The sequence below is a fragment of the Selaginella moellendorffii genome, unplaced genomic scaffold, assembly GCF_000143415.4.
Source record: "Selaginella moellendorffii unplaced genomic scaffold, v1.0 SELMOscaffold_55, whole genome shotgun sequence".
Lineage (NCBI taxonomy): Eukaryota > Viridiplantae > Streptophyta > Lycopodiopsida > Selaginellales > Selaginellaceae > Selaginella > Selaginella moellendorffii.
In genome coordinates this window covers 1,227,073-1,332,770 of record NW_003314316.1, presented here as the reverse complement: position 1 = coordinate 1,332,770, position 105,698 = coordinate 1,227,073, and the positions used below count along the sequence as shown (strand labels likewise).

Genomic DNA, 105,698 nt, shown 5'->3' with positions numbered 1-105,698 from the left:
AATTGCTGGTCAGATCAGATTAATTGATTTAAGATATGTTAGCTCTTAGTACAAATTTTGGTTCTTAGTGTGGATTGATTGAATTGCTTTGTAGTGGGAAATTGGGAGCGCGTCAATTTGTTGCCAGAAGTTGGGAACAACTATACGAGCAAGAATTCTATGTAAAAAAGTGATTTATCAATTTTTCCACTTAAAGTGTGAATTTTTGCTTTGTTATGGAAGAACACATCCTCCATTCCTTGGAAGTTCTAGCACTATCAGTTCTTGTGCTTGCCAAGGATCTTTTATGAGGAGCAACATACATAAAAAGAACTTTAGAGGTAAACAAGCATTTTTAGAACTTTCAAAGTAATAGAAAAGCTTTCAATGGAAGAAATTTTCTTGTTGCTACTGAGGTTGCTTTTACTGCTGACGGGTCTGGGCCATCTCTTCATGTTGCTACTGCTAAGGCCGTCACTAACAAAAGCAAGAACTTTACTACCAAGAGATCACATGCCAAATTGGTCTCTTGTAGAAATTATGCTCCTCATCAATGTGAAGCTCCATGAGACTAAAGATGAGTTAATGAACATAGATCAACGAGAAAAGATGGTGTCGATAGCCAAGAAGTGGGAGTGCATCTTAGTGAAGCTTCTCAACAGTAGAGTAGAAAAATATAACAAGAGTAACTGATGTGCAACCTTGATGAGGCTGGGAAGCAAGCTTTGATCCCAGAGAAACTACAAATGAGGATCATGCAAGAAATGTTTGACGAGCTAGAGCAAGTTCTTTATTCAGGCTAGATATCAAGCCCATGAAAGACAACATTTAATAGTATTGTGCATCTCCTACACCATCACATTCGAAAGCAAGATACCAGCTATCGTAGAGCAGTTTTTGTGCAAATCTGGGTTGCTTGTACTTTGTACAAGCTATGAAACGGAGCAGAAGTATATCACACTCTTAGAGCTCTACAGAATCAGCGAAAGTACTGTGACTAGGAATGAGACTTGTAAGGCAATCGTTGATACTCTTGAAGACTTATCAAGTTCTTGGAAGATTTCGCTGTGGTTATCCAGGGTTTCCTCACATGCAAGCTTCCAAATGTTGTACTTGAGATCATGGAGCAAGATGAAGATCCTGGGGTGTATGTCAAGCACCATTGATTTAGCTTTGTTATGTAAGTAATCATCACCAGTAGAAAGTGGCTTATTGACATATGTTGCAGGTGGCCAGATTCTATACATACTGTCAGTATGGCTTAATTCAGCATTTCATGTCTTCAACAAAAAGAGATCATGTAAGCTCCAACAGTGGAAATTCCTAATCAAGCTGGGCTAGATCCTCTTCTATTGTACCTCATTAATCCACAGGCTACTTGTGTTGTCCATGTTGAAAACTAAGGAAGAAAAGAAAAAAACTCTATTGCTCCGAGATCAGTATGCAAAGGCTAAAAAAAAAAAAAACTACCACTGGGAACCCTATCTCACTCCCCACTCAGCCAGAAAAGCCGAGCTCATGAAATCAGCATCTTGTGGTGTTGAACAGCAGCAGCAGCATGGTATCCAAGCTTGCACACACCCCAGCTTGTATCAGGACCCATCAGGAACCAGCTCCATCTGCCCCACTCGAATGTGATCTCTCCATCAGCCTCAAGGCCCTTTCGCACAGCAATTCCACGCCTAGTGCCCAACAAGAAGAGAGGCCTCTTGGCAGCATCAGCAAATCTCCAGCCCAAGGAAGCCTTCCCTTGTAGCAACAGGGACATCAGATCGTCTCCAGCGGCAGCAAGCAGTGCCGCAACCCTTTCAATTCAAATCCAGGCTGGAATCGATCATTAACTGAGCGAAATTAGGGTTTAGGCGAGCGAGCAAGCGATTTCAGTTGGGGAGCAAGATCTTCAGCTTGCCAAAGGTCACGGCTGTTGAGCTCATTCTTTTCCTCGTAAGTTTTGCTGGCCAGGGTAAGGTGAAGCATGTTTTATGCCAGGACATCAACATCCAGAAACTACCGGTGTTCCGCTGGAAAATATCCGCCAACGATGCTCATGTATCGAACTTTGTTTTCCACTGCAACCCGGACACGCTGCAACAAAACGATGTGAATCAAGGAGATGGAAACGAAAGAAACGAAGAGCTTCATATGTACGAACCTGCAGCCACATGTTGGTGCCTTCCAGCATGTTCGTCAAGGTCATGCGCAGCTCACTCTTTGGTGGTGTTATGGCCATCATACCGTGGAGGTTCTGTGAAAGCTGCTCCAGGATCCTCATCTTCCGAGGTGATGCCCATCCATTGCGGTCTTTTAACAGCAAGTCGCCAATCTCGTCGATCCAGACCAGCCTGCGAGCAGTGTCTTCCGTGAAGTTGGTGTTGATTTTCTCGGCCAGTGCCATGAGCATCGATTCACTGAAGACAAGCAGCACGGTATGCTCTACCTGAGTTGACAAAGGACGGGCGTGATCAGCGGCCAGAGAGCGTAAACAGATTACCTTGGTGCAAAGCCACCAGACTGTGGAAGGATCGTTCAGGGACAGAGCTTTCTCGAAGGCGTTTATGATGAGGCCGTTCTTTACCAGTTCGAAGAGCTCGGTCCTTTTATCTGGTTTTGGTAATGGTGCGACTTGGTGAGGACGGTGTGGTACCGGCTGAAACCAAAGGTGGTGAGGGTCCGGAAGTTACTAAAAGCAAAAGAGTTTACCTGGACACGAGAAGGCGGGCGATTTTGGGTCCAAAGCTTCTCAGTCGCTTGGACAAGAGAATCCAGGTTCACTCGAGTCCTGCTGTGCGACGAGGACGAGGAAGACGACGAGTACGAAGAAGAGGAAGATGACCTGGCTGCTTCAACCAACTTGGCTCGTAACTCGTCGATGGAGTCGGTGCCAGTGATGATCCTGGACTTGAGCTGCTTCAGCCGCTTGCAGATATCGGAGAAGGAAGGCCTCTCTTTTGCATCGTGGTTCCAGCATTCCCGCATGAGCTGCGACAGGAACTCTGGACAGGTGGCTGGTATCTCAGGACGCTCGCCTCGAAGGACTTGCTCCATGTCCATCCCGACCTTGAACGGAATGTTTCCAGTGACAAGCTGGTAGCTCAGCATCCCGTAGCTGTAAACGTCGGCCTTCTTCGTGTAGCGCTCGCTGGTCCACACTTCTGGTGCCATGAAGTTTCTGGTGCCTTGCTTGGGGGTGGCTTCGCTGATGAGGGAGGAGATGAAATCGGGCCTCGAGACTCCAAAGTCGGCAATCCTGATACTCACGAGATCGTTGTCTTCTTCGCCAACCAAGATGTTCTGCGGCTTGAGGTCCCGGTGGATTACGTTCTTCGAGTGAAGCCAAGCCATGCCAGTAGCCATCACTGCCACGATCGACAGCAACGAGAGGGAGTTCTTCTTGAGGAGGTAGTTTGCCAGGTCCATGTCCATCTTCTCCATCACCAGCGAGTACCGCTGCTTCTCTCCATCGAAAGAATGGCCAGCAATGTGCAACACGTTGGGATGCTTGTGAGCTCCGAGAACCGCGAGCTCTTTGGCGAAGCTGGTGTCACCTTGAGCGAAGACTTTCACCGCGAACTTGTGACCGAGCCAGATTGCTTCGTACACGGTTCCGTAAGCTCCTTGTCCCAGGTGTGTTCTCAGCTTCAATTCCTTGTGGTTGATCACTGACTTGTTTCCCAGGAGCATGGAGCAGAGTATCTCTTTGGCTCGTTCTGTCTCGGTCGTCAGGCTTCCCGGCTCTTGGTTCATTGCGAGAGCCATGAGCTCCTTCCGATCGTTCCTTCCGGCTTCTTCCAGCATGCTGCTCGAGTTCTGCCTCATGAGGCACGAGTTGTAAGCCTCGGCAATCCTGGATCTGTGCGAGGTGGACGGTGCCAGCTGAAAGAGATAGACGCTGACGAGCTCGACGCAGTTGTAGATCTCGTGGTAAATGCTCTGGAACTCATCGCAGCTTTCCTCGAACAGCAGGCTCCGGGCGATCCAATCGCCATCTTGGCATGACTTGAGGAGATGGAGGCCTCTGTGAAGGACAGCCACGGTTTCGTCCCACACGAAGGCTGGCCCGTTGCTCGTGAAGTTGAGATCTTGGATTTGCTTGAGGTAGTCTCGGACATAGCCGACCGCCGCGATGAGGATCCTACATGGGTTTCTACAGACCTTGCTCGAGTTTGTGTTCGTGGATCTTGTGCCAACCTTGTCCGCGATTCGAATCGCCTCGAGCAAAGTCGCTGCTGCCATGCTCGTTGGTGATCACCACTAGCGCCGCTCCATTTCTTTGCAGAGTGTCTACCGTGGACTTTTCTTTTTGAATATTCTAAGTTCTAAGTCTTGTCTGGGATACTTTAATCAGGCATAAGAAAATCCGTGTATGGCTTTTCTTGTTTCAGTACTCCAAACAGGTTGTTTAGGATTGGACGGCCAGGATACCCTAGTTTCCGCCCTGCTAGTTCACTCTCGCATCCCGGTAGCATAGCGTTTGACGACACTATCCTGCATGCCCACCAGTGGTTTGCACGTAACGTCTTGAGCGCCTGTCCAGAAAGTTTGGCGGATTCTTCTTGGCGCAGCGAGCACAGGTTGCGCGCTCGACCTCGTCAATCGTGGACTTACGAGAGACTAGAAATGGATCATGCTGTTCTTGTTCTAGTTCGATTCTGTTCTGCAATCGATATTTCGATAGGGTTCTTTAAGTGGAGCTCGCTCGTTGCGCCTCTACATCCACGAGGTCTACGCCAAGAAGAGCCCCAAGGATCTGCCGACGCAGAATGTTCGCACCTATGGCCCGATTGGATCGCGCAATCTCACGCGAAGGAAGGGATCAAGAGCAGGCGCTTACTCGTGTGGCTCCGGAGCAAATTCCTCGTCCACACGCAGTGCTTGCACGGCGAGGGCGCCGGCTCCAAGAATCCGGCCAAGCGCAACAAAGCGGGAGGCGGTGACGCGAACGATCGGATTTTCAGGTGGGTTGCTGTGCCTCCTCCGGATCGCCTGCCGCTCGCCGATCCCAAGATCCCCGAGCCGCAAGTGTACCGGAGGAGAGTGATCCAGAAGCGCTTGAAGAGACTGGGCGATGCGTACGTTCGTCCAGCCAAGCTCAAGAAGCAACGGCTAGCTGCCGGGATCGTCTACAAGCCATACAAGTATGGGGATCCCGAGAAGTTGAAAGCGGCAAAATCGTTCTTTGAGCGGAGAGCGATGATCCTACGAGAACTACTGGTGTCTGCGCTGCGGCGGAAGCTGCCAAGGCTCTGCTGCCAGATCGAAAAGGTTGGGATCTTCACCGTCTACTCGAGTTTAAGAACTAAAGAATGGTGAGACCTTTGTGCTTTGATATTTATCTCGTAAGTTTCCTTCACGTTTATCCCGGCAGGATGAGACGAAGTTACGAATGGGAATTGGTAAGTTCTTTATGGTTCTTTCGTGAAGCATGGTTGATACTTTTGGCAGGCAGAAAATTAGATCTCAATACTCAGAAACTACCGGTGTTCCGCTGGAAATATATAGCTGTTTTATTTCACATCATAGGTCCCTGTTTTCTTTTCCCTTTCTTCTCAGCTTTGCTGTTCTCAACTCGGATATCCTGCGACGACAAACGATTTGAATCAAACGAATAACACGAAGAGTTTCATACGTACATGAAGACCCAAGTTGGTATCTTCCAGCACTCTCGCCAGCTTCATCCCCAGCTCGTTCTTTGAAGGTGTTATAGCCATCATGCCGTGGAGGTTCTGTGAAAGCTTCTCCAATATCCTCCGCATCCGAGGTGATGTGTCGACCAACATCAAGATGGCCAGGATCTCGTCCATCCAGAGCAACCTGCGAGCAGTGTCTTCCTTGAAGTTGGTGTTGATTTGCTCGGCCACTTCCATGAGCATTGATTCACTGAAGGTGAGCAGGACGCTTTCCTCCACCTGAGCTGACAAAGCTTTGATGAGCAGCTGGAGGACGTGAATGGATTACCTTGGTGCAAAGCCACCAGAACGTGGAAGGATCGTTCAGGGACAGAGCTTTCTCAAAGGCGTTTTTGACGAGGCCGTTCTTCACCAGTTCGAAGAGCTCGGCCCTGTTATCCGGCTTTGCTGCTGGTGCGACGTGCTGAGGACGGTGTGGTGCCGGCTGAAACTAAAGGTGGAGTTACTAAAAGCAAAAGAGTTTACCTGGACAACGGGAGATGGAGGATTTTGGGTCCAAAGCCCCTCAGGTGCTTGGACAGGAGAATCCAGGTTCATGCTGTGCGACGAGGACGAGGAAGACGACGAGTACGAAGAAGAGGAAGATGACCTGGCTGCTTCAACCAACTTGGCTCGTAACTCGTCGATGGAGTCGGTGCCAGTGATGATCCTGGTCTTGAGCTGCTTCAGCCGCTCACAGATATCCGAGAAGGAAGGCCTCTCTTTTGCATCGTGGCTCCAGCATTCCCGCATGAGCTGCGACAGGAACTCTGGACAGGTTGCTGGTACCTCAGGACGCTCGCCTCGAAGGACTTGCTCCATGTCCATCCCGTCCTCGAACGGAACGTTTCCAGTGACAAGCTGGTAAATCATCATCCCGTAGCTGTAAACGTCGGCCTTTTTCGTGTAGCGCTCGCCGCTCCACACTTCCGGTGCCATGAAGTTTCTGGTGCCTTGCTTGGCGGTGGCTTCGCTGATGAGGGAGGAGATGAAATCGGGCCTCGAGACTCCAAAGTCGGCAATCCTGATACTCACGAGATCGTTGTCTTCTTCGCCAACCAAGATGTTCTGCGGCTTGAGGTCCCGGTGGATTATATTCTTCGAGTGAAGCCACGCCATGCCAGTAGCAACTTGGAGCATCACTGCCACGATCGACAGCAACGGGAGAGACTTCTTCTTCTTGAGGAGGTAGTTTGCCAGGTCCATGTCCATCTTCTCCATCACCAGCGAGTACCGCTGCTTCTCTGCATCGAAAGAATGGCTGGCGATGTGCAACACGTTGGGATGCTTGTCCGCTTCAAGAACCGCGAGCTCTTTGGCGAAGCTGGTGTCACCTTGAGGGAAGACTTTCACTGCAAACTTGTGACCGAGCCAGATTGCTTCGTACACGGTTCCGTAAGCTCCTTGTCCCAGGTGTGTTGTCAGCTTGAGTTCCTTGTGGTTAATCACTGACTTGTTTCCCAGGAGCACGGAGCAGAGTATCTCTTTGGCTCGTTCTGTCTCGGTCGTCAGGCTTCCCGGCTCTTGGCTCATTGCGAGAGCCATGAGCTCCTTCCGATCGTTCCTTCCGGCTTCTTCCAGCATGCTGCTCGAGTTCTGCCACATGAGGCACGAGTTGTAAGCCTCGGCAATCCTGGATCTGTGCGAGGTGGACGGTGCCAGCTGAAAGAGATAGACGCTGACGAGCTCGACGCAGTTGTGGATCTCGGGATAAATGCTCTGGAACTCATCGCAGCTTTCCTTGAACAGCAGGCTCCGCGTGATCCAATTGCCTTCTTGGCACGACTTGAGGAGATGGAGGCCTCTGTTAAGGACAGCCACGGTTTCGTCCCACACGAAGGCTGGCCCGTTGCTCGCGAAGTTGAGATCCTGGATTTGCTTGAGGTAGTCTCGGACATAGCCAACTGCCGCGATGAGGATCCTATGTTGGTTTCTACAGACCTTGCTGGAAGTGGATATTGTGCCAACCTTGTCCGCGATTCGAATCGCCTCGAGCAAAGTCGCTGCTGCCATGTCCGTTACCAGCGCCGCACCATTCTTGTAAAGGTATAGCGTGGGAAAAGTCTACCGTGGACTTTTCTTTTTGAATAATTCTAATGTCCTAAGGCATTTTATTTTTTTTCTGGGAATCATACTTTAATCAGACAAGAAAATTGGTGTATGTTTTAGGCCCTTGATGACAGTAGCGGGAGAAGATGGTCACAAATTTGATTCCGACTTGGAGCATCACTGCCACGATCGACAGCAACGAGAGGGAGTTCTTCTTGAGGAGGTAGTTTGCTAGGTCCATGTCCATCTTCTCCATCACCAGCGAGTACTGCTGCTTCTCTCCATCGAAAGAATGGCCGGCAATGTGCAACACGTTGGGATGCTTGTGAGCTCCGAGAACCGCGAGCTCTTTGGCAAAGCTGGTGTCACCTTGAGGGAAGACTTTCACCGCGAACTTGTGACCGAGCCACATTGCTTCGTACACGGTTCCGTAAGCTCCTTGTCCCAGGTGTGTTGTCAGCTTGAGTTCCTTGTGGTTAATCACTGACTTGTTTCCCAGGAGCATGGAGCAGAGTATCTCTTTGGCTCGTTCTGTCTCAGTCGTCAGGCTTCCCGGCTCTTGGCTCATTGCGAGAGTCATGAGCTCCTTCCAATCGTTCCTTCCGACTTCTTCCTACAGTGGACTTTTCTTTTTGATTAATTCCAAGTCCTAAGGCAGTTTTCTTTTTGTCTGGACTTTTCTTTTTGAATAATTCTAAGTCCTAAGGCATTTTTTTTTGTCTGGACTTTTCTTTTTGAATAATTCTAAGTCCTAAGGCATTTTTTTTTGTCTGGACTTTTCTTTTTGAATAATTCTAAGTCTAAGGCATTTTTTTTTGTCTGGACTTTTCTTTTTGAATAATTCTAGGTCCTAAGGCATTTTGTTTTTCTAGGAATCATACTTTAATTAGACAAGAAAATTCATATATGTTTCAAGACAATAGTGGGAGAAGATGGTCACAAATTTGATTACTACTTAGAATATAACATACTCTTGAGCAAGGTATATTTTTACCTTTAAATTTGAGATTGTAGATATTAGGCATCCATATTTATGTTCTTCCTTTTATAAAGAATTTATGGACAAAAGATCGATCCACATGCAATACAGGTGGATAATTAGTTGTTTCATATAAAATAACTAATTTACATAATGGAAGGATTGGTAAATTCTGGCTCAATAAAGGTTAGTTAGTAACTATAAGTGATTAAATTATTGGATTTATAGAGTGCTTCTCTAACAAGCTCTATCACCATGGCTGTTAGTTATGTCTCTTCCTTTTTTTATTTTGTCAATAAAAACCTAATAGTGCCTGGGGCATTCCAGAATCTTGGCATTGGTTTCAAAATTGAGAGACTAGAAATGGATCATGCTGTTCTTGTTCTAGTTCGATTCTGTTCTGCAATCGATATTTCGATAGGGTTGTTGAAGTGGAGATCGCTCGTTGCGCCTCTACATCCACGAGGTCTACGCCAAGAAGATCTAAAGAAAGGTGAAACTGAGTGATGGTGCTCAAGATCCGTCATAGCATATATGGAATGAAAAATGTACATATGTGTGACATGGTGAACCAGTGAAGACTCGTGTCTCTCCACGTGGACTAGCCACGTGGCACAGGGCCACTCTCAACACTCCCACTGGCACTGTGGCCATCACGAGTGATGCTCATCAGTAGCCCTTCATGATGGACTTGAAATCTGCTTTTGTGAAGATATCTGCAACCTGAGTGGTCGTGTCGCAGTGCTCAATTGTGCCATCTTCCACTTTCTCAAGAACAAAATGATGATGAATCCCAAAGTGTTTGGTGCGTGAATGAAAGTGAGGATTGGCCACTAACGCAATGCAGCTTTGATTGTCACAGAAGAGGCGAGTGGGAGTCTTCACACTCACACCAAGGTTAGAAAGTAGTGAGCATAACCACACACCTTCTTTGGTAGCTTGTGAGGCTGCCAAATATTCTGCTTCAGTACTAGAGGTTGCCACTGTACTTTGCTTCCTGCTGCACCACAAGACTGTCACATTGCCCAGGGAAAACGAATAGCCAGAGGTGGACTTGCGTGTGTCACAGTCTCCCCCAAAATCAGCATCACAGTAGCCCGTGAGGGTAAGCTCTTTTCCCTGGTAGCACAATCCAAGGTAAGTAGTACCTCGAAGGTACCTGAAGATGCGTTTCACTGCTGCCCAATGTTGAGATCTAGGATTAGCCAGGAATTGGCTAACTTTGCTCACGGCAAAAGAAATATCTGGGTGCGTGGATACATGAGACTGCCAACAGCTTGTTGTAGGGAACCAACTCCCCAAGGTGTCGTAGGTTATAGGATCCCCGAAAGCACGACTGAAATGATAAAGAGTTTATCGGATGGGATTAAGTCTGAGATCGAGTCCAAGACTGACTCTGAGACTGAGTTCGAGATAGAGTCCGGGATCGAGTCCGAGGCCGACTCCGAGACCGAGTTCGAGACCGAGTTCGAGACCGAGTTCGAGACAGAGTCAGCAATCCGAGATTGGGTTTGAGACTGAGTTCGAGGTCGAGTCCGAGATCGGGTTTGAGGTCGAGTCTGAGATCGAGTCTGAGACCGAGTCCAAAGTCGGGTCTGAGATTGAGTCCGATATCGAGTCCAAGACCGAGTCTGAGTATTAATACAGGTCGAGGGGTGAAAGCCCAAAGCATGTGTCTCCCAGGGGGGAGGGGGGATACAGGGGGTTCCAAAAGTATAGTAGGGATAGTGAGGTCCAGGAACCAGTCTTGAAGGAACTTTCCAGTGGTACTTCCAAACTGACTTGAGGTTGAGATTGGGACCGAGGGGCCTTGGGTGGGAGTGAGCATGGACTCAGGTGGTGCCGGAGGGGCCACTCAAGGAAGTGCTCAAGAGCAACTCCCACTCCCGGAAGGGAAACTGACTGCGGTGCTCCCGGCTCATGTGGAGTGGTGCCCCACTTGAGTACTTTGTGGTTCATTGGTCCTCGCCCTTCCTAGGGGCTTGGGCCTTCCCTTCGGGATGGAAGTGTGTGTGTGGGGGGGGGGTTGAGGTACCCATACTAGGCCGTTAGGCCATGGTGTTTCGCCTTGGCATCCTGAAGCAAGTGTTGCACATAAGTCTTGGGATTTAGAGGGTCCCATGATCAAGTCTTGTTGCACCAAGGGATGTTAGGAACCTGGATGCTTGGTGTGCTTGGCTGCTTGTGCCTGCGGGGAGTGTAGCCAAACCTTAAATCCAGTCTAACCCAAGGAGGGGGATTGGGAGAGATTTGGGATTTGTGGATGGATGGCTAACACTCTGTTGCTCGTGCAGTGAGTAGCTGAAACCAAGTAGGACCAAGTAGGAGCTGGTACAATAAGCGGGAATCTTGGCAAGGGAACTTAGGTAAAAGCCAAGGCAGTGTTGGTCAGATAGACAAAGTAAGCTGGCAAATTGGAAAGAAAAAATTTGTGGCTTACAATTTGGTATTGGAGCCTTTTCCTCAGTTCTAGCGAAGGATAGAGGTGGATTGCTGAGAGATAGCAAAGTTAGGGCAGAAACGAACTAAGGCGAAGATGGAACCTCCTCAAGAGCTAGAGCTTTTGGTTGAACAAGAGGATATGGATGAGGAATCCTTGCATGAGGAGGACTCTAGTGAGGAAACTTCCAAATAGGAGTGTGGTGGTGAGGTTCAGTCATCCAAGGCTCGATTGGATGTTCTAGAAGGACAATTGGCACATACCAATGCCCTGCTAGAGACTCTCATACGCAAGCTAAAGCGTGACGAGAAGCGGAAGAAAAGGCGAAAGATTGCAGATGCTGGCAGTGCAGAAGTTGCAGACCCTTCGGCAGGGACTGAGGCAAAACCAAACAAGGTCAAACAGACCGAAGTGGAATCAGTCCCTCAAGCAGTTCCCAAGTACAAACCAAAGCCCCTACCGGTCTTCAAGGGAGTGAATGACTATAAGGTGGTGGAGGATTGGTTTTACGATATGGAAGACTACTTCTGAGCGTTGCAGTTACCGAGCTCAGAGAAGGTCCCATATGCAAAACCATACTTGGCAGATAATGCTAAGTCTTGGTGGAGAACGATAGAGGCTAATGAAGGATCAGTGGCCACTTGGGAAATGATGAAGGCAAGGATTCATGCGACTTATGTTCCCCTGAATGCTACTCCACACCTAAGGGGTGAGCTGAGTAAGCTGAAGCAGACTAAAACCATTCAAGAGTATATGAATGGGTTTATGGCAAAGAGGATACTTGTTACAGATATGGGTGATATGGATGCATTCCATGCCTTCATATCAAGCTTGCAAACTTGGGCTTGCGGCGAGGTGATGCATTGGAACTCGACCAACTACAAGGAAGCGTTGGATACGGCTATCAAGGTGCATTTCAATGATAACCTGTGAAAAGGGAACACGATGGGGTCGAGGTTCACGTTTAGCAAAGGGGTTAAACCAAGGGGAACATATAGCAAAGGGAAATTCAAGAAGAGTTTCTCTAAGAATGAGTCCTCGGGGTTCCGGAAAGGTAAATCTAGTGGCCAGCGAGCAAGTACGTGGGAGAGTCAAGCAAAAAGAGATAAACCCATGGATAAGAAGGTCAAGTTTGTTAGCAGCATGGGAAATAACATATGCTACAATTGTAGTGAAGTGGGACACTTTTTGAGGGAATGTCCTTACCCGAAGAAGGCCAGAGCCAATATGGCCATTAAGTCGGGTGAAATTTAAATTGAGGTATATGATCCAGTCCCTAGCTCAAAGTTCTTCATTACATGAGCAACTTTGGTAGAGAGTTGTTCGCGACATCTACTAACCCTCCGAGGGAAGCTCGAAGGTAACTTTATTAAGATCCTTATTGTCACGGGTGCTTCGGATAATTTTGTGGCTGCAGACATAGTCCGGCAAGCCAGACTAATAGTGCAACGGCTGGGTGAACCAAGGATGATAGAGTTTATTCAAGGTAGCTAAAGCACCGATGAGATACTTAGACAAGCGAGAGTCGAAGTAAGGATATGAAAAGTAGACATGGATTTAATCGTGTTAGACATGGCAAGATTTGACATAATTTTCGGGATGGATTGGTTTAATCGGTTTGTAGTAGCCCTACATGGACAAGGGTGGAACTTTGTGGTACTGGCGAATGCTCGGGGAGAACGATCCAAGGTGGAGGCCTAGGATCTAAAAGTAGGGCAATGTAAAGCCAAAGACTCCTGCTTAAACATGGTGTCCATGAGAGGACAACTCACTAAAGGAACCAAGGCAGGATTTTTATGCTTACTCTCGGTGAAGAGTGACAAAAAGACGGGAATGGAAGAAATACCTTTAGTGATCCAGTGGGTGTTGGACTAATTCTAGGATACTATGCCAGAGGAGCTTCTAGTGGGGTTGCCCCCCGCACGACCGATAGAACACAAGATTGAGTTGGTTGAGGTGCTAAGGTGGTGGTTCGTCCCCCCTATCATTTGAACAAAAAGGAACTCAAGGGGCTCAAACGCCAACTAAAAGAGTTGGTGGACAAAGGGTATGTTAAGTTGAGCAAGTCGTTGTATGGGGCACCAGTGTTATTTGTGAAAAAGAAAAATGGATCTATGCATATGTGCACAAACTACCGGTTGCTCAACATGTATACAAAGAAAAACAAGTACTCTTTGCCAAGGATTGAGGACTTGTTCGATAGATTGGGAAAGGCAAAATACTTTTTGAGGATTGACCTAAAGTTAGGATACTATTAGATCAAGGTAGTAGAGGAAGATGTCGAAAAGACAACCTGTCAAACAAGGTATGGGAGCTTCGAGTTTCTAGTGATGCCCTTTGGGTTGTGCAATGCGCTGGCAACATTTTTGGCGCTGATGAACCACATTTTGTACCCTATCTGGATCACTTCGTGGTCGTTTATATTGACGACATCCTGATATATAGCGAGACGCTAGAGGAGCATGCCGAACACTTGACGAAGGTGTTTGAGAAACTAAGGGAACACAAGCTATATGCTAAAGAGAGCAAATGTGACTTTGCTCAACAAAAGGTAAAGTTTCTCGGGCACACGGTGGGCAAGGACGGGCTCAAGGTGGACCCTGAGAAGGTCTAAGTGATCCAGGAATGGGAGTGACCATTGAATGTACATAAGCTGAGGGCATTCTTGGGGCTATGCAACTACTATCGAAAGTTTATCAAACATTATTCGAGAGTAGCCCTGCCCTTAACGGACCAAACAGGTAAAAGGAAGATGGTATAGACAATGGAATGCGAGGCGGCATTTGTCCACCTCAAAGGGAAGTTAAGGAAGACCTTCGTGTTGGCGTTACCTGACTTTGGTAAGGACTTTGAGGTAGAAACAGATGCTTCGGACTTTGTGTTAGGCGCAATTTTGAAGCAAGACAACTATCCAATGGCGTTTTTCTCGAAGAAGTTGGACAAGGCTCAGTGAAAGTGGCTTGCCCATAAGAAGGAATTATTTGCGGTGGTCAACGCACTCAAGGAGTGGCGACACTACCTTGGGAGGCACTTCAAAGTTTACATGGATAATGTGGCAACGAAACATTTCTTGTCACAACCTGACCTAAAAGGGAAACAAGGTCAGTGGGCTAACGCTTTGGCTGAGTTTGATTGCGAGATTTTGTATAAACCTGGGAAGAGCAACATTGTGGTAGATGCTCTAAGTTGAAAAGCAAGCTTGAAGTTAATAATATCTAGCACAACAAAAACCTTTTGGGATAATGTGCGGACAACGTATAAGAGCGATGGTCTAACACAAGAAGTGTTGCTGAGGCGTGAGAAGCTCACTAGAGAGGTGAGTTGCCAATGGAAGAAATAACAAGTTATGCGGAATGCAATGGACTTATATATTATAAAGAAACAAGGGTGTATGTTCCAGAAGGGGAATTAAGGAAGATAGCTTTAAAAGAGTGTCATGACAGACCTCTTGCGGGACATGGCGGAGTGCCCAAGACGATGGGCTTACTCAAGAGGAAGTATCACTGGCCAGATATGGCTAAGGACATCCAAGACTATGTAAAGACATGTCCAACATGTCAGTAGGTCAAAGCCGTGACTAAGGCTAGTGGGGGCTTATTACAAAGTATCCCAATTCCAGATTGCCAGTGGAAATGTCTTACGATGGACTTCATCATGGGACTCCCCCCAAGTGAGGGGTTCGATGCGATATTTGTGGTGGTGGACTGATTTTCGAAGATGGCATATTTCATACCCACCACAACGGAAGTGGATGCGGAAGGTATGGTGAAGCTATTCTTCGAACAAGTGGTTTGAGTGCAGGGAAGGCCAGAAGAGATCATCTTAGATTGAGATAAGATATTCACCAGTAGGTTCTAGAGAACTCTCCTGGAATAGTATCACACCAAGTTGAAATTCAACACAACCTATCACCCACAGATAGGTATTGAGTATTAAGTCAAGTTTGGTAGCACTAACACTTCTTGACAGATGGACAAATGAAAAGGGTGAATAGGCAGCTAGAGGATTATTTGCGATGTTATGTCTCGGGAGACTAGACCGATTAGGTAAGTCATTTAAGACTTGCGGAAATGTGTTATAACAACTCACCACACTCGAGTATCGGGGTGAGTCATGGGAAGTCATCAATGGGCGAGCTATTGAAGGTCTTGTGGAACGCAGCGTGGCCAAATATCATGGAGAGTTACCTGCAATGGAGGCATTCATGGTGGAAAGGCTCAACATTTGGAATCTAGTGAAGGATTCCTTGGAGCGGGCTCAACAAAGGCAAACCAAATATGCGAATCAGAAGCGCCGGGACATAGAGTTCCAACCTGGGGAGAAGGTGTGGCTGAACACCAAGAACCTAAGGCTACCAAGTGGGATCAGCTGGAAGTTGACCCAAAGGTAAAAATGCATCTATTCCTGGAAATGAACTGATCTTGAGTTTATTAAACAAGTTCGCAGGGCCTTACGAGATTGAGGCACAAATCGGTAAAGTGGCTTACTGCCTCCGACTTCCTCGAGAGATGGGGAAGATGCACCCGTGTTCCATGTGAACCTACTCAAACCGTACTTTGAGGATCCACTTCGCAAGGACCAAGTGAAACCTTTACCTGAGGTTATCCAAGGGGAAGAGGAATATGAAGTCGAGGCCATCCTCAATGCATGCAAGAGCAAGCGACAAGCACACGAGGTGAAAGAGTTCCATGTGAAGTGGAAAGGTTTTCCACACTGCAAAGTAACATGGGAACCGGAGGAGAACCTAGCGAACGCGCGAGATCTAGTGGAGGAATTTCTGCATGGCAGAACTCTCTATAGTTATGCAAAGTTCAATTAAAAGTATCAACTTGTGAAGTTGAGCAATGGCATATGTTGGGACTTGAAGGCGCGCCGAAGGTAGCTAATTAGCATGGGTTAGCTAGGTCAACCAGGCGTAGGGAATTACGCCCAACTCCCCACGGGGATGTCGAATCCGTAGACGTATTCTACGGAGGTTGGGTTTGAGTCCCAAACCTCTAGTAAAGTAAGGCTATGTTCAAGTCCCGACCCCATACTAGGGCGTGGTGAAGTAAGGGGTATAGGGACACCTATATTCCGTTGTCATGGGCTCTTGACCGGGGAGGCTAACTTAAACACACCGCTAAGTGGGGGGATGCCCCCGAAGACGTGGTCAACAAGTCATAGGATTAAAAAGATATGTTCAATGTTGGCATCGAACTTCTTCTATAGGTGGTGGAGTTGTAAGGAACCAACTCCCCAAGGTGTCGTAGGCTAAAGGATCATTGAAAGCATGACTGAAATGATAGAGAGTTGATTGGATGGGACCAAGTCTGAGATCGAGTCTAAAACCGACTCTAAGACCGAGTTCGAGATAGAGTCCGGGATCGAGTCCAAGGCCGACTCTGAGACCAAGTTTGAGACCGAGTTCGAGACAAAGTTCGATATCCGAGATCAGGTCTGAGACCGAGGTCGAGTCCGAGGTCGAGTCTGAAATCGGGTTCGAGGTCAAGTCCGAGATCTAGTCCGAGATCGAGTCCTAAGTCGGGTCCGAGATCGAGTCCGAGACCAAGTCCGAGTATTAATACAAGTCGAGGGGTGAAAGCCCAAAGCGTGTGTCTCCCAGGGGGGGGGGGGGGGGGGGGCTGTGCAAGGGGTTCCAAAAGTATAGTAGGGATAGTGAGGTCTAGGAACCAGTCTTGAAGGAACTTTCCAGTGGTACCTCCAAACTAACTTGAGTTGAGACTGGGACCGAGGGGCCTTGGGTGGGAGTGAGCATGGACTCAGTGGTGCCGGAGGGCCACCCAAGGAAGTGCTCAAGAGTACTCCCACTCCCGGAAGGGAAACTGACTGCAGTGCTCTTGGCTCATGTGGAGTGGTGCCGTGCCCCACTTGAGTACCTTGTGGTTCATTGGTCCTAGCCCTTTCTAAGGGCTTGGGCCTTCCTTTCGAGATGGAAGTGAGGGGGGGGGGACTAGAGGTACCCATAACGGGCCGTTAGGCCACGGTGTTTTGCCCTGGCGTCCCGAAGCAAATGTTGCACCCAAGGCTTGGGATTTAGAGGGTCCTATGACCAAGTCTTGTTGCACCAAGGGATGTTAAGAACCTAGAGACTTGGTGTGCTTGGCTGCTTGTGCCTACGGGGAGTGTAGCCAAACCTTAAATCCAATCTAACCTGGGGAGGGGGATTGGGAAAGATTTGGGAATCATTGGATGGATGGCTAACGCTTCATTGCTCATGCAGTGAGTAGCTGAAACCAAGTAGGACCAAGTAGTAGCTGGTACAATAGGCGGGAACCTTGGTGAGGGAACTTAGGTAAAAGCCAAGGCAATGTTGGTCAAATAGACGAGGTAAGTTGGCAAATTGGAAAGGAAAAATTTGTGATTTACACTTGTCTGTAAGGGATGGAGTCCATGGCTCTCTTGTTGTCCTCTGTCTTAGGAGACATGGCTCGTGAAAGCTAGCAGCCTGGTTCCATTGGTGTCGCCACTGGATTAGAGCTCGTCATAGAAAACCTGGCTAGCATCTCTTCTATATACTTGGCTTGGTGAAGATAGATAGTGTGTTGAGAGTGATCACACACAAGTTCCATGCCAAGAAAGTAGGAAGTTGAGCCAAGAGTTTTCATCTCGAATTGGCTGCAAAGATCTCACTTAACCTGGAGAAAAATTAAGCGGTGATTATGGATGACAAGAGTATCATCAACATAAAGAGCGATGATCACAAATGATTCACCGTCCACCTGAATATAAAGATTTGGGTCTGCCATGCTACGGGAAAAGTCCACACTTAGTATAAAATCGTCAAAGCATTTGTACCAAGATCTGGGTGCTTGTTTCAAGCTGTAGACAGCTTTCTTGAGAAGCCAGAGATGATCCTCTTTTCCAGCGGCTAGAAATCCTTCTGGCTGTGCCATATAGATTTCTTCTTCAAGCGCACCATAAAGAAACGCCGTGGTCACATCCATCACGGGAGCGAAGGTGTCATTGTAGTCAAGTCCAGGAACTTGCAAGCATCCTTTCGCCACCAATTGCACCTTGTAGCGAACTGAGCCATCAGGATTAATCTTCAGAGCATACACCCACATGCTCTTGATAACCTGGCGATTGGAAGGCACAGTTGGAACAAGAACATGTGTCTTGTTCTTTTGCTATGAAGCAATCTCGGCTTCCATTGCTACACGCCAGTAATACGCTTCCTGTGAGGCCATGGCTTCTCCATAGGTCCTCGGAGTCCCAGCTGCACAAGATGAGACCATGTCTCGAGCTGAACAGCGGAATGACCCAGCCCTCCATGGTGCATGCATAGAGAGCCTTTCCGCTGTGTGGCATCAAACTTATGGCTCATATATACAAGAGGATGCCCAACTTGAAGCAATACGGCTCCAATAGCAATGTCACTTGCATCTGTCTCGACCACAAAAGGCTTTTCAAGATCAAAAATCTTCAATATTGGAGCAGAGATACAACACTGCTTCAAATGTTAAAATGGTCGAGAATCCCCTGAACCGTCAAAGGAACACTTGGAGCCCATTCACCGTAAACATGAGTGCTATATCCATCTGCCATAACCATCTCGTAGATGATTGAACTCTTTTCCACAGGCAAACCAAGTTTCTTCACCACCTTGGAGTTCAAAAAGTTGTGTGTAGCACCTGGATCAAAAAGAATACTAACAGCATTACCCTGAATGTCCCCTTTGGCCTTCACAAGTTGATTGTGCATAGAACCATTAATCTCAACAGAGTTGATATGAACTCGAGATTTAGATTCTTGAATTTTTGTGGAAGAGCCACCACAACAAATGCCTGAGCTGTATTCACAATGGATTCCACCACATTCACTTTAGCATTTTTTGATCCCTTCACAAGAGGACAATCCTTGCCATGATGTCCAGCCTTGTGACAACAAAAACAATTGCCCTCCACCTTGTTCTTCTCTTGTTGGTCTAACCAATGTCTTTTTGCCTCATTACCATCTCCACTCTTCGAGCTACAATGAAACAATGGCTATTTCTTCCCTGAAGATGAAGTATTGATGGGTTGGTCATCACGTTGACCACCCCGGAGACCATCCTTTTAACCAGAGTTGACTTAGTTGACCGACGGTTTGGGCAAAAAGATTTGAGCCTTAGTGATAGCATCAGTCAATGTTGCTGGAAAATCTTTTTTGACCTTCTACTGCATATCCACTGAGCTCAATCCTTTGATGAAACATTACACTTTTAGCAGCTCATTATAGGTGCCCGTAAGACCAAGGCAAAGATCACGAAACTTGCGGGCATACGCATCTAAAGACAAAGTCCCCTGCCGGATCTCTAACAGCTAGCTCACAAGATCAACCTCTTCAAACTTTTTGACAAATGAAGTGTGGAAAACCTTCGTCAAATTAGTCTAAGAAGTCAGCTTTGGATTAGCTTTGATGTAGTTCTTCCACCACGAAGAAGCATGGCCCGTAAGCTTCGTCACAAAGAAATTTATCTTCACCTTATCCTCATAAGAATTGTGAGACTAACAACTTTCCCATAATTTCAACCAAGAATCAACCTCTTGACTATCACAAACATTTGGTGATGATTTTCATTCCATGATACCATAATCCTTGAGATGCTTGACATACTAATGGTAATCACGGACATGAGATTGACTCAACCCTTGAGGGTCCATGAGAAGCAAAAAATCCTTAATAAGATTGACGAAATCCTTAACTTCCTTTATGTCGTTTTGAACCTTAGAAATTTGGCGTCCTTGCCACATAACGACATCATCAAAAGTTTCTTTCACATCGTCATAGCTATCATCATTAACGCCATACTCCTCATTAGGATCAATATTTTGCTCACTTGCCATCCCCAAAAGAACATACTACTCTAATACCAATGAAACGAACAAGAGAACAAACCCTAGGCCAACCTCCCAACCCTTAAGGCATTACGGCCACATGCCATAGAATATTCTTAGAATATTCCCATGGTTCGTGTCGGGCAGCATGGTAAGGTGGTAGAGGTCATGCCGTTCAGGCCAGGACACTGTGAGGATAGCTCCTGTGGTCGAGATCAGCTGGAATTGGCAAGGTGTAATGGCAAACTGATACCCATCCTTAGCAAATTGGCCCATAGAGAACAAATTAGCACATAAACCAGGAATATAAAGAACCTCATGAATCTTCACGACTATTCCTTGTGGTAAAGTGAATGATGGTTCCAATTCCTTTCACAGCAAGCTGCTGGGCATTGCCAATTATGACATACTCCTCAGTGGCTGTAGGAACATAGGCTTCAAAGTACTTATCACTGTTGAACATATGGTCTGTAGCAGCAGAATCCAGGTAGATGCACTCTGTAGACAGTGCTGCCACAGCCATAGCTCGTGACAAGATGAAGGCATGTACGACCTTTTTCTTTGCATTGTTCCTTGCAGGCTTGAGAGATGGATTTTTCACCCAGCATTGAGCTTCGTCATGGCCTTTCTTGTTGCAATGAGAACACTTGGGCTTCTTGGATGAAGAGGCTCCTTGTTTCCCTTTGTTCACTGGTTCTTTCCTGAGAGAAGAGTAGAATGCAACGGCCTCTGATCCTGTTGTTGCTCTTCGTCTCAGATCATCGTCCTGGAGGCTACTGATCACGCCATTCAGGGTTAGAGTAGTTCCAGTGGTAGTGAGGCTACGTATGAGAGGATCAAAGGATGGAGGAAGTGTGACGAGCACCAGCTCTGCTTCTTCTTCATCCTCTATGTTTGCTCCCACATCCTTAAGATCATCTAGGATTGTTCGCACAGCAGCAAGATGATCCTTGAGGTCGTCCCCTTCAGCCATCACCAGTGCATGAAGCTGCTTCCGTAGAAAAATGCGATGGGATGTTGAAGGGAACTGGTAAGTCTGCTTCATGGCCTCCCACGCTTCCTTTGCACTCTTGCACCGTCCAATGCAATGGAATTCTCGCCCCTCCAGCGCTGCGTGGAATTTGCCCAAAGCTCTCCGGTCCTTCTTGCGATACTTGGCAGTTTCATCCATTGTGGCTGTATCTGGAAGTGTCTCAGTTCCTGTGGTGATGTCCCAGAGGCCTCGTTCATCCATATAGGATTCGAATTTTGTCTTCCAGAAGCGCCAGTTCCTCCCATCAAATTTTGGTGGATTTGCGTCCACTGAAATGATATCCGCTGTAGACACAGTCGGATTTGAGATGGTGGATTTGGAGGCGGATTTGTAGGAACAGTGGCTGCCATGGGTGCCGATACCCAATCCCACCACTCGTTCAAGTCTAGGTCCAGGTTCTTAGTTGTCCAGTGCCTCTTGCAAGGCCTGGAGCGCTAGGATTAGGCCACGCCCCTGTCTACGTAGACGGAGGCTCCGATTCACCCTAGCAAGTGTCGCCCTGATCCTACGGTTTCGAATTCTTCTCGCTCTCCCAGGCATTGCTCCGATACCATCTAACGAAAGGTGAAACGCTCAAGATCCGTCATGGCATAATGAACTCGTGTCTCTCCACGTGGACTAGCCACGTGGCACAGGCCAAGGATCTGCCGATGGCCCGATTGGATCGCGCAATCTCACGCGAAGGAAGGGATCAAGAGCAGGCGCTTGCTCAAATTCCGGAGCAAATTCCTCGTCCACACGCAGTGCTTGCACGGCGAGGGCGCCGGCTCCAAGAATCCGGCCAAGCGCAACAAAGCGGGAGGCGGTGACGCGAACGATCGGATTTTCAGGTGGGTTGCTGTGCCACCTCCGGATCGCCTGCCGCTCGCCGATCCCAAGATCCCCGAGCCGCAAGTGTACCGGAGGAGAGTGATCCAGAAGCGCTTGAAGAGACTGGGCGATGCGTACGTTCGTCCAGCCAAGCTCAAGAAGCAACGGCTAGCTGCCGGGATCGTCTACAAGCCATACAAGTATGGGGATCCCGAGAAGTTGAAAGCGGCAAAATCGTTCTTTGAGCGGAGAGCGATGATCCTACGAGAACTACTGGTGTCTGCGCTGCGGCGGAAGCTGCCAAGGCTCTGCTGCCAGATCGAAAAGGTTGGGATCTTCACCGTCTACTCGAGTTTAAGAACTAAAGAATGGTGAGACCTTTGTGCTTTGATATTTATCTCGTAAGTTTCCTTCACGTTTATCCCGGCAGGATGAGACGAAGTTACGAATGGGAATTGGTAAGTTCTTTATGGTTCTTTCGTGAAGCATGGTTGATACTTTTGGCAGGCAGAAAATTAGAACATCTCAATACTCAGAAACTACCGGTGTTCCGCAGCTTTTTTATTTCACAGTTTTCTTTTCCCTTTCTTCTGAAGTTTGTTCCCATATCGGATACGCTGCGACGACAAACGATTTGAATCAAACGAATAACACGAAGAGCTTCATACGAACCCGAAGACCCACGTTGGTTCTTTTCAGCACGTTCGCCAGCTCCATCCCCAGCTCGCTCTTTGACGGTGTTATAGCCATCATGCCGTGGAGGTTCTGTGAAAGCTCCTCCAAGATCCTCTGCATCCGAGGTGATGTCTGTCCATTGACGTTGACGTACAGCAAGATGAACAGGATCTCGGCGAACCAGAGCAACCTGCGAGCAGTGTCTTCCTTGAAGTTGGTGTTGATTTGCTCGGCCACTTCCATGAGCATTGAGTCACTGAAGAGGAGCACGACGCTTTGCTCCACCTGAGCTGACAAAGCTTTGATGAGCAGCTGGAGGACGTGAATGGATTACCTTGGTGCAAAGCCACCAGACCGTGGAAGGATCGTTCAGGGACAGAGCTTTCTCGAAGGCGTTTATGAAGAGGCTGTACTTTACCAGTTCGAAGGGCTCGGTCCTTTGATCTGGTGGTGCGACTTGGTGAGGACGGTGTGGTACCGGCTGAAACCAAAGGTGGTGAGCTCCAGAAGTTACATAAAGCAAAAGAGTTTACCTGGACAACGGGAGATGGAGGATTTTGGGTCCAAAGCCCTTCAGGTGCTTGGACAGGAGAATCCAGGTTCATGATGTGCGACGAGGATGAGGAAGACGACGAGTACGAAGAAGAGGAAGATGACCTGGCTGCTGCAACCAACTTGGCTCGTAACTCATCGATGGAGTCAGTGCCAGTGATGATCCTGGTCTTGAGCTGCTTCAGCCGCTCGCAGATATCCGAGAAGGAAGGCCTCTCTTTTGCATCGTGGCTCCAGCATTCCCGCATGAGCTGCGACAGGAACTCTGGACAGGTGGCTGGTATCTCAGGACGCTCGCCTCGAAGGACTTGCTCCATGTCCATCCCGACCTTGAACGGAATGTTTCCAGTGACAAGCTGGTAGCTCAGCATCCCGTAGCTGTAAACGTCGGCCTTCTTCGTGTAGCGCTCGCTGGTCCACACTTCTGGTGCCATGAAGTTTCTGGTGCCTTGCTTGGCGGTGGCTTTGCTGATGAGGGAGGAGATGAAATCGGGCCTCGAGACTCCAAAGTCGGCAATCCTGATACTCACGAGATCGTTGTCTTCTTCGCCAACCAAGATGTTCTGCGGCTTGAGGTCCCGGTGGATTATATTCTTCGAGTGAAGCCACGTCATGCCAGTAGCAACTTGGAGCATCACTGCCACGATCGACAGCAACGGGAGAGATTTCTTCTTCTTGAGGACGTAGTTTGCCAGGTCCATGTCCATCTTCTCCATCACCAGCGAGTACCGCTGCTTCTCTTCATCTAAAGACTGGCCGGCGATGTGCAACACGTTGGGATGCTTGTCCGCTTCGAGAACCGCGAGCTCTTTGGCGAAGCTCTTGTCACCTTGAGGGAAGACTTTCACTGCAAACTTGTGACCGAGCCAGATTGCTTCATACACGGTTCCGAAACCTCCTTGTCCCAGGTGTGTTGTCAGCTTGAGTTCCTTGTGGTTAATCACTGACTTGTTTCCCAGGAGCATGGAGCAAAGTATCTCTTTGGCTGTTTCGCTCTCGGTCGTCAGGCTTCCCGGGCTCGTGGCTCATTGCGAGAGTCATGAGCTCCTTCCGATCGTTCCTTTCGGCTTCTTCCAGCATGCTGCTCGAGTTCTGCCTCATGAGGCACGAGTTGTAAGCCTCGGTAATCCTGGATCTGTGCGAGGTGGACGGTGCCAGCTGAAGGAGATAGACGCTGACGAGCTCGACACAGTTGTAGATCTCGGGATAAATGCTCTGGAACTCATCGCAGCTTTCCTTGAACAGCAGGCTCCGCGCGATCCAATTGCCTTCTTGGCACGACTTGAGGAGATGGAGGCCTCTGTTAAGGACAGCCACGGTTTCGTCCCACACGAAGGCTGGCCCGTTGCTCGCGAAGTTGAGATCCTGGATTTGCTTGAGGTAGTCTCGGACATAGCCGACCGCCGCAATGAGGATCCTACGTTGGTTTCTACAGACCTTGCTGGAAGTGGATATTGTGCCAACCTTGTCCGCAATTCGAATCGCCTTGAGCAAAGTCGCTGCTGCCATGCCCGTTACCAGCGCCGCACCATTCTTGTAAAAGGTATAGCGTGGGAAAAGTCTACCGTGGACTTTTCTTTTTGAATAATTCTAAGTCCTAAGGGCAGGGTTCCATGCTCCACCCACCTGGAAATTTCTCCCCCCCTCCAAAAAAAACTCCCCTCCCCATTTTTTTAATGGTTACATGTAACCCTCTTCTTTATATGCCACGTAAGTTTACACATCAGCGTTTTTTTTGCCACGTCATAAAGGATTAGGGTGCCAATTTTGTTTACCCTAAATTGAGCACACACCATGCCACGGCTCACTGATTTTTCCTTGGCGATCATTTCCCATGCTGTAGGGATTGTGATGAGGTACTTAAATTTGGTAGAGTTGTTCTTTCTGGAGGAGGAAGATATGATTTTAGTTCTGGTTTTAAGAAAACTCTTGTTCATTCGAATGGTGGAGGAAGCGATTGCTATAGTTCTTTCTATGCCATGTCCTGCTACATCTTCATTTGTTGAGAGAGTGATCACTAAAAAGGAGCTCCTAGGGCTATCAATCAGTGTGTACTACATCAAGCCGAGAAGTCTACACTGGTGGTATCAAACAGAACTTGAGGTTCTTCATATAGATCCACAAAGATTCAGAGAAGTTTTTCGGGTTTCGGTATCTATATTCACTTTTCTTTGTGATGAGCTTGCTCCAAAATTGGTTAGGAGGCCTCCTCCAGGTTTGGCAGAAATACCAAGGCGGCACTTGCCTATTTCAAAGCAAGTAGCTATTGCTTTGAAACGTTTGGCATCCGGGGATATGTGGCGAACAATTGGTGATGCATTTGGAGTGGCTTCATGCATTGCCCAAGCTTGTCTATGCCGTTTCAGGTATGCATTGCTTGAGCATGAAGGACTAATGATCCATTGGCCGGATGAGGAGGGAATGAAAGAAGTTATAACTGGATTTCAGAGATTGCGTGGATTTCCAAATTGTTGTGGTGCAATGGATTGCACTCACATTGCAATCGAGCTCCCAGGATCAGAGGATGCAACGGATTGGTATGCTGGGGCAAAAAAGTACTACTCGATGGTAGTTCAAGCCGTGGTAGACAGTAAGACTTCATTCCTTGACATAACAATAGGGATAGCAGGTAGTGTTCCAGATAGACGAGTTTGGAATTCTAGTGGTTTGAAGAAGGCTTGGATTGAGAAGAAGCGTTTATGTGGTCCAGTATACCACACAGAGTTTGGGGACATTCCACAATATATCATTGCAGATGGAGGATATTACTGTGCTTTACCGGTGTTGGTCTCATATCCAAACAGGTTTCATAGCAAAGAGCAGTACAACTTCCTTCATTCTTCTACGAGGATTGTTGTCAAGTGATCTTTTGGAATTTTAAAGAGGCAATGGAAATTGCTAGCTCGAAAAGGATTCGGAGGTCATCCAGGCATCCTTGCAAATAACATCATGGCTTATTGTGTGCTACATAACTTAATGATCACACGGAATGATAGGTTCATGGAAGATTTTGACCCCGACAAATTTAACCATGATGCAGGCTAGGGTTCTTATACCGGTCATCCACAAGCTCATCCCATTGTGACTCACATTGCATTTGTGTGTGATGAAATCCCTGTGAACGTAAGATGCCGGAAATGTGTTGCCACTTCTCTGGTCCTTTCATCGATTTTCTACGGCCACCGCCTTCTCGATCCTTCTCTTTTTCCATCCTCTTTGCATATTGAAGAGCCATATTTTCATCAGTAGACCATTTTCCTTTTTGTTCATCATTCAAAGTTGGTTCATTCTGGGAAAACAAGTTGTGAAATCAAAAAATAAACATAAATAATATTTATTGTACCTCTGGAATACTTGTTGCTCCATCAAAAGAGCTAGTTCCTGGAGGAGGTAGTGATAATAAAGTTGTGAAAGAGGAATTTCCAATTCCCCCACCATGAAATCCTTGCTATTGCAAAAATGCATTCAACACAAAGTAGGAAAACAATTGGAAAAAAATACCTGGCTCGATGAATTGAAGTTAGCTTGCATTGTAGGGATACTTGGAACAAATCCAATTATCGGGTTGAATGTAGGAATGCCAGGCTAAAAACCATTATTAAACAAAAGAAAAAAACCAAAGAGAAAATGAAAAGTACCTGGATCATAGCTGCATTTGGCATAGATCCCATGCTAGCACTAAAAGAAGAGCCCTCTCCTCCCTGGACATTAAGAAAAATAAGCAAAATTCTAGAATTACAAAATTTCATACTTACATGAGTTTGAGCTATTGATGAACTAGAATAAGAGCCAAATTGCAACCATGGATGAGGTGAGGGTGAGCAATTCTCCATTTTTTACAAACTTCCTTCTCAAATCACTGCAAAAATCCCCCCCAAAACCCTCCAAGAACTCGCATGCTCACAAAATTAGGGCAGGCCAAATTTTTAGATGATGTGGCAATTTAGCCACATGGCATTATTTTATTTGTGTATTTTACCGGGTTCCAGGCTCTGGGAGAAATTTACGGAGGGGACACCGGGTTCCCCCCTTCCCCCCCATTTTTGGTGCCATGTCACCAGGGGGGGCATGGAACCCAGGGTTTTATTTCCCCCCCCTGGAAATTTTCCCCCCAGGGTGGAGCATGGAACCCCGCCCTAAGGCATGGGAATCATACTTTAATCAGACAAGAAAATTCGTGTATGTTTCAGGCCCTTGATGACAGTAGTGGGAGGCTCACATGAGAGACTGGAAATGGATCAGCACTCACCTCCAGTTATCCCGTTCTTGTCATCCTGGAGAAACAGGACGCAAGTGCAGTCGGACTGAATCTGGTAGGCCTTTGGAAATATAAAGGATCTTCGTTTTTGTATCTGAAGACACCTTGAGGATTGTACCATTTCCCAACTAATAATTGTCGTCCAAGCAACAAGCTGTCAATGTTATATGAGTTGATGCCAAATCTATAGGAAATTTATAAAAATAAAGAGTTGCCAAATTTTCTGGGCCACTGGATCCAGCCTATGGCAGCCATCCTGCCGTCCAATGGGGGGTAATTGTCAAAGGGTTATTTTGTTAACCACGTCTTACACTCTCAGCCAATGGGAGGTAGGGTGAGAAAAGGTGTTATGACACATATCACATGTAAAGTGTTGACTGGTATTGATATTGAACTTTTTGCTGTGGATACTCACTACTATGTCACTTGGATCTGATAATTCCCTTAACGAATTTGATAATTTCCTTTGAGGAAGCACATCTTTATAATTATTTCCTCAATTCTTCTTTCAAAGTGGAATTCAATTTTTTTTTGTTTTGATATTATTCCAAAATAAGTTTGCATCAAGAGTGGAGATGGCTTGTGATGGTGTTGGGTAATAACTCGTATATATATATATATATATATATATATATATATCTGTGTGTGTGTGTGTGTCTAGATTTAATTGAGTGTCACAAAGATTTAAAATAGTAAATATATATTGTACTACATATGATTATAGGATGATATTTGAATATATGGTCATTATAAATTCTTGGAACCTTAGAGAATAAATGGGGACAAAATAACCATTAAAGACTCTCTCATCAAGTAATTGTTTCTTTTTCAGTTAGTTTAAGGGGAGAGAGATTGTGGTATCGAAGCAAATGACACAAATTTGATTCCCATTCATTAGTTGCTACTTAAAATATAACATACCCTTGAGCAATATATATTCCTACCCTTAAATTTGAAATTGTAAGTATTGGATATCTATATTCTTCCTTTTATAAAGCATCTATGGATGAAAGATTGATCCACATGCAACACAGGTGGATAATTAATTGTTTCATATAGAATAATTGGTTTACATAATGGAAGGATTGGTAAATTCTAGCTCAGTAGAGGTTGTTAGAGGTTGATGTTAGTAAAGGTTTGATTAGTTGAGCGATCAAATTATTGGATTTATAGATTACTTCTCCAACAGGCTTTATCACCATGGCTGTTAGTTATGTCTCTTCCTTTTTTTATTTTGTCAATAAAAACCTAGTAGTGCTTAAGGCATTCCAGAATCTTGGCATTGGTTTCAAAATTGAAACATTTAATTTTTATCCTTTCCAAAGATAGATCAGATTAAGCTTTTTTGGAGAATGAATGAATGATGCCAAACTTGTCCTTATTGACTATTGACTACAACCCCTACTGAGCCAAGGGGAACCAGCACCTCCATTTCCGCACTGAATTTACCAATCCTTCCATTGTGTAAACCAATTATTCCATGTGAAGTAATTAATCATCCACCCTGTTATGATCCGGCGCAAAAAGACAAAGATCTAGTTGCCCTATGCCACCTCTTGAGATTCCTCACTACCCAACCACCCCCGAGCTACCTCAAAAGCTCCACTGCACCGCCGCTCCACTGTGAGCCCTAGGGTAGGTTAAATCCCTTACCCTAACATGCCTTAATATACCCTTGAGCCTCCTTTTGACCGAAGTTGACCACGTAGTCAAAGCTGGCGCCTAACAATTCTTCCCCCCCAACAACGTCCTTGTCCCAAGGACAAGTTGTACCGCTGATCACCCTTTCTGGGGAATCCTGCTCAAGCTCCTGGTCCATCTTCCACAGCTGTATACATCAAGGAGGCATTATGCCCGTCACTATGAGATAGTACACTTTTCAACTGGCTGACATAAAATACCGGATGAATTTTCACCCTAGTTGGCAGCCACACCTGATAAGCCGCTTTACCAATGCGCTCCAGCACTTCATATGGACCAGCATATCGATGGGAGAGTTTATCACTTTTCCCTGTCCGTAAAGGCACCAAGGTGTTCTGTCGCTCACTTGACGAAAAGATCACTCGCACAAAAACGAGATCACCCACCTTATATTCCTGGAATTGGCAATGCTCATTGGCAAACTTCTCCGCTCTGTCCTGAGCTACTTGTAAATTCCGTTTGCACACCACCAGAATCTCATCAAGTTCTGTGGCCAGATCAGTTGCCTCGGAATCAAGCTTAAGTTGAACGTCCTTACTCAAATGCAATCCCAACTCCACCGTTGTTCGAAGATGCCTTCCAAACATGGCAAAGTAAGGATTTAGCTTGGTTCCACTGTGTTGGCTATTGTTGTAAGAAAATTGCACTAATGGAAGATATAGATCCCACTGTCCTTGCCTTTGACCAATGCTACAATGTAGCATATCCTCCACCACCTGATTCACACGCTCAGTTTGCCCATCCGTCTGAGGATGATCTCCACTCGAGAGTTTCAAAGTCACTTGCATAGCCTTTGCAAAGCTTTTCCAAAATTCACTGGTGAACTTTGAATCTCGATCACTAATGATGTCTTCCGGCAAACCAAAATCAGGAAAAACCTTCTCCAAGTAAACCGCAGCCAAGTCTGAGGCAGTGACAGTCTTCTGAAGAGCCAACAACCGCACATACTTCGTCAACCGATCCACTATTACCCATACTTGCTCCTTTTGCCTCTGTGTTCGTGGCAAACAAGTGATGAAGTCCATAGAGATACTACACCAATGGCTCTGAGGAATAGGTAAAGGTTGCAAAAGTCCCCCCGGCTTCTCCTGTGGCACCTTAACCCACTGACAAAGCTCGCATGATTTACAATACTTGAGGATATTAGCCTTTATATTCCTCCAATAAAAGTTGCGTTTAATCAACTCATACGTCTTCTTCCCCCCAAAATGACCGGCCTCTGGACGATCATGATAGTGGAATAAAACTTGAGTAATTAATGCATCCACCTGTGGCAAATATGCACGGCCATTGTAGTAGAGAATCCCATCCACCAATGAGAAAGGGGCTTCCATCTAGGCTCGCAAAGAGGCCACCGCAGCATCCTGAGCCTGAGCATGCTCAACCAATTGCCCAAACTCGCTGACCACCTTACTCAAATGATGATAAAATCGTGTTCATAATGTTGTCACATGACGAACACGAGATAAAGCATCCGCCACCACATTTGATTTTCCCGGACGATGCTCAATAGGAAACTCCCCAAACTCCATGAGTTTGACCATCCAACGAGCTTGCCTAGTGTTCAACTCCTTCTGTGTGAAAAGATACACAACTGGTTTGTGATCTGTCAACACCACGAACACTGCCCCATAAAGATAGTGCAGCCACGTCCGCAAAACATGAACAATAGAGAGTAACTCTTGCTCATATGTGGAATAGCGTTGCTCCGCGAAATTCAAAGTTCGACTCTCATATGCAATAGGCTGTCCCTCTTGCATGAGAACTCCTCCCAGTGCATAACCACTCGCATCGCATGTCACCTCGTAAGGTTTCGATGGATCAGCAATGCGAAGCACTGGAGTCTCGCTCAACAATCGTTTCAGCGCCACAAAACTCTCGTCTTGTGGCTTCTTCCACTCGAATGGCACATTCTTGCGTAACAACCGCGTCAAAGGAATAGCCACCTCTGCAAACTTATGCTGGAAACGTCGGTAGTAACTAGCCATACCAAGAAAACTGCGCAACTCAGCCACTGTAGTCAGTGTAGGCCAGTTTTCCACCACAGCCATCTTCCTTGGATCCGTCTTGACACTCTTAGATGTCACAATATGGCCTAGATATTCCACCTTCGACTTTGCAAATTCACATTTGCTCTTCTTCGCATAAAGTTTGCTGTCGCGAAGTAACAAAAGAACCTTGCGCAAATGCACCCTATGCTCCTCCATATTTTTGCTAAAAACAAGAATATTGTCCAAGAAAATCTCCACAAACTCATGAAGATAACACCCAAATACCTCCGTCATCAACAGAGTAAATGTGGCTGGTGCATTCGTCAAGCCAAACGGCATAACTGTAAACTCAAAATGTCCGAAACTTGTGTTGAATGCTGTCTTGGAGATAGATGCATCATCCATTGCAATCTGATGATATCCACTCCTCAGATCAATCTTGGTAAACACTTGTGCTTCACCAAGCTTGTCCAGGATATCATCCACACGTGGCATCGGCATTTTATCCTTGTGTCCACGGCGATCATTACGATGATTCTCGACAGAAGGACTCCGCGAACGCTTGTGAGACTTGTGCTTGTCATTGTCAAGTCGACGAGCCGCATCAAAGAGCTCCTCCAAACTCTTTGTAGGCTGAAAATGATGCAAGTGTTACCGCATGTTCTCACTATATAGGCCATCAATGAAGTAGGACTTTTTCTGATCTGGATCCTTCGTTGGAACACAATTAATCAAGCAAGTAAGCTTCTCAATATAGTCCCCGAGTGTCATTTTCCCTTGCTGGAAATGTCAAAGTTCTATACGAGCATTCTCCATGTTGTAATGAGGGGGAAAACGTAAATGAAAAGCAACCTCAAACTCATCCATGGTAGACACTGGTGGTTTCTTATTTGCAACACGGGACTCCTCAAGCCAATTCCACCATCGAAGACCCGCATCACGCAAAACCATTGGAATAGCCACTAAAGCCTTTGCATTTAGAGTTCCTCTAGCAGCCAAGAACTTCTTCACATTGGCTAGCCAAGCGAAACACTTGTCCACACCACCATCACCGAAAAAGGTTGGAATCTTGAGTCGATCTACCAAAGAAGGCTTACTTGGAGTGCTACCCCGTCCAGCCTCGAGTGCCTCAACACGCCCACGCATGGTATCCATCATGCCATGCATCTCGTCTTGCATCTCTTGCTGATTTCGATTAAGGGCTCGCAGCTCATGAACCACATCTTGAATGCTCCAAATCTCTGCAGTTTCGTCGGCACCATCGTCGGCACCACCATCGACAATAGGATTCCAGCGTTCAGCTTGGTCGGCCATCACAACCAATCCTCTGATACCAATGTTATGATCCGGCGCAAAAAGACAAAGATCTAGTTGCCCTAGACTATGCTACGCCACCTCTTGAGGTTCCTCACCACCAACCACCCCCGAGCTACCTCAAAAGCTCCACTACGCCGCCACTCCACTGTGAGCCCTAGGGTAGGTTAAGTCCCTTACCCTAACATGCCTTAATATACCCTTGAGCCTCCCTTTGACCGACGTTGACCACGTAGTCAAAGGTGGCGCCTAACACACCCGTACCGCAGTCCCATAGTGGATACTTTCGTCCGTAGATACTCCACACAAAAGGAAGGATGTACGCATGGATGCCTAATACGTACGATTTCAAATTTACGGGTAGGAATATACCTTACTTAAGGGTATATTATATTTTTAAGTAGCCACTAATCAATGGGAATCAAACCCATGCCATTTGCTCCGATACCAACTATAGTGCACTTTATCTCTCTCCCCTTAAGCCAACTGAAAAAGGGGCAATTGCTTGATAAGAGAGCCCTTAGTGGCTATTTTATCCCTATTTATCCCCTAAGGTTCCAAGGATTCACGGTGACAGTATATCCAAATCTCATCCCATGATCACATGCGCTACATTAATACTTAAATATAGTAAGTACAATATCTCAAGAAGATGTTCACTGCTTCTTTTGTTGCTGGTCTACATAGTGCTCACCTTGGATATACAAAATGGGTCTTAGGAAATCTGGAGTGTTTGCCCAAATTGCAAGAGGTTTCGACTTCTCTAAGGTCTCGGACACTAATCTGTCATGCAAGATCATAAAAAATCTAGCATCTTTTGATTCACAAGCCATTACAAAGATTGCAACAATTATCTCATTGTTATACTTTCCCCAAGCTCAATAGGGCATCTTTCAAAGCCATGGATGAGCAGCTTATCTCCAAGATCCCTCCCACACAGAGCTCTTGAGATAGTGCTAGAGTCAACTTGTCTTGAGGGAAGTTGGAACAATCCCTTAATATTCCCACTTAAGCTAAGCTGTCTGCACCCCAAGAGCTTGTGTGTGTTGTGCAAACATTGCTTCATGAATATGTCCACCATTTTTGCTAGATATACTTTGTCTTGCTATGAACCCATGAACTTGTAGGCAACACAATGGTTCCTTGATTGTCACAATTAAGAATATTTGCCTCTCCCTGCTTGCAGTTCAAGTAGTGGAGCAAAGTTTTGAGTCAAAGGATCTCGTTGGTTACTTGTGTCATCCCTAGGCTACCCCATATGACTATTGCATTGCCCAAACTGAAGACATATCTAGAAGTTGCTTATCAATTTCTCCTACTCAATCCACATTTGAGTTATCCTAGTAGCTTGAGTTGAAATTGCTTTTATCTTGTGTAACACAAAACATAATTTGTTATTCCCTTCAAGCACCTTGATATGGAAAGTCAAGATTTGCTAGGAATACTCCCTATGAAATAAAATAGGCCACCCACCATCTACCTGTATGGAATCCTATTTATGTTATGATCCGGTACAAAAAGACAGAGATCATGTCACCCTAGACTATGCTATGCCACCTCTTGAGGTTCCTCACCCTAACATGCCTTAATATATCCTTGAGCCTCCCTTTAACCGGTGTTGACCACGTGGTCAAAGTTGGCATGCCACCTCTTGAGGTTCTTCACCCTAACATGCCTTAATTTATCCTTGAGCCTCCTTTTGACCGACGTTGACCATGTGGTCAAAGTTGGCACCTAACAATTCCCCCCCAACAAAGTCCTTGTCCCAAGGACTGGTGATCACCCTTTCTAGGGAACCCTACTCAAGCTCTTGGGCCATCTTCCACAGCCGTATACATCAAGGAGGCATTAGGCCTGTCACTCCGAGATAGTACACCTTTCAACTGGCTGACATAAAATACCAGATGAATTTTCACCCTAGCTAGCAGCCACACCCGATAAGCCGCTTTACCAATGTGCTCCAACACTTTATATGGACCAGCATATCAATAAGAAAGTTTATCACTCTTCCCTGTCCGTAAAGGCACCAAGGTGTTCTGCCGCTCACTTGACGGAAAGATCACTCGCACAAAGACGAGATCATCGACCTTATATTCCCAGAATTGGCGATGCTTATTGGCAAACTTCTCTACTCTATCCTGAGCTGCTTGCAAATTCTGTTTGCACACCACCAGAATCTCATCAAGTTCTGTGGCCAAATCAATCGCTTCGGAATCAAGCTTAAGTTGAACGTCCTTACTCAAATGCAATCCCAACTCCACTGTTGTTCAAGGATGCCTTCCAAACATGGCAAAGTAAGGATTTAGCTTGGTTCCATTGTGTTGGCTATTGTTGTAAGCAAATTGCACCAACGGAAGATATGGATCCCACTGTCCTTGCCTTTGACCAATGCTACAACGTAGCATATCCACCACCTGATTCATACACTTGGTTTGCCCATCCGTCTGAGGATGATCTCCACTCGAGAGTTTCAAAGTCACTCGCATAGCCTTTGCAAAGCTTTTCCAAAATCCACTAGTGAACTTTGAATCTCAATCACTAATGATGTCCTCTGGCAAACCAAAATCAAGAAAAACCTTCTCCAAGTAAACCGCAGCCAAGTTTGAGCCAGTGAGTCTTCCTAAGAGCCAACAACTACACATACTTCGTCAACCGATCCACTATGACCCATACTTGCTCCTTTTGCCTTTGTGTTCGTGGCAAACAACCCATAGAGATAACTACACCAATGGCTCTGAGGAATAGGTAAAAGTTGCAAAAGTCCCCTGGCTTCTCCTATGGCACCTTAACCCGCTGACAAAGCTCGCATGATTTACAATACTTGAGGATATCAGCCTTCATATTCCTCCAATAAAAGTTGCGCTTAATCAACTCATATGTCTTCTTCCCCCCAAAATGACCGGCCTCTAGACGATCATGATAGTGAAATAAAACTTGAGTAAGTAATGCATCCACCCGTGGCAAATATACACAGCTATTGTAGTAGAGAATCCCATCCACCAAGGAGAAAAGGGCTTCCATCTGGTCTCACAAAGAGGCCATCTTAGCATCCTGAGCCTGAGCATGCTCAACCAACTGCCCAAACTCGCTGACCACTTTACTCAAATGATGACAAAATCATGTTTGTAACGTTGTCACATGACGAACAAGAGATAAAGCATCAGCCACCACATTTGATTTTCCCGGACGATGCTCAATAGGAAACTTCCCAAACTCTATGAGTTTGACCATCCAACGAGCTTGCCTAGTGTTCAACTCCTTCTGTGTGAAAAGATACACAACTGGTTTGTGATTTGTCAATACCACGAACACTGCACCATAAAGATAGTGCCGCCACGTCCGCAAAGCATGAACAATAGAGAGTAACTCTTGCTTATATGTGGAATAACATTGCTCCGCGAAATTCAAAGTTCGACTCTCATATGCAATAGGCTGTCCTTCTTGCATGAGAACTCCTCCCAGTGCATAACCACTCACATCGCATGTCACCTCGTAAGGTTTCGATGGATCAGCAATCCAAAGCACTGGAGTCTCGCTCAACAATCGTTTCAGCGACACAAAACTCTCGTCTTGTGGCTGCTTCCACTCGAATGGCACATTCTTGCGTAACAACCGCGTTAAAGGAATAGCCACCTTGGCAAACTTATGCTGGAAACGTCGGTAGTAACTAGCCATACCAAGAAAACTGCATAACTCGGCCACTGTAGTCGGTGTAGGCCAGTTTTCCACCACAGCCACCTTCCTTGGATCCGTCTTGACACCCTTAGATGTCACAATATGGCCTAGATATTCCACCTTCAACTTTGCAAATTCATATTTGCTCTTCTTCGTATAAAGTTTGCTGTCTCGGAGTAACAAAAGAACCTTGCTCAAATGCACCTTATGCTCCTCCATATTCTTGCTAAAACAAGAGTATTGTCCAAGAAAATCTCCACAAACTCATGAAGATAACGCCCAAATACCTCCGTCATCAATCGAGTAAATGTGGCCAGTGCATTCATTAAACCAAACAGCATAACTGTAAACTCAAAATGTCCGAAGTTTGTGTTGAATGCCGTCTTGGAGATAGATGCATCATCCATTGCAATCTGATAATATCCACTCCTCAGATTAATCTTGGTAAACACTCGTGCTTCACCAAGCTTGTCTAGGATATCATCCACACGTGGCATTGGCATCTTATCCTTTATTGTCTTCTTGTTCAAAGCGTGGTAGTTAATACACATTAGCATTGAATTGTCCTTCTTCTTCACAAACAAGACCGGAGCACCAAACGGGGACTTACTTGGCTGAATAAATCCAAACCCAAGTAATTCCTTGAGTTGTTGTTGAACTTCTTGCTCCTCTGCATAACTTAACCGAAATGAACGCCGGTAAATTGGCCACGTCCCCGGCTCCAATGTAATCCCATGCTCCACACCTTGTAACGGAGGCAACCCATGGGGAAGTTCAAATGGAAAAACATCAAAAAACTCATCAAGTACGTCCCATATTGCTGCTTCTTCCCCACATGTGCCTTAGGCCCCCAAGTCACGAACAAACAATAAGTAACTCGAAAGTGCTTTTCATTATGACAAACCTGCTTCAAAGATGTAGTAGAGAGTATAACAACTGATGGTTGAACGCCCTCGCCAAACCACACATCTTTAACGCCACCATACTTCAGCAAGATACACTTAATGCTCCACTTTATCTCTGGATCCACCTTCACCAACCATGGCATCCCAAGAATGAGATCCACACGATGGATATCCGCGAAATAAAAAGTCTCCACAAGTGTGATTTTGCCAACCAACACTTCCAACCCCTCGACACAAACATCAAAATGTTGAGCAGAGGTAGCTGCACCTTCCACTGCGTATGGAAGAACTCCACATGTGACCAGGCCATGCTCCGCAACAAACTTTGCCGAAACAAAGTTGTCATCGCTCCCACTATCCAGTAAAATTCACACTGGATCGCCATGGAACACGCCCTCCAGCATTAAAGCTGATTCACGCATATCCTCGAGCTCCATCTTGTTCCACACACAGTTGAGCTGATGAGCAACAATCGAAAGTCTCTTCCTCTAACCGGAATGGTCATTCTCGTCATCCTCACGCTGCAAAGTTTGTAACTTTTTAGTATCTAACTTATGGTGAGAAGAAGATTGGGCATTCTTCTTGTCCTATTGCTTGTTCTTCAACTGTGGACAATCAGCCTTGTAGTGTCCAAGTTCGCCGCAATGATGACAACCCTGTCTATAATTCTTCACAAAGAACTTCTGCTTCTTGGACCCCTTTGCATCCGAAGTAGTCACCACTGACTTCAACTTGTGATACTTGTTCCTATCCTCGTGTCCATGGCGATCATCACGATGATTCTCGATAGAAGGACTCCACGAACGCTTGCAAGACTTGTGCTTGTAATTGTCAAGTCGACGAGCCCCATCAAAGAGCTCCTCCAAACTCTTTGTAGGCTGAAAATGATGCAAGTGTTGCCACATGTTCTCACTATATAGGCCATCAATGAAGTAAGACTTGTTTTGATCTGGATCCTTCGTTGGAATATGACTAATCAAGCAAGTAAGCTTCTCAATATAGTCCCCAAGTGTCATTTTCCCTTGCTGGAAATGTTAAAGTTCTGTACGAGCATTCTCCATGTTGTAATGAGAGGCAAAACGTAAATGGAAAGCAACCTCAAACTCATCCATAGTAGACACTGGTGGTTTCTTATCTGCAACACGAGACTCCTCAAGCCAATTCCACCATCGAAGACCCACATCACGCAAAACCATTGGAATAGCCACTAAAGCCTCTACATCTGGAGTTCCCCTAGCAGCCAAGAACTTATTCACATTGGCTAGCCAAGCCAGACACTCGTCCACACCACCATCACCAGAAAAGGTTGGAATCTTGAGTCGATCTACCAAAGAAGGCTTACTTGGAGTGCTACCCCGTCCAACCTCGAGTGCCTCAACACGCCCACGCATGGTATCCATCATGCCATGCATCTCATCTTGCATCTCTTGCTGATTTCAATTAAGGGCTCACAGCTCGTGAACCACATCTTGAATGGTCCAAATCTCTGCAGCTTCGTCGGCACCACCATCGACAATAGGATTCTAGCATTCAGCTTGGTCGACCATTGCAACCAACTTCTCTGATACCAATGTTATGATCCAGCACAAAAAGACAAAAATCTAATCACCCTAGACTATGTTACGCCACCTCTTGAGGTTCCTCACCCTAACATGCTTTAATATATCCTTAAGCCTCCCTTTGACCAACGTTGACCACGTGGTCAAAGTTGGCGCCTAACAATTTAGCACTACCTTTTCTGCCTCTAGATCATATCCTTGATGCTTTCCAAGGGGAACTTCATTCTTATGACTTTCCTCCTTGTTAGTAGCTCAAGGTCCCAACCAATAGATTTGCCATATTGGCACTCCAACTGGATCCACTATTGTTGCTGTCTCCAACACCATCCCCACTTGATGCATCATCCTTGTTATCCTACTAAATTCCCTTCATTGTCACCATCCTCACCTCCAGCTACACTATTATATGTGCCCTAATTGTCCCTTATGACTTCAGTCAAGGAAAACTGTTTCAATGGTTAAAGATCTTGTGTTGTATATGTCCTAGACTCATTAAAGATGACAACTAATGATCATCTTTGAACCTTGTGGTTCCTGAACACCACTTGCAAAGACTCACATCCAGTTTAATGCCATACCAAACTTTATATGGTGTTCTCCTTGACATGAGGTAAGTTGGCTAAATTGCTATTGGCTTTGTATAAAAAATTCCAAGGCAAACTTAAGTCTTGTTAGTGAGCTTTTGTTGCCTCCTAGAGTGTGATGGCTTACACTTGCTAATATTGGGAACTTTTATAATGTCAAGCTTGGTCCCTCCATATTTGCTAAGTGATAGTTTACTGTGTTTATCAAGATACTCTTGATATCATTCTTTATGTGTTGGTCTCATTTGGTCCTATTGGATATTTATGAACAGAGATTAGATTTGTTAAGTGGGCATATTTACAGATTTAAAAATTAACTTAAACATAATAGTGTTGTTCCCATATCCAAATTCACATTCTAACATCATTTTATATTTAATAGATTTTTGTGATTGTCCTAGAGAGAAACTCCTAAGACTGGGTGAAAGCCCAAAATGTGTTTTCATATAAGGTAAGAGGAGGAGATTAATTCTAGGAAATAAAAAGATTTTCTTAAAGGACAAATGTTTGCACAAAGTGGAAGGAGTTAACATGATTAACATGAACTTAATCTATGTAAAAAGTTATTTGAGGTGTATCATTATTGCAAATGTTATTGTAGGTATCAAAATCTATCTATCAATCTTTCTAGATATTTTTCTTTTATTACCATGATAGTAGGAAGTTAATATTGCTAGAGTTTCCACCCAAACTAGTTAAGAGACTAGTCAGTATACAATAATTTAGAAGGGCACAAAAGAATGATATCTTAAATTATCATTTAATAAAGCATATTTAATATGAAATTTATATAATTAAATTACATTTACTAGTATTAGGAACCCCTTTGATATTAAGCTTAGCCTTTCAGTATTCATTATGTGATAATTTATTATATTTGCCAAGATACATTTGGTCAATTTTAGGCTTATTAGCTATTTAAGGAAAGTGTTTAGATTTGTTAATAGAAATTATTTTAAACATATGATCACATCTAAATTTATAATCTAGCACCATTTTATAGTTAATTAATTTTCAAACTTATCCTAGAAAATAAGTGACAGCAAATTTAGTACTACCATATATATGGTCAAACGAAATCTACTTTACCTTTTTACATTAGGTTCATAATTCTTACACCTGGGCGAGATTAGGGTTTAGGCAGCAATGCTGGATGAATGGACGTCGTCTTCGCCCGCTCAATCGGGGCTCAACGAGGTGAGATTGAGCTGAATCGTCGATCGCTGATCCAATTCCTCGCAGGATTTCCAGGCGATTTCACTGTCGAGGCCAGAGAGCAAGATCTTCAGCTTGGATGTGCTGGAGCAAAACGCCGCCAAAGGTCACGGGCTTGTCACCTCAGTAGCCGCTGGAAACAATGTCCTGCTCGTCAGTACTAGCAGCAGCTGGATTGTTCATCACGAATTTGGAGGCGGGGATAACTCAGGTGAGTCTCCAAAAGAATAAAGAAAAATTCACGCTCGCTTTCTTTGTTTCTTCTGAAAACTGTGAGCTTTTCTCCCGTGATCCGATAGAGTTGGCGTTGAGCCGCGGAGCCGATCAATACGTTTGTAAGGTTTTCCTGGATCCCAGTGGAAGGCACTGTCTAGCAAATCTCCGGAGCAGCAGTGGTGACCTTGCTCGAGTTTGTGTTCGTGGATCTTGTGCCAACCTTGTCCGCGATTCGAATCGCCTCGAGCAAAGTCGCTGCTGCCATGCTCGTCGGTGATCACCAGTAGCGCCGCTCCATTGCTTTGCAGCGTGGGAAAAGTCTACCGTGGACTTTTCTTTTGTGGGAATTATACTTTAATCAGCCATAAGAAATGGCTTTTAATCAGCCATAAGAAATGGCCTCGATTCTAGTTCGATTCTAGTTCCTTTTGTGTTCTTGCCTCTACATCCACGATCTCCAATCCCTTCCTCTACGCCAAGAAGAGACCCAAGGATCTGCCGATGTACTCAGCATTGTTCGCACCTATGGCCCGATTGGATCGCGTGATCTCTGGTCCGAGCACGCCGAGAAGGAAGGGACCAAAGAGCAAGACAAGGCGCTTGCTGGTGTGGCTCCAGCAAATTCCTCGTCCTTGCACGGCGAGAGCACCGGCTCCAAGAATCCGGGCAAGCGCAACAAAGCGGGAGGCGGTGGTGGTGGTCATGCGGACGATCGGATTTTCAGGTGGGTTGCTGTACCCAAAAGCGCTTGAAGAGATTGAAGGCCAAGCTGGGCGATGCTTACGTTCGTCCAGCCAAGGTCATGAAGCAGCGGCTAGCTGCCGGGATCGTCTACAAGCCTATGGGGATCCGAGAAGCTGAAAGTGGCAAAGTCGTTCTTTGAGCGGAGAGCAATGATCCTCGATGCTGTGGCGACGAGAATTACTGGTGTCTACGCTGCTGCGGAAGCTGCCAAGGCTGCTTGCTACTGCTGCTGCTAGATCGAAAAGGTTGGGATCTTCACCGTCTACTCAAGAATGGTGAGAGCTTTGTTCTTGGATATTTGTCGCAGGATGAAACGATGATAGGCGTTCACTCAAAGTTCAGAACGGGAATTGGCAAGTTCTTTATGGTTCTTTCGTGAAGCATGGTTGATGCTTTTGGCAGGCAGGAAATTAGAACATCGAAATACTCCGAAACTACCGGTGTTCCGCTGGAAAGTATCCTCCGAGGAGTCCCATGTGTTGAACTTTGTTGTCAACTGCAACGCGGATACGCTGCGACGACAAACGATTTGAATCAAACGAATAACACGAAGAGCTTCATACGAACCTGGAGACCCACGTTGGTGCCGCCCAGCATGTTCGCCAGCTTCATCCCCAGCTCGCTCTTTGGCGGTGTTATAGCCATCATGCCGTGGAGGTTCTGTGAAAGCTGCTCCAGGATCCTCAGCATCCGAGGTGATGACCATGCCTGTCCATTGACGTCCTTGAACAGCAAGATGCCAATCTCGTCGATCCAGAGCAACCTGCGAGCAGTGTCTTCCTTGAAGTTGGTGTTGATTTGCTCGGCCAGTTCCATGAGCATTGATTCACTGAAGACGAGCAGGACGGTATGCTCCACCTGAGCTGACAAAGCTTTGATGAGCAGCTGGAGGACGTGAATGGATTACCTTGGTGCAAAGCCACCAGACCGTGGAAGGATCGTTCAGGGACAGAGCTTTCTCGAAGGCGTTTTTGACGAGGCCGTTCTTCACCACTTCGAAGAGCTCGGTCCTGTTATCCGGTTTTGCTACTGGTGCGACGTGCTGAGGACGGTGTGGTACCGGCTGAAACTAAACGCAATGAGCACCGGAAGTTACTAAAAACAAAAGAGTTTACCTGTACAAGGGGAGATGGAGGATTTTTGGTCCAAAGCCCTTCAGTCGCTTGGACAAAAGAATCCAGGTTCACTCGAGTCCTGCTGTGCGACAAGGATGAGGAAGACGACGAGTACGAAGAAGAAGAAGACGACCCGGCTACTTCAACCAACTTGGCCCGTAACTCGTCGATGGACTCGATGCCAGTGATGATCCTGGTCTTGAGCTGCCTCAGCCGCTCGCAGATATCCGAGAAGGAAGGCCTCTCTTTCGCATCGTGGCTCCAGCATTCCCGCATGAGCTGCGACAGGAACTCCGGACAGGTGGCTGGTATCTCAGGACGCTCGCCTTGAAGGACTTGCTCCATGTCCATCCCGTCCTCGAACGGAACGTTTCCAGTGACAAGCTGGTAAATCAACATCCCGTAGCTGTAAACGTCGGCCTTTTTCGTGTAGCGCTCGCCGCTACACACTTCCGGTGCCATGAAGTTCCTGGTGCCTTGGATGCTAACGGCTTCGATCTGGGAGGAGATGAAGTTTGGCCTCGAGACTCCAAAGTCGGCAATCCTGATACTCACGAGATCGTTGTCTTCTTCGCCAACCAAGATGTTCTGCGGCTTGAGGTCCCGGTGGATTATATTCTTCGAGTGAAGCCACGCCATGCCAGTAGCAACTTGGAGCATCACTGCCATGATCGACAGCAACGGGAGAGACTTCTTCTTCTTGAGGACGTAGTTTTCCAGGTCCATGTCCATCTTCTCCATCACCAGCGAGTACCGCTGCTTCTCTTCATCGAAAGACTGGCTGGCGATGTGCAACACGTTGGGATGCTTGTCCGCTTGAAGAACCGCGAGCTCTTTGGCGAAGCTCTTGTCACCTTGAGGGAAGACTTTCACTGCAAACTTGTGACCGAGCCAGATTGCTTCGTACACGGTTCCGAAACCTCCTTGTCCCAGGTGTGTTGTCAGCTTGAGTTCTTTGTGGTTAATCACTGACTTGTTTCCCAGGAGCATGGAGCAGAGTATCTCTTTGGCTCGTTCGCTCTCGGTCGTCAGGCTTCCCGGCTCTTGGCTCATTGCGAGAGTCATGAGCTCCTTCTGATCGTTCCTTCCGGCTTCTTCCAGTATGCTGCTCGAGTTCTGCCTCATGAGGCACGAGTTGTAAGCCTGGGAAATCCTGGATCTGTGCGAGGTGGACGCTGCCAGCTGAAAGAGATAGACGCTGACGAGCTCGACGCAGTTGAAGATCTCGGGATAAATGCTCTGGAACTCATCGCAGCTTTCCTTGAACAGCAGGCTCCGGGCAATCCAATTGCCTTCTTGGCACGACTTGAGGAGATGGATGCCTCTCTTAAGGACAACCACGGTTTCGTCCCACACGAAGGCTGGCTCGTTGCTCGCGAAGTTGAGATCCTGGATTTGCCTGAGGTAGTCTCGGACATAGCCGACTGCCGCGATGAGGATCCTACATTGGTTTCTACAGACCTTGCTCGAAGTGGATATTGTGCCAACCTTGTCCGCGATTCGAATCGCCTCGAGCAAAGTCGCTGCTGCCATGCCCGTTGGTGATCACTACCAGCACCGCACCATTGCTTTGCTCGTGATCTTGGAAAGGTATAGCGTGGGAAAAGTCTACCGTGGACTTTTCTTTTTGAATAATTCTAAGTCCTAAGGCATAATGTTTTTTGTCTGGGAATTATACTTTAATCAGACAAGAAAACTCGTGTATGTTTCAGGCCCTTGATGACAGTACTCACCTCCAGTTATCCCGTTCTTGTCATCCTGGAGAAACAGGACGCGAGTGCAGTCGGACCAAGCAATGAATTGAATCCGGTAGACCTTTGGAAAATATAAAGGCTCTTCGTTTTTGTATCTGAAGACACATACATACCTTGAAATAAGGATTGTACGGTTTCCCAACTAATAATTGTCGTCCAAGCAACAATCAGTCAATGTTTATCTGAGTTAAGGGTCTAGAGGAAATATATATATATATATTTCCCCCCCTCCCTCACACGCACGCAGGCTGAGGTATATGTATGTCTCTAGATTTGGCAGAGTGTCACAAAGATTTAAAACAGCAGATACATACACAGTATTTACCTCCTGGTTTGATCAGCTGAGCAATCAGATTATTGGATCTGTGGATTGCTTCTCCAACAGGCTCTATCACCATGGCTGTTAGTTGTGTCTCTTCTTTTTTTGGTTTGCTTAAGCTGTATAGGGTGGTAGTGAATATACATAAATATGTTTGGATATTCTAGGATATTTTGCCAATGATTATTATTCATTTAGATTAATTTTGTATTTATAATTTATAAACATTTTTATAATAAATAAATTTTCATAAACACTTTCTAATATATTATTTTTTATTCTAATGGTTAATCTTGTGTTTAAAAATTATAAACATATTTATAATTATAAAGTTTTATTTGATCAATTGGATTAATAAGTAGAAATAACACTACTATTAAGCAAACCAGATATTGCTACATGCAACGCATAACAAATTATTTTATTTTGTCAATAAAAACCTAATAGTACCTAGCAGAGCCAACAAGCATTCCAGAATCTTGGCTTTGGTTTCAAAAATGAAACATGTAATTTTTATCCTTTCCAAAGATATATTGGATTAAGCTTTTTTCTTGGCTGTCTAAGAGGTGAGTGCTGATTCATTCTCTAGTCTTTCATGATGCCAAACTTTTTGCATGTGCGAGTGTAGTGTTTTGCTCCTGATTAGCAAAAGAAAAGTAGATTTCTTATTTATTCTCAATTAATAATGCTTAAATCTAGCAAATAAAATATCTCAAGAAGATGTTCACTGCTTCTTCTGTTGCTGGTCTACATAGCCCTCACCTTGGATATACAACATGGGTCTTATGAAATCTGGAGTGTTTGCCCAAATTGTAAGACTCTAAGGTCTTGGACACTAACCTGTCATGCAAGATCATCAAAAGTCTAGCATCTTTTGATTCACAAGCCATCACAAGGGCTGCAGTGACTATCTCACTGTTAGAGTTTCCCCAAGCTCAACAGGGCATCTTTCAAAGCCATGGACGAGCAGCTTATCCCCAAGATCCCTCCCGCACAGAGCTCTTGAGACAGTGCCAGAGTCAACTTGGTCTTGAGGGAAGTTGGAACATTCCCTTAATATTCCCACTTAAGCTAAGCTGTCTGCACCCCAAGAGCTTGTGTGTGTTGTGCAAATATTGCTTCATGAATATGTCCACCATTTTTGCTGGATTACTTTGTCTTGCTATGAATCCATGAACTCTTAGGCAACACAATGGTTCCTCGATTGCCATAATTAGGGAGAGTTGCCTCTCCCTGCTTGTAGCTCAAGCTATGGAGCAAAGTTTTGAGTCAGAGGATCTCCTTGATTGCTTGTGTCATCCCTAGGCTACCCCATATAACTATTGCATTGAAGACGTAGCTAGAAGTTGCTTATCAACTTCTCCTACTCAATCCACATTTGAGTATCCTAGCAGCTTGAGCTGAAATTGCTTGTCTTGTGTAACACAAAACAGAATTTGCTATTCCCTTCAAGGACATAACACCAGTTTGATATGGAAAGTCAGGATTTGCCAAGAATACTCCCTATGAAGTAGACTAGTCCACCCACCATCTATGTGTATGGAATCCTATCTATCACTACCTTTTCTGCCTCTATGCTTGGGATCATACCCTTGATGCTTTCTGGGAACTTCATTCTTATGACTTTCCTCCTTGCAACCAATGGATTTGCCATCTTGGGACCAACTGGATCCACTATTTCTGTTGTCTCCAACACCATCCCCACTTGATGCATCACCCTTGTTGTCCTGCTAAATTCCCTTGATTGTCACCATCCTCCAGCTCTATTGTGCAATATTACATGTGGCCTAATTGTCCTTTGTTGACTTCAGTTAGAGAAACTTTTTAAACTTATCCTTGTGTTTCCTGAACACTACTTGCAAAGACTCACATCCAGTTTAATGCCATACCAAACCTCATATGGTGTTCTCCTTGGCATGAATGAGGTGCTATGGTATTGGCTTTGCATAAAAAATTCTAAGGCGAACTTAAGTCTTGGTTATCATTTTCTATGTTTGGTCCTGTTTGGTCCTATTGGTTATTTATAAAAGGTGTTTAAATTTGTTAATTGGGCATATTTACAGATTTAAAAATTGTCTTGAACACAATAGTATTATTCTTACATCTAAATTCATAATCTAACATCATTCTATATTTAATGAGACAAACTCTTACAACTGGGGTGAAAGCCTAGAACATGCTTTCATATAAGGTAGGGGGAGGAGATTTGTTCTAGGAAATAAAAAGATTTTCCTAAAGGACAATTGTTTGCACAAGGTGGAGAGAGTTAACACAATTAACATCAAATTGAGCCATATAAAAAGTTATTTGAGATATGTTATTGTCACAAAACAAATGGGTATTGTGGGTATCAAAATTTATCTATTAATCTTTTTAGATAAATTTTTTTTACTAACATGATAGTAGGAAATTGGTATTGCTAGAGTTTCCATTCAAACTAGTTGAGAGACTAGTCAGTGGTACATAATCTAGAAGGGCACTAAAGAATGAAGTTGTAAATTGTCATCTAACAAAATATATTTGATATGGTATATTGTTAAATTAGTGTTAAAAACCATTTTCATATTGAGCTTAACCTTTCATTATTTATTATGTAATAGTTTATTATATTTATCAAGACACTTTTGTTGTAGTTTCCCATTTGGTCAAATTTTAAACTTATTAGCTATTTATGAAAAGTGTCTAAATTTGCCAATTATACAGAATATAAGAATTATCTTAAACATAATGATCACATCTAAATTTATAATCTAGCACCAATTTATATTTAATTAGTTTTCAAACTTATCCTAAAAACAAACTCTTAAATTTGAAGCGAGAGCAGATTTAGTAAAACCCAATTTGTACATCTAAGTTGTAAAAGATGCTTATGGTCAAACGAAATCTACTTTACCTTTTTACATTAGGTTCATAATTCTTACACCTGGGCGAGATTAGGGTTTAGGCAGCAATGCTGGATGAATGGACGTCGTCTTCGCCCGCTCAATCGGGGCTCAACGAGGTGAGATTGAGCTGAATCGTCGATCGCTGATCCAATTCCTCGCAGGATTTCCAGGCGATTTCACTGTCGAGGCCAGAGATCAAGATCTTCAGCTTGGATGTGCTGGAGCAAAACGCCGCCAAAGGTCACGGGCTTGTCACCTCAGTAGCCGCTGGAAACAATGTCCTGCTCGTCGGTACTAGCAGCGGCTGGATTGTTCGTCACGATTTTGGAGGCGGGGATAACTTAGGTGAGTCTCCCAAAAAATCAAGGAAAATTCACGCTCGCTTTCTTTGTTTCTTCTGAAAACTGTGAGCTTTTTTCCCGTGATCGGATAGAGTTGGAGTTGAGCCGCGGAGCCGACCAATACGTTTGTAAGGTTTTCCTGGATCCCAGTGGAAGGCACTGTCTAGCAAATCTCCGGAGCAGCAGTGGTGCCGAGACCTTTTACATCCATGCGAAATGGAAGAAAGTTCGCGCTGTTTCTCGGCTCAAAGGCGTGCTCGTCAATGCTGTTTGCTGGAACAAGTCCCAGCTAAGCGACTGTAAGTAGTGAAGATTTTCCGCTGCCTGCTTGTGCTGCTAAGGAAGTCGATTTCATGACAATGCAGATTCATCGGGAGAGATTGTGCTTGCAACCGCAAGTGGACAGATCTATGAAATGCTCGTAGAGGAGAAGGACAAGAAGGAGAAATACGTGAAAGTTTTGTTTGAACTTACGGAGCTCAAGGAGGCGTTTACGGGCTTGCAGGTATGTTTTGCGGCATTGTTTCTTCTTTGGCTGACGAAACTTGACTCTAGATCGAGAATATAAGCAGCAGCACTACTACGCGGTACTTCATCATGGCTGTGACTCCGACAAAGCTTTACGTCTTCGTTGGTACGGGCTCGCTAGAGGTATGTTCATTTTGTGTTGTTTGTGAGAACTTTATAACATTTTCATGCTGTGCTCGCAGAGCCTGTTTTCTTCGTATGCAGGCCGTGTTGTCAAGTTCACAGAACTTCCCGGCGAGTTTCAAAAGAGGTGGGTTTTATATACTCCTGTATCTGTTCCTAACTTTCATGCACAGTGAGATACACTTTTATGGAAAACGCTACGCGGAGTCGTTCGCTTGGCTGGCTGGACCAGGTATATATCACGGTGAGCTTCATATCACCACCCAAGTAAGGTGCTAAATTTTTATGCTCTGACTGTTCATAAGAGACTGATCTATGACCATCTCGAGCAGCGAGGACAGTATCGTGGGAAGCAAATGGCTTCTGGAGTACTCAAAGATCAATGAGGATGGCAGTAGCACACGACCTGAGGCGCTTTCATTGACACAGCACCATTTTCTCCTTCTTTATGGAGGGAAACTGAAGGTAACTTCCTATTGAATCGTATCATATGGAGATCTTGAGATGTTTTGACGGTCCCAGGTAGTGAATCGGACCAGTCAGAAGCTTGTAGAAGAGGATTCTGTGTTCGATATGACCGCGCCAAACATGCTCGGACTCTGTGCAGACTATGCTGCTGGGGCGTATTACGCTTACAGTAACACATCTATTTTCGAGGTAAGAAAGTTTGAGGTTTGGTTTCTTAGTTCTCTTTGGTTCTAGATAACTGTACACGACGAGGACCGTGATATGTGGCGAGTCTACCTTGGTATGAAGGAGTATGCTGCCGCACTTGAGCATTGCCGGAACATCTTTCAGAAAGATGAAGTTTACAGAGCACAGGTATTATCTGCGTTTTTCTCCTTTGTAAATAAATTCACAGCTCTATGTGTAGGCAGATGCTGCTTTTGAGGCGAAGAAGTACATGATTGCAGCTTCCTTCTACGCAAAGGTGACCTTTCTTCATGAGCTCTTCCTATCTAATAGAGAACTTTCAGATTACTGGTGTCATAACGTTCGAAGAAATTGCGTTGAAGTTTTTGAAAATAAACGAACAGGTAAAGAACCCGCAAAACATTTATTTGAGCTGAACACTGACGTGTATGTTACTATAGGATGCTTTGCGCACTTATCTCCTCCGGAAATTAGACAGCCTCGGAAGAGATGAACGATCACAAATTACAATGGTGGCGACGTGGGTTGTGGAATTGTATCTGGATAAGGTACTTCAAGCATGAATGCAGATATATAGTCTGTAATTTTTTTGTCTTCCCGATAACAGATGAATCAGCTATTGCTACACAACGACGAAACGCAGTCGCAGTATGCTGGAGTTGTGGAGGAGTTCAAGGCTTTTTTGAGTGATTCTAAGGATACCCTGGACGAGGCTACCACATTGAAGCTTCTTACAAGGTTTGTGTAGGTTGTAACTTTAAAGCTTTTAACTTGTTGTCCCTGTTTCAGCTATGGAAGACATGAAGAACTTGTATTCTTCGCAAGTCTCAAAAATCGTTACGAGACTGTTGTGAACCATCACATTCAGGTTAATTTGTTTATTAAGTGTTATTAACTGAATTCTCGTGCTGTTTACCAGCAACGAAACGCCAAGAAGGCACTGGCCGTGCTGAGAAGAGAGAACGTACCTCTCGAACTTCAGGTACTATACTTTCTTTTTAGTTTTTCCTTGTGCTAATTCTGTGTCTGTTCCCGACAGTATAAATTTGCACCAGCGTTGATAATGCTCGACGCTAATGAGACCGTTGAGTTTTGGATGTCGTGCGAAGGGCTCAATCCTCAAAACTTGATTCCTGCTTTGATGCGATATTCTAGTATTTCCCGGCCAAGGTATGTGCTATCCTTGTATGCCTTTTCTGATTCTCTTACTCGTGCAGGGAAGAGGCTCACCAGGCAATCAAGTACTTGGAGTTTTGTGTGCAGCGACTGAAAAACGAAGACACAACCATACACAATCTTCTAGTATCACTTCTTGTGAAACAGGTACCTAGTTTCTCTGCCTTTTCCTCAATTTTCTTTTTTATCATCACTTTAGGGAGACGAAAAAGAGCTTCTCAAATTCTTGCAAGTGAAATATGGTAGAGAACAGCCTGGGAAACCAGATGTTTTTTACGACCCGAACTACGCGTTGCGAGTGTGTCTGGACGAAAAGCAAACGGAGGCCTGTGTCTTTCTTTACAGTATGATGGGGTTGCACGAAGAGGCAGTTTCTCTTTCTTTGAAGGTTCGTTTACATTGTTGTTTTACTGGATGCCATCCTTTTGATATAGGTTGATGTGGACCTGGCAAAGATGGAGGCCGATAAAGTTGAAGGGGACGAAGAGCTTCGAAAGAAACTATGGCTCTGCATTGCAAAGCACGTGATAAAGGAGGAGAAAGGAACCAAGAGAGAAAACATCAAGAAGGCCGTGGCATTCGTGAATGAAACGCAAGGCCTGCTCAAAATCGAAGACATCCTTCCATTCTTTCCAGAATTCACCCTCATCAACGATTTTCAGGTCTGGCAATCTCTTTTTGTTTCTCAGTAACGACTTAATGACCTTTTGCATCACTTCAGGAAGCAATATACGCGTCTCTGCAAGAGTACAACGCTCGCATCGAAGAACTGAAACTAGAAATGAACGACGACACTCTCAATGCCGAGAAACTGAGAAAAGACATCAATGATCTTTCCCAACGATCCGCAGTTACAACGCCAGACGAAGAATGCGCTGTAAGTTTGTCTTCCTTGTTGATAAACTCTGTTAGTCGAGCTGTGTTGGCGTCACCAGGATTGCCGGAGAAAGATACTCGCTTATGACCCCCTCCATGGTCCGGCAAGTCTCTTCTACGTGTTCCCTTGCGAGCATTGTTTCCACACGGAATGCTTGATCAACTACATGTTGAAAACTGGCGAGAAGGCTGAGGTATGCTCCTGTTTTTTTCGTTGTTGAAAATGCTTCAACTTTGGAATGGCAGAGAGATCGGATACTGGAGCTGAAGAAACGAATGTCAGTGCTTGCAGTGGAAAAGCCTCCACACTCGAAAAAAGACTATCTTGCGGAGGAGGAGGAATCGGGAATCCATCCCTTGGACCAGGTGAGAGTCAAGACACTTCTCCTTGAGTTCTTCTAAGAAATGCGTTGTTTTCGTGAAAGGCTAATGCAGAGATTGCCGAGATCGTGGCTAACGAATGCCCCCACTGTGGCGAGAGAAGTGTTCGTGATTTGTGGAAGCCTTTCGTGCCCCCTCGTGAAGCCGAATATGCCGCGTCATGGGAGATCGTAAAAGTCTAAAACATTCATTGATGGCAAGTGATCTACAAAGTTGACGCCACCATAAACATCACAGTGAGATAATCTTCTTGGTGGCGGAGGTGACGGCGATCGGGCTGCGGACAGTGTGCGAGCTCGCGATCCAGGTGATTGATCCAAAAGACCACATCGATACGGGCAGCGAGTTCTTCGCGGTCGCAGTGATCGTGTAGGAGAGCTTCTGGCCGGTGGAGCTAAACTCGAGACTGGAGGGCTCGACCACGATGCTGGTCGAGGAGGGCGCCGTGATCTCCGCAGTGTAGACACTCTTTGGAGCTCCAACGTTGGTGACGATTCGCTCAGTCGATTGAGGAGAGGTGGTGGTCAGTCCCATGAATCCGATGGAAGGATAGTTGAGGAAAGGTGTGGTGGCGTTGCTCTTTGGCGGCTTGCAACTTGTGTTTGGATCGCTTGATATGAGCCTCACTTGTGTTGTGTTGTATCCACTCTCGCAGAGATATGAGATGTAGTCTTGTGGAGTTATGTCGTAAACGAGGCCTGGATCCAGCGCTTTCGCTGGATTGATTTCTCCGGCGCCAGTATCGAAGGGCCCCGAGGTTGATTTGTTGAAGTCGGAGATGGGGGAATTGGTATTGTCAAGAATCGTTGCTGCAAGCAGTAGTGAAGTTTCGAGTTTTTCTCTTGTGATTTTGATAAAAGAGTTACTCACCTGTGGTCATGAGCGCGGATCTTATAGCAGCGGGACTCCAGTCGGGGTGGACGGATTTCAGTAGAGCTGCAGCACCCGAGACGTGAGGGCACGACATGGAAGTTCCGGATTCGATGTTGTAGCTCGAGAAGTAGGAAATGTTGTTTAGAACGAAGATCGGAGAGTTGTCAGGCCATGCAGCCAAGATGTTTAGTCCTGGAGCAGTAACATCAGGCTGCCAGTACATATACGTATCAGCAAAAAGAGGTTTTTGAGCTTCAAATGATCACCTTGACTATGTCTGGTGACACCGCGTTTGGTCCTCGGGAGGAGAAGCTTGCAACAACAGGTGCCGGGGTCACATTCGACAAGGTTGTGCTTTTCAGGATCGTTGCTGTGGGATTTCTGCAATTCCCCAAGTTTTAGCTGCTTGTTTCAATGAGAAAGAAACAAGTCTGGCTTACTTTGTGGAGCTTATGTAGGACTCTATTTGTTTTCCCACGCTTTCGTGCACGAGCGTTGTTGGAATAGTGAAAGCGAAGAGAATCTCTGCGTAGAAATCCCCACTTAATATCACACCGGTCGCGTTTGGGACTGCTGCTAAACTGAATCCAACGTCGGGATCAAAAATGCAGTAGACGATGTTGCCTTTGACCTTCGCGGCGTCGACGTAGCCCGCCACGCAGCGGCTGCAGGATGATAACTTCGAAAAACGTTTTTCTCCTGAAAAACTTCCACCACGAACCTGGCATAGAACTTGGAAGATCCGTTCGTAGCTATGTTTCCAGCGGAGACCAAACTGTAAGAGCTCTTGGGATCGAAGATATTGAGTCCAGTACCCTGTTTTGAGAATGTTACCACGTCAAGAAAGTAGATCACAAGATATATCTTACCGGGAGGGTGACATTGTTGCCAAGAAGAATAGCGGATTCAATCTTTCTGTCGATGGAGCTTGCACCAACGGTGAGTATCCAGGGAGCAGCATTCGCGACAGATTTTGGATCGGGACCAGAGTTTCCTGCCGAGCACGACACGACAACGCCCTTGGCCACGGCATGAAAAGCTGCAATCGCGATTCCATCCAAGTCATACTGCTTAGGACGTCCTCCCAGTGACACGGACAGAACGTCGACTCCGTCATGCACAGCGTCGTCGAAAGCAGCCATGATGGAATTCTCGGAGCAAAAGCCACCATTCCAGCATGCCTTGTACATTGCGACTCTGGCTTTCGAGTATCCACCTCTGGCCGTTCCTTCGGCAAGTCCGAACAGGCTTGCTCCCGAAACGCTCACTCCCGTGGCTGTGGACGAGGTGTGGGTTCCATGACCAGTTCCGTCTCTGGAGTTGTTAAATTCCTGGACTATTGGACTGCCTGTCGAGATTCCCAGCAGGGAGCGCGAGTTTGATGCGCTTGATGAAGATGAAAGCGGATAAGCACGGCCACCGACGATTTTCCTGGGTGACGAGAGCATGATTAGAAAGCTTAGAGGAAAAAAAAAACAATTTCTGTGAAAAACTTTCGTACTTGGTGCAAGTGAAGAGCTCGGAGGTGTTTGTGATGCCGGTGTTGTTGCACAGGCCCTTCCAGCGAGAAGGCACTGGTCCGAGTCCAGTGTCGTCGAAGCTCTTGGATTCTGGCCATAGTCCTGTTTTGGAGAATCAAGTAAACTCACATAAAGTCGAGTATGGAAACTTGTACCTGTGTCTACGACACCGACGATCACGTCGTATGATCCGGCAAGCTCGCTAAATCCCATCTCATTCTGTTGCGGAGCAACCCCGAGAAAATCCCATGATCGCGTGGTGTGAAGCTGGATCGTTTTGCTGGGAAAGACACTGACTACGTTCGGCATCCCTGGCCGCCAGGAAATCTATTAGAGAAAAAAATAAAAAAGAAAGAAGAAAGAAGTAAAGGATCATGACGTACTTGAGATGATCTCCGCATGTTCCTTTGTCAATCTGGCGGAGAAGCCATTGAAGCTGTGCTTGTAGCTGTAAATGATAGAATCTGATGCCTTCTCCTCGCTGCTCGAAAGTTATCATATTGTCTAAGAGCATTAGCCACTAGAGAAAAAAGCCCCGGTTACCTTCCGAGAACGCTGGTAAGGATGTCATTGTGAGAAGCAGTCAGTACGCGCGACTCGGTTTCTCCTTTTCCTCCCATGTAAACAATGTAGTCCTGTGAAAGTTATAGGTTGCCAGGGTGTGAGAAAGGAAAAAAATACCACAAGAGAACTTACTTTCTCTTCGCCATCTAAACTTTCCACAGTTTTGAGGAGCAACAGCACAAACACTGCAGTGAGCTTCAACATGATCCGGAACTGGAATCCCTCGCAAGAGGCGATCGGAGCTTTTAAACCGAGCGAGCTTGGCGGTTTGCTTACAAGGTAGACGAGCCATGCAGAACTTTGAGCCTACTCGCTGGCCTCTACTCACAAAACCGAGCAACAGTGCCACTGTGCGAGGCGGCAGCGGACTCGTCGACCTGAAACCATCTTCTGTTTCTACGTTCCTGTCATCCTTGTCCTTTTTCTTGGCCACGGTTTCATAGATCCCACTTTTTGTCTGCGCTTCGTCGAGATAATTGTTTGCCTGGCCGTGTGAGCCATCACCTTGTTACCTTTTCCACTATCCCTGCTTGCCAGTACCTACTTCGCCAAGAGCAGTAACCAGGTGATGCCCTGATCAGCTCTGGGAAATGTGGAAGCATCGAAGATGCGCGCAGTGTTTTCAATAATATGAAACATCGCGACGCTGCATTGTGGAATTCGATAATTCTGGGATATGCCGAGAGCTCAGCAGGCAATGGTTATGCTTTCCATGGTAAAAACAGAAAAAACTCATATAACTTACAGAAAGAATTTTAGCAGCCTAAGACGGTATCCAGTTGTTGTCGATATACAACTTGCTGGTCGTATAATGATCTAAAGATTTTGTATTTTGCATCGTGGTATTTCTGGACTGTATTATGTCGAGATGGCTCGACTACCTGTTATAAAACATTTTAGATCCAATATCCGCAAAACGAATTCCATATTACCAATCCAGGTGCGTTCAAGGCTTCCATTGCCTCCTTGACATTGTGAAATTTCTTCGCAGCAACAGCTCCAAGGATAGCTGCCCCCAGAAGAACAGATTCCTTTTCCCTTGGCAAAATCACGGAACATCCTGCACATCGAAACTCGTTACAACCGTGCTAAAGTGATGTAAAGAAAACTAGCCTGTGATGTCTGCATGTTGTTGCAAGTAGACCTTGTTCTTAGAAAGACCTCCACATGCTAATAGTGTCTTGATCTGTCGCAATATAGAATGATAAGTAGGAATCCACAGGAATACGCAAAATTCAACCTGAAGGCCGTGAGAATTACAGTGCTCCACGATATGGCGCGTTCCATATGCTATGCCCTGTATAGCTGCAAGATAAAGCAGAGCCAGACTTCGTGGATCATCATCTAGGCTCAAGCCACTGATGACACCTCTTGCGTCAGGATTTGCCAACGGTGACCTGTAATAGTCGTTCATGAGACCACCAAAAGTAAATGCCGCCCAAACCTGTTCCCGTGAAAATCTGCAAGCAAGTGTAGATTTCTCGTCAAAGCACCTTGAAAAAGAACGTCAGGATGGGAGGCCAATGTATCAAGAATCTCATTCAATAACTCGTAGATAGAAGTCTCTGATAGAACGTATAGCTTATAAACATGATGAAAATGAAGAACGAAAATCAAATTACACTTACTTTGCAGTTTTGCACGTTCAAGGAGCACGGAAGATGCAGGATGACTGGATATAAGATGGTCGATTAGAGCACCAGTTGCGCTCTGGCCACCTTCTGTTAACCAGAATCCAGGAACCATAGCTGCAGTGCGTCATTTAAGTAGCAGAACATCACGTAAAAGACATGAGACATACCTGACCAATACGGACCCCAGACCCCAGGAATAAAAACTTTTTCGGGGGACACAGCCATATGACATGTTGACGTTCCACACACTAGGACCATCCTTTCTGTAATGCTCTCATCTTTTGAAGGAACACCCTCCATAACACCAACGCCGCCAGCATGAGCGTCGATTAGAGCAGTCCCCACCGGAGTGCCTTCCAGGAGTCCAAGTTCCTACAAGAAAAATAATAGCTAAGCCAAAGGCAGTCTTGCTGAAGAGTTGCTTGCCTTGGCCGCTAAAGCACTAAGACCGTTCCCGAGCGGATGGCCTGGGAATGCAACATATCTCCCTGGCAAAAAAAAAAAAAAAAAAAAAACGATGAGGAAAACTGAAGTGCATTGAATTACGTGCTTACCGATTTTTGTATATTGTCCTTCCACCAGGTCGGAAAGACCAATTTCTTGCCAGAAAACGTCGTCCCATCCACAAGCTTCCATTGCAACAGTGTCACTATTCGATTGATGTTGAAGATGAGCATGCCCGAGGTATCCCCATTTGCAGACTGTAGTGCACAAGCTTCGAGTATCATCACCAGTAGCCCTGAAGGAAGCCGAAGTGGACGGCCAAAGTTCGTAAAAAGGAAGGAAAATCGAGAAAAAGTACCTGTATGTAAGCCAGTCACTGAGGTCCATCCACCTGAAAGCAACCGCCCACGACTCGGGAAGATTTTCCTTGACCCATAAAAGCTGCAAAACACATATCGATCAAGTTCTAGACAGCAAAATCGTTTTACTTTAGGAGGTTCCATTTCCGGCGAGAGACCACCACCAGCAAATTGTAGAACGGGTGACCCGGTTGCATTGATCCGCTTGGCTTGATCCACTGCTCGGTGATCCATCCAGACAATGACATTGCGTCTCGCATCACCCGATATCGAAACGGACACTGGATTGTCGTCCGCCCCTATAGCAACTACGAAACAAGCAAAGTAAAAACAACTAAAGTTCTTCATTCGTAGTAAGCTACTTACCAAGAGAACACGTTGCAGCAAATCCAATGCCGCAAACTTCCGAGCTCGAGACAGCAGCGTTCTCGCAAGCCGCCTTGACGGCGGCACAAACAGCATGCCAGATATCTGTGGACGATTGCTATACTCAAATTTTTTTCCCACACAGAAAGGAAAAGGAACAAAGGAAAACGATCCGGTTGAGAGAAAATCCCGAGGAATCCAAGGAAATACCTCCACGAAATCTCCATCCTTCCACATTTGCAATGGACTGCTCGCGGTCGCCAAGAGCCGGCCGGAGTGATTGAAAACACCTGGAAGGATTGATCGATTCGATCGATCAGTATGTTTCAAAGGATGGAGGATCGCGATTCGATCGAAAGACTCACCGGCGCGGGCGCTGCCTGTGCCGACATCGATGCCAAGGTAGACGCTCCTCGCGATCGACAATCCCCTTCCATATCCGCTGCTATTACTAGGGTCCATCGCGCTTCTTCTATCATAACATCTATTCTATCGAATTATAATCCAAGACGAGAGAGATCGCGACCGTTGAGAGCAAACGGCTGAGATCTCTCCACGTGGAATAAGTATTTTAGGGCTTATGGATTCTCGGCTATGGCAAGCGCCACAGCTGCGCCTCCATCTGGAGCGCCTGGAGCACAGCCTGGAGCTTCTCAAAGCCGTGTAAGTGATCCCATTTTCTTTCCTTGAGAGCCCGGCGCCGATCGATCACAGGTCTCTGGAGCTGGAAGTAATCGCTGCAAGGCGAGCCGAGGATGAGCGCGTTCCCGGGCAAGGAGAGGCTCGTGCCCTCCTCTTTAGTGACGATCCGAGGAAGCAGTGCATCGATGGGATTCTTTGTGACGCGGTCCGAAAGAACGGCAATGAGATCGACGAGGCCGAGAATTTGGCGGCGAACGCAGCTCGGCATTTGCGGCGGGAGATCGAGGGGCTTCTTCTTCCGCTGCAAGGCGTGGTGGATGGAACTGCGGCGTGGGAGCAACTCACTGCCGTGGCGAAATTTCGGGAAAGGAGGATGAAATTGAAGAGTAACAGGAAGCGTCGCAAGATCAAGAGGCAGCACGAGGCCGAGAAGAGGAGAATGGTAAGTTCTTAGATTTCATTCTTTCTTTCTGGTTCCCTTTTTTCTCTTTTGTTCTATAGGTAGTTTTATGCTTCGTTGCTTACAATTCTTCGTTGTGTAGGCGGACAAACTTTTCGAGGAAGCCGATCGTCAAGCGGAGGAATGGAGAACTCGTGAGATTGCGAGAGACATTGCTAAGAAGAAGGTATGATAGTTTCTAGTTCTTTCTTTCCTCGTTTCTTGTTTGACAGCAGGTTTGCTCAGATGGAAGAGATGAACAATGTTGCTCAAAAGAAAGCGAAGGAGGCGCGGTTGCGATTGGAGAAAGAGGTCCAGCCTATGTCTGTTTTGCGTACTCGCTTACACTGTTTCCCGTTTTTGTTTGCAGATGGAAATGGTGCTACTTGTTGAAAAACTCCAGGAGTTGCGTTCACTTCGCGTCCAGAAACTTAAGAAGCAAGGTTGGCTCCTTTTCACTCGTCTCTGGTTTGACATGCCCGCTTTTGTGTGTCCCAGGGCATCTGTTCCCAGAAGATGATGATGCATTCATGGAGAGCGTCCGTGCCGCAGTTGAAGCAGAAGAGCGACAGGCTGCCGGAGCTACTGCTGAAGCCTTGCCTGCAAATGCCGAAGCAAGGAATCCCTCCACGGACGATGAAAATACCATCAAGGAAGCACCTCCGCAGCCCAGTAACACGAAAACAAGCGAGGAACCGGATCAACGATTGCCGGCCGACCTCTACCGCTACTACTATGGTAGCAGAATCGACATGGGGACGCTGATAGAGGTTTGAGCGCGCTTGCTATTTCGTACTTATAGCAAGTTTGCAGGTCCGAAGGGGCTGGGACACATATATTGTACCTGTTGGGAGGTACTTTGCAATCTTCTTTTTGGAGTTTTTGACGCAAGTGTGGTGTCATTCCTTGCAGTCGAATTCCTGGTCACTGGGTTCAGCCTGTAGCTCCTTCAAGCGAGGCTTGGGCATCTTGCTTGATAAACAGAGACAACTTGCTCTAAAGCTGGATTCTCCACCATCCCAGATTTTTATGTCAACGCCAAAAAATCGTGACTGTACAAGGATGAACTCCGGGTAAGCATCCTTTGATCTTACATGGATCTCGACATCCAGCCAGGAACCGCCAGTGACGACTTGATTCCCAGGCCCTGAAGAATAATCGCGTACAAAACATGGAGGAGGAACACAAACGATGCGCAGTTCACGATAAGCTGGACAATACGAAGAAAGGTCAGCGTTCGATCTAAAACTGGGGGAGACTTTACCAAGGACGTGAACACAGCATAGATGGTCGGCATTGTAAGCGAGATGTTGATCCCCATTGCCGCCACCATGTACGAGAGGGAAGCATGGGTGTTTATGGTGATCTGCAAGAACATTTGGTCAAGGTAAGGCATACAAATGAATTTCTTTGTACCAAGTTGAGGATGTTTTCCTTGATCAGCCAGGAAGACAGAAACACAAAACCAATCGCTCCAACAGCACGGACCTGAAACTCTAGAACAATGAAAACATGGAGCCAAACGCAGAGAGTTCCGTGCATACCAGTGTACAAGCAAGGATGGAGACGCCCCAGTTGATTCTCCATCTGAGCAACAGCAGCATATCAGAATGGAAATCTAGCGAGCGAGCGATTGTAGTACCTCCACAACGCACCCATCGCAACGCCGAGAAATCCGTGCATGAGCTAGACGAAGTTGTGAGATATCCAAATCTGTGAGGAAGTACTTACGACGTAAGAAAGAGCCTTGAGAGGTCCAGCAATGACAAGAAGAAGCAACGCTGTGGTCACCTATGGAACAAAAGGAAAGAATGGCTTTCGAGCTATATAGCAAAGATGAAAAACGTTGGTACCATTGTTTTGCGACCAGCGGCAGCGCCCCATCTCATCGCGGAGATGACAATAGGAAGTGGAAAGAAGCATCCAAAGTAAGACTGTGGAGTGGAAGAGACGAAGGGTTGAGAAGAGAGAACGAAGAGAGAAGCTTACCTCGAATCGAAATAAGTTGCTAAGGAAATACGCCAAACCCGCGGTCGATGCAAGCATCGCGCACTCGACCAGTCGGAGCGTCTTTTGCATCTCGATCTCGCTGACAGCACCGGCGGCACCATCGCTCCCTGCCTCGAAAGAGATGAAATCCACAGACTGCTGCACCGAAAAGGCTCCAATCCCCTCTTTCCCTGCCCACAATCTTGGAAGCCGAGTCTTGCTCCCTGTGAAAGAAGTAATCACAGTGCTTGTCAGCTCGGGCACGAATCGTCGGCGCTGGAAATGCGTCGATTGAGGAGGAACTGCATTGGCGATGCTCGCGGGAATGGCGATCCACAACGCTCGCATCGAAGAGGAAAATTATACCCTAAAAGAGAGCAAAAATTATAGAACATCTCGCGCCAGACAGGGGTCGAACCTGTGACTTTCTGCTTAGGAAACAGACGCTCTATCCACTGAGCTACAGGCGCATATCAACACATGTCCGCTTTTCTAGCTCTTTCAAATGATTTGCTTTAGGTTTTAAATTTATTCAAAGCATTTGTTTTTGTGGATTTAGCAGAATTCGCCTGGTGACCAGACTTCAACAGCTGGAGCACCATACCTATACACACCAACCTTGCATTTGGGTCCAAGAGCAACAAATGATAAAGCAGTGCATATAGAAGAAGGTATGCAAAAAGTAAAACTTGACCAAAATGATGATCCAAGTGATCCATAAACTACCAGATTTCCATCTTCTTGCATGAGTGCCCAGCAATCAAACCCAAACCCATGAGTTTTAGAGCTCCAAAGTGACTTGCTAGTAGTATATATATAGATGATCAAATTGCAAGTGTAATCCATGAACAATGCAATTACTCCAATTCGTGGATCCCTTCCTAAATGAATTTGATCTCCGGGACCAAGCCTTGAAAATGGGTTGCTCCTTGTACCACTAATAAGTATTGTTGAGAAAGGGTTGCAGAAATTAGGTGATACATTTCCTTCTATACTTAAATTGACTGATTGAAGATCAATCCTACTTGGAGTTTCATTAGTGTTAGTGACAGTTCTTCTATAATTGTGAATTACATAAGAGACTCCAAACACCCCAATATCAGTGACAATTATCACAAGGCCAAAGGCAAGATGAAATAGAAGAATCTCACTAGTAATTCGGTCCATAGTATCTGCAAGTGTTGTGTGGATTATCAAGTTAGAAACTTCTCTAGCTGTAGTTCCCAAAACAATCCTACATTGTGGAGTGAAAGCACTGAAAAAGTAGAAAGCAAGATCAAATAATACTCCTTCAACAGGGGCTTCTGCAGAAAAAGTAGACCCTTCCCGTGTATTGGTATGTTCTCGAAGAGGAATTCCAAGCATCATAATCAATGATAGGTGCTGACCAATTTGTTGTGCTTGATTTGCATTAATTGTTAACAGATCACTACGAAAGTGAAAATAGTGATAAATGATGGATTGAGATGGAAAATAAAAATATATACTTAAGAAAAAGAAACTCATAATACTCTGTAGCTTCATTATTTATAAGAAATTCACTTACCCAACCCACAAATTAAAATAAATTTTTATCAGCAAAAAGTTTGAAAAAATATCTCTACACGTATATCCTTCTAGTTGTGTTGATTGCTATTAGAAATAGTATAGTTCCCTAGATAAAATCCTTTCTTATTTAATATTAAATTTTGTTGTAATGCAGACTACTTCAGCTATTATTTAATATATTATATCAATTTTCATAGGCAAGACTATAGAGTGAGATGGAATTTAAAAAATATACTCAAAAAAAAGAAATTTATAATGCTCTGATGCTTCATTAATCTTTAGGGAAATCTCATAATTGTAATAAATTCCATCAACTAAAGAACTCAAAAGTGACTAGATAAATGTATTTTATTAGTTATTTAACTTGCCATTCACCTTTTTCTTTTTCAACATAAATCATCTATCTCTACAAGTGTACTTCCCTACTTCTATGGCTTAGAAACAGTAATTGTTTTACTATAGCATTATTTGACATATTCAATTTTGGTAAAAAATATTTAATAATTAAAAATGATGATTGATAACCTAAAAAAAAATCAAAATTAAAAACAGTAGGAAGTTTTTATATGATAATAGGTTTCAAGTCATTAGGGATCGGCAATGAGTGGGCTGTAAACTCCTGAGTTTAAACTTCCCGGAAGGTCATCCAGCCGAGTATTATTCAAACCCAAGAAAATTTAACCCCAACTATTCCAAGACCCTTAATCGATTGGAAAAAGGGGTGAACTCTTGTTTATGGGTCTTTTCCCTTTATATTTGAACTTCATGGATTGTTTCTCAAGTCGGTTGCTTACAATTCACCATGCTTCCCTGTAAGTTTATGCTCTCATAAACGGAAGTTGAGAGCCACAACTCTCCTGGGAGCCCCGCTCTCTTGACACCCGAGGCTCTCTTGACACCCTACCTCTCGGGTCGAGCATAGTGGGAGCAAATTAGACTAACTACATGTCAATTAACATGTGGTGTGATTCCTTTAGCTAACCAATAGAGTTGGATTTGAGACCACTCTGATACCAAATGTAAACTCATGAGTTTGGACTTTCCGAGAGGTCACTCAGCTTAATATTATTTAAACCCAAGGACATTTAACCTCATCCCAAAATCCTTAATCAATTAAAAAAAGGTGTGCACTTTTGTTCATAAGCCCTTTCCCTCTATATTAAACCCTCTTTTGTAACTTTATCCTCTTCATTCTAATAAGTGTTTTGGCTATGATCTTCTTGGCCTAAACTCACCTCATTAGCTGTGTCTACAATCAATGGTTTTGTGGCATCTATAAGTGCATTGTGTATTGGAGTTTATAGCTTAAGTTGTGAAATTTTTTTCACAACTTTAATGTCAGAGTTGTTTGTTTGTGTGCCCATCACTTTCTCAATGCTCAAAGAGATTTGCATCGGCATTGCAAGTGTCCAACTTGCTTGAGAGTGGATCTAGAGAGACTTTTCCAGATTCTTAAGCTTCCAATGGATGATCTCATTGCCCTCTTCCTGCAAAACTTTGCACAACCTTCAAGAGCTCATGCAATGCAAGCACCCTGAATGAAGGGAGGTCCACTGTAAATTTCTGAGTCCAAGGGAGGGATAACGCAACACCTGTTGCATTTCTCTCCTTTTTCACACCAGCCAAATCGTTAGTTAAGCCGTGCCAGACCCACCAGTGGAGTTTTAGTATTATAGATATTTCATAGTTGTTTGTGATTGATAACCTAGAAAAATAACATCCGATTTAAAAACAGTGGGCGCTTCTTACGAGACAGTAGTTTTCAAGTCACTAGACATCGGCGAAGGTATGCAGTGAGTGGCCAGAATAGCTGGTGTCGCAGCCTTTGCTCTTTGAGTTTCCAGAACAAGAACCTATCAGCCACGCCAATGTAAGGATCACAGGAACAAATCTATACTTTTGAGCTATGGATCCACCTGTTGATGGTCGAGATCAAATTTGAGAAACTCGTCTTTGCAGCTCTCCACCATATTTGCTAGATGCTTCAAGTTCGTGACACTCGTGCCGTTGAATGCCAGTACCTGGTGAGCCCGTGTAAGTTTCCAGCCAGAGAGCAAACTTTTACCTGTGTGTTGACAATGTCCTCGTATCCAATGTTCACGTCTGCCACTAGCACCTGCAAAAGCAAGTAAAAGATTACATAAAAGCAACAGGAAGGAAAGGCTCGCTCGACCTGAGACACCACCACTAGCTGCTCGTCTTCAGTTTTGGCCATCGAATGCAAAAGCTTGTTCAGCAGCTTCACCGGGGCGTCATAGTCATAGTCCTTGCCATACTGCACATAGAAGTTTGCTCACCATTGAAAAACAGAAAAAAGAGAAAAGAGAATAGCTTCTACCTCGGAACGAAGATATGGCACAGTGATCGCCGCAAACACGACACCCGCCACAATGTAATACGAAGGGGGTATACCTTTTATATGTGCCGGGACCAAGCGCTTGTGATACCTCAGCTCCAAATTGTACTCGTTAACACTTCCATCGCGCAAAATTTTCACTTTTGCCGATTCTCCAGTGTACTTCTGAGACACGAGGTAGCTGAAACTTATGCGTTCCCCGAGACGAAATGGTACTGAGACAATCAAGACACTGATTAAAAACCACCTCTGAAAACCAAGAACCACTTACCGGTACCATCGTTCGCAATAGCCACATCATCGAAGCTCAAGAGGATGTCTGAGTGCCGAAGATATTGAGCAGCTGGAGCGGTCGGCTCGACCCTTCTTATGCGAACACCTTTCTGATTCGGTGCCATCCCGACTGCCTTCCGCAAATCCGGATTTTCCATCTTCTGCCATTCCACGCCAAGAATGGGAAACCCTGCAAAAAAAAACATGGAAAGAATAGAACGCAGCTAGAATCTAAACTACAGGACAGTATTACCAGTGTAGTCACCCGAGCGCTTGTAATCGTTGATGAAATGCTCGATGACCGGTGTCGGAATCACATAGCCAATGTTCTCCACATCTTCGTGCCTCAATGACTGGAACGCTATTCCAACACACTCCCCTCGATGATTGAAGGCAGGTCCACCCGAGTTCCCGGAATTAATGGCTGCGTCGATCTGGATGCTGTTTCAGTAAAACGAGGGACGAAAGACTCAAAGAGTACCTGAACTCCTATAAGCTCCGTTGCTCCATGCACGTAAGACGTAACTTCGATCCTAGAAACCACACCACTGGTAACAGATATAGTGTCACCTCCTATCGGATAGCCAACGACGGTCACAGCATCCTGGAGCCTCGGTAAGCTTCCAAATGTCACGGGTGTGATACCCTCCCAAAACTCATCGTCATTTACAGACAGCATCGCTGATAGAACAAAGAACCAAACAAAAAGAAGTCATGAACACCATAAAAGCTTGGAAACTCACCAATGTCACACTCGGTTCCAATGGCAAGAACGTTGGCCAGATACTTGGTGTCCGAGCCTCGCTTCTTGATCTTCACCTGTGTGTGATGCTCCACCGAGTGAGCATTCGTGAGCAGCCTTTTCCCTTCGATCACAAAACCGCTGCTGCTGGTGCTAAACTGCCGCTTGCGCTGCCAAGGCAGCGAGAAGTTGGGCTCGGTGTGGACGCAGAAAACTTTCACCACATTGTCCATGAAAGGCGCGTCCTTGGCATCCTCGACGATGTGTTCTTCGCGCCTCAAGGGCTCACCGGGGGTGGGCAAAGCCTCCAGCATCTCGGACGGGGACAAGTGCCTCGCAGCTTTCCTCTCGGGGAATCCACCGCAGTCACTCCCACTTTCCAGTGGAATGGCGACCGGGGTCGCATTCTTCTTGGGCCTGCCCCGGCGGCGAGCTGGCGGCGGAGACTCTGCCGGAGCCTGGATCTCAACCATGTCGACATCTTCCTCGGCCAAACCAGAATCTAAAACCTGGACTGGAACATCGCCATTGAGGCTCTTCTCACCGATAAAGAGGGATCCTGCCCTGGAGTTGAGCTGCGCGGCAGTGAGCTGAGTCGGGGGATTCTTGCGCGGCCTTCCTCGCTTCCGTGGAAGAGCGGCAGCGTCGGCATCCGCCATAGCTCCTCCTCGGGCAGGCGTTGTGCAAAACTACCTCATGCTGCGCGCTCTTCCCTCCTCAAAACCCTAAACCTAGGGGTTATGAGAGCTTTTGGCGGGGGTTTAAAAGGTCGTTAATAACGAGTATGATAAGCCCACAAGGAAAAATTACGTGATGTGGCCGCGTAGCGCAGTGGATTAGCGCGTCAGACTTCGGATCTGAAGGTCGTGGGTTCGAATCCCACCGTGGTCGAGCTCTAAATTCTTCATCCTTTAATTTAAGCTAGACTTAAATTAATTAAATAAGTCTTTTAGAAGTTAAACTAATTAAACAAGTTATTAAATGTTAAAGCATCAGTAGTCCAACGGCTAGGATAATTGCCTTCCAAGAAATAGACCCGGGTTCGACTCCCGGCTGATGCAAGATTAGAATTCAAAAACATTTTTTTTCAATATTTTTACTTTATAGTTAATCTAGATGTTAAATAAGTTAAAGCATGTATATTATTAAAAAACAGCTTTACCTTCAAATTCAATTTCAAAATTTATTAGCTCGCTTCCTTCGTTTGACTCCATCCACAAGCTCCGCATCCTCCCCAGCCGAGGAGAACATGTTATACACCAAAACATACGTGCTCGACGCGATCTCTAGAGTGGACGAGATCCCCTCGTCCAGCATCATCACAAATCTCGCAAGCCGCTTCCCTCGCTTGGCATCACCGTGGAGTTTACACGCCGCCACCAGCGATCTCCAAGTCAGGAGCTGCGGCTCGTAAGGCATGCACTGGATGAGCTCCTCGGCCCTCTCCAGGTGACCCACGCGACCGAGAAGATCAACCATGCAAGCGTAGTGATCCATGGAAGGAATCCCTCCAAACTCGTCCTGGATCGAGGAGAAGATCTCCCATCCAGTTCTAAACAAGCCCCCGTGACTGCATCCCGAGAGAGTGGTGGTGAAAGCAATCTCGTCCGGCTGAACACCCGCGAGGATCATCAGCTGGAACATCTCCACTGCACTGGAGCACTCGCCATTTTTCGCATACGAGGTGATCATCGCGTTCCACGAGACCAAGTTCTTCTCGAGCATGGAATCAAACACATCTCTCGCGTTTTCCAGGCTGCCGCATTTGCCATACATGTTGATGAGCGAGTTGTTCACCTGGAGGTTTAGCAAGAAGCCACTGTCTCGCGCGATCGTATGAACCGCTCGGCCCTCGGCTAGGTTGGCGATGGAGATTGCCGCGTCCAGGGCATTGAAAAATCCCACCTTGTCGATGCCAACGCCCTCTAGATCCATGAGCCGGAAGAGCTGGAGAGCTGCTCGTCCCTCCCCGTTCTGGATGTATCCCGTGATCATCGCATTCCAGGAGCCACTGTCGAATGTTCCCAAGCTGTCGAGCAAGCTCTGCGCTTCTTGGAGCCGACCATTGTGAGAAAAGGCAGTGATCATCGCAGTCCACGACACTAGGTCCTTGAGAGGCATCCTCTCAAACATCTCCCGAGCTCGATCCAAATCTCTCTCCTGCGCGAGGCCGGTGATGAGAGCTGTCCACGAGACCGCGTCCCTCTCAGGCATGTTTTGGAAGAGCTCCTTGGCCTCGGCCATCTCCCCGAGCTCGACATAGCCGGAGACGATCGTGTTCCACGACACGACGTTGTGGCAAGGCATTCGATCGAAGCAGAGCCTGGCGTCCCTAATCTGGAAGGACCGAACGTAAGCCACCGCGATCGAGTTCCAAGACACCACATTCCTCGTCGGCATTGCCTCGAACGTCGCCTTGGATTCGTCCAGATGCCCGTGCTGCGCATACACAGTGATCATGGTGTTCCAGGACACTGGATCTCTGTCGGGGATTCTCGCGAACAAATCCACCGTCTCAAAGAACTCCCCCGCCTGTGCGTATGCGCCATGGATGGCATTCCATGTCACGACGCTTGGAAGTGGCATCTTCTCGAAGACCATCCTCGCCTCCCGCAGATGCCCATTCTGGGCATATGCTACGAGCATGATATTCCACGAATAGAGATTCCTCTCGCGGATGCCATCAAACACCGCCTTGGCCTCGACGACCGACCGGCAATTGCCAAACATCTGGATTAGAAGATTCCCCAGGTACCGGTGCTGATCCATGCCGGCGATTCGAAGCTCCCAGTAGAGGCGCCGGCCCTGCGGGAGCAAGTGAATGAACGCGCAGCGCCGGATGTGCTCGGCGTACGAGAGGATGTCGATCAAATTCCGCTGGTCCTGCTGCTGTTGTTGCGATGAAATCTCGGGGCTCTTCCGCTCGATCAGCCGTCGCCGCGCTAGATCGCCCCAGATCGCCCATTCCCCCTCCTGGAGCTCGCCCACCATGCGCTTGAGGCAGGAGCTCCCGCCGGGAGTTCTGTGAAGGTGCCTCGCCGCGAGGGCGCTCCACGGCCGCCATCGCAAATGCCGCTTCATCCATTTCGTGGAATATTCTACAAAACCCTAACCTTGATAACCTAAAGGTAATATAGTTTACTTTGGGTTAAATTTATTAGATTAAGTCTGTAAATACATATATAACCCTGTTTAATGCCTAGGTAATACATTAATTATAGTAATATAACATATGAATTAACTATTTGGACTGAAGTTTGTCCATTTTTATATATAAACAAGTGACTTAAACCTCAATTAATATTTTATTCTCATATCCTAATGGAGTTGGAGAGGCATTATAAATTATCTCTAGAGAGTAAAGTTAGAGTATTTTTCTTAATATTCAAAATTATTATCATTCTTCTTTTCTTTGTTATAGTTTTTTGTCAGATCTAAGATTATAACTATCTAATATATTTTTCTTTTAATCATCATCGCATTATCTTCTGTTGCCATGTCATACTATCAAGAAGTGTGGCATTCTAGATTGCAGATAATGCAGTGTTCTTATCATCTAGGAATGTTGTTCTTATAGCTATATCCTCTTCAAATTACTTTTTAGTTGTGGGGTGTGATCTTTTTGGTGTTGCACCAATCCTTGGTATATTGTCATCAATTTATATAAGACGTGATTACATTACTTCTCCTATTCTTGGTGTACTACATTTCAATAATCCTTGGGACTGCTATGGTGTGATTTCTTTGTTTTGATTCATCAAATTACTGTAACTTTGCATTCATTTCCTATCATTGTCACGAATTCTTTTCTTTACCTTCTTCTTCCTTCTGATGATTCAATGAAACATTTTCAGGACCATCTTCACGAAGCTCTTGGCTCCGAGTGGCTGGCAACTGGGAACTGCCCAATTGCATGCTCTTGTCGAGCAGTAAATGGAGTGCTACCTCTCGTCGCAAAGTGGTTCAAACCACCCTCAGGGATGAAGTACCAGTGTCCCCTGGCTATCGTCGCCACTCAAGCCGCCCTGTTTGCAAAGAACTTGAGGCCTCAACCATTGCCATCCAAACTCCTGGCAATCAGCCTCCTGGGGATGGCAACCAACGTGCCGCTGGGTATCCCTTGTTAATGTGGAGTATGATTGATTGGAGACCTTTGGATGATGTAGTTTGGTTCATTGAGGATGCTTGAGTATATTTTTGGGAAAATGACGTTTACAAATTTGTATAGAATCTTGCTAACAAGGAATTTGATTATTTTAAGGATAATTTTGAATATGAGTTGAATATTTCACAAGGTAAGTGTCAATCCTTCAATTTGCTATTTGATTTTTTTTACCCTTTTATGTTTTCCCAACTTTTTCTTATTTCATAAATTTTACCACCTCTTTATATGTTTTTCTTCATCTATAGTACTTCCTTCTTCTGGCATATTGATCAATTCTTACTTTTATGATTCTTGTTGTTTATATAGTGTTGAGTTGAGTGTTCTTTATTCCCCTCAAATTGATTTAGATATCGAGAGTGTGTATATAAGTGAGAATTTGTTTTTGTTTCATAAACAAAGTCCTTGATTATTTTAGTGTTGAGTATTCTTTTGTTCCAAGGGTTAAATCATTTTTGCCAAATTTTCATGTTGAGTGTTCCTTAAAATTTATAACTACTATTGAGAGTTTTTTTTTTTGTTGAGGATTTCTTTCTTTCCCTTAAGGTTAGTTTTTCTTTGATTTTTTTGTTTCAAAATGTTGAGTTTAATATTGAGGAGGTTGAAGGTGTATAGTCTGAAGCTTATCATTAAGAGAAGGGAAGATAATAAAATTACTAATAATATATTAAAGCAATGGAGAAGCAAAAATATAATTGTATTAAACATTTTAAGTACTTTGAGTGCATGGAATATAAAAAAGGAATACAGAAATGTGCATATCAAGTAACCCAAAAACTCTAGTTTATATATAGGAGCGAGTAGTTTAATTGAAACAAATCCAATGACTATCAAAATTCCATTATACTAATCTTAGTGTATTGCCTTTAATATTAATATATAATATTGTAACTGTACACTTGAACTTCATATCATCCTCTCCTTTGAGAATAAAAGGTAATCAAGGTTGAAATATGCCCATTTTATATGGTCTTTTATTTCTTAAACTTTTTTTGACCTCCTTAAATGCATATTCACTTCCACTTTAATTGTTATCCATCTAGACAATATAAAATTGTATTTTTTTGAGCTAAATATTTTAAATTTTGCTTTGTGCACTGTATTGTTGCAATAGGGATTAAAATTGCAAATTTCACCCAACTGTTTTTCACTATTGAAAGTACATAATTATAAAGATTAATTATAACATTTTCAATAAATAACTATTTATAGTTATAGACCTTTTGGTCATTTCCTTGAATGTTCTCCACAAATGACCACTATATTCAAGTGATAACAAAAACTTCCAATATTAATCCTCAGCACGTATCCTCAATTGGCATCACCTCTTGATGCAACAATTACTTTTTTTTTTTTTAATTTATGATTGTATCACCAAAGGAAAGCAATTGAAAAAGATGATACTTATAATTGATGTAATTATCATATACTTTCATCTAAAAACCCTACATTCAACCTTAACAATCAAACTCTCTTTAATTCCTTTTACTTGTACATCAATTCTTTTATATAGTTTTTTCCTCCTCTTAATCACTCATTCAAGTAATAGATTGAAGCAATTTAAACCACTAATCTATTTGTTCATAAAGTTTAGCAATTGATTTCTTTTAGTTCTTCTCTGATATAATATAGTGTTTACTAGTTTCTTTACTTTTGGGACAAACTATTTAATTATATATACCTAATGGTGAAATACAATTATGCGTTGCTCAAACATGCTATAACACCTATCAGTAGGGTACTTTAGAGTTTAAAATTGTTTTAACAATATTTTTAATGGTTATATATTTATAAGTTTATTAAAACTTTATTCATACTTATGATATATGTTAGTGGACCAAGATGCTTTGACATCCTTCATTTGGTTTTTTTTAATTCCTTCCTTTTTATCTTTTGCTTTGGAAATCTGTCTTTATGGATTTTTTTATTGATCTTTCATTTTCTGGGGGATTTGATAGTGTTTTTGTTAACTTATTTTTCCAAAATAACACATTTTTTTGTCATATCGAAAGGTGATTGATGGATAGTAACTAGCTAAATTTATTTATAAGGAGTTGTTTTTGTCTTTATAGAGCCAAACAATATTATCAATAAAATTATGGGCCTCAATTTATTTCTACCTTTTGGCATTAATTTCTTTTCTTTTTCTATAAGTTGTTAACTTCTCACAATAAAACTGATAATGTACTATCCAAGCTTTTAAATAATATTTTTGATACTTTATTTTCCAGTAATAGAATGATTGAGTTGATCTACTTCCTTTCATTGAGTTTGATCATAATAATTCTTAACATTCTTCAACAAATCACTCTTTATTTTTTATTAACTATGACTTTCATCCTAACTCTTCATTTTTCAATTGGCTTAGGTATTCTTCTAATAATCATAGTTGAGAGCTTGCTTCTCATCTTCCTTATGATTCTAGGTTAGTTGTGAGTTTTTATCAGTAAAATCCATTTAATTATAGTTTTACCCCACTTTAATTGCCATTCAATGCTGAATATTAGAGGAAGATTATAAGTAATTAAATTTTAGTCACTTAACCACATTAACCACTTAGAAAAATATTAGTCACAACTTTCATGTATCTTGGGTATAGTAGTATAGTAGGGATAGAGGTCAAACATGGCTAACCAACTTAAGATGTAATTTAGCTCCCATTTGCATGCCTGTTCTTATTCTGCATTTAACTTAGGTCTAAGCCTAAATTCTATACCATTCTAGTTGATAGAGTACTTATGTTCTTGCATTAGGCCACTAATATAATAAAATAGTGCTAAACTTTATTTAACACCTTTTTGCATGTTAGTTCTATGTTAGAAGCTTTAAGACTATTCCAAGTCACTTTGTCCTTCTGCTTTTTGGGTTGTACACTTCGGAGTCATTTCATATTCCACTTCTTTTGTTCCTTGGCTTCATGCTTAATGGTTTGGTTTTACCCCTTTATTCAGTGGGCCAAAGCCTTGGAATTTAGGTTTTGCTCCCTCACCCTTGGACATATGGTATGTGGCATATCATATGTGGAGGGTTAAGGTTTCACTCTATTATTGTCCTATAGTAAACCACTATAGAGTAAAAGGTGAAAACCATATGTGCTACATTTGGTATCAGAGAATGAGTCTTAGCAAGCATTATTCAATGAGATTGGGCAATTAGTTTTGTTGCATATGTAGAGATAAAAATGATAGTCTAAGTGGGTATATGTTTGGGTGCTATTTCATATTCATTATTTGGATATGGATTTTGATTACATTTTTGTACCATATTGTGTGAGCTTGCTTTTGGGCTCATAAGATGGACATGAGATATTCCTTTTACACGAGTTTGCACTTGGGTTCATAAGTGAGGCACATTAGCAACTCAAGATTACACTTTGAGTTGGCAGAATTAATATTAACTTATTGGTGGTTACTATAAGTGGTTCCATGTTATCGTGGGTAAAAGTAAACCTCCCCTAAATTTGCTATGAGTGGCAAATAAGCTGGTCTATAGCTATTTAGCATAGCATTAGTGGATCTTCCTTAGGCATGATTATGTATGGATCAATCAAAACTATAAGGATTAGTCTATTGGTTTAAGTAATTATTACCATGCTCTTTCATAAATTTTTCTTGGATTGGACTGAAAGCAGTATGCACACAAACTTGAGATTTAATCAAGTTGAGACAAAAAAAAGAGTTATCAAGAACAAAGAATCAATTATGAAAATCATCTTTTTTTCTTTGAGGAATGATTTGGCAATGAAGTGTGACTCATTGCTTATGTTTACGTCATGAAATTGGAGTCCCTACTTTGATGCATGTTGGCTATAATCACCTTATAAGTGGTGAGTCATATGATGAATAGTGGTGAAATGTTAAACCATTTTGCTTAGGCTTGCTATTGGAAAATTTAGGTTGCAATACTCAATTCTTTTCCCAGAAACCTTGTTATTATTCATTGAGTAGCTTGGTAGTTTTGAGTTTGTCGAATTGAGTTGGCATTTGATACTTACATAAATTTTTATAGTAGTGATATACATGTTGCTTATAGTGTTGCTTGATTAATAATCAAGTCATTATGATTTTTATATCATATCTTAGTGATTGTAAGTAATGTGTTTACAAAGTTATTTGGATAAATAATGATCAACCCCAAAGTGGTTAATAATGATGCTAGTTTACTTGCACATAGTAGCATTATAGTAGCTTTGACTAGATTCTTTTAAAATAATCCATTATGCTAAGCTAGTGATGGTACCTTAGTTCTTTGAAAGTTTACCCATTAAGGTTATTGAAAACTTGTAACATTCATTTGCTATAATTTAGTGAATTTGTTAGCACTTGGAATAGATTGTTGGATGGAGAAGGTATATAGTTGAGGCATTAATTTTGTTAGCGCTTGTGTTAATAGAGATGATATTGTTATATTGAATGATGAGGAACTTTTCTTAGAGCTTGACTTTCCATGTAGTGTTTTAGATTTATAATAGACCTTGAAAATGATTGAAGAAGAGTGTTAGTGCAATATAGATATCTAAAGATATGATTGAGTCTTGGATGCTTATTTTGCATTTTGCGAATGTCAATACTAGATGTAAAAAATATAGTCATATTGTTTGATGTTTAAGCATATTTTTGAGTCATAAGAATTTATGTTGAGGTGAATCTATATGAACATGTGGGTAGAAGGAAGTTGGTTAAGTTTTAAGAATTTACATTCTTATACTAAGCTCTAGGATAGAAAATTTTTCACAAATTTTCTTAGGTATTTTCAATGGTTGATCTATTAATCACTTTGCCTGAAAACCATTTTATTTTCATAAGTTAGTGCAAATTAGTGAAGTGGTTGGAGTTGACTTTGGTTAGTTTAAACTTTAGTAAATAATTTGTAAGATGTAGTTGAAAAAGAAACTTCCTTTTTAGGGTTAAAGCAATTAAGTTAAATAAAGTTTGGAGATGGTATAGAAAAATGGCTGATACACTTTTATAGAAAAGTGACTTTTCTATTGTTGTTATGTAGTATTATACTTGGTGGCAAGTTGCACTTTGCATTTTGTTGGACTTTATGAGAGTAGTGAGCTCTCATTGATCTTAATTTAGTCTTAGTAGCTTTATGCCTTAATTGATGATAGTGATGTTTAACCTGGTTGTTTGCAATTAAAGTGTTATTACCTGTATTATAGTCTTGTTTATTAGAAGTTTTTATACCTATATGAGTCCATCTTATGGTCTTCGCTTTAGTTTTGGCTAAATGTTAATTATGCAGAACTAGCTGCTTCAAAACATGATCTTAGCTAGACGTGTTAGTGAACTTATTGCGATTCATTTAGATTCGAGTGGTTATTTAATTTGTGCTTGTCTATAAAGCTTAATATTGTATCTGGAGTGTTACCTTCTTTTTGGACAAGTATAAAACAATGACATAAGTTTAGTATTTGGGTCTTGTGAATGCAAATTGAAAAGATATTATTGGTTGCTTTACAATTAGTGATTGCTTGTAAACTTCGTTGAGGACTTTTGACACTTGCTTTGCTTGTAGCAATGATAAACTTACTTTACTAGATGGTGTTTCGGAAGATTGTGTTCTAAATCTTATATGGTTTTTCCATGTTGGCATATCAATTTTTCCTCTAGCATATCATTTAGTTGTATTTATTCCTTGGTATTAAATTTCATTATGTTTTGGATGTGGTAATTCACTCTTTAATTATATGTTATTTGTAATTAAGTATCATTGAAAGTTTGGCTTTGGATACTAAATAAAGTATCTTCGACTTTGGTTAGCTTGGTTGTTAGAGAGTTTTGAATGGTGATTCACTCTTGTTTTCTTCTAACTTTATTATGGTGTTAATGGCATTGAAGTAATGCTCTATCGTTAACATTATTAAAGTTGAGATTGTTGAGATTATTAATGTTATTTTATTTGTCTAATCTCAATAAAGGTGGTGTTGATAGTTGGTTGTACCTTTATGTCATTCGCATTCGTGCATTTTACTAGTTAGCAACTATGTTAGTGTTTAAACGAGTTGAATGGCAAGTTTGAGTTAGTTTTATTTTAGATGAGACTACTTAGTAAGGGTTGAGTTTTTGTGTTTTCTTGAAAAGTGATTTAATTATGGACTATATTAGTTTTACAAAAGAAAAAGCTAATGATCGATATTAGAGTGATTGAATCTTTATTGGATTTATGTTGAGATAGGTCATTAATGATTTTTATTGCATTTATTATGAAGTGAGTTACGTTGTAGTATAGAAGATGAATTCATGGAAGATTATTTGGTGATCACTTATTGAGCATAACTTTTTTGTACTTAACTTTTGGATTGATGTAGAAAAGCTCTTCATTAACTTTAGTATTATGAAGTTTAGTTTTTGGATGTGTTAAGGAGGATATTGTGGGTTGTACTATAAGTTTTTCTTTAATATTAGCATTAGTTCATTTAAGATTTGTGATTAATGTTAGATAAGATTTGGCTATAGGCTTCTTGAAGCTTTTGGTTCCTTGAGTTTTAATACCCATTGTTCCATTTGTTTGAAGTTGTTGAGGAAGGCATTTTGGTTTATTAGTTTTGAATAATTGGCGATGATTGACTATCATCTAGAATAGTTAATTATCCTTATTAAGTGTTTTTCTTGATTATTGTTAATGTAAAATGATTTGCCGCTCTTTGGTATGGTGGATTCTTTCTTCGAAAATAATTATACATCTTTTTATTGATGGGATGATTGATGATATTTCATGATAGTTAATTATTCTCTTTGATAACTTTTAATTTTTTGCACTACTATATATTATTTGTGGTTTGCTTTAGATTCATCTCTTGGGTTTGAGATATCAGTAGAATATTATTAACATTTACTTAGGCAGTTTGAGTTCCTTAGTGTTGTTAACCTAAATCTATTCAGATTTGCTAATATAATAGTTGGTATGAATGAGTATTTATTGGTGTTGTAGTATTCATTTTGTTTTGTTGATTATTTCTTAAGTTGGTTATACTAAATTTGGATGTTATTTCCTTTAAATGATAAGCATTTTGTTTACCAATTGATGATATTTTATGTTCTTTGAGTTATCTTTTGTAAATTATTTAACATATTATCTATAATCTTTGGTAGATAAAATTTATCATTGAGTTTTTGTGATAATATATTTGCTATTGAATGGTAAATCCTATGATTTTAATGATCTTGGTTGTTCCTATACTCTAATTTTGGTTTATTGGATGAAAACTTCATTAAAATACTTTTGTGTTCTAATCTAAAATTTATTTACTAATACTTTAGTCTCTAAGATATCATTGTATCTGATTTTGATATTGTTTATCTCTTGATCTTTGAGTTTGGGTCAGTATAGGTAGATTGGCTTTAGCACTGTATACAATGGTGAAATCTCTAATTATAGGGAAACTACTACTGACGCCTCTCTCTTAATGTTTTTTATTCCATTAAAAGGGCATGATCGTATAAACAACTTTAACTACCTATTTACAGTAGTCTATCTAAACTTTACTGACAAGTTTTGTTTCTTTGCTCATGAGGGTTGAGGCCTCTAACTTCTCTCTTTATACCACCTACTAGTAAAAGCATATCATCTTTTGTAAACTAGGTGATACCTAAGTAACAAAGATGGTTGATTTCATTAGTCATTTTTTTGTTGATGATGGCTAGAAAGTGTTTGAGTGTAGTGCATTTGCTTTAGATAAAGAGGTTATCCCCTAACTCATTTAAGTCAGTGTATTTCTCACAAAATATAAACATTGTAAACTTTTTCTAGAGCTATTTCCTTAGTGGTGGTCTAAACTAAAGTATGTATTGATGAGGACGTCAATCTCTCCTAATGGGGGTAGAGTGTTCCAAATATGACTGTGGATATAAAAAATTACCTATTAGTGAGTCCTTTCAGATATTCTTTCCTTACTGCTATAACGGCAGGAGGTCAGTATTGTCAGACCCTTTTTCAATTTCCACCCAAGCTAGTTGAGAAACTAGTCTTTGCTTGTGCACTTAGCCAAAAGAGCATAAGGACAGAATTTCTTAAGTGTTATTAGTTAAACATACTTGATCTGGTTAAAGAAACTTATTTGCTAGCTTACATTTGCTAGTGTTTGGAACCCTATTGAGTTTGGTCCCTTAATATTCACTAAGTGGTAGCTTACCATGTTTATGAGGACACTCTCACTATTATTTCCCTATGTGGTTCTATTTAGTCCCATTAGCTATTTATGGAAAGTGTCTAAATATGCTAATTTAGCATATCTATGGAATATAAATATTTTCTTGAATACAATAGAATAGTGTTGTTCTTGTGTTCAAATTCACAATCTATCACCATTCCATATTTAGTAAGTTTTTGTGATTGTTATAAAAACTAATTCCTGAAACTGGGGTGAAAGCCAAAGTATATGTTCCTTATGGATGGGGGGGGGGGGGGGGGGGGGCAGATGCTATGGGGGGTTCCAAATATATACTATGTGTACTAGTAAGGATAGTGGGTAGGTGAAGTATGGCCAACCAACCTAAAAGATAATCAAGTTCATTTGTATGTTTGTCCTTGTTTTACATATGGCTTGGATGTAAGCCCATGTTCTATACCATGCTAGCTAGTGGAGTACTTATGTCCCTGCGTTAGGCCACCAATATATTGAAATAGTGCCAAACTCTATTTGGCATTATTTTATGTGCTGGTTCTAGCATTAGGATGTTGGAAGCTCTAAGATTATCCTAAGTCACTCTATGCTCCTGTCCCTTTGCTTCTTGGGTTGTACACTTGAAAATCATTCTATGCTCCACTTCCTTCACTCCTTGGCTTCATACTTAGGAGTTTGGCTCCACCTCATCATTTAGTGGCCTAAGGCCTTGAAACTTAGGTTCTATTCCGCTACTCTTGGACATATGGCATGTGGCATGTGGTATGTGGAGGGTTAAAGTTCCGCTCCATAGTTGTCCTATGGTAAACCACTTTAGGGTAAAGGGTGAAAGCCATATATGCTACAATACTCTATGTGTCCAAGTTTTATTTTAAATACTTAAAGGTATCATTAATATATCAACCTCTTGCTTATGCCATGTTTATTTTTATTGTCTTATAAGTAGTCCAAAACCACTCATACTATAGATTTAGTTTCTAAAATTAAACCATCCATTACATGAGTGGATTAAACATCCATTAAACAAGAGTGCACCCCCTTTTTTAATCGGTTAAGGGTCTTGAGATATTTGAGGTTAAGCGTCCTTGGGTTTGAATAGTACTGGGTTGGGTGACCTCCCAGGACGTCCAAATTCAAGAGCTTGACTAATATATAGTAAGTGTCATGATGGTGGGTGATAATATAAGCATTAAAGAGTCCAAAAGCTAGAGTGAAAGATTTAGTGAGGATCAAAGAAGGCATATTGGAGAATAATGTTACCCCATATCAAAACAAATCTATAGTATGAGTGGTTTTAGACTACTTATAGGACAACAAGAATAAACATGGCATAAGTGAGAGGTTGATATATCAATGATACTTTTAAATATTATAAATGGCACACTTTTAGTCCAAACATGTTATAGTTGTTATTTTTTAGTTACTACTATATAGTACACTTTTGACTCTATTTTAGAACTTAGGGATTTGTGTATTATAGGTTAAGGACTTCTAGGCAAAATAAAACCCTAAACCTCAGCTAATGGATGGATTGCATTAATTTTTATAGCCCTTATAAAGTAGGGTGAGTATAATGCTATATAATGATATTAATGGCTATATACTAATATTAGTGTTATAGCCGTTGGATTAATTTCAATCTGGACCACTCACTCCGATATGCACATTTTTATATTCCTTTCTATATTCCATGCATTCACAATAGTGGAAGAGAGGGCACTTTTGATTGTCCATAAGGATTGCTTGGATTTAGGATTTTGGTTTAATTTTAGCTTTTGCATTGTCTAAATCTCACTTTCCTTGTAGCTCTTTTATTTTTTTCTCTTTTGCTTTTTCTCCTTTTTGTTCATCTTTATGGCAAAGTAGCAATCTCCACCTCTTTTGACTCTAAAGCAGCAGTTAGTGTAGTTGCTCAATGCTATGTGGTTGCAATTGAACAATCATACTCAAATGATAGTGGCATTCAAGGCACATGGTAGAACTCCTCTTACTCTTGCTATTAATCTTTATGTTTAACTAAAGTTCTTTCGTGGGAATCTTAGGGATGATATATACTATTAGTTCAATCATTTTATAGTGATTGCTACCTATTATTCTTGGGATGATGCTTGGCATTTGTATGAGTTTCCCACATGCTCTAAAGAATGGCATTGTAGTGGTACAATGGTTTAAGTCTAGCCACTTATATGGATTGGAGCATTTTCCCAAACATCTTTAAATGCATATTTAAACATGTTGATAACTGTCATGACCTTCTAACAATTGCATTATCTTTAAGGGCCATCTGAGTTAGTGATGCAATTTAGCATTCAATTTCAGAGCCTCTTGCTTTGTGTGGAGCCAAATATGTCAAAGCAGATCAAGTTAAAAATGTTGTGGCTAGCACTTTGTCAAAATCTTATAAGATTTGTGTATGCACTTGCTCCAACCACCCTTAACGATGCTCTTTGACTAACATAATGTTATAATATATCACTTCTTCCACTTCTCATTGTACATCATTCAACTCCACTTCTTGTGGGAGATGGTTTTGTTTTGATGGAGGTTGATGTTACTGCTATTTATGTTCAAGGACAAGGGCAAGGACATGGTTGTGGCTATGATGTCTACTGCTGGGCATGTGATGAGATTGGCTACATGTATTGGTGTTGTTAGTGTTTTCTAAAATAGCGTCATCTATTTCCTATGTAGTGGCCTTGGCATTAGCAACAACCTATTAGTGTTGCTACAATAGAAGGTCTGAACACCAAGATTCTTCCAAGAAACAAGGAGTCACGTGAGTAGTGGAGGGTCCTTGTGTGAATAAGTCAATGACCCTTTTATTCTTCTATTGGGAGTATCATCAAGGGGTTTACCAGCACTAGTTTATCAAGTGTTTACTTTCTAAGCTCGATTTCATAATAATAGGTCTTTTATTATTTGGTTGATATAGGCTCAAGTTTATCTTCTACTGCTCGACTTATTGCTATCTATATTTGTGTCATAAGGCAACATTAGTTTTTATTATTTATACAACAGCCATACATATGTATATGCATAGGATGAGGTACACCTAGTTCTATATATGGGCAATCTCGACCTTGAGCTTCAATTGTTAAAGGTGGTGTTAAGTCAAGTTTTTGACCTCATCTTTGGTATGGATTGATTGTGGCTTAATCATGCCAAATATGACTTTGAGACTTCTCCCCTTTGTCTTATACTTCCTTATATTTCTTCCATTCCTCTCGCTTTTGTTTCTCTTTGTCCTTTTATTTTTACTTTTACTTCCATCACTTTTGTCTTCCCATTTCTTTCTCCTATATTTCTGTCTTGCTCTTCTATTCCCTCTTCAAATCCATCCAACAGTCTTTGTGTTACAACAGTTAACTGGCTCATGAAAGAGTATGCTAATTTTTTTAAATTTGACTTATCATCTAGAGCTAAGATTGCAATATGTCATCCTATTCCAACTAAGGATGCATGTCCATTGATCACCAAAGGAGATCAAAATTTTATGCACGAATGTCAAGGAGATGTTGGAGAAGGTTGCCTTAGGGATGCATGTAAAGTCATAGCAACCAAATGTGTATCCATTTGGATCATCATTTTCATCTCTGTATATGCAACAAGATTAGTTTCTCAATTGCCCAATCTCATTAGATAGTACTTGCTAAGACTCATTCTCTAAAACCTAATGTAGTATATGTGTTTTTCACCCTTTACCCTATGGTGATTTACCATAGAATAATTATGGAGTAGAACCAAACCCTTGGATATATAAGGCAAGGGCAGTAGAGTGAAACCCAAATGTAAGGGCCTTGGGCTACTAAATGAAAGTACAAAGCTAAACTTCTAAGCATACAACCAAGGAATGAAGGAACTAAAGCATGGTATAACTCTTGAGCCTTTAGCTTTGAAGAAGCAAGAGCACAAAGTAACTCCCAACCATACAACTTAAAAAGGTAAGGAACGGAAGTATAAAGTGATGTTAGAACAATTTTAGTGTTGTGAATGTAGTTTCAGATATCAAAAGTTGCTTGTCGGCTAGTCTTTTCAGATACTCTTTCCTTACTACAACAATTAGTATTGCTAAATGCTTTATCAGTCCCTCTTGTTCAAGTGTTAGTAAACTAAGCTTAGCACCTATACTTAGCCAAATGAACATAAGGTAGGAACTCCTATGTATTTCTTGTTGAGCATACTCAGCCTTGCTTTTAGTTCTCTTTTGCTTTATCTTGCACTGGCTTAATAATAACCCTCACGTATTGGAATTAGTCCCTCAATATTGTTGGATGATAGTTTACTGTGTTTGCCAAACACCTTTACTATCATGCCCTTTGTGTTAGTCTCATTTCAGTCCTAAATGCTATTTATGGAAGGTATTTAGATTTGCTAATTTGGCATATTTATGGAATGTAGAGATTATCCTGACACAATGGTGTTCGTCCCGTGTCTAAATTCACAATCTAGGGACATTCCATATTTAGTAAGTTTCTAGTTGTGCTAAAGACTAACTCCTAGTACTAAGGGTGGCTACGGGTGAAAGCCTAAAGCATGTGTTCCTCGAGAGGGGGCAGGGGGTTATGGGGGATTTCAAATGTATAATAGGGATGGTGGGTAGGTTAGGTATGGCTGACTAACCTGAGGCATAATTTAGCTCCCACTTGCATACCTATCCTTGTTCTGTGTCTGGCTTGGGTCTAATCCCAAGTTCCACACCATGCTAGCTGGTGGAGTACTTATCCTCACGTTAAGCCACTAGTATACGAAAATAGCGCCAAACTTTATTTGGCTCCATTTTGTGTGTTGGTTATAGCATTGGGATGTTAGATGCTCTAGGATTATTCCAAGTTGTTCCATGCTCTTGTCCCTTTGCTCCTTGGGTTGTACGCTCAGGAGTTGCTCCATTCTTTAATACCTTTGTTCCTTGGCTCCATGCTTAGGAGTTTAGCTACATTCCTTCGTTCATTTGTTCGGTAGCCCAAAGCCCTAAAACTTGGGTTCCACTCTGCTATCCTTGGGACATGTGGCATGTGACACATAGCATATGAAGGGTTTAGGTTCTTCTTTGTCGTTATCCTATCCATAGGATAAAGGGTGAAAACCACATGCATTACATTTGGTATCAGAGAGTGAGTCTCAGTGAGTAGAGATTGGGCAACTAGTCTCATTGCATATGTAGAGATGAAAATGATGATCCGAGTAAATACACATTTGGGTGCTAAGGCTTTGTATTTATTCTTTAGGTATGGATTTAGTTACCTTTTTATCCCATATTATGTGAGCTTGCTCTTGGGCTTATAAGATGGAATGAGATGTTCTAATTGCACGAATTTGTGCTTGGGCTCATGAGTGAGGGATATTAGCAACTCAAGGTTATATTTTGAGTTGACAAGATGGATTTGAGGTGTACCATTTTGCACGAATTTGCCCTTGGGCTCATAAGTGAGGCACATTAGCAACTCAAAGTTATACTTTAAGTTGGCAGGATTAATGTTAACCTATTAGTCATTACCATAAGTTGAACCATATACCATGGGTAAAAATAAACTTCCCTTGAGTTTACTATGAGTGGCAAATAAGCTAGTCCATAACTGTTTAGCACGGCACTAGTAGATCCTTCTTAGACATGATTAAAAGTGGATCAATTAAGACTGTAAAGATTAGTCTATTGGTTCAAGTAGTCATTGCCGCGTTCTCTCATAAACTTTTCTGGGATTGGACTGAAGGCAATACGAATGTAAGTTTAAGATTTGGTGAAAGATGAGATCGAAAAGAGAGTCATCAAGGATGAAGGATTAGACACGTAAATCATTTTCTCTTCTTGGAGAGACAATTTATAGCAAGGTTTGACTCATTATTTGTATTCACATCATGCAATCAAAAGTCCCTACCTTGATGCATATTGGAAATGATGGTTTTACAAATGGTGAATTATGGGATGGATAGCCGTAAAGTGCTAAACCATTTTGTCTAGGCTTGCTATTGAAGATTTGGGTTACAATGCTCAATTATTTATAGAGAACCTTGCTATTGCTCTTTGAGTAGCTTGGTATTGGATTAGTTTTGAGTTTAGTAAAAAAGAGTGGCATGTACTTGTCTATATTATGAACAAAATTGGTGGTATTCAGTGTTGTAAATCTCTATTAGTGGGGTGTGGCATTTATATTATATTTTGTCAAATAGAGTTAGCATATGATACTCACGTAAATTTTTGTAATAGTGACATGGGCGTTGCTCGTGGTGTTGCTCAATTGATGATTAAGTCATTGTGATACTTATATCATATCCATATGATAGTGAATAGTGTGTTTACAAAATTGCTTGGTTAAACGATGATCAATCCCAAAGTGGTTGATAGTGAAGCTAATCTACTTGCACATAATAACATTGTAATAGCTTTGATTGGATTCTCAATAGTGATCTATTATGTTAAGTTTAAGTTGGTACCTTATTTCCTTGAGGGTTTACCCATAAGGTGATGGAAAAAGTTGTAGTATTCATTTGTTATGGCTTGTTGGTTTATTTGTTAACATTTGGAGTAAACTATTGGATGGAGAAAGTGTATAATTAAGGCATTGATATTGCTAACATTTGTGTTAGTGGAAGTGGTATTATAGTTTCGAGTGATAAGGAATTTTCCTTAGATCTTGATTTTTCATGTTATTTTTTTTGTTATTGTTTTGGCTTCACATTAGATCTTAAAGGTGATTGAAGAAGAGTGTATAAATATCTGAAAATATGGTCTTTGTAATCAAATATTAGATATTCAATTTGCATTTTACGGATGTTAGTGTTAGATGTAAAAAATATGGGTAAGATATTTGATACTTAAGCATATTATTACATCATGAGAATTGGTGTTGAGATGAATCTATGTGAAGTTGTTAGTAGGAGGAAGTTGATTAAGTTTTGAAAGTTTGTATTCTTAGACTAAGAGTCATTCTTTTTCTAGGATAGAAAAATTTTCACAAAATTTTCTTAAACTTTTTCAATGGCTAATTTGTTGATTATTTTGTTTGAAAACCACTCTATTTTCAAAGGCCATTACAAATTTGTGAAAGGGTTAAAGTTAACTTTGGTTGGCTTAAATTTTAGTAGGTAGTTTGTATTATGTGGCCCAAAAGGGATGTTGACTTTTGGGCCTAAACCAATTGAGTTAGATAGAATTTGAAGTTAGTGTAGGAAAGTGGCCATTGTGCTTTTCTAAGAAAGGCGACCCTTATACCTTTCTTCTTTAGCATTGTGTTTGGTGGTAGGTTGCACTTTGTATTTTGTTAAATTCTATGAAAGTAGTGAGCTCTCAATAATTCTAGCTTAGTCTTGGTAGTCTTGCACCTTGGTTGAGTATAGTGATGTCCAACTTAGTTGTTTGAGGTTGAAATATTAATATCTGTACTATAGCTTTGTTTATGAGGAGGTTGTGTACCAAAATGAGTCTATCTCATAGTCTTCACTTTAGTTTCAACTAAGTGTGATCATGCATAACTAACCTTTTCAAGGCATGTTCAAAACTATTAGCTATACGTGTTGGTGAGCTTATTGCAATTCGATTAAATTTAAGTGGTCATTTAGTTTGTGTTTGTCTATGAACCTTTATCTTGTACTTGGGGTATTATGATCATGTTGGACAAATATATGACTTGATGATATAAGATTAGTGTTTAGGTCTTATAAAGGCAAGTTGAAAGAGTGATTATTAATTGGTTTGCAATTAATGATTACTTATAGACTTTATTGAGGACTGTTAACACTTGCTTTATTCGATGATGATTTAGCAGTGATAGGTTTACTTTATCAAATGGTGTTGTAAAGGATCATATTGCAACTAGTGATTGCTTGTACACTTTGTCGAGGACTTTTAATACTTACTTCACTCGATGATGATTTAGTAGTGATAAGCTTGCTTTACCAGATCGTGTTGCAGAGGATCGTATCATAGGCTTACATAGTTTTTCCCATGATGGCATATTAATTCTACCTCTGTCGATATAATTTAGTTGTGTTTAGTCTATGGTGTTGGATTTTATTGAGTCTTAGATGTGGTGAATCACTCCTTGATAATGTGTTACTTGTAACTAAGATTTGTTGAAGAGTTAGTTTCAAATACTAAGTAAAGTTTGATTGGTTGCTAAAAAGCTTTCAGTGGTGATTCACTCTTGCTTTCTAGTAACTTTGTTATGGTGTTGATAGCATTAAAGTGATTCTTTGTCATTGATATTATTGATATTGGGATTTGAGTAGAACAAAATGTCTCTCCATAGTATTGCTATTGAGTTACATTAGTCTCAATGCAAATAGTGTTGATACTTGGGCTATAGCTTTGTGTTATTAGCATTTGTACGTTAGCTAGTTAGCAACTGTATTGACGTTCAAATGAATTGAGTGGCAAGTTAGCTTTACAAGAGGAAAAGTTAATGATTGACATTGGCATGTTTAAATCCTTGTTGGCTTTGAGTTGGGATATATCGATCATTGGTGATTTTTTTTATGCTTGTTATGAAGTGAGTTACATCTTACTATAAAAGATGAATTCATGGAGGATTAGTTTGATGGTTACTTGTTGAGCATAGCTTTGTTGTGCTTGGCTTTTAGATTGATGCAGAAATGCTTTTCATTAGCTTTTGCATTATAAAGTTTGGCTTTTGGATATGCTAAGAATATTGTGGGTTGTACCATGATTTTTTCTTTAATATTAAAGTTAGTTCATGTGAGACTCGTGATCATTGTTAAACAAGACTTGGCTATAGGCTTCTTCAAACTTTTGGTTCTTTGAATTTTATACTCATTATTCTATTTGTTAGAAGTTGTTAAGGAAAGCATTTTTGGCTCATTAGCTTCGATATTGAAGTTAGTATTTGCATATAGCAATCATTGACAATGAATGATTATTATATTGGGATAGTTGATTATTCTCATTAAGATTTTTATTTGATTGCTGGTGGTGGTGAAGGATTTGCCATTCTTTGGGATGGCTCTCTATGTCCCTACAGACATGGGTATAACACACTTTTGTAAGTTGGGTGACATCTAAAGTAGTGTAAGGAACCAACTCGCCGAGGTGTCGTAGGCTAAAGGATCCCCGAAGGCATGACCAAAATAACAAAGAGTTCATCGGATGGGACCAAGTCGAAGATCGAGTCCAAGACCGACTCTGAGACCGAGTTTGAGATAGAGTCCGGGATCGAGTCCGAGGCCGAATCGGAGACCGAGTTCGAGACCGAGTTCAAGACCGAGTTCAAGACAGAGTCCGAGATCCAAATCGGGTCCGAGACCGAGTCTGAGGTCGAGTCCGAAGTCGAGTCCGAGATCGGGTCCGAGATCGGGTCCGAGATCGAGTCCGAGATCGAGTCCGAGACCGAGTCCAAAGTCGGGTCCAAGATCGAGTTTGAAATCGAGTCCGAGACTGAGTCCGAGTACTTATACGGGTCAAGGGGTGAAAGCCCAAAGCGTGTGTCTCCCAAAGGGGGGGGGGGGGGGGGGGGGCTGCAGGGGGTTCCAAAAGTATAGTAGGGATAGTGAGGTCCAGGATCCAGTTTTGAAGGAACTCTCCAGTGGGGCTTCCAAACTAACTTGAGGTTGAGACTGGGACCGAGGGGCCTTGGGTGGGAGTGAGCATGGACTTGGTTGGTGCCGGAGGGGCCATCCAAGAAAGTGCTCAAGAGCAGCTCCCACTCCCGAAAGGGAAACCGACTGTAGTGCTCCCGAAAACAGGAATCTGGTGGCGAGGTTCGGTTGTTTAAGGCTCGATTGGACGTTCTAGAAGGACAGTTGGCATAGACCAATGCCTTGCTGGAGACTCTCTTACGCAAACTAAAGCATGACGAGAAGCGGAAGAAAAAGCGAAAGACTACGGATGTTGGCAGTGCAGAAGGTGCGGACCCTTCAGTAGGGACTGAGGCAGAACCAAACAAGGTCGAATAGACCGAAGTGGAATCAGTCCCTCAAGCTGTTCCCAAGTATAAACCAAAGCCCCCACTGGTCTTCAAGGGAGTGAATGACTATAAGGTGGTGGAAGATTGGTTTTACGATATGAAAGATTACTTCCGAACGTTGCGGTTACCGAGCTTGGAGAAGGTCCCATGTGCAAAACCATACTTGGTAGATAATGCCAAGTCTTGGTGGAGAATAATGGAGGCCAACGAAGGACCAGTGGCCACTTGGGACATGATGAAAGCGAGGATCCACGCGACTTACGTTCCTCCAAATGCTACTCTGCATCTAAGAGATGAGCTGAGTAGGCTGAAGCAGACCGGAACCATTCAGGAGTATATGAATGGGTTTATGGCAAAGAGGATACTTGTCATGGACATGGGGGATATGGATGCGTTCCATGCCTTCATAGCGGGCTTGCAAACCTGGGCTCGCGGCAAGGTGATGCGTTGGAACCCGACCAATTACAAAGAAGCATTGGATGCGGCTATCAAGGTGCATTTCAACGATAACTTGCAAAAGGGAAACACGACGGGGTCGGGGTCCACGTTTAGCAAAGGGGCCAAACCAAGGGGAACTTATAGCAAAGGGAAATTCAAGAAGAGTTTCTCTAAAAATGAATCCTCGGGGTTCCGGAAAGGCAAATCTGGTGGCCAGCGAGCAAGTACATGGGGGAGTCAAGCAAAAAGAGACAAACCCACGGATAAAAAGGTCAAGTTGTTTAGCAGCGTGGGAAATAACGTATGCTATAACTGCGGTGAAGCAGGACACTTTTCGAGGGAATGTCCCTACCTAAAGAAGGCCAGAGCTAATATGGCTATTAAATCAGGTGAAGTCCAAACTGAGGTATGTGATCCAATCCCTAGCTCAAAGTTACTCATTATACGAGCAACTTTGGTAGAGAGTCGTTCGCGACATCTACTAGCCCTCCGAGGGAAGCTCGGAGGTAGCTTTATTAAGATCCTTATTGACACGGGTGCTTCGGATAATTTTGTGGTTGTAGACATAGTCCGGCAAGCCAAACTAACGGTGTAGTGGCTAAGTGAACCAAGGACTATAGATTTTGTTCAAGGTAGCCAAAGCACTGATGAGGTACTTCGACAAGCGAGAGTCAAAGTAGGGACTTGGAAAGTGGACATGGATTTCACTGTGTTGGACATGGCAGAATTTGACGTGATCTTCGGGATGGATTGGTTCAATCGGTTCATGGTAACCCTGCATGGACAAGGTAAGAACCTTGTGGTACTAGCGAATGCCCAAGGAAGAAGATCCAGGGTGGAAGCCCAGGATCTAAAGGTAGGGCAATGCAAGGCCAAAGATTCGTGCTTAAACCGGGTGTCCACGAGAGGACAACTCACTAAAGGGACCAAGGTTGCATTTTTGTGCTTACTCTCAGTGAGGAGTGACAAAAAGACAGGAACGGAAGAAGTACCTTTAGTGATCCAGCAGGTGTTGGACCAATTCCGGGATACCATGCCGGAGGAGCTACCGGCGGGGTTGCCCCCCGCACGACCGATAGAACATAAGATTGAGTTGGTCAAGGGTGCTGAGGCGGTGGTTCGTCCCCCCTATCGTTTGAACGAAAAAGAACTCGCGGAGCTCAAGTGCCAACTAGAGGAGTTGGTGGAAAAAGGGTATGTTAGGTTGAGCAAGTCGCCGTATGGGGCACTAGTGCTATTTGAGAAAAAGAAAGATGGATCTATGCGCATGTGCATAGACTACTGATTGCTCAACAAGTATACAAAGAAGAACAAGTACCCTTTGCCAAGGATTGAGGACCTATTCGATAGGTTGGGAAAGGCAAAATACTTTTCAAGGATTGACCTAAGGTCAGGATACTACCAGATCAGGGTATCAGAGGAAGATGTCGAGAAGACAACCTATCGAACAAGGTATGGGAGCTTCGAGTTTCTGGTGATGCCCTTCGGGCTATGCAATGCGCCGGCAACGTTTTCGGCATTGATGAACCATATCTTTGTACTCTATTTGGATCATTTTGTGGTCGTCTATATTGACGACATCCTGATCTATAGCGAAACGCTAGAGGAGCATGCCAAACACTTAAAGAAGGTGTTTGAGAAACTAAGGGAACACCAGTTGTATGCTAAAGAGAGCAAATGTGACTTTGCTCAACAAGAGGTAAAGTTTCTCGGGCATGTGGTGGGCAAGGACGGGCTCAAAGTGGACCCTGAGAAAGTCCAAGTGATCCAGGATTGGGAGCGACCATCGAATGTACACGAGTTAAGGGCATTCTTGGGGCTATGCAACTACTATCGAAAGTTTATCAGACACTATTCGAGAGTAGCCCTACCTTAACAGACCAAACGGGAAAAGGGAAGATGGTATGGATAGTGAAGTGTGAGGCGGCATTTGTCCACCTCAAAGGGATATTGAGGAAAGCTCCAGTGTTGGCGTTACCAGATTTTGGTAAGGACTTTGAGGTAGAAACGGATGCTTCGGACTTTGCGTTAGGCGCAGTGTTGAAGCAGAACAACCATCCAGTAGCGTTCTTCTTGAAAAAGTTCGACAAGGCTCAGCGGAAGTGGCCTGCCCATGAGAAGGAATTGTTTGCGGTGGTCAAGGCACTCAAGGAGTGGAGACACTACCTTGGGAGACACTTCAAAGTTTATATGGACAATGTGGCAACGAAACACTTCTTGTCATAACCCGGCCTGAGGGGGAAACAAGGTCGGTGGACCAATGCTTTGGCCGAGTTTGATTGCGAGATTCTGTATAAGCCTAGGGAGAGCAACATCGTGGCAGATGCGCTAAGTCAAAAAGCGAGCCCGAAGTTGGCAATATCCAGTGCAACAGCAACATTTTGGGATGATGTGTGGACAGTATATGAGAACGATGGTCTAGCACAAGAAGTGTTGCTGTGGAATCTGGAGGCACGGGAAGCTCACCAGAGAGGTGAGCTGCCAATGGAAGAGAAAATGGGCTATGCGGAACGCAATGAACTCATCTATTACAAGCAAATGAGGGTGTATGTCCTAGAAGGGGAACTAAGGAATGTAGCCTTAGAGGAGTGTCATAATGGACCTCTTGCGAGACACGGCGGAGTGCCCAAAACGATAGGCTTACTCAAGAGGAAGTATCATTGGCCAGATATGGCTAAGGACATCCAAGATTATGTAAAGATATGTCCAACATGTCAGCAGGTCAAAGCTGTGATTAAGGCTAGTGGGGGCTTGTTGCAAAGCATCCCAATTCCAGATCGTCCGTGGAAATGTCTTACGATGGACTTCATCACGGGACTACCCCCAAGCGAGGGGTTTGATGCGATATTCGTGGTGGTGGACCGATTTTCGAAGATGGCACAATTCATACCCACCACAACAGAAGTGGATGCGGAAGGTGTGGCAAAGCTGTTCTTCGAACAAGTAGTTCGAGTGCGGGGGAGGCCAGAAGAGATTATCTCAGATCAAGATAAGATCTTCACCAGTAGGTTCTAGAGAACTCTTTTGGAACAGTAGCGCACCAAGTTGAAATTCAACACAGCCTATCACCCACAGACAAGTATGGGGTATTAAGTCAAGTTTGATGGCACTAACACTTCTTGACAGACGGACAAACGAAAAGGGTGAATAGACAGCTGGAGGATTATTTGCGATGCTATGTCTCGGGAGACCAGACCGATTGGGTAAATCATTTAGGACTTGCGGAAATGTGTTATAACAACTCACCACATTCGAGTATCGGGGTGAGTCCATGGGAAGTCATCAATGGGCGAGCTATTGAAGGTCCTGTGGAGCTCGGCATGGCCGAGTATCATGGAGAGTTACCTGCAGTGGAGGCATTCACAGTGGAAAGACTCAACATTTGGAATCTAGTGAGGGATTCCTTGGAACGAGCTCAACAAAGGCAAACCAAATATGCGAACCAGAAGCGTCGGGATGTAGAGTTCCAAGCTGGGGAGAAGGTGTGGCTGAACACCAAGAACCTCAGATTACCAAGTGGGATCAGTTGGAAGTTGACCCAAAGGTAAAAATGCATGTATTCCATAAATGAATTGATCTTGAGTTCCTTAAGCAAGTTCACGGGGCCTTATGAGATTGAGGCACGAATCGGTAAAGTGGCTTACTATCTCCGACTTCCTCGAGAGATGGGGAAAATGCACCCCGTGTTCCACGTGAACTTACTCAAGCTGTACTTTGAGGATCCGCTTTGCAAGGACCAAGTAAGGCCTTTACTTGAGGTTATCCAAGGGGAAGAGGAATACGAAGTCGAGGCCATCCTCAATGCGTGCAGGAGCAAGTGACAAGGACACGAAGTGAGACAGTTCCATGTGAAGTGGAAAGGATTTCCACACTACGAAGCAATGTGGGAACCGGAGGAGAACCTAGCGAACGCGTGAGACCTAGTGGAGGAATTTCTGCAAGGTAGAACTCTATGTACTTATGCAAAGTTCAATTAAAAGTATCAATTGGTGAAGTTGAGCAATGGCATATGTTGGGACCCGAAGGCGCGCTAAAGGTAAGCTAATTAGCATGGGTTAATTAGGTCGACCAGGCGTAGGGAACTACGCCCAACTCCCTGCGGGGATGTCAAATCCGTAAACGTATTCTACGGAGGTTGGGTTCGAGTCCCAACCCCCTAGTAAAGCAAGGTTGGGTTCAAGTCCCGACCCCATACTAGGGCGTGGTGAGGTGAGGAGTATAGGGACACCTATATTCCGTTGTCATGGGCTCTTGGCCAAGGAGGCTAACTTAGGCACACCGCTAAGTGGGGGGATGCCCCCGGAGACATAGTCAACAAGTCGTAGGATCAAAAAGAGAGACGTTCGATGTGGGCATCGAACTTCTTCTATGGGTGGTGGAATTGTAAGGAACCAACTCGCCGAGATGTCATATGCTAAAGGATCCCCAAAGGCATGACCAAAATGACAAAGAGTTCATCGGATGGGACCAAGTCAAAGATCGAGTCCAAGACCGACTTTGAGACCGAGTTCGAGATAGAGTCTAGGATCGAGTCCGAGGCCGAATCGAAGACCGAGTTCGAGACCGAGTTCGAGACAGAGTCCGAGATCCAAATCAGGTCCGAAACCGAGTCCGAGGTCGAGTCCGAAGTCGTGTTCGAGATCGGGTCCGAGATCGAGTCCGAGATCGAGTCCGAGACCGAGTCCAAAGTCGGGTCCGAGATTGAGTCCGAGATCAAGTCCAAGACCGAGTCCGAGTACTAATACGGGTCAAGGGGTGAAAGCCCAAAGCATGTGTCTCCCAAAGGGGGGGAGGGGCTGCAGCGGGTTCCAAAAGTATAGTAGAGATAGTGAGGTCTAGGATCCAGTTTTGAAGGAACTCTCCAATGGGGCTTCCAAACTGACTTGAGGTTGAGATTGGGACCGAGGGGCCTTGGGTGGGAGTGAGCATGGACTTGGTTGGTGCTGGAGGGGCCATCCAAGAAAGTGCTCAAGAGCAGCTCCCACTCCCGAAAGGGAAACCGACTGCAGTGCTCCCGGCTCATGTGGAGTGGTGCCCCACTTGAGTACCATGCGGCTCATTGGTCCTCGCCCTTCCTAGGGGCTTGGACCTTCCCTTTGGGATGGATAGAGGTACCCATATCGGGTCGCTAGGCCACGGTGTTTCGCCTCGGCGTCCCAAAGCAAGTGTTGCACCCAAGACTTGGGATTTAGAGGGTCCCATGATCAAGTCTTGTGGTACCAAGGGATGTTAGGAATCTGGAAGCTTGGTGTGCTTGGATGCTTGTGCTTGCGGGGAGTGTAGCCAAACCTTAAGTCCAGTCTAACTCGGGGAGGGGGATTGGGAGAGATTTGGGAATCCGTGGATGGATGGTTAACCCTCCGTTGCTCGTGTAGTGAGTAGCTGAAACCAAGTAGAACCAAGTAGGAGCTAGTAACATAAGCGAGAACCTTGGCGAGGGAACTTAGCAAAAGCCAAGGCAGTGTTGAACGGATAGACGAAGTAAGCTGGCAAATTGGAAAGGAAAAATTTGTGGCTTACACAAGTGGCTAACTCTGTTATCCCCAACTCTCATAAGTAAAGAAACCAAACTCATCGGTAAGGTTTAGATAGACTAAAATAAATAGATAGTTAGAGTTATTTATACGGTTATGCCCTTTTTTAAATGAAATAGGGAACATCAACAGAAAGGCAGGTGAAGTGACCAGTCGAAAGTAACTACCCAATGACTAAACATTTCACTATGCACACAAAGTGCCGAAGCCAATTTGCCTATGGCCCAAACTTAAAGATCAATATATGGACAATATCAAAGTTAGAAAAAATGATATCTTGGAAACTTAATTATCAGTGAATAAATCTTAAAATAGAACACAAAAGTATTCCAAGTAAGTTATCATCCAATAAACTAGTATTATAGTATAAGAACCACCAAGATCAAGGTTAAGGTCATAGAATTAACCATCTAACAAAATTCAATAGCAAGTAAATCATCAAGAAACTCAATGATAAAACTTAACTACCAAAGATTGTAGATAGCATGCTAAACAATTTACCAAAGACAACTCAAAAAACACAAGTATCATCAACCAACAAGCTCAAACCCAAAAGATTAATCTAGAGCAAACCACAAAGAATATATGATAATGTGAAAAACCATAAACCATTAAAGAGAACAACTAACTATTATAAAAAATCATCAATTATTTTATCAATAGAGAGATGTATAATTTTTATTGAATAAACAATCCAGGTTATTTCCTTATCAGTGACGGTTGAAAGGTGTATGAGTTGGTAGCGCATCCGCATTAGATAAAGAGGTTACCCTAACTTAATTAAGTTGGTGCATTTCTCACAAAGTGTGAATACCATAAACTTTTTCTAGAGTTGTTTCCTTGGCAGTGTTCTTGACTCCTGCTGGGCTTGACCCGAGGGGTAGGGTGTCAAGAGAGCGAGGCTCTCGGGAGAGCTGCGGCTCTCAGCTTCCGTTCACGAGGGCGTGAACTTGCAGGAAAGCATGGTAGATTGTAAGCAACCAAAGAGAACGATTCGAGAGACGATCCATAGGGGTTCAAATATAGAGGGAAAGGGCCCATGAATAAAAGTGCACCCCCTTTTTCAATCGGTTAAGGGTCTTGGGATACTTGGGGTTAAGCGTCCTTGGGATTGAATAGTACTGGGCTGGGTGACCTCCCGGGAAGTCCAAATTCAGGAGCTTACATTTGGTGCCCCACTTGAGTACCATGCGGCTCATTGGTCGCATGGTACTCATTGGTCCTCGCCCTGCCTAGGGGCTTGGGCCTTCCTTCGGGATGGAAGTGGGGGGTAGAGGTACCCATACCGGGCCGCTAGGCCACGGTGTTTTGCCCCGGCATCCCGAAGCAAGTGTTGCACTCAAGACTTGGGATTTAGAGGGTCCCATGATCAAGTCTTGTGGTACCAAGGGATGTTAGGAACTTGGAAGCTTGGTGTGCTTGGTTGCTTGTGCTTGCGGGGAGTGTAGCCGAACCTTAAGTCCAGTCTAACCCGGGGAGGGGGATTGGGGGTGATTTGGGAATCCGTGGATGGATGGCTAACCCTCTGTTGCTTGTGCAGTGAGTAGCTGAGACCAAGTAGGAGCTGGTACCATAGGCGAGAACTTTGGTAAGGGAACTTAGCAAAAGCCAAGGGAGTGTTGGACGGATAGACGAGGTAAGCTGGCAAATTGGAAAGGAAATTGTGGCTTACAACTATCTTCATCGAGATTGATGAAACTTAATATCAATCCTCAGAGAGACATTTCATTTCACTCAAATCTCAACAACAACAATGTTAACGACAAAGCATCACTTTAATGCCATCAACACTAGAACAAAGCTAGAAGAAAGCAAGAGTGAATCACCTCTCAAAACTCTCTTGCAATCAAGCTAACTAGAGTCGAAGATATTTTAGTCAGTATCTGAGATTAATCCTCCAATAATACTCAGTTACAGATAACACATCATCAAGAAGTGATTCACCATATCTAAGACTCAACGAAATCTAACACCACGAACTAAATGCAACCAAATGATATCAACAGAAGTAAAGTTGATATGCCAACATAGAAAAACCATGCAAGTCTAACAACACGATCCTCCACAACATCATCCAATAAAGTAAACCCATCTCTGATAAATTTTCATCGAGTGAAGCAAGTGTCAAAAGTCCTTGACAAAGTTTACAAGTAATCACTAGTCGCAAAACAACCAACAATCACCTTTTAACTTGCCTTCATAAGACCCAAACATTAAACTCACGTCATTAAGTCATATACTCATCCAACATGAATGTAATATCTCAAGTACAAGATAAAGGTTCATGGACAAGCATGAACTAAATGACTACTCGAATCTAACTCAACTGCAATAAGCTCACTAATGCATTTAGCCACTAGCTTTGAGCATGCCTTGAAGAGGCTAGCTATGCACGATCAACACTTAGTCGAAACTAAAGTGAAGACCATGAAATGAACTCATATAGGTACACAACCTCCTCATAGACAAAGCTATAGTATAGGTACCAACATCTTAACCTCGAACAACTAAGTTGGACATCACTATCCTCAGCCAAAGCACAGGGCCACTAAGACTAAATCAAGATCAGTGAGAGCTCACTACTCTCATGGAGTCTTATCAAAATGCAAAGTGCAACCTGCCACCAAACATAACGCTACAGAAAAAAGGCACAAGGGTCACCCTTCTTAGAAAAGTGCAACGGCCACTTTTCTACACCAACTCTAGACTCTATCCAACTCAATTACCTTAGCCCTAAAGTTAGCATCCCTTTCGAGCCACATCATACAAACTACCGACTAAGGTTTAAGCCAACCAAAGTCAACTCCAACCCCTTCACTAGTTTATATTGGCTTACGAAAATGGAATGGTTTGCGGACAAAGTGATCAACAGATCAGCCATTGGAAAAGCCTAAGAAAATTTGTGGAAAATTTTCCATCCTAAAGAAAGAATGACTCTCAGTCCAGGAATGCAAACTTTCAAGACTCAATCAAATTCCTTTTACTAACAACTTCACATAGGTTCACCTCAACAAAAATTCTCATGACCCAATAGCATGCTTAAGCATCGAACATCTTTGCCCATTTTTCCAACATCCAAATCCGCAAAATGCAAAATGAACATTTAAGGCTTGATCATGAAGACCATATCTTCAGATATCCATATTGCACTAACACTCTTCTTCAACTACCTTCAAGATCTGATGTGAAGCCCAAACACTAACAAGAAAAATGATATGAAAATTCAAGGTTTAAGGAAAATTCCTTATCACTCGAATCAACAATGCCACTTCCACTAACACAAGTGCTAACGATGTTAATGCCTTAACTACACACCTTCTCCATCCAACAATTTACTCCAAGTGCTAACAGATAAACGAACAAGCCATAGCAAATGAATGTTACAACCCTTTTCTAACACCTTAATGGGCAACTCAAGGAACTAAAGAACCAACTTAAGCTTAGTATAATGGACCACCATTGAGAATCCAGTTAAAGCTACTACAATGCTACTTCGTGCAAGTAGACTAGCCTCACCATCAACCACTTTGGGGTTGATCATCGTTTAAACAAGCAACTTTGCCAACACATTACTCATTATCACATGGATATAATATAAAAATCATAGTGTCTTGACCATCAATTAAGCAACACCACAAGCATTGCCAATGTCATTACTTCAAAAGTTTATGTGAATATCAAATGCCAACTCGATTCAACAAAATGCAACATAAATGCCACATCCCACCAATAGAGATTTACAACACCTAACACCACTAACTTTTGTTCACAACACGGACAAACTCATGCCACTTTCTTTCTGACCAAACTCAAAACTAATCCAACACCAAGCTACTCAAGGAGTAATAACAAGGTTTTCCGGAAAAGAATTAAGCATTGCAACCCAAGTCTTCTAATAGGAAGCCTAGACAAAATGGTTTAGCGTTTCACCGCTATCCATCCCATGACTCACCACTTGCAAGACCATCATTTCCAACATGCATCAAGGTAGGGACTCTTGATTGCATATTGTGAATACGAGCAATGAGTCACACCATTGCAAATCATCTCTCCGAGAAGAGAAAATGATTTACGTGTTTAATCCTTCATCCCTGACGACTCTCTTTTCGGTCTCATCTTTGACTAAACCTCAAGCTTGCTTTCACATTGCCTTCAATTCAATCCAAGAAAAGTTTATGAAAGAGCATGGCCATGATTACTTGAACCAATAGATTAATCCCTATAGTCTTGATTGATCCACTTATAATCATGCCTAAGAAGGATCCACTAGTGCCGTGTTAAACAGTTACGGACCAGCCTATTTGCCACTCATAGCAAACCCAGGGAAAGTTTACTTTCACCTATGGTACAAGGAGCAACTCATGGAACCACTAGTAGGCTAACATTAATCCTACCAACTCAAAGTGTAACCTTGAGTTGCTAATACACTCACGAGCCTAAGTGAAAACTCGTGCAACGGAACAACTCAATCCATCCTATGAGCCCAAGAGCAAGCTCACATTATTATGGTACAAAAAGGAACCAAAATCCATACCCAAGGAACGATTGCGAAGCCTTTGCACCAAAACGTGTACCCACTCGGATTATCGTTTTCATCTCTGCATATGCAATGAGACTAGTTTCCCAATCTCATTGGATAGCACTGTCAAGACCCCCAACAAGATCAAGACTAGAAAATGCTAAAGACAAAGAGAAAAGCTAGTGGAAACAAAGAAGAAGCCTTAGACTGGTGTTGATTCAGATTGTGGAGAAATGGAACAAGGCTAACCTATATATACTATAGGTTGATGAAGCTCCACCACTCTTGGATCGAGGACGGCCTAAAGACAGCTGAGGTCGAGGAGGCGCCACATCATCATCAAGAATGTGGCTCGAGACTCAGGAATCGGGAAGTGTCTCGAGAGTCAGGAATGTGGTCTGTAGGTCAGGAATCCGGCGAGAGTCAGGAATGTGGCAAGAATTGGGGGATTCCTGACAGCACCCCCTCCTCAAGAACGAGTGGAACGAGGATGTGAACGAGAACGAAGAGGAGGATGAGATGAGCGGCGAGGGATGGGAGATGGAGAAAAAGAATGAGGACTGGGACGAGAAGGATAGCGGCGGTGGAAGTCCTGAACAAGGTCAGGAGAATGAATCAGGTTATCCGCAGGTTCCCAAGTGCGTTCCTCAGATCCGTAACCCTTCCAGTCGACCAGATAGTAGAGTTTAGACCGTGAAATCTTGGAATCAAGGATGTCCTGAACCTCGTACTCAGACCCATCCTCGAGCTGCACTGGTGGAGGCGGAGGAATGACCCGATTTGGAATAGGACTGGGAATATAAGGCTCAAGGAGAGAGGAGTGAAAAACGGGGTGAATTTGATATGAGGAGGGAAGTGCAAGGCGATAAGTGACGGGATTAATGATGGCAGTGATAGGAAAAGGACCAAGGCGTTTGAAATCGAGTTTTGGACAGGGCTTGGTGGTGGAGATATTTCGCCTGAGGAGCCAGACTTTATCCCCGATATTGTAAGGGGGACAATCCTGACGATGGACATTGGCAAATGTTTTGTGAGATTCCTGAGCATGATGGAGGTGGAAGGAGATGGAGTTGTGGATTTCCTGAAGGTTGGAGATAAATGCCTCAGAGCGAGGATTTGAACGAGGGGATTCAGATGGAGAAGGAAGTGAGAGATTGAATCGGGGATTTTGGCAAGAGTTCGCAAAGAAGGGGGAAACTCGAAGAGAGGAGTGAACAGAGTTGTTATAGGAGAACTCAGCAAGGGGAAGGATATCGAACCAATTATCCTGATGATAGTTGATGAAGCACCTCAAGAATTGTTCCAGCGTCTGAATCGTTCGCTCGGACTGCCCATCAGTTTGAGGATGATATGCCGAAGAGAGGTTGGCCTTCACTCCAAGCAGCTGCAAAAACCGTTGCCAGAAATGAGAGATGAACTGAGGCCCCCGATCCAAAACCACATCTGTAGGAATCCCATGAAGTCGGAAAATTTCCCTGAATACCAATTTTGCCATGTCCTCGCCCGAAAATTCCTTGGTACACGGCAAGAAGTGCACCATCTTTGTGAAGCGATCCACCACGATTAAAATACTGTTGAAGCCTCCAGAACTCGGAAGATCACTCAAGAAATCCATGGAGATGGATTCCCAAGGACCTGAAGGGACCAGGAGGGAACGAAGCAAACCTGAAGGAAGGTGGCGAGGTACCTTATTCCTAGCACAAGTGTCACAGGAGGTAAAAAAAGCTTTGATATAGTCATCCATGTGAAGCCACCAAAAGTCCCGTGCAACTAGCTCATAGGTTTTCGCAATGCCGAAATGACCAGCAGTCGGGCTATCGTGGCACGCCATCAGGACCAACCTTCGAGCATCACCTTCAGGAACGTAAAGCTGCTCCCCACGGTATAATAAGCCATCTAAGAACTCGAACTCGTCAAATCGCCGGCAGTCGGGAGTCACTGGGTGTCCAGCCTGAAGATGGGTGAAAATATCGCTGGCGAGGTCATCAGATTGGAGATCGTTTCTGATTGCATCCATCAAGGAGGAGTCCTGAGGGGCCAGGGAAATTGCCATAACTTGAAGCCAATCAGGACCGAGGATAACTTGATCTTGTTGATCGAAGGCAGGATTACCAGACTTGAGACTGAGATAGGAGCGCCTTGAAAGAGCATCAGGAAGGCCTTGAAGCTTTCCAGGTCTGTACTTGATAACAAAGTCAAACCGACTCAGGAATTGTGCCCACCTTGCTTGACAACGGCTCAAAACTCGGGAAGTGGCAAAGTACTCGAGATTTTTGTGATCCGTCCAGACTATTGTTTGATGGCCCGCCCCCTCCAAGAAACGGCGCCACTCTCCAAAGGAATCCACGATGGCAAGGAGCTCCTTGTCGTGGATTTCGTAATTGATCTCCGCAGGCTGGAATTTTCGAGAATGGAAAGCGACCGGATGAAGTTCTTGATCCGCTCCGAGTTGAGACAGCACAGCACCGATGGCAAAGTCGGAGGCGTCAACCTCGATGAAGAAAGGTTGTGAGGAATCAGCATGGATCAACACGGGAGCAGAACTGAAGGCTGCCTTGAGTGTGTCGAAGGTGTGCTGGGCAGCAGTAGACCAAGAGAAGGGAACATCCTTGCGAGTGAGATGTGTGAGAGGAAGGACAATGTCAGAGTAGTGATCAATGAATTTGCGGTAGAAGTTGGCGAAGCCAAGGAAAACCTGAACGTCCGACATTGATTGTGGAGGCTCCCACTCGAGAATAGTCTTGACTTTGGCAGGATCCATCGTGATACCTTCAGGAGTGACAATATACCCAAGGAACTCCACAGACTGCTGATCGAAGGAACATTTCTCAAGCTTCGCATATAGGCCGTGTTCTCGCAGCTTCGCCAGCACCTTACGTACATGTTCGTCGTGCTCCTCCTGAGTTCTTGAGTAGATGAGGATGTCATCGAGGTAGACGATCACCATCTGATCAAGAAACTCCCGAAAGACGTCGTTCGCCATGTGTTGGAAAACTGCGGGAGCATTTGTCAAGCCAAATGGCATGACAGTGTACTCGAAGTGGCCATAGTGGGTTCGGAATGCAGTCTTCCATTCATCACCAGGCCGGATCCGGATCAGGTTGTATGCGCCACGGAGGTCAATCTTGGTGAAGAAGCGGGCACCGCCGAGGCGTTCCAACAGGTCCGAGATCAGGGGCAACGGATAACGGTTCCGAACAGTCACCTTGTTCAAACCTCGGTAATCGATGACTAGCCGCAAACTCCCATCCTTCTTCTTGACAAAGAAGACAGGTGCGCTAGCCGGGGACTGCGAATGTTGAATGAACCCCGAGGCAAGGTTCTCATCCACGTACTCTTTGAGGGCCTTAAGCTCGGACGGGGATAACCCGTAGATAGGCCCCCACGGAGGCGACGCTCCTTCCTGTAAATCAATGGGATAGTCATAAGGCCGATGAGCAGGCAGTACACTAGCTTTTTTCTTGTCAAACACATCCCCAAAATCATGATACTTCTCAGGAAGACTGACAGGAAAAACATGCAAAGCAAAAAGGAAAATAGGTTCTTCATGAAGGAGTTCTTTCATAGTGATTGTGGAGATAGGAGGAGGTGTACGACTAAATGGAATGATAAGACGAGGATACTGTCCAATGTAAGATGGAAGAGAGGAAAAAGAAGAGGATGAAAACTTCGTAGAGTCAGGAACAGAACCCCGACTTGAGTTTAGGGAACTTTTCCTGATTCGGACTCGATGAACACCAGGGGAAGCCGTGGGAGATGGTGATGTGGGAGAGATGAGCTGTAAGTCCTTCCAACAAATCTGAGGCTGATGTAGTTGGAACCAAGGAAGACCGAGCACCACAGAGGAGGACTTGCTGTTGATGATGTTGAAGGGGATATCGGTGACGGTGGACCCGATGTGTACTCGAACGGGCAACGTTTCCCTAAGTCCAGAAGATGGAGACACAAAATGCCCGCCGATGCCTTCAACCCTCAGATCCCGTATGGTAGGAGAAAGAGGAACGTGATGTCGGGCAGCAAAGTCCGTGTCCATGAAGCAGGAAGTTGCACCCGAGTCCAGTAGCGCCAAAGCCTTGAGTCCTGATTGTCCGGTGAAAGAAAGGAGACATGGGACGCGGAAGTTGCGGGAATTGGTGGTGGCTTTGATGAAAGGTGGTGAGGAGCTTGATAAGGAAGAAAAGTGATTTTTATTTGGGGAGTCCAAACAGACAACTCCTACTCTGTTTGGACAGGGTCGTTTCCCGACTGCAACAGAGGTGGACTTTGAGGCAGAGTGAACTCGAGCAATCGGGGAGGCTTCCTGGGACACACAGCTGCTTTGTGATTAGGATCAGCACAGTAGAGGCAAAGATTATGAGATATTCGACGTTGCCTCTCAGCAGGACTCAACTTCCCTCTAATGAGTCGGGGAGTACCAGAAATATCCATCGGGACCGGAGCAGTAGGTTCAGGACTATGCCCCGAAGACTCAAGCTGGGATTCCTGAGTCTGGGACGGAAAAACAGCGGCGCGGCGACTTTCCTGACGACGTTCAAAGAGACGATTGTCACATCGAACAGCTTTGTTGATGGCGTCCGACAGGTCCTTGGGATCCTCCATGGTGAGCAACAAATCCTTGACACCGTTGTTGAGGCCGAAACAAAATTGGTCAATCAGGGCCTGCTCATCCCACTGAGTGTCCAAGGCAAGGAGTTGGAACTCTGCAGCGTAGATCGAGGTAGGACGAGACCCCTGAGAGAGACGTCTCATCTTTGTGGTAGCAGCCCGAACCCGATCCGTCTCGCCAAAACATGCTTCGAGCTTCTCTTTGAACAATTGAAGATCCATCAGCTCCGGAACCACGACCCCTTTCATGCTCTTCTCCAGAAGAGGAGAAAACCATGACAAAGCTGCACCCTCGAGCAACGTCCCAATCGCGCCGATTTGAGACTCGGGAGTGGGGTACCGCCGATGTTGAAGTGCAAAGATCAGCTCCATTTGGTTCAAAAATCCACGAAGCTCCGAACGCTTGCCTGAAAATTTCGCCGGGAAACTCACCTTCGGTTCAGGAACTTTGCTGGATCCTTGAGCCGAAAGTGAAGCAAGCTCCTGTTGCATGCGAAGAAGGGTCGCCTTCAACTCGGTATTCTCAGACTGGATTTTTGCAAGGACTTCGGCAAAGAAATCAGGATGGCTTGGAGACTCCATTGGCAAGAAGAAAGAAAAGAAAGGGGGAAAAAGACAAAAGCAATCAAATAATCAAAACGAGCTAAAAGAAAAGCAAAAAGCACAATCTGAATCAAACTGTCAAGACCCCCAACAAGATCAAGACTAGAAAATGCTAAAGACAAAGAGAAAAGCTAGTGGAAACAAAGAAGAAGCCTTAGACTGGTGTTGATTCAGATTGTGGAGAAATGGAACAAGGCTAACCTATATATACTATAGGTTGATGAAGCTCCACCACTCTTGGATCGAGGACGGCCTAAATACAGCTGAGGTCGAGGAGGCGCCACATCATCATCAGGAATGTGGCTCGAGACTCAGGAATCGGGAAGTGTCTCAAGAGTCAGGAATAGGGAAGTGTCTCGAGAGTCAGGAATAGGGAAGTGTCTCGAGAGTCAGGAATGTGGTCTGCAGGTCAGGAATCCGGCGAGAGTCAGAAATGTGGCAAGAATTGGGGGATTCCTGACAAGCACTCGCTGAGACGTATCCTCTGATACCAAATGTAGCGCACGTGGTTTTTGACCCTTTATCCTATGGTGAATTACCATAGGATTACACCACAAAGTGGAACCTAAACCCTCTTTATGCCACATGTCACATGCCACGTGTCCATGGGACAGTGGTGCGGAACTCGAGGTTCAGGGCCTTGGGCCACTAAACGAAGGAACGGTGCCAAACTCCCAAGTATGGAGCCAAGGAATGACGAAATCGGACCACGGAGCAACTCCTGAGCATATAGCCCAAGGAGCGAAGGGACAGGAGCCCGGAGCGACTTGGAACAGTCCTAGAGCAACCAGCATCCCATTGCCAGGACCAGCACGCAAAACGGAGCCAAACAAAGTCTGGTGCTATTTCGGCATACTAGTGGCCTAACGCAAGGACATGGGTACTCCACCAGCTAGCATAGAATGGAACTTGGGCTTAGACCCAAGTCAAACGTAGAACAAGGACAGGCAGGCAAGCAAAAGCTAAACTATGCCTCAGGTTGGTCGGCCATGCCCGACCTACCCACTATCCCTACTATACATTTGGAACCCCCCATAGCCCCCCCCCCTGTGAGGAACACATGCTTTGGGCTTTCACCCCAAGCCTCCCTTAATATCAGGAGTTAGTCTCTAGGACAAGCTCGAAACTTACTAAATATGGAATAGCACTAGATTGCGAATTTGGACACAGGACGAACACCATTGTTTTCAGGCCGATCTCTACATACCGTAGATATGCCAAATAAGCAAATCTAAACACTTTCCATAAATAGCATTTGGGACCGAAATGAGACTAACACAAAGGGCATGATAGTGAGGGTGTTTGGCAGACACGGTAAGTTATCATTTAACGAATATTAAGGGACTAGTCTCAATATCGCAGGGGTTCCCAACACTAGCAAGTGCAAGTCAACGAATGAGTTTCTCTAACCAGGTCAAGTATGCTTGACTAAATAAACACTTAGGAATTCCTTCCTTATGCTCATCTGGTCAAGTGCACACGCGAAGACTAGTTTCTCAACTAGCTTAGGTGGAGACTGATAACGAGTCTAGCAATACCAACCTCTTGCCATCGTGGCAGTAAGGAAAAAGTATCTGTAAGAACTGGCCGACAGGTAACTTTCGATACCCGAAGCCACATTCGCAACATTATGACAGCAAGAGGTTGGCATTGTTGGACCCTTTATTAGACATTTTTGTTTAAGTGTTAGTAAACTAGGCTTAGCACTTGTACTTAGCCAGATGAACATAAAGTAGGAAGTCCTATATATTTCTTGCTAAGCATACTTGGGTGTTAGTAACATTTGGTTCAAATTGCTATTTACGGAAATTGTCTAAATTTGCTAATTTGGTATATCTATGAATGTAAAAATTATTTTTAACACAATGGTGTTAATTTGCAATCTTAGTGCTATTCCATATTTAGTAAATTTCAAGTTAGTCCTAAAGACTAACTCGTAAGGAAGGGTGAAAGCCCAAATTGTGTGTTCCTCAAGGCAAAAGGGGGCTATAGGGGGTTTGAAATGTATAGTAGGGATAGGGGGTAGTTCGGGCATGGCTGACCAACTTGAGGCATAATCTAGTTTCAATTTGTGTGCTTGTCCTTGTTTTGCATTTGACTTAGGTCTAAGCCTAAGTTTTGGAGTACCCATATCCTCAAGTGAAGCCACCATTATGTTGAAATAACACCCAACTCCATTTAGCTTTGTTTTGTGTGTTGATCATGGTATTGAGATACTAGATACTCTAAGACTATTCCATGTCACTCCATACTCCTGTCCCTCCACTCCTTGGGCTGTATGCTTAGGAGTTACTCCATACTCTAGTACCTTCGCTCCTTAGCTCCATGCTTAGGAGTTTAGCTTCATTCCTTTATTCAGTGGCCCAAAGCCTTGAAACTTAGATTCCATTTCACTGTTCTTTAGACATGTGGCATGTGGTATATAGCATAACATGTGGCATATAAAGGGTTTAGATTTTACTTTGTGGTTGTCCTATGGTAAATCACTATAGGATAAAGGGTGAAAACCACATACACAACAATATGGGATATATGGTTATCAAACTTTGTTTAAAAAAAATCAACTCTACCACTTGTACCTCAGCAAAAAAGACATTCTCCTCCACCCTTTGCTCTTGAAAGACTATCAAGCAATCTGAAAACTCTAAAGCCTACTCACAATCCACCATTATACTGCAATTTGACAAATTGGCATGAAGGCCGCTCATAATCAATATGATAACGTGTCTA

At 43.8% G+C, this 105,698-nt stretch overlaps 12 protein-coding genes and 3 non-coding genes across 21 annotated transcripts; 6 read left to right on the top strand and 9 right to left on the bottom strand.

Annotated features, from left to right (window-relative positions):
* Window positions 1-1,184: 1,184 nt before the first annotated feature.
* Window positions 1,185-7,682, bottom strand: LOC112350906 (protein-tyrosine kinase 2-beta-like). Of its 3 annotated transcripts, XM_024687940.1 has the most exons (5): window positions 6,831-7,682; window positions 2,680-3,375; window positions 2,471-2,626; window positions 2,132-2,416; window positions 1,185-2,064 (listed from the first exon to the last, which is right to left on the bottom strand). In XM_024687940.1, the coding sequence occupies exons 1-5, from the start codon at window positions 7,656-7,658 to the stop codon at window positions 1,987-1,989; spliced, it is 2,043 nt and encodes a 680-aa protein (XP_024543708.1). In that variant the 5' UTR covers window positions 7,659-7,682; the 3' UTR covers window positions 1,185-1,986. The 3 variants fall into 3 exon arrangements, with proteins under 3 accessions (XP_024543708.1, XP_024543706.1, XP_024543707.1); XM_024687938.1 differs by lacking the exon at window positions 6,831-7,682 and having other exon boundaries at window positions 2,680-4,271; XM_024687939.1 differs by lacking the exons at window positions 1,185-2,064; window positions 2,132-2,416; window positions 2,471-2,626; window positions 2,680-3,375 and adding exons at window positions 5,350-5,554; window positions 5,610-5,885; window positions 5,935-6,069 and having other exon boundaries at window positions 6,132-7,664.
* A 13,631-nt stretch (window positions 7,683-21,313) lies between these two features.
* On the top strand, window positions 21,314-22,446 carry LOC112350891. Its single transcript, XM_024687875.1, has 3 exons — window positions 21,314-21,360; window positions 21,601-22,146; window positions 22,206-22,446. Exons 1-3 carry the CDS (start codon window positions 21,314-21,316, stop codon window positions 22,411-22,413), a joined length of 801 nt encoding a protein of 266 aa, XP_024543643.1. The 3' UTR covers window positions 22,414-22,446.
* LOC112350929 (light-sensor Protein kinase-like) lies at window positions 22,211-23,977 on the bottom strand. Its single transcript, XM_024687995.1, has one exon. It carries the CDS (start codon window positions 23,965-23,967, stop codon window positions 22,525-22,527), a length of 1,443 nt encoding a protein of 480 aa, XP_024543763.1. The 5' UTR covers window positions 23,968-23,977; the 3' UTR covers window positions 22,211-22,524.
* Window positions 23,978-40,111: 16,134 nt separating this feature from the next.
* LOC9662072 (vacuolar protein sorting-associated protein 18 homolog) lies at window positions 40,112-51,538 on the top strand. Of its 3 annotated transcripts, none has more exons than XM_024687992.1 (25): window positions 40,112-40,186; window positions 40,241-40,415; window positions 40,504-40,599; window positions 47,767-47,877; window positions 47,944-48,083; window positions 48,134-48,229; window positions 48,289-48,356; window positions 48,403-48,501; window positions 48,562-48,694; window positions 48,752-48,886; window positions 48,932-49,051; window positions 49,104-49,160; window positions 49,207-49,266; window positions 49,324-49,431; window positions 49,491-49,621; window positions 49,673-49,751; window positions 49,803-49,865; window positions 49,923-50,053; window positions 50,101-50,206; window positions 50,259-50,447; window positions 50,494-50,721; window positions 50,781-50,936; window positions 50,995-51,129; window positions 51,182-51,301; window positions 51,361-51,538. In XM_024687992.1, exons 1-25 carry the CDS (start codon window positions 40,136-40,138, stop codon window positions 51,496-51,498), a joined length of 2,925 nt encoding a protein of 974 aa, XP_024543760.1. In that variant the 5' UTR covers window positions 40,112-40,135; the 3' UTR covers window positions 51,499-51,538. The 3 variants fall into 3 exon arrangements, with proteins under 3 accessions (XP_024543760.1, XP_024543759.1, XP_024543758.1); XM_024687991.1 differs by having other exon boundaries at window positions 40,119-40,186; window positions 40,232-40,415; XM_024687990.1 differs by lacking the exons at window positions 40,112-40,186; window positions 40,241-40,415; window positions 40,504-40,599 and adding exons at window positions 47,286-47,353; window positions 47,399-47,582 and having other exon boundaries at window positions 47,671-47,877.
* Window positions 40,903-43,891, bottom strand: LOC112350928 (mixed lineage kinase domain-like protein). The gene is made up of 4 exons (XM_024687994.1): window positions 42,280-43,891; window positions 42,072-42,227; window positions 41,732-42,022; window positions 40,903-41,676 (listed from the first exon to the last, which is right to left on the bottom strand). Exons 1-4 carry the CDS (start codon window positions 43,810-43,812, stop codon window positions 41,599-41,601), a joined length of 2,058 nt encoding a protein of 685 aa, XP_024543762.1. The 5' UTR covers window positions 43,813-43,891; the 3' UTR covers window positions 40,903-41,598.
* On the top strand, window positions 40,922-41,308 carry LOC112350931. Its single transcript, XM_024687999.1, has 2 exons — window positions 40,922-41,144; window positions 41,215-41,308. The coding sequence occupies exons 1-2, from the start codon at window positions 40,922-40,924 to the stop codon at window positions 41,301-41,303; spliced, it is 312 nt and encodes a 103-aa protein (XP_024543767.1). The 3' UTR covers window positions 41,304-41,308.
* Window positions 51,490-54,864, bottom strand: LOC9662071 (CO(2)-response secreted protease). 2 transcript variants are annotated; one of them, XM_024687993.1, is made up of 11 exons: window positions 54,406-54,864; window positions 54,253-54,344; window positions 54,093-54,190; window positions 53,865-54,020; window positions 53,691-53,811; window positions 53,059-53,620; window positions 52,911-53,005; window positions 52,630-52,854; window positions 52,456-52,570; window positions 52,187-52,400; window positions 51,490-52,125 (listed from the first exon to the last, which is right to left on the bottom strand). In XM_024687993.1, the coding sequence occupies exons 1-11, from the start codon at window positions 54,475-54,477 to the stop codon at window positions 51,548-51,550; spliced, it is 2,328 nt and encodes a 775-aa protein (XP_024543761.1). In that variant the 5' UTR covers window positions 54,478-54,864; the 3' UTR covers window positions 51,490-51,547. The 2 variants fall into 2 exon arrangements, with proteins under 2 accessions (XP_024543761.1, XP_002982832.2); XM_002982786.2 differs by lacking the exons at window positions 54,253-54,344; window positions 54,406-54,864 and having other exon boundaries at window positions 53,865-54,036; window positions 54,093-54,236.
* An 86-nt stretch (window positions 54,865-54,950) lies between these two features.
* Window positions 54,951-57,534, bottom strand: LOC9653990 (FGGY carbohydrate kinase domain-containing protein). The gene is made up of 14 exons (XM_024687996.1): window positions 57,442-57,534; window positions 57,287-57,366; window positions 57,077-57,194; window positions 56,840-57,018; window positions 56,710-56,792; window positions 56,462-56,646; window positions 56,334-56,395; window positions 56,075-56,279; window positions 55,902-56,021; window positions 55,718-55,838; window positions 55,514-55,670; window positions 55,387-55,459; window positions 55,206-55,333; window positions 54,951-55,154 (listed from the first exon to the last, which is right to left on the bottom strand). Exons 2-14 carry the CDS (start codon window positions 57,311-57,313, stop codon window positions 55,029-55,031), a joined length of 1,584 nt encoding a protein of 527 aa, XP_024543764.1. The 5' UTR covers window positions 57,314-57,366; window positions 57,442-57,534; the 3' UTR covers window positions 54,951-55,028.
* A 122-nt stretch (window positions 57,535-57,656) lies between these two features.
* On the top strand, window positions 57,657-59,181 carry LOC9662070 (U11/U12 small nuclear ribonucleoprotein 59 kDa protein). The gene is made up of 8 exons (XM_024687998.1): window positions 57,657-57,739; window positions 57,791-58,160; window positions 58,261-58,344; window positions 58,404-58,469; window positions 58,528-58,600; window positions 58,656-58,927; window positions 58,971-59,011; window positions 59,070-59,181. The coding sequence occupies exons 1-8, from the start codon at window positions 57,657-57,659 to the stop codon at window positions 59,155-59,157; spliced, it is 1,077 nt and encodes a 358-aa protein (XP_024543766.1). The 3' UTR covers window positions 59,158-59,181.
* LOC9662069 lies at window positions 59,149-60,514 on the bottom strand. 2 transcript variants are annotated; one of them, XM_002982784.3, is made up of 8 exons: window positions 60,147-60,514; window positions 60,011-60,091; window positions 59,889-59,948; window positions 59,800-59,843; window positions 59,702-59,744; window positions 59,574-59,645; window positions 59,422-59,523; window positions 59,149-59,367 (listed from the first exon to the last, which is right to left on the bottom strand). In XM_002982784.3, the coding sequence occupies exons 1-8, from the start codon at window positions 60,492-60,494 to the stop codon at window positions 59,248-59,250; spliced, it is 870 nt and encodes a 289-aa protein (XP_002982830.2). In that variant the 5' UTR covers window positions 60,495-60,514; the 3' UTR covers window positions 59,149-59,247. The 2 variants fall into 2 exon arrangements, with proteins under 2 accessions (XP_002982830.2, XP_024543765.1); XM_024687997.1 differs by having other exon boundaries at window positions 59,149-59,523.
* Window positions 60,515-60,543: 29 nt separating this feature from the next.
* On the bottom strand, window positions 60,544-60,616 carry TRNAR-CCU. The gene has a single exon. It is a non-coding gene; the product is annotated as a tRNA-Arg (tRNA).
* Window positions 60,617-63,328: 2,712 nt separating this feature from the next.
* Window positions 63,329-65,793, bottom strand: LOC9662067 (protease Do-like 9). Its single transcript, XM_002982782.2, has 9 exons — window positions 65,067-65,793; window positions 64,805-65,004; window positions 64,577-64,757; window positions 64,322-64,513; window positions 64,033-64,265; window positions 63,868-63,969; window positions 63,760-63,810; window positions 63,611-63,715; window positions 63,329-63,547 (listed from the first exon to the last, which is right to left on the bottom strand). Exons 1-9 carry the CDS (start codon window positions 65,722-65,724, stop codon window positions 63,440-63,442), a joined length of 1,830 nt encoding a protein of 609 aa, XP_002982828.2. The 5' UTR covers window positions 65,725-65,793; the 3' UTR covers window positions 63,329-63,439.
* An 89-nt stretch (window positions 65,794-65,882) lies between these two features.
* On the top strand, window positions 65,883-65,956 carry TRNAR-UCG. Its single transcript has one exon. It is a non-coding gene; the product is annotated as a tRNA-Arg (tRNA).
* A 98-nt stretch (window positions 65,957-66,054) lies between these two features.
* Window positions 66,055-66,126, top strand: TRNAG-UCC. The gene has a single exon. It is a non-coding gene; the product is annotated as a tRNA-Gly (tRNA).
* A 115-nt stretch (window positions 66,127-66,241) lies between these two features.
* On the bottom strand, window positions 66,242-68,146 carry LOC112350890 (pentatricopeptide repeat-containing protein At4g02750-like). The gene is made up of 2 exons (XM_024687874.1): window positions 66,801-68,146; window positions 66,242-66,719 (listed from the first exon to the last, which is right to left on the bottom strand). The coding sequence occupies exons 1-2, from the start codon at window positions 68,144-68,146 to the stop codon at window positions 66,242-66,244; spliced, it is 1,824 nt and encodes a 607-aa protein (XP_024543642.1).
* Between the last annotated feature and the right edge of the window lie 37,552 nt (window positions 68,147-105,698).

Excerpts from the sequence above, each read along its gene's own strand:
- LOC112350906 (XM_024687938.1), bottom strand. The coding sequence starts at position 4,212 with ATGGCAGCAGCGACTTTGCTCGAGGCGATTCGAATCGCGGACAAGGTT. Across the intron at positions 2,627-2,679 it reads GCCCGCCTTCTCGTGTCCAG|CCGGTACCACACCGTCCTCA; the intron begins GTAAACTCTTTT and ends CTTTGGTTTCAG. Across the intron at positions 2,065-2,131 it reads GCACCAACATGTGGCTGCAG|CGTGTCCGGGTTGCAGTGGA; the intron begins GTTCGTACATAT and ends GTTTTGTTGCAG.
- LOC112350891 (XM_024687875.1), top strand. The coding sequence starts at position 21,314 with ATGGGTGCCGATACCCAATCCCACCACTCGTTCAAGTCTAGGTCCAG. Across the intron at positions 21,361-21,600 it reads TCGTTCAAGTCTAGGTCCAG|GCCAAGGATCTGCCGATGGC; the intron begins GTTCTTAGTTGT and ends CACGTGGCACAG. Across the intron at positions 22,147-22,205 it reads AGTTTAAGAACTAAAGAATG|GATGAGACGAAGTTACGAAT; the intron begins GTGAGACCTTTG and ends TTATCCCGGCAG.
- LOC112350929 (XM_024687995.1), bottom strand. The coding sequence starts at position 23,967 with ATGCTCCTGGGAAACAAGTCAGTGATTAACCACAAGGAACTCAAGCTG.
- LOC9662072 (XM_024687991.1), top strand. The coding sequence starts at position 40,136 with ATGCTGGATGAATGGACGTCGTCTTCGCCCGCTCAATCGGGGCTCAAC. Across the intron at positions 40,416-40,503 it reads TGGAGGCGGGGATAACTCAG|AGTTGGCGTTGAGCCGCGGA; the intron begins GTGAGTCTCCAA and ends GTGATCCGATAG. Across the intron at positions 51,130-51,181 it reads AAACTGGCGAGAAGGCTGAG|AGAGATCGGATACTGGAGCT; the intron begins GTATGCTCCTGT and ends TTGGAATGGCAG.
- LOC112350931 (XM_024687999.1), top strand. The coding sequence starts at position 40,922 with ATGTACTCAGCATTGTTCGCACCTATGGCCCGATTGGATCGCGTGATC. Across the intron at positions 41,145-41,214 it reads GCGGACGATCGGATTTTCAG|CCAAGGTCATGAAGCAGCGG; the intron begins GTGGGTTGCTGT and ends ACGTTCGTCCAG.
- LOC112350928 (XM_024687994.1), bottom strand. The coding sequence starts at position 43,812 with ATGGCAGCAGCGACTTTGCTCGAGGCGATTCGAATCGCGGACAAGGTT. Across the intron at positions 42,228-42,279 it reads CTCCATCTCCCCTTGTACAG|CCGGTACCACACCGTCCTCA; the intron begins GTAAACTCTTTT and ends GTTTAGTTTCAG. Across the intron at positions 41,677-41,731 it reads GCACCAACGTGGGTCTCCAG|CGTATCCGCGTTGCAGTTGA; the intron begins GTTCGTATGAAG and ends TTGTCGTCGCAG.
- LOC9662071 (XM_024687993.1), bottom strand. The coding sequence starts at position 54,477 with ATGTTGAAGCTCACTGCAGTGTTTGTGCTGTTGCTCCTCAAAACTGTG. Across the intron at positions 52,855-52,910 it reads TCTTCCAAGTTCTATGCCAG|CCGCTGCGTGGCGGGCTACG; the intron begins GTTCGTGGTGGA and ends ATCATCCTGCAG. Across the intron at positions 52,571-52,629 it reads TCCTACATAAGCTCCACAAA|AAATCCCACAGCAACGATCC; the intron begins GTAAGCCAGACT and ends GGGGAATTGCAG.
- LOC9653990 (XM_024687996.1), bottom strand. The coding sequence starts at position 57,313 with ATGTGGAAGGATGGAGATTTCGTGGAG. Across the intron at positions 56,793-56,839 it reads CGGAAATGGAACCTCCTAAA|CTTTTATGGGTCAAGGAAAA; the intron begins GTAAAACGATTT and ends TGTGTTTTGCAG. Across the intron at positions 56,022-56,074 it reads CTGGGGTCCGTATTGGTCAG|CTATGGTTCCTGGATTCTGG; the intron begins GTATGTCTCATG and ends GACGCACTGCAG.
- LOC9662070 (XM_024687998.1), top strand. The coding sequence starts at position 57,657 with ATGGATTCTCGGCTATGGCAAGCGCCACAGCTGCGCCTCCATCTGGAG. Across the intron at positions 57,740-57,790 it reads CTGGAGCTTCTCAAAGCCGT|GTCTCTGGAGCTGGAAGTAA; the intron begins GTAAGTGATCCC and ends GATCGATCACAG. Across the intron at positions 58,345-58,403 it reads GAGACATTGCTAAGAAGAAG|ATGGAAGAGATGAACAATGT; the intron begins GTATGATAGTTT and ends AGGTTTGCTCAG.
- LOC9662069 (XM_024687997.1), bottom strand. The coding sequence starts at position 60,494 with ATGCGAGCGTTGTGGATCGCCATTCCCGCGAGCATCGCCAATGCAGTT. Across the intron at positions 60,092-60,146 it reads GCAACTTATTTCGATTCGAG|TCTTACTTTGGATGCTTCTT; the intron begins GTAAGCTTCTCT and ends TCCACTCCACAG. Across the intron at positions 59,646-59,701 it reads CCATCCTTGCTTGTACACTG|GTCCGTGCTGTTGGAGCGAT; the intron begins GTATGCACGGAA and ends CTAGAGTTTCAG.
- LOC9662067 (XM_002982782.2), bottom strand. The coding sequence starts at position 65,724 with ATGGCGGATGCCGACGCTGCCGCTCTTCCACGGAAGCGAGGAAGGCCG. Across the intron at positions 64,514-64,576 it reads GCGCTCGGGTGACTACACTG|GGTTTCCCATTCTTGGCGTG; the intron begins GTAATACTGTCC and ends TTTTTTTTGCAG. Across the intron at positions 63,548-63,610 it reads TTGATCTCGACCATCAACAG|GTTCTTGTTCTGGAAACTCA; the intron begins GTGGATCCATAG and ends CGTGGCTGATAG.
- LOC112350890 (XM_024687874.1), bottom strand. The coding sequence starts at position 68,146 with ATGAAGCGGCATTTGCGATGGCGGCCGTGGAGCGCCCTCGCGGCGAGG. Across the intron at positions 66,720-66,800 it reads CTGGAAAACGCGAGAGATGT|TGCAGTGGAGATGTTCCAGC; the intron begins GTTTGATTCCAT and ends CGAGTGCTCCAG.